Source organism: Sorex araneus, chromosome X (assembly GCF_027595985.1).
Source record: "Sorex araneus isolate mSorAra2 chromosome X, mSorAra2.pri, whole genome shotgun sequence".
NCBI classification, from domain to species: domain Eukaryota; kingdom Metazoa; phylum Chordata; class Mammalia; order Eulipotyphla; family Soricidae; genus Sorex; species Sorex araneus.
The window spans coordinates 373,574,402-373,712,089 of NC_073313.1; the positions used below are offsets into that span (position 1 = coordinate 373,574,402).

At 58.7% G+C, this 137,688-nt stretch overlaps 4 protein-coding genes across 9 annotated transcripts in view; 3 read left to right on the plus strand and 1 right to left on the minus strand.

Annotated features, from left to right (window-relative positions):
* The first annotated feature begins 3,213 nt into the window (after positions 1-3,213).
* Positions 3,214-60,181, plus strand: PPM1B (protein phosphatase, Mg2+/Mn2+ dependent 1B). Of its 4 annotated transcripts, XM_055119978.1 has the most exons (7): positions 3,214-3,465; positions 26,951-27,022; positions 29,035-29,893; positions 41,006-41,123; positions 43,652-43,763; positions 44,280-44,337; positions 50,193-51,225. In XM_055119978.1, the coding sequence occupies exons 3-7, from the start codon at positions 29,048-29,050 to the stop codon at positions 50,496-50,498; spliced, it is 1,440 nt and encodes a 479-aa protein (XP_054975953.1). In that variant the 5' UTR covers positions 3,214-3,465; positions 26,951-27,022; positions 29,035-29,047; the 3' UTR covers positions 50,499-51,225. The 4 variants fall into 4 exon arrangements, with proteins under 4 accessions (XP_054975953.1, XP_054975952.1, XP_054975954.1 ...); XM_055119977.1 differs by lacking the exon at positions 26,951-27,022; XM_055119979.1 differs by lacking the exons at positions 26,951-27,022; positions 50,193-51,225 and adding an exon at positions 60,122-60,181 and having other exon boundaries at positions 3,215-3,465.
* An 8,353-nt stretch (positions 60,182-68,534) lies between these two features.
* Positions 68,535-84,171, plus strand: SLC3A1 (solute carrier family 3 member 1). Its single transcript, XM_004616076.2, has 10 exons — positions 68,535-68,979; positions 69,247-69,426; positions 69,515-69,669; positions 72,087-72,212; positions 76,566-76,685; positions 77,600-77,724; positions 77,899-78,094; positions 80,181-80,348; positions 81,013-81,129; positions 83,719-84,171. Exons 1-10 carry the CDS (start codon positions 68,607-68,609, stop codon positions 84,157-84,159), a joined length of 2,001 nt encoding a protein of 666 aa, XP_004616133.2. The 5' UTR covers positions 68,535-68,606; the 3' UTR covers positions 84,160-84,171.
* A 1-nt stretch (position 84,172) lies between these two features.
* Positions 84,173-98,316, minus strand: PREPL (prolyl endopeptidase like). 3 transcript variants are annotated; one of them, XM_055122004.1, is made up of 14 exons: positions 98,057-98,316; positions 94,690-94,809; positions 92,716-92,782; positions 90,409-90,612; positions 89,512-89,647; positions 88,246-88,462; positions 87,899-88,084; positions 86,861-87,058; positions 86,251-86,426; positions 85,901-86,117; positions 85,175-85,324; positions 84,962-85,088; positions 84,640-84,713; positions 84,173-84,575 (listed from the first exon to the last, which is right to left on the minus strand). In XM_055122004.1, exons 1-14 carry the CDS (start codon positions 98,243-98,245, stop codon positions 84,486-84,488), a joined length of 2,151 nt encoding a protein of 716 aa, XP_054977979.1. In that variant the 5' UTR covers positions 98,246-98,316; the 3' UTR covers positions 84,173-84,485. The 3 variants fall into 3 exon arrangements, with proteins under 3 accessions (XP_054977979.1, XP_054977981.1, XP_054977978.1); XM_055122003.1 differs by having other exon boundaries at positions 84,174-84,575; positions 90,409-90,615; XM_055122006.1 differs by lacking the exon at positions 85,175-85,324 and having other exon boundaries at positions 90,409-90,615.
* Positions 98,317-99,242: 926 nt separating this feature from the next.
* Positions 99,243-137,688, plus strand: part of CAMKMT (calmodulin-lysine N-methyltransferase) — a 160,926-nt gene continuing 122,480 nt past the window's right edge. The window contains exons 1-3 of the mRNA XM_055122856.1: positions 99,243-99,538; positions 103,843-104,021; positions 105,528-105,592. Coding sequence (XP_054978831.1) covers positions 99,455-99,538; positions 103,843-104,021; positions 105,528-105,592 — 328 coding nt within the window. The 5' untranslated portion in view covers positions 99,243-99,454. The remainder of the gene's footprint in view (positions 99,539-103,842; positions 104,022-105,527; positions 105,593-137,688) is intronic.

The following is a 137,688-nucleotide window of genomic DNA, read 5'->3' on the forward strand; positions in this document are numbered from 1 at the left end:
GAATTCTGGCACAAAGGGGTTTGTTATACATGGCTGAAAGGTTTTATTCTACATGACCAAAAATGCTCTTTTCATCCTATTATGCAAGAAACTACAAGGGTTTTAGGAGCTTGGTGCCAGGAATGAGAATGGAGATTAAATCCACGTGTTTCTTCTTAGGTCACAGTATCACTGTATCACTGTCATCTCGTTGTTCATCGATTTACTCGAGCAGGTGGCAGTAACGTCTCCATTCGTCCCAACCCTGAGATTTTAGCAGCCTCTCCTTACTCATCTTTCCCAACAATTGGAAGCTCTTTCACGGTTAGGGGAATGAGACCTGTTATTGTTACTGTTTTTGGCAAATCGAATACGCCACGGGGAGCTTGCCAGGCTGTGCCGTGCAGGATGGATACTCTTGGTAGCTTGCCGGGCTCTCCCAGAGGCATATATATATATATATATTTCCTTCTATGATGATTTGTTGCACGGCTGTTTTGTGGCTACGTGGTCCAGGAATATGTTGACTCGTGTGTGAGGTTCAGCCCGAGCGTGTGGAAAGCCTGGAGCAGGGTGGCGGTTGGGTAGTGGAGGTCGTCTGCCGGGGCTGGGTCCCTTGGGGTGGGGAGGTCACAGTATCCCAATTAATCTCAGAAGCAGCAGTTCCTGTCCCATCTAGGACCTGATTCGCAGTGGATGTTTAGTAAATCATTGCAGCATGCAACAGTCAATGGTTTTTACACATTATTAGGCACGTAGTAAGCCAACAGCCCATGTCTTTGTTCACGGTTAAGGCAGTGTGGCTAAGGTGACCACAGTACCACAATGGCTTCACTGTTACCTATATTGCATGCAATTTTTTAATTTGATGTGGGGGCTGCTCTTCAGAGGATCTTGGGTCATACCTGGCTGTTGTCAGGAGGCCATGCAGTACCGAGGGTCAAACCCAGGGCCTTGCTATAACCACATGAGTTGTATCCCTGGCCCCCACAGGTTCTTTTTTCATGAACATAGTAAGTTTGCTAGTTGACAGGTAAGAAGGGAGAGGATCAACCTCCTCCAAATGGATTACTTGAAGTTCAACACCAAAACTACCAGAGATCTGCACCGAGGAAAGTGCACTGCTAGCAAAGGCAGGCGGGCAATGCCTTATCATCTACAGACTGCACTGAGTGCCAAGTGCCCTGTCTATTTACTGAGATACTCCTGTGATACAGGCAGCATGTGACTACCAGTGACCAAGAGCACTTTTGTGGGAGACTGGCACCTGCTGTCTTAATAAGAAACATCACAGCACCGTAGCCCACATTGGGGGGGGGCACACCTTCTTCCCTATTACATTCGTGTTGTTTACACTTTATACATGGGAAGTACTTTGCCTTACTCGGTGCACTTTAAGCTCTCCGTCCTGCCGGAAGAAGTCATGATGCCTGATGCGCAGGACTAAACAAGGCTTGGCGAGCCCTCCTAGTCACCAACAGCCTGTTTAGCGGAGCCCTCTCCGGTGGCTCCCACACTCGGGATCCACGGGACGTTTGGGATGGTACCATCCATGTCCTTTTCCACGCTGCCAGCCACGTGGGCCTTCTCTGATGTACTCAAATGACGCGTGAGATGAAGCTGACTTAAGTCGCCTTTTCACCAGGCCACCGCTGACTGTGCTTTGTGTTCCTCTTCGAAGGGAGAGTGAGAAGGGGGCCGGCAGACGGAGACCCCGAGCTTCCACGGACTGGCATGCTGGGAGGCACTGAGTTCAGATCTCAGTTTCGGAAGCTGGCGTCCGGAGTCCTCCCTTCTCCTCCAGGCCCGTCGAAGTGACGGATGCCAGTCACTGCGGAGCTACTTCCCGACAGCGGCTGCGACCCGTGGGCCTCGGCGATCCTGCCCTCCCAGCGCGCCCACGCGAGGCCCTAGAGCCACTCGGGGAGCTCGCTCAGAGCCAGGCCCGGCCCAGTCCGGCACCGCCGGTGCGAGGCGCGCAGCGGGGCTCGGGAGCCTGCAGAAGGGCCGCGTCCTGATTCCCGTCCCGAAACCCTGGCCCGGGAGCCGCGTGGCCGGAACCGAGAGCCCCTGGGCCCTGCGCCGGGCTGTCCTTTCTTTGGGTGGGGGGTGGGGGCCACCCCGGCGGTGCCCGGGGGCCAGTCGGGGGTCGTATTTGGTGACGTAAGCGACGCCGCGCGCGGCCCGCGCCTCCCGCTGCGCTGTCCCTCAGGCTCGGGACGTTCCGGCCGGCTTGACAGGGGAGGCCCCCGGCGTCGTCCCGGGTCCAGGCTGCTTGTCGGCTCCTTCCCGCCCCCAGGAAGACCCTCCCGGTCACCAGCACTCTACCCCCAGGTGGGCTTCCCCGCGGAGGCCGCCAGGCTGCGTCCCGGGCTCCCTCCGGCCCGGGCCTTCCGGGACGGGTCCCACCTCTGATTGGCCGGCGATGACCTCATTGTTCGGGACATCCGGGCCCTTCCCCCCTCTTCCGCCCTCTGCAGCGGGCGCGGCTCAGACGGGCGTCTGCGTCCTCCAGTGGGAGGCGGGCAAAGCATTGTTAGCCAATCGGACGCTGCTTCCTGCACCCTGGGCGGGGCCACCGGTTCCCGGCCGGAGCTTCTATCGCGGCGCGCTGGCTGTCCGAGCCGGGACCACGGAGTCCACGGAGGCCGCGCGCGCCACAGGGCCTCCGCCTTGACGTCTTCGAAGACTAGCCAATCGCTTTTCAAACATTTCCCCGCCCTTTGCGCGTTTATTTATAAAGAGCCGGTGTGACGGACTTCAAAATTGTTCCGTGACGGACACGTAGAGTGAGCCAATGGCTGAGGGCCCAGGTCCCCATGGCGGCCAATAAGAGAGAGAGTAGCTAGGCCCCGGCCTTCATGAGGCAGGGTCAAGTGGGCGCTAGTTGATTGACGGCTATTTCCGCCTATGACTCGCAGAGGGTGGGCCTTTGACGTGCCGCGGGGCGGCGGAGGCGGAGTTGTTGAAGCAGATGCTAATAAGGGCCGGGCTCCCTCAGTGGGCGGTGTTTGATGGATAGTTGACTTCACCAATCGAAGGTGGCCACCGCTGCCCAATGGGCTAACAGACGGACGGAGGCGGGGACCTGTGGGCGGGGCAAGGCAAGTACGGCGTCGCCGGAGGCCGGCGTGACTGGCGGGTTTGTCGGCCAACCGGGCGCGGGGAGGCTGCGTGCAGCGCCAATGGGGGCGTCCGGGGCGGGGCCGCGGGGGGCGGGGCGTCGGGCGGGGCGGGGCGCCGGGCGCGGAGCGGCGGCTGCTCAATGGCGGCGCGGCGGCCGGCGCTGTGAGCCGCGGCCCGGCGGAGCGGGGCGACGTGCGGCGGCCCGAGGCCGGGTCTCTCGGGGCGCGCCGGGCGGAAGATGCTCCAGGGACACGCGGCGGCGGCGGCGGCGTGCGGGAGGGGCGCAGGCGGCGGCGGCGGCGAGCGGGGCCCGGCGCAGTAGGCGGCGGCGGACGCCCCTCGCTCCTCGCCCGCGCGCAGGTGAGGCCCGGCCGTTGGCGGGCGGGACGGGGCCGCGCCGGGGCCGGGCGGGGGCGCGGCACGTGGGCGGGCGGCGGCGGCGGCGGCGCCCCACGGGCCCCCCCGCGCCCCGCGGCACCCCCGCCCGGCCCCGCGCCCCCCGCGCCGCCGCCCGTTGCGTCCCTGGGCCCGGCCCGGAGCCGCCCAGCTCGGAGCACCTGCTTGCGAGCAGGACCCGGCGGGCGGCTGACAGGCACGTGCCCGGCGCCCCGCGGGAACGGGGCGGCGCGGGCCGCCGCGACCCCGCCCGAGCTCGTGGCGAGTGGGCGCAGACCCTCCCGCTGGACGGAAGTTCGGGCGTCCACGCCGCCGCCGCCGCTGGCCCCGAGCCCGGCCCCAACGGGCCGCCGCGCGGTGCTGGCCCGCCCGGTTCTGGGGGGTGCTGGGGCGGCGGCCGAGGGGCGCGGGGGGGGCGGCACTCGCGGGGGGCGGCACTCGCGGGGGGCGGCGCGGCTTCGGGTGTGACGTTTGGGGGGCAGCGAAGGCCAGCGCGGCGCGGCTGGGACGCCGGTGCCCCGGCCTGGGGGGCGTCCAGGGCCCCGAGCGAGGCCCACCGTGCTCGGACCCTGGCGTGGGTCGCCCCGGAATCCTGCAGAACCCCCGCCGCAGCCTGGTCGCTGGGCGGGGAGGGGGCCTCGTTGAGTGACCCACTGACCTCTGGCGGGAAGAGCCGCGGGAACAGCCTCCCAGTCCGCCTCTTACGGCGAAGCACTGATTTCGAAAAGAAAGTACCTTTTGGTCTGTAACTTGAGTACACTTAATAATTTGCTTTTTGGGTCACACCCGGCGATGCACGGGGGTTACTCCTGGCTCTGCCCTCAGGAATCACTCCTGGCGGTGCTCAGGGGACCCTTGGGGACGCTGGGAATCGAACCCGGGTCGGCCGCGTGCAGGGCAGACACCCTACCCGCTGTGCTATCGCTCCAGCCCCTACTTACGAATATTTCTAAAATGATTAAAATCTCTATAGATCGTATGTTTTTCTAATTTTTTTTTTTCCTTTTTTGGGTCACATCCAGAGGTGCTCAGGGGTTACTCCTGGCTCTGCACTCAGGAATTACTCCTGGTGGTGCTTGGGGTTACTCTCTGGGATGCCAAGGATGGACACTGGGTCAGATCAAACCCAGGTCGGCCGCGTGCAAGGCAGATGCCCTACCCACTGTTCCATCGCTCTGGCCCCAGTTTTGGAGTGTAACGTTGAGAGATCAAGGTTGTTTTTATTGCTATGAAGTTGATTTCTTAAAGTTAATTACCTCCACTTTTAGAAATATAGTTGGAAAACTTGTTCCATCTCACTGTACCAAAGATGCTTTGCTTGATAAATGGTTTTCTCTGTAGAGGAGCGAAAAGAGAAACTTTGGAAAACATCTGTGAAATATTAAGGCACTCGGTTTACTCCGAGAGGTGGGACCAGTTCCTGGCACAGACACAGGAGAAGGCTTCGGGTCACACTGTGCTTTTTTTGGTCGACGTAAATTGGTCTGTGAGTGAAAAGTGGATTTGAATAACGCACTGTAGCACTGTCGTCCCGTTATCCCGTTGTTCATCAGTTTGCATGAGTGGGCCCCAGTAACGTCTCCATTGTGAGACTTATTGTTACTGTTTTTGGCATATCGAATACGCCAGGGTAGCTTGCCGGGCTCTGCTGTGCAGGCGGGATACTCTCGGCAGCTTGCTGGGCTCTCCGAGGGGGACAAAAGCGTCGAACCTGGCTTGGCCGTGTGCAAGGCAAACACCCTACCCGCGGTGCTATCGCTCCAGTCCATATTCAGACCGTCGTGGAACAGGTATTTGAGTAATAGAACATAAAAGCCTTCTCCTTCAGGGACTAGAGTGGTAGTACCGTGGGTAGGGAACTTGTCTTAACATGCGGCCGACCAGGGTTCAATCCCAGGCACCCCATATGGTCCCCCAGTCCCTATCAGGAGTCGGCCCTGATCACCGCCTTATGTTCCTTCATGTAAACTTTCAAAAGGTGATTCCGGGGGCTGGAGAGAAAGGTGGTACAGCAGACTGGGAGCTTGCCTGGCGTGTGGCTGACCTGGGTTTGACAGAGCACCACCAGGAGAGATCCAGAGCCAGTAGTCAGCCCTGAGCACTGCTGAATGTCACCCAAAGAACAAAAAAAAAAAGTTAACTTTTGTTGGGAGTAATGCAGATTTTAATTTAAGAAGCAAACCAAATGAACCCATTGTTTGGTAGGCTCGTAGAGGATATGTAGTTTGTGAATTTCTGGAAGATTTCAGAATACTCTAAAACTTGAGTAATGGCACTGGTTCTTGATCCCATTTTACTTTCTTCATAGAGTTCGATATAAACGCACCTGTAATAGTGAAAAGGGTTGTTCACAGAGCTCTTTGATGTTGGGAGTCTAGACTGTGGCCTGCGTGGTGCTTAACCGATCCTGGCAGACTTTTCCTCCTGGGCACCGGGGAGGTGGCCCGCCTAGTGATCCTGCATGACCTGCTGCGCACGGGAGACCCCACAGAGGGCAGCAGGCCGAGGTGATCGACCATCTGGGCTTAGAGTTAGTGGTGGAGCTTCCTGCCGTCCCTCCAGCTCCGTGGTGGCCATAGGCCTCAGTCTCCCATGACAGAGCTCAGGTTGTCACCACAGGACCTTGGTGTGTCTGCCTTTGCTTGCCCAGCGCTGTGTGCTTTGGGAAGGCGTTGTCTGGGAGCACTGGAGAGGAAGTGGCTATTTTGTGTTCTACCTTGTTCTGTAGCTTTCCCAGTGCTGGTCCAGCCCCTTTGTGTTCACGCAGTGCACATCCGAGATCTGCATGAGAAATCTGTTGTTTTCCTTGTAATGTGCAGTGGTTTTTGCTTTGTTTGTGCCATTGAGTCAGACTTGTGATTACTGCAGTAAATTGAGAGTGGTTCTTTATTGGAAAGCAAATCAGCCTGTGCTTTCAGCACCCAGAATATAAAGGGACACAAGTGTTGTCATGAGCACAAGCCTCAAGGTACTACTTAGATTTTAATTTAAAAAAATTTTTTGGTTTTGGGCCACACTGGCAATGTTCAGGGGTTACTTCTGGCTCTGCACTCAGGAATCACTCCTGGCAGTGCCCAGGGGCCCATATGGGATGCTGGGGATCGAACCCAGGTTGGCCGTGTGCGAAGCTAGCACTTTAGGCACTGTACTATGTCTCCGGGCCCCCCCCCCTTTTATTTTTTTGTGGGAGGTACACCAGGTGGTGCTCAGGAGTTATTCCTGGTTTGCACTCAGGAATCACTCCTGGAGGCTTGGGGATGCTATGTGGGATGCTGGGGATTGAAGCCAGGTCTACTTTTATTTAACATATTTTTGTTACTGTCATTTTTATGTAGTGCCAGTGTGCAACAAAACTTGAAATTTTATTTCTTTTAAAACAGAAAGGTTTACTGGAAAATAGAAGGAAAAGAAAGAGAAGGAAAATCCCTGACCCCAAAGGAATTTATTATAGGACCAAGTTCAAAATTTGAACTTTTAAAATATATTAAATTTAGTGTTGTAATTCACACCAGCCTCATCAAGCCATTCAACATTTGGAATTTGCTAGTAGCTTAGATGAAAAAACCGTTGTAATTGGATTTTTATATCAAAATTTCATTTGTGTTTCGGGCCAGAGTGATAATACAGCAGGTAGGGCATTTGCCTGGCACTCAGCTGACCCAGGTTTGATCCCTGGAATCCCACATGGTCCCCTGAGCACCACTGGGAGTAATTCCTGAGTGTAGTCAGGAATAACCCCTCAGCATCGCTGGGTGTGACCCAAAGAGCAAAAAATAAATAAGACTTATTAGTGAGTTAATGATTGCATGTGCAGAAATAGGTGAATGAGTTTCTGCTAAACTCTTGTGTAGTATTTTTAGTCAAAAGTATAAAGAAGGAAAAGAATTGCAGTCCAGTACAATGGGTTTGGTTATGGTTCCCTTCTGTCTTTTCTGTAGAAACGCTTGCTATGGGCAGTAGAAGTGTGGCTGGATTAGTGGTGATGTAGATCACATTGCTGCATTTGGGGGAGCTGGGGCTATTCCCGGGCCATGCCCGGCTCTGCTCCGTGGCTGCTCCTTGCTCTGTGCTCAGGGGTCGTTCCTGGTGGTGCTGGAGGGAGCTGTCGTTGGCCGCATGTAGGCAGAGTGCTCGCATGTAGGCAGAGTGCTTGGCCCCGGCCCTTGTCGTTCATTGCATTCTTGGAGTCTGTCTCCGGAGCAGTGTGTATTTTATAAAGTTGAGGATATATGCTGGTCATGATTTTGATGTCTGTTGCCTTTTTTTTTTTTTTTTGCCTGCTTTTGCTTACTTGATTTTTCTTCCAGTGTTGGTTTTTATCTGGTCTGAAAACAGGTGTGTGCACGTCTGTGGTTTATTGGTACTGCACAGCATGCTAAAATGATGCTTTTTCAAACTGTGATTACCCTGTGGGGTAGAATATATACAGGTTGGACTTTTGTTTTCTTTTGTAAATAAATTGTATGACAATTTCTGAGTCAACTATAAGGCATATTTTGAACATAAATAGAGAAATAATTGATTCTGGAGACTGGCTAAAATATCATTGACCCTGGATTTGCCCTTGTCTGTTGGGCCACTGGGTGTGCTTACTGCCAGCTTTGCACCCAGGAGTCACTCCTGATGGGCTCAGGGGACCACATCTGGGGTCCAGGGCAAACACGCAGCCCAATGTGCTCTCCAGCCCCCTCTGGAAATAACAAGGTGAGAATAAGGGTCATGTTCAGATATAGGGGTAAAACAGTCGTGGCTGTGCTAGCTGGCGGTAGCTTCAGGGATGGCTGCTACCCTGTGGTGACCCCCAGAGGCCCTCTCTCCCTCTCCCTTTCCTTGCCCCCTTCCACTTTTCTCCTCCCCACCCCCCAGCTGCACAGAGCATGCGTGTCACGACTCATACCCTGAGATCCAGATCGCAAACGTGAGCGTCAGCCCTTTGAGCTGTTCCCCCGGCTCCCGCCTCACTCTGATGAGCCGGGGGTCGTGGGGCGCCTGCAGGGCCAGCTCCTTACCCACGGTACCGGCGTCGGTCCTTCAAGGAGCACGAGTGCCTGCTCATATTTAGTAAAGGTATTTCTGCTAGCGTCAGGCTCTGTGGGGAACGCAGATGATTCGAGTCAGCCATTTGGAGATGAGGAAGGGAATAACGTGTACAGATGAGTGTGTGAAGAAGGAAGTGAAACCCTCCGAAGGAATTAGTGGTTGGTTTCATTATTTTGTCTGCACTGACAGTACTTCAGGGCCACCAGAGCCACTCTGCTGGGCCTGTGCCAAGGACTGGCCCTGGGAGACATGCATGCTGTCCTCTGAGCTCCCCCGGAGTCCCCCGGGACCTGGCTTGTGGCTAAAGAATCTCCCAGGGGTGGCTGTCAGTGGAGCGGTTGTCTGGAATGTGTGAGCCCTGAGTTGGGTCCCTGGCACCGTACACAGAACAGACAGTGGTGCAGTGGCGAGGGCACTGCCTCGTCCGTGACCGCAAGTGTAGGTCGGGTCCCTGGCACCCTGCAGGGTCCTCCGAGTCCCACCAGGAGTCAGCCCTGAGCTCTGCCGGTGACGCCCAAAACACCGAAACACACGAGAAGCCCCACAAAATGTCTTTATAAAAGGCATAGAAATCAAATCTCCATGTAATTACTTACTATAACTTTCAGAAATTAGGTCTTTAAAAGGAAAAGCATGAAATTTGGGAGAGTGTTTAGGGTAGATTTTGATGTGTAACATTGAGAAATTTGGGGGGAGTTTTAGAATTGAATATTTGTATAAGTGTGATGAATAAAATAGTCCCATTGCACGTTTCCATTTTGATATGAAAATAAGTTGGTCTGTGGAATGTTTTACGTTTATGAAGGCTTATATGCCCACCGCTTAAGTTCAGCCTATTTAGTATTGTACTTACTTCATCTGTGTATTAATCTGTGCCAAATTATTTAAAAACATGTGTCATATCACTTCACCCCAAAGTTCTTAAGGATGAATCTACAATAAAGATATTTTGCTCTATACCAGGGTTCCCTAACTTACTTGGCCCATTGTCACCTTTTCAGAAAATCTCTTGGCACCCCTGTGGAACTCTACCTTCTTAAAGCAAACAAGCTGATGCACCTCCACAATTGCACCTAAGGCCAGTGTGGCCCAGGAAGCTAAAGCGTGTCTTTAGCCCACTTTTGGTGGATTTCTGGCTTTTCTGTGGTGCTGTGTGAGTTGTTCTTATGTTTGGGTTATTAACCCCTTGTCTGAGTGAGGTAGGAGGTGCAATACCTTCCCTTAATGGCTGGGTTGCCTTTTTTTTTTTTTTTACCATAAATGGATTTTTATCCATTTTATCCATTGTGACAAAAGGTAGTCTTGTTCTTGATATCAGTGTGTAGTATGAGAGGTGAATTTATTTCAGAGGACCATTATTTGAAATGTTACTGCAAAAATACCATGGAATTGGATATGTCGTTGGCTGTGGAGAAGCCTCTTAATATGGTTTTCAGCGGTGATAGACTATCACAAAATAGTGTTTTATCAGATTAACAAAAAAGATTGTTATATATGAGGGAATGTCATTCAAAGTCACCTAGGTCTTTATGTACCATGTGGTTTGGGGAAGAAACTTTGGGGCTAGAAAATATATTTGTCTTATCAAATAATAACCTTCTACAGAAATGGTTGGTAGGTAACTTTTCTTAAAACCTTGTTTCATATTTTACATTTATACTTTTCTAAGTGCCTGGACAGTCAGAATAGGAACCTGACAACAGGTGGCCACTTAGTTTTGGGTGCTGAAGAATGTTTGCACAGGGATTGGCTAATTATGAGGCTTTTGCCTTGCTTGTGGCTGACCTGGGTTCGATTCCTCCGTCCATCTCTGAGAGCCTGGCAAGCTACTGAGAGTACCCCTCCTGCACAGCAGAGCCTGGCAAACTACCCATGGCGTATTCCATATGCCAAAAACAGTAACAAGTCTCACAGTGGAGACCTTACTGGTGCCCGCTCAAGCACAGTGCTACAGTGCTACCATAAATGGATGTTGAATCATTGTGCTTTCCCAGCATCTGACTGACATGACCTTGTGATACTCTGTTGTTACTGTGGAGTGGTGCTGGTACTGTTCCATTCACGTGAGCTGCCTTCCATACGGCTCTTGGCTTGTGTCTGCAGTGCCGGCATCAGATCCGGGGCCTCCCACTCAAGTGCTCCAGTGCCTCTCCGCCCTGCGCTGACTGTGTGTGTTGAGCGCCGTTGGTGCCCTGAAGGGTTCCAGTTGTGAAGGAGTCTTGGTGTGTGTGTTGTTGGATTCCATTTGTCAATCAGTTTTGTTTAGGATTTTTGCATCTGTGCTCATTAAAGATTCTGTTGATAACTTTTTTTTTTCTCCCCTTAACTGACTTGGGAATTAGAGTGATACTGACCTTGGAGAATATGTTTAGGAGAGTTTTCCATTCCTTTAAACTTGTGGGTAGGGGTTGACGTAGAATGGATATTAAATCTTGAAAAGTTTCTGGGGCCAGAGAGGTTGTTCAGGGATAAGACACCTGTCTCGCACGTGGCAGCTGTGGTTTGGTCCCTCGAACAGTGTATATAGTCCCCCCAGTTGCTAGGTGTGGCCCCAACCAAAAAGACTTAAAAAGTATCAGAATTTAGTAGTAAAATCTTCTGGTCTTGGCTTTTTGTTCCTAGGAAAACTTGATAACTCAGGTCCTTGTGCTTGTGATCACTCTCTTTAAACATTCCGTGTCTCCCTGATTCAGTCTTGGGGGTTGATAGAATTTCTGTTTTCCTTTGGGGTCACACCCAGCGATGCTCAGGGCTTTCTCTCAGCTCTCACTCAGCAGTTCCTCCTGGCGGTGCTTGGGGGACCATACGGGTTGCTGGGATTGAACCCGGGATGGCTGCATGCAAGGCAAACGTTCTACTCCCTGGACTGTCACTCCAGTCCCTGGAGTTGATAGAATTTTTTTTTTTTTTGGTCACACCCAGCGATGCTCAGGGGTTACTCCTGGCTTTGCACTCAGGAATTACTCCTGGCGGTGCTTGGGGGACCATATGGGATGCCGGGGATCGAACCCGGGTCGGCCGCGTGCAAGGCAAACGCCCTCCCCGCTGTGCTATCGCTCCGGCCCCCTGGAGTTGATAGAATTTTTAAATTGTTGTTGGTATAGTTTTTAAAAAAACTTGTCCATTTATTTAGGTTGTTCAATTTATTTGCAGGTAGATGTTTGTAAGAGTCCCACAGTTCTTTGTGTTTCTGTAGTATTTGACCTCTTGTATTTGGTTAGGATTTTTATTATTTTTCTCTAGGTGAGCCTGTCATCCTGTTGCTCATCGATTTGTTCGAGCGGGCACCAGCAACGTCTCATTGAGAGACTTATTGTTACTGTTTTTGGCATATCCAATACGCACGGGTAGCTTGCCAGGCTCTGCCGTGCGGGCTCGATACTCTCGGTAGCTTGCCAGGCTCTCTGAGGTGAGCCTAACAAGGGCTTTAATTCTATTGATCCTTTCAAAGAACTAGCTCTTGGCTTCCTAGGTCTTCTGAAACATCTTTTTTTTTTTTTTTTTTTTTTTTAACTTTTTGGGTCACACCCGGCAATGCACAGGAGTTTATTCCTGGCTCTGCACTCAGGAATTAATCCTGGCGGTGCTCAGGGGACCATATGGGATGCTGGGAATCGAACCCGGGTTTGGCTGTGTGTAAGGCAAACACCCTACCTGCTGTGCTGTCACTCCAGCCCCTGAGACATCTTTTTGATTTCTGTTTGTTTTTAATATTTCCATTCTTGTACTGACTTATGATTCTGTTTGTTCTTTATCTAGTTCCTTCACGTACAAAGTTAGACTGTAATTGGAGCTTTTTTTGTTTATTGGTTGGACTAACCACAAACTCTCCTTTCACACGACAGTTGCTGTCTCACACAAGGTCTGATAATTCAGTTTTGTTTTTGTTATTCTCTGAGTAATTTTTGGTTTCTCCTTAGATGTCTTATTTGCCCCAAGAATTACTCAGAAGCTTATTGTATAGTCAACTGTGTATTTTTAGTTCGTGTTCTCTTCTGTTGATTCTCATCTTACCATTCTGGTTGGAAAAGATGTTTGATATTATTTATTTAGTATGGTTTTTGGGCAACACTCCAAGATGCTCAGGGCTTACCCTGGCTCTGCCCTCAGAAATCACTCCTGGCAGTGCTTGGGGACCATATGGGATGCCAGGGTTTGAAATCAGGTCAACCACGAGCAAGGCAGGCAGCCTTTTTTTGCTGTACTATTTCTTGGGCCCTAGATGATTGATAGGATTTTAGCCTTCACATATTTGCCAAGACTCTTTTTGTGACTCTGCATTTGATCTGTCCTCGAGAATGTTCCAGGTGACTTGGAGAACGTGTATTCAGTTTCTTTGGGATGAAAGCTTTCCTACATACCTAGGACATTTATCTCAATTACTTCACACAGTGTCTTTGTTTTCTTGATTTTTTTTTGGTCTGGATGCTGCTCTTAGTGGTATGTTTAGCTTTCCTGCAGGCATTATTTTATCTGACTGTTAACATTGTCAGTGGTGTGATCGGAGGGTTAGGTGGTGGTTGGCATCTTTGTGCACGAGGAACATTTTTTTCTCTTGTGATTGCTTGATAATCATGGCATATTTTTTACCATATGAAATGATTTTTCTTGCAGACTCTCAATGGGTTTGCTACTGATTTCTTTTTTACTATTATTATTATTATTTGCTTTTTGGGTCACAATCCGGTGATGCTCAGGGGTTATTCCTGGCTCTGCAGCCAGGAATCACTCCTGGTGGTGCTCAGGGGACCATATGGGATGCTGGGAATCGAATCCGGGTTGGCTATGTGCAAGGCAAACACCCACCCACTGTACTATTCTGTGCTATCGCTCCAACCCCTGATTTTATTTATTTATTTGTTTGTTTGTTTGTTTGTTTTTTGGGTCACACCTGGCGATGCACCAGGGCTCTGCACTCAGGAATTACTCCTGGCGGTGCTCAGGGAGCCATATGGGATGCTGGGAATCGAATCCTGGCTGGCCGTTTCAAGGCAAACGCCCCACCCGCTGTGCTCTCGCTCCAGCCCCTGATCTCTTTTTAAAGATGGGTCTAGTACGAGTCACCAACTCTTACTGTGCCAATAGGTGCACAAGAGAGTTTCATTGGAACACAGCCCTCCATGCTCGTGTTTTTATACACACATGTGCACATACACATGTATTATACACACACACACAACACAGATAATTTTGTTTTGGGGCCACACCTGGTGGTGCTCAGGGATAACTCCTGGCAAGGCTCAGGGGGGCCATTTGGAGTGCTGGGAACTAACCTGGGTGGGCCCAGGCGAGGGCAGCGCCCTCTCTGCTGGACTATCGCTCTCGCCCCAAACTAGGAGGTTTTCATTTAAAACTTGTGATATGCGTCTTATACTTAACAGCAGGTCTCAGTTTTGAATTTGCTGTTTCTAGTTCTTGGTAGCCAGTAGGGCCCCTTTCAAACTACAGTGTTCCATGGCCTGACTACATTTGGTGTTGAGAATGGTTTTCCCCTTTGAATCTAATGAGAGAGAATGGCGTTTTATTGTGATCTTAATCTTGCATTTATGCTAGGAAATTTGCATTTTGCTATTATCAATGGTGTGTGTGTATGTATTTCTAAATTGGACATTTGAATTTCTCTCATTTTTTTCCTTTTATTTTGGGGGGGGTCACACCTAGTGATGCTCAGGAATTACTCCTGGTGGTGCTCGGGCTACCATATGGGATGCTGGGGATCAAACCCGGGTCAGACGTGTGCAAAGCAAACACCCTCCCCGCTATGCCTTTTATCCGGCCCCAGTTGTATTTCCTATGATCATTTTCTTAATGACAGAATCATACTTGCATAAATTTGCATTTACTGTGACATTAAACCTGTGGATGTTTTAGTTATCTATGTTTGAGATTTAAAGGATTAACAGTGTATGTAGTGACAATCATTTTGAGCTAAAGGCAGTTTTAATATAACTTCAAAAATACTCAGATTGGGGCTGGAGAGTAAAGGCATACAACTGTACCGCCACCGGGGTTTGAGCCCCAGCTTTATTTCTCCCGCCATCCATTCCTCCCGCCCTGCTCCTGAACGCCAGCCCTGTGTGCACGGCGCTGAGCTGAGGGTGGGCAGCTGAGTCGCTCGCAGTGTTTGGACCGGCAGCAGAGTTCAGTGCTGTGTCTGCAGTGGGGGGCGTCCACTGGCCGAGGCTTGAGTGTGAATCACCGAAAGTCAGGTTGCGGGAGGTGCACCTGCCCTTCTCACTGTTCCGAAGGGAGGCCGTGAGTGTCCGAGAGAACGCTCCGTCTCCCCCAGGTTGGTGTCTGGGGCGTACTGGGGTGACTAGCTTGCATGTCCTCTCTTGGAAAGAAGTGTTTGAACTTCTTGGATGTCTTTTACTGAGTGTCTGCCAGGTACCAAGGTCATAAGTTGGGATCAGAGGGTGAATTGGGACCCGACGGCAGAGTTGCTGGGTGGTTGATTGGGATGAGGCGGGTGGGCGTGGGAGCACGATTCCAGCTGTTTTTAGAGAAGGGTTGGAAACTTCCCAAGGTGGCAGTGAGTGGGCAGGTCACGAGAAGATGGTCACACACAAGGCTGTGGACAGCTGGAATGTATGTTAGAGGGAGGCCTAAGTCAGGGAGTCTCGGGTTAGGGGTGGGGCTGCTCTCAGCTGATTCCCAAAGCAGGTGATGACCGGGATTTGGATGGACAGAGAGTTGATGAAATGTAGTAACTTGGTGTTACTTACTAGTCGTGGTTGGGTTTATCAAAAATAATTGTTTTTTAAAATCCGTTTCTAAAAGGATCATGAATACTTAGAGAAATAGTTGGTATGGATGTGTAGTCAGTGAGCTGTGAAGGCGTTAGTCATGCTGTGTTTGTGGGCATACGTAGAATGGCCAGGCTGGCTGAGGAGAGCTAGGCTCAGTGATAGCTGAGGCCCGGGGGTAGGACCGGGTGGCACGGGCTAGGTTTTCATGGTTTGGGTTGGAGACAAGTTGGAGGGCAACTTCTCTTAAATGTTGGGAAGGTTGAAGGAAAAAGAGCGAACAAGAATGATTGTGTTTTGGGGTCGGAGTGATAGCACATCGGGGAGGGTGATTGTCCTGCACGAGGTCCACCCAGGTTCGATTCCCAGTATCCCATATGGTCCCCTGAGCACCGCCAGGAGTAATTCCTGAGTGCAGAGCCAGGAGGAACCCTGAGCATTGCTGGGTGTAACCCAAAAAGAAAAAAAAAAAAAAAGAATGATTGTGATTTGAAGGAGTGCAATGGGTTTCAAAAATGCAGTTTTGGGGCTGGAGCGATAGTACAGTGGGTAGGGCGTTTGCCTTGCAAGCGGCTGACCCGTGTTCGATTCTCAGCATCCCATATGGTCCCCCGAGCACCGCCAGGAGTGATTCCTGAGTGCAGAGCCACGAGTCAGCCCTGAGCATTGCCGGGTGTGACCCAAAAAAAAAGCAAAAAAAAAAAAATGCAGTTCTTGATAGTGTGAAATGCCACAAAAGCTTCTATGTTGAGAAACTTCCCTTTTATATCTAGGTTCATGGATTGGCTGATTCTACCAAACCCCTGGATTCTGCTATCAGCACCTGTGCTGTTTTGCCAGGAGTATCAATTTGTTGGTAGCTTAAAGGCTGGTTGAATGTTTCAACTTGCTGATATGGAGCTTCTTATGAACGCTTGCAGGTCCCATGTTCTCTCTGTGTCTGATTGACTTTTTCAGGCTGTGTCTGTTTCCCCAGCCTGCCAGGGGCCAGCGTCAGAAAAGCTGTGGAAGTAGCGGGAAGGAGGCGTCCTGTGAGGAGCACTGTGTGGGTGGGTCTTAGGCGGGCGAGCGTGAGAGAGGCCAACTCCAGGAGGAGCGCGAATCCGCGGCCAGGGCACGCCAGGCAAAGCACAGCTCGCTTGCTCGGCTCCTCGTGGGCACGGAGAGACTCTGGACTGAGGGAGAGCTGTGCGTCTCTTCAGCCTCACGCCCTGCCCTGCAGTGGGGCCGTCTCTCCCCGGAAGGCAGCGGGCAGGAGTCGATGCGGGGAGCCTGGCGCTGCTCCTGCACACCTGTCCCGATACGACCTGGGAAGGAGGAGGAGCTGTGTACTCATGCTCCAACCAAACGTGGGACAGTACCTGGTGACATTTCTCTTATGTCCTGGTTTCAGAGGTCATTGAAAGGATTTCAGGATTAGAGAAATTTTTCTTATTTATTTTTATTTTTATAAAGTTGTCCACAATAATTCATTGCATTTTCTATTCAAACACCAATCCCACCACCGTGTACCTTCCCACCAACAAAAGAGCAAAGTGTGTGAAGTTTCTTGTGTTTCATCCTGGAGCCATTTAAGCCCTTGTCTAAGAGAGTACAAGCACGTATGTTAATCCCAAACAAATGTGTGCTACTCTTGGCCCATCAGTGGGCCAGAATATGAGCGGTTAGGAATTCTGAAATTTAGAATATAATTATTGAGCAGATTCACTCATGGGAAAGACCTATGTCGCTTTCTTCCAGAGCTTTACTTCAGAGTCCTGGACCTTGGCCATTGATGAGATTATATGGTGCTGGGGGCAGTTTGTGGGTGTGACTGCCAAGCTACTGGAAAACTGGGGAGCTGGGGGGAGGAGGCCCAGTCCCTCTCCAAGTGGGGTTGGAGATCTCAGTCATGGGTCCTGCATACCTGGGTTTTTCTGCAGGTTCCCCCGTAGGTGAGGCTTGTCCAAGCCTGTGGAGAGCGGCCTTGAGCATAGCGGTGGTTGAGTTCTGGAGGTTTTTGGCTGCTGAGGTCCTGCTGGAATGGGGAGGGAAACTCAGCCTGCCCCCCTTTGAGTTGCCCAGTGAAGACAGCCTGGCATGGGGTTGGGACGTTCTGTCACTCTCTTCTGGGAGCTTTATTTCAGTCTGAATTAAGAAATCTTTAAAAATAAACATTTAAAAAATACAACATTTAAAGAGAGTAGAATCTAGTTGGAAAAATGAGGGTCCAGGTGATTTCTATAAATAATTACACCGTGAACTGTGTTGTTTGTCAGTTGATGTCTGGGTGGTTGATGGGTCACAGCTGTCTTTTTCAGGTATTGGAATGTGTGTGATTCTGCTCGTCTGTCAGGTTGAAGGTTGTGGCGGTGGCACTTGCTAAGGCCATTAGGACACTCGGCACCTTGCAGCGGTCAGCTGCACTTTGTCTGCTGGTTCTGCAGCTTAAATGTCCATGTTTCCTGACCTCTGCTCTATAGAGATGACAGCATGCAGGCTTTAGAGATGTTGAGGTCAGAATTACCCATTAAAGGTTCAGTGGACCCTGGAATTAAAGCCACCACCAGGCCCCACTCACTGTCACTGTCATCCATTGCTCATCGATTTGCTCGAGCGGGCACCAGTAACGTCTCCATTGTTAGACTTGTTACTGTTAATGGCATATCGAATACTCCACGGGTAATTTGCCAGGCTCCGCTGTGCGGGCAGGATGCTCTCAGTAGCTTGCTGGGCTCTCCAAGAGGAGTGGAGGAATCAAACCCAGGTCGGCCACGTGCAAGGCAAACACCCTACCTGCTGTGCTATTGCTCCAGCCCTTTTTGTATGTAAAAGAGATTTATTCAACACTGAGGTGTGGGTGTGGGCTCAGGGGAGAGTCACACTCCATGTCTTGGGGCAAGGGTTTTAAGGAGTGAGCTGCGTGGACAAGAGGCATCCAGGAGCAGGTAGGGGGAGTGTCAGAAGGGTGCTGCTGAAGACGCAGTGATCATATGGGGCACGTGTTTGCTTATGACGCAGCTAGCGGGTCTGTGAACATGAACGGTTAATATGGAGTTTTGGCTTAACGAGGAGAGAAGTGTGGGTCCGTGAACTCTTCTCCCAAAGCTTGGGCTTCTCCAAGCTCGGGGCTGCCTTGTTGGCATCTCCAGGCCTCTTTCTGCTATTGAAGCACAAGATCGTCCTTTTCCTCGCAGTTTTCCACACGGCCTTTCCCGCCTAGCCTGATGGGGAGATGGTAGGCAGTGGCGTTGCCTGGGTGTCTGGTTTCGGTTTCAGGATGTGGGCTAGAAAGGATTCTCTCGTCTTGCTCTTGGGGAAGGCTTCTGTGAAACAGAGCAATTCAGTTGCTTTGTTCTGATCTAGCTATCATAGTTGACCATAGCAGTGGGGTTGGCATGTGGTCTCGTGTCCAGGCCATGCTGACCGTCCTCCTGCCCCTCCGTGTGGAACAGGGTTAGAGGAGCGGGCCTGACTGACTCTCGGCTGAACCTGGCCTTCCGTGCTGTGGGCAGTTGTGATGGTGGCCATGTTGCCCGACTGACTCTCGGCCGAGCCCGGCCTTCCGTGCTGTGGGCAGTTGTGATGGTGGCCACGTTGCCCGACTGACTCTCGGCCGAGCCCGGCCTTCCGTGCTGTGGGCAGTTGTGATGGTGGCCATGTTGTCTGACCTGCCCTCAGGGGAACTTGCCTTCGACTCCTCTTCGGGTGGGCGTCGCCGTGCCACACTCAACGATACCATCAAGTGTCACTATCTGTACCACCGTCCACGGGCCATGGGCTCTCCCACCCTTTCCTGGGAGCCTCCCCCCGCCCCCCACTCACTTTCTCACAATTCCAGCTCTGCAGTCAGAATCAAAGTTTTGATTTGGCTCTTCCTGAGCTTTTGCTTCTGTGTCCCACACAGAAGTGAGCTCATCTGGTGTTTATCTTTCTACTTGTGATTTGTTTCACTCAGCGTAATTCCTTTCAGCTCTGTCCATTCTGTGACAAATGGTAAGGTTTTGCTATTTTGGAGGGGGACGAGGAAGGGGACATACCTGGTTACAGCTGGCGGTGCTTGGGGACCGTATGTGATGCCGGGGCTCGGACCCTGGTCAGCCTCCTGCAGGGCAGCACCTTGCCCGTTGTACTGTCTCTCTGGGCCCCGACTCTGTCTTTCCTTAAGCTGAGTTGTGATCCGTTACGTACATCATCTCTTCCTCATCTGTCTCTGGGCACTCAGTCGTTTCCCAGCGCTGGCAGCTGTGACTGTGTCAGTGAGCCTGGGGACGCACACATCTACTAGGGTCAGCCTTTTTGGGTTCTCAGTGACATCACTGGGTCAGACGGCAGATCTGTTAATGTCCGAGAAATCCGTGTGCTGACCCCCAGAGATGCCAAACTGGCTTGTATCTGCACCAGGGTGCTGCTGGCCTCTCCTTTCTTCTGGTTTGTTTCGGCTTTTCCCCTGCTTGTCAAGCAGTGCTGTCCTGAAGCTGCAGAGTCCCCTGTGGTGGCCGGGGTACGAGGAATTGACTCGGCCCTCTGCAGGCCGCACATGCCCCCCCCTTGCAGCAGTTCCTGGGCCCCGAGACTTCCCTTTCCTCCGCATCCCAGAGTTTCTGTTCTGACGAGGGCCCTTGAGACCTTCTGTCCCTTCCCGGTTCGCGTTTCCCTACGCTGAGGAACAATGCACATTTTGTCCGGTGTCTGTATTTCTCTTGGGAGAATGTGTCTGTTCTGTCTTCCTGCCCATTTTCAATCAGGAGACCCTTTCTTTTTTCTCTTCCTTATGCTTACCCCTATGTCCTTGTGTCCTCCCCTGGTGTTCCCTGGTCCGTTCTCTGCGTGGCCTCGGGGAACAGACTTGTCAGGCTCTTCACAGTGTGTGCTCAGCTCCCTGGACGGAAGACCGGCGGCAGTTGTTTTCCTTCCTGCACATTGCACATGCTATGTTCTGGCATGGAACATTACTGTTGGTGTTTGGTGCTGTGTGTTCCAATAGATTCTTCACCTTTCAGCCTGCACATGGTCTGGATTTTAGAACACATTACACGTGTGCAAACAGTGGCAGACTTTCATTTTACTCATTAAATTGGCAGTAAAATCAAAATGCGATTGTCCACAAGACTATTACATCTGATGAGTTATTTTCCATATTGAAGGGCTTGAGGAGGAATTAAGATGAGATACTGTTACCCCAACTTTGGAATTTACAGCTAAACTTTGAGTTAGAAAAAAAGGGTATGTGAATTATTCTGTTGGTGTACTTTACGTGAATAAATTTCATGGTCTGGTTTTTAGAGTTAATTTTCCTTAATGATTTCATTCTTATTTAGAACTGTAGTTTCTGTTCTGAAGGGATTTTAATTTATTGGCCAGGCGGGATAGCCTCCTGGTGGTGACCAGGGGGCCACACTTGTGTCTCCTTGCAGTGTGGGCCCAAGGAGACCGGGGGCATTGAACTTGGGACCAAGCACTTGCTGGGGACACATTCCAACCCTTGGAGAGCTCTTCTGAGCCCTTAGGGGCCCTGAAACGGTGAACGGTGGCTGTCCACGCTTGCTGCACTCTGTCAGGAACCAGTGCTTGATGCACCAAGCCAAAGATTAGAATAAAGACTTGAACTCTTGATTTGGCAGTTACCCAAACCTTTATGGGGTCTCCTAACCTGATCCAGATGCTGCAGGAGCTGAGGGCTCCCTGACGGCTCCGTCAGGAGCCAGCCTGCTGTGGGGCGCTCACTGCAGAGCCAGGCCTCACAGCTGCTTCCTGAGGTTCAGCGGGCATTAATGCTGGAACCTCACCTTGGCGTGGGCTCATCCTGGGGGTGACTGCTGCTGTCGTTAATGTTGGCAGCGCACTGAGGAAAGGCTTTACACATCTTCCCTGGATTGCCCAGACAGCGAAGAGCACTTGGCTAGGTCATAGGACTCCAACCCAACATGTGCGTGCCTGCACATGTGCGCGTGTGGAGCCAGAGCTCAGACCCAGGCCCTCACACGTGAGAGGGAAATGCTGTAATTCTGTACTTCTGAGCTCTGTCCCAGGCTCCTCGTGGAGTGATTTCCTGATAACACTTGAAAACACGCAGCAGTTGAAATCTGAAAGCAGAGACACTGTGCTGAGAGGCCACGTCTCCCCTGGGGGCAGGCAGCTCACACGGGCAGCGCGCAGGCTTACTCCTGGCTCTGTGCTCAGGGTCACTCCTGGCAGGCTTGGGGGGGGGGTAAATATATATTTAATTCATTTTTTTTGCTGTACCCAGTGATGCTCAGGGGTACTTCTGGCTCTGTACTCAGGAGTCACTCTTGGTGAGCTCGTATGGGTGCTGGATGGAACCTGGATCAGCCCTGTGCAAGGCGAGTGCCCTGTCTGCCGTACTATTACTCCAGCCCCCAGGCTTGGGGAATTGAACCCGTGTTGGCCTTGTGCAAGACAAATGTCCTACCTGACGCACTGTCACCGTGTTCACTCTTTGATTCCCCTGGTGCCTCTGACGTCGTCTTGCCATCGCCTTAGGTGGGCTGTGGCACAGGCAGTGGGAGGCACTTATCACGACCAGTGCTAAGCAGTGCTTGGGGTCAGCATCATGGTGCCAGGGGTCACTCCGGCCCTCTGGGCTCCCGTGTCCTACTGTCGATTTCTTGGACTTGGGCCCAGAAGGGGTGTAGTTGGGCCACACAGCAGCTGGACTCCATTGTGTTGTCCCAGAAGCTTTTAAAGAGTAAGTCCGTGCTGATGTGGCCTCCTGGTGGCCCTTTGCCCAGTCCCAGGCGGCAGCTTTCCCCCTGAGCCTTTGCCTTCTCCCTCGCTCTGAGGAACTGCATTTCTTGGATGATGTCTTTGCTATTTCACTCTCCTGCTCTCTGTCCCTGGACTGTTGGGTCTGTTACGCCCACTAGACGGTACTTTTTTCAGTGTCTGTTAGGTGCCCGTGAGATTGCTCTGACTCCCGGGAGTGCCCGCACACCAGGCAGCGGTGAGTTGGCGGAGCGTGTGGTGCAGGGGGCTGCCTGGGGCTGCAGAGCTCGTCTCCGCCTGGGCCCCATTTGCATAGCATCCTGCTTGTGTTTTAGGAGAGCAAGATAAGTATCTTTGGGAGTCTTCAAGGATCCTGATTTACGATTTAAAAACTACTCTCGTCGGTGGGTCCCCTTTAGAGCAGAGTCCGCCCTGTGCCCCCGGCGGTCACGGCCTTCGCCTTGCCGGCCGTCTCCTTTTCACTGGCTCACTGCTCATGCTTCGCTTGCGTCTGGGTCAAAAATAAACATTAACAAATAAACAACAACAAAAAATAACAGATTTCTTTAGAGAAGACCACTTCTGTTCTTCGGGGTAAAAGTCAGTCAGGATCTTCCCTGGATCTGGACTGACATTTCTCTGTGGCCTTCAGCAGCCGCTGTCTGTTCCAGCCTGGTTCCTTAGGCACTGGTTCAGTACCGGTACAGGAAGGGTATCTGGGGTATCACTTGGTCTCCTTGCAACGCTTTCGCGTTTCTACTGTCCCCGGGTATTTTTCTCACACTGCGTTTTTCTTATATCCTGCAGGTGAGTGTGATCATTCTTCTGTCCCTCTCCCTGGACGCATGTCACTCAGCAGGACACTCCATCCAGGTCCGAGCACATCTCACGACTTCCGTGTCCGCCGTGTGGCTGTGCCGTAGTTCCTGTAGTTCCACAGCGTCCAGACACTCAGTTTCCGCGCCCCCGAGCTGGCACTGCCTCTGACACCGGCCGTGTCTCTGTGCTTTGTAGTTCGGGAAGATTCTGCGGTTTCAGGGGCGCTCTAGGAAAGAGATGCGTGACCTGGCTGGGCTTGTGGAGGCTTATAGTCACGCTGGCTTAGGAGCAACATCGCGAGGGCGGTTCGGGAGCGCGACGCCCCTCTGCCGTAGCGTGCGCGTGCTTATTCCCACGCTCCTTCGTGGCCTGTGGGGTGGCCAGGGCTTCTGTGCGTGGTGCGGCCTTGCGAGGGTTCCAGGCGGGTGGTGGGCCTGGCACGTGGTGTTGCCTGGCGGTTGGGCTGGTGGCTTGCACGACACACGGCCGGCTGCCGGGCCTCTCCCCGTCGTGTGGACTTGTCTCCTGTCTCATTTCCTGGGATAGTGTGAAGCTTTTCCCACTTGTTTCCCCCTTTTGGTGGGGGACCTTGCGGGGATTCAGACCCAGGGCCACGTGGGCAGCTGCTGGAGCACTGAGCCAGTTGAGAACGTGTGTTTGGAGCCAGGCCTTCCCAGTCGGTCTGTTTGCTCCTGCGGGGATTGAACCCGGGTCTACAGTAGCGAGGTGGTGCCCTGCCAGGGGGCCGTGCCCTCACCCCTCACTCCTGGCCTCAGCCCCCACATTTCTTCTTAAAGTAATTTTTAAAGAACTCAGAAATTCAGCAGGCAAATAAATTCAAATGAGTTGATCTTTTGTTTGTGTTAGACCAGGCGTCTGCTAAAACAGAAGTGACATTTATTTTGGCTAAACAGTTTCTGTGCTACATATGTGTTTACATAGCATTTTCACACTCCATAAATGGAACAAGCAAGGAGCCATATTTTGGGGTTGTCTAAATCTTTCTGTAATATTTGTCAAGGAAATGGGTATTAACTGTTTAATAATAAGGAAAATTGGCATGAAATCACTGTTGAAATAAAATTTTACTGAAACTTGAATTTTTGTATCAACATATGTGACTGTGAACATATGAAATTTAAATTGATTTTTTTTTTTTTTTTTTGGCAGCAGTGATGCTCTGCGTTACTGCTGGCTCTGAGGTCAGGGACCACTCCTGGTGGGGTCAGGAGGTCGTCTGTGGTTCTGGGTCAGCTGCATGTGAGGCCATGCACCGTGCACTCTAGCATCTCTCCGGGCCCAAAATTTAATGGGTATCAGCAATTTGCTTGTTTGCTTCAAATTTTTCGAAGATTTGAAGATGGTATTTAAGCATCGCTCTCTTTTCTCTGGAGTAAGTCATCACGTTGGTTTAATAGCAGTTTTAGGGGCTGGAGCGATAGCACAGCAGGGAGGGTGTTTGCCTTGCACGCGGCCGACCTGGGTTCAATTCCCAGCATCCCATATGGTCCCCTGAGCACGGCCAGGAGTAATTCCTGAGTGCAGACCAGGAGTAACCCCTGTACATCACTGGGTGTGACCCAAAAAGCAAAAAAAAACCAAAAAAACAAAAAACATAGCAGTTTTAGGGTCAGTGTTACCCTGGTACGTTTTTAAGGTGCTTGGTACATCTCAAACAGCTCACTGCCCGTGTTCTACGTGCAGAGCCTTGCACGCGCCTGTTTCCGGCGAGTTGGTGGTGAGGCGCGGGCGCCCCTCCCACTCAGGCTGCAGCCCCCTGCCCCAGCTGTGTCCTCTGGGGAGCGTGAGGGTTTTCAGTGTTTTGGAAGAATGTTTTAAGGGGTAGTTACCGGTCTGCTTTCCTCGGTCCTACCTGCACTTTCCATCTTGACAGACCTGTTTAGTTGTGGGAAGTTTTTTTGCATCGTTATTGATAAATTTCTTCTCTTTCTAGTTCTTTCAGGGATATATATTGTTTGTATGTTGTACCCAGGGCTTACCCTAAAGCTTTCTTCGCCTTTTTCCCCTTAATTTATCTTTTACCTTTATTTAAACATTGTGGTTTGCAGAGTTATTCATGATGCATTTGCTACAGGTACTCAGCGTTCCAGCAGCAGTCTCACTGCCAGTGTGACCTCCCCCCACTCAGCAGACCCAGAGTAATTTATTTCAGATTGCTTGTTACAACTAAATGCTACTGGGATATTTAAAAAAAAACAACCAACTCAATAAAAGAAAAGTTGTGCCAATCTTTGTATCTCACCATGGGGTCATTCAATCCTTGTGTGAGGATTTGCTATTTTTGTTAGTTGACCTTCTGTGTCCATTGAGCTTAGCTGGGCTCTGTGTTTCTTTTCCCTCCAATTTCTGTGCTGCTGCTACTGGGGTTGCAGTGGTGGCGAGTTTGGGGGTGTCACGCAGCCACGCTTGCAGGCGTGTGCTCCAGAAACTCCAGGATGTATCTCTGGGCTCACGTGGTGGCTGCGGGCTCTGGAATACGGGGTGGGGCTGAAGGGACCCGCCTGGGATTCTCGCAGTGGAGTCGGCCGTGGGCAGGGTGGCTGCTGGGGCTCCAGCAGGGCAGGAACTAAATCCCCCCACCCCCCACCCCCCGGCCTGGCACCCCAGAGTCCTCAGCCATGAGACCCGTGTACCTGTGAACTTTTGTGTCTTGGTTAATCTCTTCTGAAATTTAATCATGGATCTGTAAAGCTGGGCCCAGGGATGAGCTTACTCGGTGGCAGTGGTGGGGGTGGGCGTGGCAGCTGGAAGCGTGGGTTGGGGTGGTGAGGGAGCCCCCGAGAAAACCTGAGTTCTCAGCCTGAGGCATATACCTGGGATCTTCGTCACTCGTAGCCTTCATTTTTTCTTTGTTCACAAATGTGAGGTGGGCCTGATTTAAGATCCATTTTGGGTCTTTGACTTTCTTTTTTTTTTTTTGCTTTTTGAGTCACACCTGGCGATGCACAGGGGTTACTCCTGGCTCTACACTCAGGAATTACTCCTGGCGGTGCTCAGGGGACCATATGGGATGCTGGGAATCGAACCCGGGTCGTCCGCGTGCAAGGCAAATGCCTTACCCGCTGTGCTATCTCTCCAGCCCCCGGGTCTTTGACTTTCTTGTAATTGTAGTTGTGGTTGTTTGTTGTTTGCTTTTGTTAGGCCTGGAGTGGTGTACAGCTTGCCTTGCAGGGGCTGACCGAGTTTTATCCCCAGCACAGCACCCTATGTGGCTCCCCTAGGCCCACTGGGGGTAAGCCCTGAATACTTCGAGGTGTGGCCCCAAACCAAACAGCAAAACCCAGTTTGTTTGTGTATTCGAAACCTTCTGCGTTTTATCTTCAGTCCATGTGATGGTCATTTTTTTTACTGATTTATTGGAAGACCAGTTTTTCTGTGTTTTTTTTTTTTTTTTTCCCTGCCTCACCTGATGATGCTCAGGGGTTACTCCTCTGCATTCAGGAATACTTCCAGTGGTGCTCTGGGAACCATATCGGATGCCAGGGATCGAGAATCCTGGTTGGCCACATGCAAGGCAAATAAATGCCCTTTGTGCTGTACAACATGCCCCTGTTGGAGGATCTTTTTGTATAGTAGAGGAATTAATTTGTATGGAATGCAGCTTCGCTTCTTACAACATATGCTTTTACTTGATGGGGTTTTTTGTTTGCCTTACTGTGTATGTTTGTGCTTGGGCGCTGCATGCTGGCCTCACAGTTGTGCACACCCTTAGCCGTGTCTCGGCTTGGGGCCTGAGTGATAGTTCAGGGGAGTGGCCCTGGTTGGAAACCCTGGCACTTTGCACATGGCATCCTGAGCGCCACCGGTCTGCCCCACCACTGTGCACATTGGCACCGCAACTACTTTGAATTTTATTTGTTTATTTTAGCAAGATAGTTTTGAGAGAAAGAGATACGAGGAGAGAGAGAGAGAGGAGTACGTGTTCAGGAGAACACGGCTTCTCCAGAGTGAACAGAAGCCTGTTCTGAATTCTCAGCGTTTGTTCCTCTGGAATGTTCCTTCAGTAGCTCAGTAACGCACTTCTTGAGTTCTCAGTTCTAGGAGTTGCCACGTTATGAGACAAGATGGTCTGTTTCTCTAAGATGTTAATCTTCTGTTTCCTTCTTTCCCCCCCTTAGTTTCCTTGGCACATATAAGAAACTTGTTAAATCAGCTCCAGACTTCCTCCAGTCAAGAGTTGTGTCACTCAGGTTAGATTTTTTGATGAAATCTTTTTCTCTTTCCATCCTTTCAGTTTGGAAATTTTCTTACTTTATTTTTCAAACTAGCGTTCTCAGGGGCCAGAGCTATAGTCCATTTGCCTGGGGTAGGGCATTTGCCTTGCCTGTGCCTGACCGTGCCACCCTGTATGGTTCCTCGAGCCTACCAGGTGGTCCCTGAGCACCACCACGTGTGGCCCAAACAATGAAAAAAAGAAAAGGAAGAGAGAATTCTCTGGCTGGGGAGGGGGCTCAGAGGCCAGAGCTTACGCTTCCCATGTACGAGGCCCACGAGTGACCCATGGCCCCTGGTGGGAAGTCCTTGTCCCTGAGTGCTGCTGGCCGGGGTCCCAAGACCAGCAGGAAAAACCAAAAACCCAGTCTGTGGGTTCGTGGATTCTCTTCCGTCTCTGTGTTCTGTTGCACCTCCACCTTCTGACTCGCCCTGGCCTGGGCCAGCCTCTGCTTTTGCTGTGCGTCCTGGTTTCCCGCGGTGTCTCTGCTCTCTGTCCGTGGCAGGCGTCCCTAGTACGTGGCATGCTCCCTTCTCCCTCGACGTGTGACCGTGTTCTCTCTGGAAGGAGAGGGTCTGCTTTGCTCGCTCTCACCCTCTAGACTGCCCTCTTCTGCTTTTCTGCACCTCTTCCCCAGGAGGGCGCTTCTCTGAAGTGTGGCGTGGACTGCCCACTTAAGGTTTAGAGTGGGCTTTCACCAGCTGATCAGTCTCGCCGACCTTTGAATCTTTCTTCTGCAGCCACTGAGGGCTCCTTGGCTGCTTTAGAGGGAATAAATTTGATTGTTGGCTTTTTGGGGAAAGTGAAATATTAGCATATCAAATGATATACAGACTTCTACTTAATTTTATGTGTTCAGTCTAGTTCCAGCTCTCATTTCTTCCTGGTTTTCTCCAGTCCCCAGAGGCCTGTTTCACTTTCTTCAGAAATAAGCCTCAGTGCCTGTGGGGTCCCGGGAGTGGCATTTGTGCTTCTTTCGTTCTTTCAGCTTCTTCTGCCCCGAAGGAGAATTCCGGGCAGTGCACCGACAGAGTTCCGTCAGCCCTGAGCTCTGGCTTCCTGCTCAGTGTGGCTCTCAAGTGTGCGGGCCCCGCAGTGCTCGGGGTGCCTCCCCGCCTGCTGTCTGTCCCCACCGCCGTCTTTGTGGGCTGTTGCAGGGCAGTCAGAACCGAGGAGATAGGTGCCCTTTGCCCAGGCCCCTTCGATGGTTCAGCCTGTGCCCAGTAAGGGGAAGCCTGGGACCGGAGAGATTCCCCAGCAGGCTGAGTGCGCTGAGGATGGGTGGGTCCTGAGTGCTGCACGGGTGGGCTGGGAGACCCCCAGGCACCTCCAGAGGGGCCGTGGTGGCCCCAGGCAGCAGCATATCCACGGGCCTGACTTTCTAGCATTGTGGATGAGTGTGGCTGAGAGTGGCCTCTGGGCCCTCTGAGACCCCAAAGCAGGGGATCCCGAGAGAGATGGTACAGGGCCGGAGCACTTGTGTGCTTGTGATCACGTCCAGTTGGAACTCCGTCCAGGGGACCCAGGGCATCACCTGTTGGCATGGGTCATCCCTGGGCCTGTGCACTGAACCACTGGCCTGCTTGGCCGAGAGTCCCACTTGGAAGCTCTCTAGCTTCCCCCAAGAAATGAAAAAAATTTTTCAAATCTGCATCTCACCCTTTGAGATACTGATTAGATTGGTATGTGGTTCCAGCGCACCAGCATTGGAAAATTCACCATTCTAAATGGAAGAGGAAATTTGGTTTCCTCTTTGTTCTAATAAATGTAGAAAATACTGGAAGTGGACTAGGGGGCTGGAGCGATCGTGTAGCGGGTCAGGTACCTGGCTTGCACACAGCGAACCTGGGTTCGATCCCTGACACCCATAGCTATCCCCTGAGCCAGCCGGGAATGAGCCCTGCTGCAGAGGCACCACACGTAGAAACAGTGAGCTTGAGAAGAGACAGACCTGTCACAGCTGCTCACCCCTGTCTCTCCCCCTTCCAGGCCGCTGGTAAACATGGGTGCGTTCTTGGACAAGCCCAAGACGGAGAAGCACAACGCGCACGGAGCTGGGAACGGCCTGCGCTACGGGCTCAGCAGCATGCAGGGCTGGAGAGTGGAGATGGAGGACGCACACACGGCTGTCGTGGGCATCCCCCAGGGCCTGGAAGACTGGTCCTTCTTCGCTGTTTACGACGGACACGCTGGGTCCCGGGTAGCGAATTACTGCTCGACTCACTTGCTAGAGCACATCACCAACAACGAAGACTTCAGGGCAGCTAGCAAGTCGGGCCTTGCCCTCGAGCCCTCCGTGGAGAGCGTCAAGAAGGGCATCAGGACTGGCTTCTTGAAGATCGATGAGTACATGCGCGACTTCTCGGACCTCCGGAACGGCATGGACAGGAGTGGCTCCACGGCGGTGGGCGTGATGATCTCCCCGAAGCACATCTACTTCATCAACTGCGGCGACTCCCGGGCCGTGCTCTGCAGGAAGGCGCAGGTCTGCTTCTCCACGCAGGACCACAAGCCCTGCAACCCCAAGGAGAAGGAGCGCATCCAGAACGCCGGGGGCAGCGTGATGATCCAGCGCGTGAACGGCTCCCTGGCCGTGTCCCGCGCGCTGGGGGACTATGACTACAAGTGCGTGGAAGGGAAGGGCCCCACAGAACAGCTGGTTTCTCCCGAGCCCGAGGTCTTCGATGTCCTGAGGGCGGAGGACGACGAGTTCATCATCCTGGCTTGCGACGGGATCTGGGATGTGATGAGTAATGAGGAGCTCTGCGAGTATGTCCAGTCTAGGCTCGCGGTGTCTGACGACCTGGAGAATGTGTGCAATTGGGTAGTGGACACTTGTTTACATAAGGTATGTAGCCTCGCTGTGTTACAGCGAAAAGACACGGTAGGTACATTATGCACAACTTGAGCAGATTACTGGCCCGGGGAAGGTGTCTATGGCGGGGGAGATTTCTGCACTTTCTCAGCATGTAACTGAAACTCTTGCTAACCTTACTTGCCTCAAGCCTTTGATTCGAAAATGAGGTTGAATCAGCTGTGGCCTTTGTGTCCTTATAGGGACTTTGTGGGAACCTGAGGGGTGGCATCAAAGCCGACTTGAGACTCGATTTAAATTCACGACATTGCCTACCTTCCACCTGATTTTGAAGCAGTATGAGAAAATATGCATGCAGAGTAATTCTGTATTGGGTAAATAGAAGATCAAGAGCCACATAAGTTCCTGAAAGATACACTGGAAACGGGCCAAGTCTGGTTTGAGGTTTAGTTCTGAGTAGCTGTGAAAGACCGACGGGTGGAAGGTAGGGGTTCACGTTGGTTCCCGACTAGAGAAGAGGCTCTTTGCTAGTGATACATGTTAAGAGAAGTTCATCTGTGACCCTGTTAGTAATACGGCACAGTAGCTAGAACCCACTTTCTTCAGCAGGGTGGGTGTACGGGTGGGCTTTTGGTCCACACCCAGTGGTGCTCAGAACTCCTGGTCGTTGTGCCAGACGAGTGCTTTCTCCCTGCACCATCTCACTGGCCCTGGCTTTTTTTTTTTAATTGTCATTTTTGTCCTTGCCCTCCCCTTTGTTGCTCTTGCTCTTGTGGCAACTGTGGGTTGCACAGTGTGCCTCGTACTTGCTGGAGGTTCACTCCTTAGTGGGGTGTTCGCTGGGGGTACCTTTGTGCCACTTGTGGGTGGGGGGTCTCACACTTGGGGTTGTGCTGTTCGCATGCGCCTGGCTTTGCTGCCCCAGACAGGACACCCATGGTGGTGTGTGTGTGTGTGGGGGGGGTCTGCCCCGTGGTCTGTGGGCAGCATGGGCATCAAGCTCAGGGCCTCCAGCTTGCAGGGGCCCAGTTACTACAGAGCCGGCTCCCTGCCCCCTACCCTATTTCCTGTCTCTGCACTGGGGTGGAACCCAGCGCTTTAGAAGCACAGAAGCAAATGCTCTACCACTGAGCATACTGTGAAGAATTCCTGGGGAGAACAGAGCTTAATTTAGAGCTGTAATACCCTCTTGTAATGCTTTTGGTTTGTCAGAGATTGAACCCAGGTCTGTGCCTGCCCCTAAGCCACACCCCACGACCCAGATCTGTCCCTGTGTGCATGTTTGGGCCACACCCGTTGGTGCTTAGGCATCACTTCTGGCAAGGTTTGGGGGTGGTGGAAGCAGATGGGGTGCCAGGGAGCGAACTCGGGTCAGCACCTACCCACTGTCCTACCTCTGCAGTCTCCAGCCCACATCTCTCGACAGTCTGTGAGTCTTAATTTGATAGAGTAGCAGGGGAAGAAAATTCAGAATATACAGAATACAGAAATACAGATGGTTCCTCTTACCTTGGATGTTTAAAATATACAGTGGTTTCAAATGAGCTTTATAATATCTGGCTAGCAGTCGTTACGTTTTGAGTTAAGTTCTGTGTCTCCTGGGAAGTCTTGGTTCTGTGGAATAAAGATTTCGACTGATTCGCATAGAACCGTTGCACCTCTCAGTCACATGGGTTTCTGTGGCAGTCGTACGCAGAATGTTTCTGAAAGGCCTTCAGCCTCCGCTCTTGCCCAGGTTTGAGGTGTTTACTTCTTTTCCAAAGAATGGAAAGACACAACTTCAAAGAAAATCCAAGACTGATGTTTATGCTTGGCAGCTTGTTTCCAAGAGAATGTAATGGTGGAGCCGTCAGTCTTCTAATTCTTTAAGGACAGTATATTTTTCATTAGAGTAAGATGTAAGTTCAGAAGTATAGAAGATGCCAGTGTTTGGACACGAAATGGCTCTAATAATGTCTTTCCTAAAATTGTCTTTTTTCTTTGTATTCTTATTGCAGTGACTGACAGAGCAAATATGTGTTAATTTTTGCCCACTAGAGAGTGAAAATAACTTTCCCTCCAGTCATAAAGATATATACTTTAAAAAAATTTTTTTAACCACTTTGTTTGTTTATTTATTATTTATTTATTTGCTTTTTGGGTCACACTCCGCAATGCTCAGGGGTTACTCCTGGTTTTGCACTCAGGAATTACTCCTGGCGGTGCTCGGGAGACCATATGGGATGCTGGGACTTGAACCTGGGTCGGCCACGTGCAAGGCAAACGCCCTACCCACTGTGCTATCGCTCCAGCCCCTTTACCATTTTATTTAATCACTGTGGTTTACGAAGTTGTTCATGATGCATATGTTACATATGCATTCAGTATTCTGACACCAGTTTCCCCGTTTTACCATCTATCCCCTTAGCAGGCCCAACATTATTTTATATTGCTTGTTATAACTAAATGACTGTTGGAATTATCAAAAAATATTCCAGTAAGAGAAATTTTGTGCCAGTTGCTCTACCTCACCCTAGGGGCGTGAAGTCTCTTCTGTTTACTGAGCTGTTGTTGGTTGGGCCTCCTGTGTTGGTGTGTTGTTTGCTGAGCGTGGTTGGCTAGATGTCCCTTCCCCATCTGATCCGGTGTGCTCCCACTGGGATGTCAGTGCTGCGGAGTGGAGGTGTGTTGCAGCTGCAGTGTGGCCGTGCGCCCCAGAACTCCGGAGTATTTCACTGCCCAGTGAGCTTACGTAGAGCTGGTTGCGGGATGTGGGTGTGACCTCCAGGGTTTCTGGAAGTGCGGGGGTGGGGGAAGGCTGTCGCCTCGCTCTGAGAAGACACCAGGTTCTCCGCCAGAAACAGCTGTTGGGGTGTGAGGCTGCCTGGGCCTGGGGAGGGGGGATCGGCCCTCCCTCCTCCTAAGGGCCCCCCAGAGTGTTCAGCTGGGAGACTGATACATCCTTGAAATTTTGTGACTAGTTGATCTTCCTTGATTGAATCTGAGTCTGTAAGATGGGGCTGATAGATGGGCTTACGTGTGGTCTTTGTGGGAAGAGGGTGTGTTGCTGGGGTAGGGTGAGGGGCGGCTGCCCGCCTCCACTCCGAGAAGACCCCAGAGCTAAAGTACATACTAGTTAAAAATCCAGGTAATGTAGAAGTGCATAAATACTTAACGTGGCCACTCAAGTTGGTTACTCTCATGTGGCATGGAATTTATTTTCCATTCTTTTGCCTACCTGGAAGTGCCCTTTTACCTCTGCTGTTTCTCGGTCTGAGTTTCCAGTCTCCAGTATGTTGTCGAGAGCTCTGTCAGACATACTCATCTGAGCCACATTTTGGGAGTCACACAGCATTTTACTTAATGAATGATGTGGCTGTTTTTATTGTTTTGGGGGGGCCCCTGGCTCAGCACTCAGGGATCGCATGGGGCAGGCATGGTTGGGACCACTGAGTCCTCGGGATTCACTGGGGATTGGCCGCATGCACAGCAGGTGCCCTCCCGCTGTATTTTCACTTGTCTCCTGATGCGGAATTTTGAAGGACTAGTGAAAAGTCTCTCGCTTTGGTCTGTGATTCGAAGTCGCAGAGTTGTTTAGTGAGCGGATCAGCTGTCCTGGCTGGCTGTCAGGTGACAAGTCCAGGGATTTGCCTGTCCCTGCAGGGTGGAGAGGCTCTAGCAGTCACAGTGCAGCTTCCCGAGTTCCTATCATGAGAAGTGATGGCTTTCTGGTGACAGTGAGGCCTGGAGTCTCAGATGAGAGGAGCAGTCAGGATGGAGGCCAAAGCAGTTAGTCATGGAGATCCGCCCTCTAGTCGAGTAAGCTGCATTCAAATCAAAATCAGTTTTTTTTTGTTTGTTTGTTTTTGGGTCACACCCAGCGATGCACAGGGGTTACTCCTGGCTCTTCACTCAGGAATTATCCCTGGCGGTGCTCAGGGGACCATATGGGATGCTGGGATTAGAACCCGGGTCGGCCGCGTGCAAGGCAAACACCCTACCCGTTGTGCTATTGCTCCAGCCCCAAATCTAACTTTTTTTTTTTCTTTTTGGGTCACACCCAGTGATGCTCAGGGGTTACTCCTGGCTTTGCACTCAGGAATTACTCTTGGCAGTGCTTGGGGGACCATATGGGATGCCGGGGATCGAACCCGGGTTGGCCGCATGCAAGGCAAACGCCCTCCCCGCTGTGCTATCGCTCTGGCCCCTCAAAATCAGTTTTGAAAAACTTTGCTGTAGAAATGTGTCCGTGTGGCGGCAGGGGGAGGAGATGGGGGAGGAGATGGGGGAGGAGATGGGGGAGGAGATGGGCTTTGCCCCACGCGGTGGGCTTGGGGCTCACTCCCGGGTGGCTTGCCAGGGTTTGAGTCCAAGTCGCCGTGTGTCCTACGCCGGTCTTCTCTCTCACTGGCCCCTAGAGGTTTTAATCACTATTGAAAGGATTAAATCAGCATCACCGTTCATTTTATTGTGACTATGAAATTTTGTCTCATTACTGTGAAAACCAGGGTGAATAATACTACGAGGCAACATCATTAAACTGAGTGATTTCCTTGAACTTAGTCTGAAATATTGAGCATGCCTTTTTAAAAAGCTATGGACAGTGGACTGGAGCAACAGTAGAGCAGAGAGGGCATTTGTCTTACCCGTGGCCAACCTGGGCTTGAGCCTCTGACCACCCCAGGAATAATTCCTGAGTGCAGAGCCAGGAGTAACCTCTAAGCATTGCTGGGTGTGACCAAAACAAAACAAAAAAAAAACCAGCCAACCTTTGGAAAGTACTTAACCAGTGTTTGGCACTTGGTAATGGCTCAGTAGATACTAGATATTTTTGAAATAGAATAGATTTAGTTAAGTAGTGGTTTCCTGATAATAACGAAATGCTAATGTTACTCCTGATTCTGCACTCAGGGATCACTCTGGGTGGGCTCGGGGGATCATATGTGATGTTGGGGATCAAACCGGGGCGGGCTGTGTGCAAAGCAAGTGCCTCACCTGCTGTCCTGTCACTCTGACCACCCTTCTTTCCCTCTCTCCCTCCCCTCCCTCTCTCCTTCCTCTCCCTCTGGGGCTACTCCAGGGACACCAGCCAGGCCCAGCCTGCAGGGCACACCCCTGGCTTCTGAGCTATCTCACTGGCCCAGTCTTGATATATTTTTTTTAATCATGAAAATCAATATTCGGTTACATTGTTCTTATAAAATACTGTTTGGTTTGCCTTAATTCAGTTTAAATACCACCTATCAGAAGCTCATTTATTTTTAGATAAAATTAGATAATAGATAAAACTAGCAGATCAATAGCTTATTTCCCAAAGGCAGTATCATTCTAGGTTTCTGATGAAATTCAGAGGGTGGTCTTGATTTACACCCCCAACAAGCATGCCGTAGTGTTTCTCTTCATGCAGTAGACCTGGGGTGTAGCAGGGGGTGTCAGCTTTGAGGTGGGGGCACTCATGCCGGGGTCCTGTCTCGGCTGACCCTGTCATTCACAGAGTGACCGGCCTGAGTGAGTCGTCCGCTCACACCGACTGGGCAACGCACCCTGCGCACAGTCTGCTGTAGCCACTTTCTCCACCCTTCCTGGGCGCTGGCTGCTAGGGAAGGGCTTCGGGGGTGCACATGGGCTCTGAGACGTGACGCTGTCACAGTGCAGCAGGCCTCTGTGTGGAGGCGCCCAGAAGTGCTCGTTTGGCTTCTCACAACTGTTGCTTTGGTTGGACTTTTAAAAAATTTCTTTGTAACCGGAATAGAGTAAGGTTTGTTTGTTTTTGGATCACCCACTCGGTGATGCCTGGGGGTGACTCCTGGCATCACTCAGGAATCAGCTGTGTTGGTGGTTGGGGGTCCACGTGGGACGTGGTGCACTGAGCCCTGAATCAGCCGTGTGCAGGACCTAGGACTCACCCGCTGTACTGTAGCTCCGGCCCGGGGTAAGTTAAGTTCAGAGTCTGGAGTGACAGGACAGCAGATAAGCTGCCTCGCACACAGAGCAGCCAGCCTGGGTTCAAACCCTGCCTCCTCTGGTCCCCTGGGTCCGCCAGGAGTATCCCCTCAGCACTACCGGGTGTAGCCCCAAACAATCTGTGTGTAAATAACAGAACAAAAGGTGGGGGTGGCTCACGTCGCCCGGCCGAGAGCCTGCTGGGCACGGCCTTTGTCCTGCGCTGTGTGAGGACTCGATCTGGGCCCCTTCTGTCCAGTGCAGGCTTCAGGCCTCGGTGAGGGCAGGGCCACGTTCCTGTCCGGATGCTCTGGTCATCAGCCAGAGTCCTTGAACTGTGCTGGTCCACGTGGGGGCTCCACCCGGTCACTGGGCTGCCCCTGGTGTGGTGCTGGCACAACCCCGCTTGAGGTCACTGCTGTGCCGCTGGCAGAAACGTAAAGAAAGGTACCGACACAGTGACTTTTATTTTTGCGGGTGTTTGGCTGGGGCCACACGTGGCAGTACTCTGTGCTCTGTGCTCTGCGCTCCAGGGTCACTGGCGGCTCAGCCTGCGCAGCTGCCGTGCCGCCTTCTGGCCCCTCCCCTGCTCACACCTCTCGCTGATCCCCTTCGCCGTCCAAGTGAGGGTTCCCCCCCTCCAAGTTGTGTGTATTTCTGGACTTAATGGTAGTCTTATATTGATTACACAAGTTGATTATCGCTAGAGAACTAACGCACCATAGAGTGAAGGACCTTTCTTGTAATGTAAAACTGACTGAGACGTAGTTTGACTGGACACTCAGGGAACAGTCATTTTTATAAATAAAAACAGCATCATTAGAGTCATAAATGCTGACTTGTAGATGTCAGTTCTTTTCTTTAAATATCTTTGAATATTTAAAGTTCCTGAAACTAACCTTTCAGCTGATTTTCCAACTATTAGGGTATATTTTGTTACCTTAAAAAAAAAATGATGGCCAGGGATACAGTGGGTAAGGCGTTTGCCTTGCATGTGGCTGACTCGGGTTTGATCCCCAGCATCCCATCTGGTCCCCTGGGTACTGTCAGGAGTAATTCCTGAGTATTGGGCCAGGAGTAACCCCTGAGAATCGCCGGACATGGCCCCAAAAGCAAACAAAAGCCCAACAACCAAACCAACCAGCCTGCTGGCCTGGAGCATCGGAGAAGGGAGGGCGCTGGCCTGGTGTGCAGCTGACCCCACAGGGTCCCCAGCGCCCATCCCTGGTCCTTTGCGCAGAGCCAGGAGTAAGTGTTGGGCACTGCCAGGTGTAGTCCCCAAACAAGCGCACACTGATGAAAATCTTAAGCACAGTGATCAGGAGTCATTGAACAGTGGTCTGGATATTGCTTGCAGGTAGACACTGAGTTGCTTACAAAAGCCGGAGTTCAGTCGTAGGACTCTCGCCTTGCATGAGATCCTGCGTTTCATCCTGCCCCGCACCACCCCCACCCCCGCAGGAAAATGGAGGAAGAAGCGAGTCTAAAAATATGTTGTTGATTCCGTTTATTCACGAATTGCTTTAGAGTTCATTTCTAAGTGACGCTCGATTCATGAAGAGCTGTGGCACAGAGTTTCAGCTCCATCTAATGTGTAGGTTGCACGTCTAATTCCTGTGGAATGGATTGTTGCCCTTTTTTTGTTACTTGGAACTATGTCTTGGGGCATGTAAAATACTCAGAAGGTTTCATTGTAGAATTTCTAAGTTCAAGTCATTATCAAGGTGTTTTGATAGATTTCATTGAAGAACCAAATCACTTTGGGCCAGTCGGGAAATTCTGCCTTTGCCCAGTAACCTGGGACCTGGTTCTGTGCTCCTGAGAGTGCTCCCGACGGGGGAGGGGGGCTGGCCCGGGCAGCTTTGCTTGGCCTTTTTTAAAACAGACTATCCCCTGGGCACCGGAACCGTAGTACAGCGGGCAGGGCATTTGCTTTACATGCGGTTCAGTCCCGAGGCCCTGTGTCTCCCTCCAGTCCCCTCCAGGAGTCAGCCCTGAGCACTGCTGGGTACGATTCCGAAACAGTCTGTCACCTGGGTTCTGATACGGTGTCGAGTCCGAGTCTGGCCAGATTCTGGCCAGGGAAACGGAAAAGACCAGTATCTGTGTGGCCTGGGCTTCCGTCATCTGATTGGCAAACTCCATTTTCAGACAAAATAGCTGGTCTGTCATCTCCATGGACTTCATTTTCCCTCCCTCCCTCCCTCCCTCCCTCCCTCCCTCCCTCCCTCCCTCCCTCCCTCCCTCCCTCCCTTCCTTCCTTCCTTCCTTCCTTCCTTCCTTCCTTCCTTCCTTCCTTCCTTCCTTCCTTCCTTCCTTTATAAATTTATTTATTGAATGACCATGAGAGCAGTTACAAAGCTTTTGGGTTTAAGTCTCTGTCACCACTGTGTCACTGTCACTGTCATCCCATTGATCATCAATTTGCTCAAGCGGGCGCAGTAACGTCTCCATTCATCCTAGCCCTGAGATTTTAGCAGCCTCTCTTTACTCGTCTGTCCCAGTGGTGCCGCATTAGAGGCTCTTCATGGTCAGGGGAATGAGATCCATCACTGTTACTGTATTTGGCATATGAATACGCCACGGGGGACTTGCCAGGCTCCTCCGGTAGCTTGCCAGGTTCTCCAAGAGGGAGAACTAGGCTGTTAGCTGTCGCTCGGCCAGGCCTCTGCTTGGGGTGAGGAGGGAAACTCAGCCCGCCCCCTCTGAGGGACACTGGTTGGCTAGGCAAGGGGGCAAGAGACTCTGCATCGCTCTCTTCCCGGAGCTTAGTTTTACAATCTCTGGATGTTCAAAATACTTATTTTGTATGTGCGAATCTAAGTCTCAGTCATACAATGATGAAACACCCGTCCCTTCACCAGTGCACATTTTCCACCACTAGAAACCCCAGTATACCCCCGTCCCACGCCCTCCCCCTACCTGTGTGGCATGATTTCCACATTACTCTCTATTTTGATTACATTCAATATTTTGACACCAGACCCACCATCATTATTTGGGATTTTACCCCAGCACTCAGATCTGCCGAAAAGGCAACATTAGACAATTTGTATTCTGTGGCTGATTATGAATAGTCTATGACATCACATGGCTGCTATCGATTTTGGAATTCTGAAATTTTAATAATTTTAATAATTAATAATAAATTAAAAATTTTAATAATTTAATAATAATTTTGGCAGAGGGATTTCTGCCAAAAGCTGCAGGGTTCCAAGATTTGTTTCTGAGTCTCTGGGATCATGGTTTAAACTGCTTCCACGAACTTCATTTTCTAGAGTGGTAAAAGGTAATGAGAAATCACTTGTTCTAAGAGCAGTTTTGTCTACTCTGAAATAATAGGATACATTAATAACTTATAGGAAAATGAGTGTTTTTAGATTAAAAAATTATTTTCATAAAGTTGTTCACAATAATGGATTACATTCAATATTTTGACAGCAGTCCCACCACCATCACACCTTCCCACCACCATTATTTTGAATTTTCCCACCCCCACTCAAACCTGCCGAACAGGAAGGTGCTAGATAATTTATTTGTATTGCCCACTATGAATAACATAGGATGTTGCGTGGCTGCTCTGCAGCCACATGCTCCTAGAAATCTAAATTTTTAGATAATTAGAGTCTGGAGAAACCTCTGCTACAGCTGTTCTGTTCCAAGATTCTTCTGTGTGTCTCTGGATCATGGCCATTAATGAGCTTAAATAGCAGCTAGCGACAGCTCGTGCACGTCCAGGGCCCCAGGGGAGTGGGGAGATGGGACGGCCCGCCCGTCCCCTATCCCCTGAGGCCTGGAGTACCTGGGCTTCTCACTGGGTGCTGGAAGTTGGCGGCCACTGGGCTTCCTAGGGGGCAGGTGGGGGGACGACGCCTGCCCCCGTCTGAGGCGCCCAGTGCAGACGGCCTGGTGCAGAGTCCAGAGGCATCTCTGCAGTGAGCTGCTCAGTTCCCGGAGTCTTTTGTGTGTCCGAGTGTTTTAAATTAACTTGTGATCCTTGCTTTCCAGTATAGATCATCGCTGAGGGTGTGATTGAGAGACAACAGTAACATTTGTTCTTAACTTGATATTTTCTGGTGCTGGAATCTAAGCAAGGACCGCACACATTCGGGGATGTGCTCAAGCTACATATTGGGCCCTTAAATTCTCAGTTTTGATATTCACTTGGGACCTTGAAACTGGAACAGTTTGATGACTTTTTCTAAAGTTTATGTATTTTTGTGTTTGGGGCCAGAGCCCATGGTGCTTGTGCTTACTCCTGGCTCAGTACGTAGGAATCACTCCTGGTGGGGCTCAGGGGACCAGATGGGACGGATGGGACGGGGGTAACCTGGGCTGGCTGTGTGCAGGCCGAGCGCCTCCCTGTTGGACTGCTGCTCTCGCCCAGCATCGTCCCCGTTGTCTTTCTTGAGCTCTCGCACAGGCCTGGAGTACACTGGCCCTCAGTTATGCTCTGTGATTGGTACTGCTGGCCTTAGAACAGTTTCCGCTGTAATTTTTCAGTTTATTGTGTGTGTGTTTTAAGTGAAACAAATTAGTTTTTACTGAAAGAAATTTACTTTGAAAGATGCGATGGGAGAGTAAGAAAGGAAAATGTGTTCAGAGTGGGAAGAGCGAAGGTCAGTGTTGAAGGCAGAGCACGGCTCTGCAGAGTGGACTGGTGTCCTCCAGGTCACAGCTGGGACGGCCGGGAGGGCTCTGTGGCGCTGCCCCCTCTGGCTGCCTGCTTAGCGGGGCTGGAAGGTGCACATTTATTGGGCAGAATGCATTTGGGGTTGATCTCCTTGGAATCAGTGATCTCCTGTGGGAAATAGTAAGAAAAAAGATTTAATACAGATAGTACAGTGGGCAGGACGTTTGCTTGCACAGTGGTCCCTGGTATCCTCTGGTCCCCCAGCACCACCAGGAGTAATCCCTGAGCATCGCTGGGGATGGCCCCAAACCAGAAACATAATGTATTCATTTCCTGGGCTGTGGTATAATGGTCAGTAAAATGGGTACATGGAATTTGAAGCCAGAAAATAATTATTAATCTCCTCATCCCTAGAGACCTTGTTTTTGTATAGCGTGTCCCAAATCCTTTGGAATATGCAAGGAATATGCTGAATGTGTGATCTCTGGATGATTAAATACAATCACTTGGTGAAATTAATGTTTTTAATTAAATTGTAAGTTTGGTAGATGATAGAAATATAATTTTTTTCCCCTTTCTTTGATATGCAGGGAAGTCGAGATAACATGAGTATTGTACTAGTTTGCTTTTCAAATGCCCCCAAGGTCTCAGATGAAGCAGTGAAAAAAGATTCAGAGTTGGATAAGTACTTGGAATCACGGGTTGAAGGTAAGAAAGATACTTTTAAAATTTAGAATGAAAGGAAATATCTTTATCATCAATTTGCTCGAGCAGGCACCGGTAATGTCTCCATTGTGAGACTTGTTGTTACTATTTTTGGCATATCGAATATGACACGGGTAGCTTGCCGGGCTCTCTGAGAGGGATGGAGGAATCAAACCCGGGTTGGCTGCGTGCAGAGCAAATGCCCTACCCGCTGTGCTATCACTCCAGTCCTGTCTTGATCGAAAAACATTTTAAATTTCCATGGGAAAAGCAGTTAAGTCTTTGAAAACAAGGCCTAACAACACACACACGCCTGACAGGTGAGGTCTGTCGTCAGCCCCCTCTGAGTCTTGCCTCCTCCCCCCCAATTGTTCTTTTCAGGACATTTCCAGCCGGTGAGGAAGCTGCTGAGTCTGCCTCTGGCTGCCATCCACACCTAGACTGACCCCCAAATGCCCAAGGCAGCCCCTTGGTCGCCCTGCTCCATGCCGTGCGCCCGGCTGTTGGTAGAGACCCATTCTACCATGGGGAGCTTTGATTTGTCATGTTGTGAAGTTGTACGACAGCAGATGTCTGTGTCTGTGTCTATGCTGCCTTGTCCCAGATTCACGTGGGTCTCTGTCCGACGGCTTGCTCTGCATGCTTCCTGCCGTCTGCGCTCTCCCTCTCTCTCATGCAGTTGGAGATTGGATGATCCATTGCAGTCCTCTGGAACACAGGAGGGTGGTCTCTGCACGAGTAGACTCTCTCCGCTGGAAGGGAGGTGCTCCCAGTGGTGGACTGGCCCATCAGCCCCTCTCGTGCCCTCGAGCAGGGCCGAAGAGCTCTGTGCCTCAGACTCTGGGGGTGGTCTCTAGACCCTGGTGGTGCTCAGTAGGAGGGTAGCTTAGTTGCTTTCTCAGTGCTCTGTGGCGGCTGTGGTTCTGGGACTTGAATCTGGGCCTCTTGCTGGCCCAGCCCTAGCTGGCTTTGTACATTGTCCCTCAGTTTGGGCCAGCTGCTGTTGCTCTTGGAGAGTTCAGCTCTGAGAGTTCAGAGGGAGGCTGGGCTCTCCTTTCCGTGCCCCGCCACTCCCAGAGTCAGTCGTGCTGAGAGGTCTCAGGAGGGGGACTTGCACATATGGTATAAAGGTTGTCTTGGATTTTCACCTGCCGGTTTTACTTTTTTTTTTTTTTTTTGCTTTTTTTTTTGGGGGGGGTCACATCCGGTGATGCTCAGGGGTTACTCCTGGCTCTGCACTCAAGAATCACTCCTGGCGGTGCTCGGGGGGTGATATGGGATGCTGGGAATTGAACCTGGGTCTGCTGCGTGTAAGGCAAATGCCCTCCCTGCTGTGCTGTCGCTCCAGCCCCCTTCACCTGCCAGTTTTAGGATCCACTACTGATTTTTTTTTTGCTTTTTTTTGGGTCACACCCAGCAATGCTCAGTAGTGACTGGCTCTGCACTCAGGAATTACTCCTGGCAGTGCCCGGGGGACCATATGAGATGTCAGGGATTGAACCCGAGTTGGCCACGTGCAAGGCAAACACCCTCCCCACTGTGCTATTGTTCCGGCTCCCCACTGCTGATTCTTTTTTTTTTTTTTTTTTTTTTTTTTTTGCTTTTTGGGTCACACCTGGCGATGCACAGGGGTTACTCCTGTCTCTGTACTCAGGAATTACTCCTGGCGGTGCTCGGGGGACCATATGGGATATTATTAAAGCTTGTCCTTGGACCAGTCATAGTGTAGGGGTTAAGGGACTGCTTTGCAGGTGGCACAACCCGGACCTCACCTGGTCCCCCAGCGGGGTCAGGGGCAGCCTTGAAACACTGCTGGGCTGCTTGACCAAGAATTTCTGGGAGAGGTCCCAGGCTTCCTGAGCACCATTTGGGAGACCCCCTAAGAGAAGGAAGAGGTTGTCCCCGTGCCCTCTGCTTCATTGTGCTGCATCTGCAGTCCCTCTCCTGCCCTCCTGTCTGCCCAGAGGGACCTGCTGAGCTCCCCGAGGGTGTCTTGGTCGTTGAAGACTCCCTCCCTCCTTGCCTGCTCGCCTGCTGTCTTCCCTGCACCGCCCTTTAAAGACCTTTTTTTCCCCCAGAAATTGCAAATAGAAATAGTGATTGTATTATTTTGCTGCCAAGCTTGAGTTTAATACCCCTTTTTATTTTAAATGAATTGTCGTGGAACACACTATTTAGGTATGAAATAAACTTTGTAAAATGACTTTTAATTCTTTATTTCTCCCTTGCTTTTGTTTTCTGGCAATTCTAGTTATGGTCACAGGGACCATTTGGTAGTTGTAGAACTCCTCACTCAGTGACTCTACCAGAATGTTCTGGCCTGTGAGCGTTCTGCTTGCTCCAGTGCTCGCACATGAGGAGTGCTAGGGTGGCACACCCGAGCAGGCAGCTTTTCCAGGGGCCGTGTCTGAGTGGCACTGAGGTCTGCTTTGATATTTAAGATCGTACACGGGTGCTGCCACGTCTCACCGCGTGGACCCCAGCCTCGTGAGTACGGAATTCTCATACTGACGCTCTTTAAAACCCCGCAGAAATCATGGAGAAGTCTGGGGAGGAAGGAATGCCCGATCTTGCCCATGTCATGCGCATTTTGTCTGCCGAAAGTATCCCAGATCTGCCTCCTGGAGGAGGCCTTGCTGGCAAGTAAGTGGGACACACGCGCTAGTTTCAAGCTCGTTTATAATTAGGAGTGAAGTAAACGGGGGTGAGAAGCACATTAATGAGCTGCAGATGAAATGAGTTGGTGGCTTTGTACCCGAGATGAAGTCTGAACTTGGTTCCAGGGAGAATTGGGTGGTGTGGGGGTCCCGTTATCCTGAGCCCCCAGACTCTCCGGCTGGTGCTGGGTCGGCCGTGCCCCGAGTGTTCGGTGCCAGCGCCCACAGACAGTGCTGCGGGCCCCGAGGGGCCGTGTGCAGGGCTGGCTCCTCCAGCCCCAAGGAGACCCTGGTTTTTAAAGGAATGGTCATTTTCGGCGAAGGTGAAAGCCCTTCTTAATGAATAAGCACACACAGATTGTGCAGGATCAAATGCTGAGTGAAAGGCAGAAGCGGTTCCTGACAAACTCTGGTTGGAGGCATCTTGGTGAAGTGTTATTTGGAATACTTAGAAGCGTGATCTTTGTAACGAAGTAAAACTGAAGCATGACTTTTTTTTCAGGCGCCATGTTATTGAAGCTGTTTATAGTAGGCTGAACCCACATAGAGAGAGTGACGGGGTAAGTTGCCTTTCATTCCTTGAGCATTCATGATTCTCTGGTGTAAGTGCTAGTGGATGCGCTGACCTCGCAGGCCCCGACGCCTTGCTCTGCTGCTTTGTTGGTGGGCAGAGAGGGGTGTTGAGGCCCCCCTGCGGGGGCCGAGGGGCCTAACCAACCTGCCAGGGCGCTTCTGTGTGGGCTGCATTCGCCTCCCGCTCCCGCTCCCCCCTCTTCCCTCCCACTCTCCTCCTCCCCCCCTTCTAGTCTTCATTCTGAGGCAGAGAATGTGGTTCTTGGAGTAGCTCCGCTCTGCCTCCGGGGGGTAGAAGTTAGTGGTCACTTTCAAGGGCAGACCTGTCAGCGCCTGCCCTGTCCCCGCTGAGCACCTGAGGCGAGCAGCTCACTCCGCCTGGTGCTGTGAGGGTCTGGGCGCCCGTGCCCACGCGCCTGACCCCCGGCAGAGCGGCTCAGTCCTCAGGTACTCATTCAGACACTTGTTTTTCAGGGATTTTTCAAGTGTTTGGAAATCTGACGGTGATTGGTCTTTAACGTGTGCGTCAGAGTTAGGAGCCACACACGGTCCTGGAGCTTGGTGGTCAGCTGTAGGCGCCTGGACAGGTGGAGGGGACAGCAGCACCGGGGGCAGTGGCACCAGAAGTGCTCATTTTCCAGGGTCCCTCATGACACAGTGAAAGTAGATGCGTTGCTTCCTTACGCAGCCAGGCTTGGAGCTGAGCCCCTCTGGCTGTTCCCAGAAACAAACCAGGAGGCAGAGTTCACAGTTGTTCCCTCAGTGAGACGAGCAGAACTGTTGACCTGTATGGCTGAGGAGATTCAGAGCTTGGTCTAGACCAGTTACTCTGAGTTGTTTTGTGGGCGGTATCTTAAAATGTCCATTTAGGAAGCTGAGTCAGCAGTGCTTATAGGGTGAGTGGAGGTAAGTGGGCAGCTCCCAGATTTAGGTACCGCCTGGCCCCTGCCAGCACGGGGGAGGGAGAGCCTCCAAGGCTGCTGCTGGGCCCAGTCCTCTCAGGACACCGCGTGTGCATCTCCAAGGAGGCAGTGGTCTTGCCCCACACAGTCTAATGGGTGTGGTACCCTGAGGTTCTACTTCACCTAAACCAAGGGTGACTTGGAAGCTGGTCTGAAGCAAAAGTACTTGCGCATCCTAGAGGATAAGGACAGAGAGTGATGTGGCAGCGGAGCCCGAAGCGGCGGGGACTCAGAGTGAGCTGTGAGGTGAGACTCAGTCTCCCCTGTGGGTCTCTGTGCAGAGGGGCCAGGCCCAGCTGCTCTCACAGCAGCATGGGGGTAGACACAGACAGAAAGGTCAAAGAACGATGTTTCATACCCTTCAGAGAGACTAAAATGGCACGACAGAATATAGAATGCGGCTAATTATCTTGTGACTTGTGGGGTAATTTCTGGGAGTTGAGTTTTCAGAGGAAGAACTGGGCCGTGAAGAATGCTTTGACTGGCAGCAGTGGAGGGAGGAGGGTGGCTCGGCGGCGGGGGTGGGGACGGTCTTGACAGGGCGTCCCTGTGACGCAAGAGCGGCCCGCTCCTGAGACTCCTGTGGGAGTCCGTGGCCTTAGACCGTCTCCCTGTCAGGGTCCAGTCCAGGTGGGGACGCCACGAGCCCGGAGACAGGTGCCAGCTCACGAGTAGCCGCAGCAGGTGCTGCTGCCCGAGTAGCTGAGGGAACCCGCGGGCGGACAGTGTAGGTGTCAGGCCCCGTGCTCGGGTGGTCACGTGTGTGAGGGCCGGGGGGCTCTGTCCCCCGTGCCTGAGGGACCCTGAGCACTTGCCACGGCCCTGGGGCCCTCTGAGCACCGTTATAAAAGTGACTTTCACCGTCTGGCTCGAATGTGGTGCCTCCCTTGAGCTCTCTGCCCGGGGTCCCTCGCTCCCTTGGCGTGTGGCACCCACTCACCTTGCTGCCGAGCCCGCCCTGGCAGGCGCATTCAGGCAGACTCAAGAGTTTTGTTCATATTGAAAAATGAAACCTAGTGGTAGGGCTTGTCCTGTTTGATTAGATTCCTAAGCTGTGTTCTTCTCTTGGAGACAGAGTTGCTCTGATACCATTAGGAATTAGGGCTCGTTAGGGCCAGGGAGATGGTGCGGTGGGCAGGCGCTCGGCTGGCATGTGGCCAACCTGGGTTTGATCGTGGCGTCCATTGGTGCCCCCAGGACCCACCAGGAGTGACCCTGAGCACTGATGGGTTTGCCCCCACAACCAAAAATTAGGGACTTACTCATTTTCCTTATATTAAAGATCTTTCAGATAACAAATATAACCCGAAATGCTGAGTTGAAGTAAGTCAAATTAGATATATCCAGAGTTCACCGTGTAAAGGGGGGTCTCCGACAGTTCAGTGAGCCCTCCCTTGCCCTGCACGTGCCCGGCTGAGCCCTCTCCAGCCTCAGGCTCCCTCTTGAATCGCCCTTTCAGTCCATTCTCAGTCTCCATTTTTGGGGTTTTATTTCTCTGGCAGGGGGGCCCTGCCAGCTGCCCCGCCCCTCCTGCAGTCGCCGGAGGCTCTCCTGCAGCTCAGCACTGGGGCGCACCGGTCGGGGTCGGCTTGCTCGTGCCCCGTCTCGGTCGAGGCGCCTGTGGCCCTGAGTTTATAGGGGTGAGTGAGCGTCTGGATCCAGGGGCTCTTTGTTGTGGGGGCACTGGCTCAGAGCTGGCTCTGCCCTCGGGGAGCCAGGGGTTGGGTCAGGGTCAGCCACACCCAAGGCCGTGCCCCACGTGGTTGCTGGACTGTCGCTGTCCCCTGGCCCAGAACTTTCTCGTGGAAGATAGTTTCTGTAGTGGAGATGGCTCTCCCAGGCCCCAGCACTGACTCTGGGGAGCCACCGGGAGGGGGAAACCGCAAAGGCCCTTCCAGGCAGGGCCCAGGGCCCTCTGCGTGATGCTCCTGTTCAGTGCTAGGGTCCGAGGACATGGTGCCTCCGCGACTTCAGTCCACAGCCAGCCCTGCGTGCCTGCCACGGGCAAAAGACCATTAAGGGACGTTGTTTGCCCGACTCTTGTTTGTATTGCTTTTTGTTCAAGTCTCCAGTTCACTCTTTCTGGGTGCTGCTTTTTGGGTCATACTTGGTGGTGCTCGGGGGACAGGCAAGTGTGCAAGGCAAGTGCCTTGGCCTTGTGGCCCCCCATGCCCCCTCCACAGAGAGGCAGGTTGTCCGCTCAGGTTGCAGAGCGCGGCGTTCTGCAGCCAGAGTTTGAACCTGAGTGGGGTGACTGAATTCCTCTCTGGGCAAGGTTCTTGTCTGTCCGAAAGAGAGAGGATGCCCTGTGTTCCGTCCACCGTCCACCGTCCAGGATGCCCTGTGTTCCGTCCACCGTCCAGGGGCTCTGCAGAAACTGGAAGCAGAATCCATCATCGCATAGATGGACTCTGATTTTAAAGAGTACTTTATAAAGTTGCTGAAACTAAGCACTGACGTGTGGTATCTTGTCCACTTTTAATTTAAATATACTTTTAATTTATCCTAATCTAAAAATTCTTTTAGGCATTTGGATATTTGAGGTGGGAAGGATTGATAGGACGAATCCCTAAGGAACAGATTGCTTTCTCTTTGTTGAATGGTACAGTCTTCAAACAGATCACCTAGAATAATTTATAGTAATTTTAGGACTATGTGAGTAGTAGAATCTTAAACTTTTTTTTTTTTGGTCGAGGGTATACCTGGTGGTGCTCAGGGTGGAGGAATCATGCCCAGGCTGGCATGCTCAGTCCACCTGCTGCCCGCTGTACCGGCTCGTCTGCCCCAGTTCTTGTGACTTTTTGCTTTCTTACTGGTGAAACCATTTTTATGAAGGAAGCTGTGCTCTTAGAGAAAGCACTAGCTTTAGTCACTGTCTAAGGTGCTTTTGGTTTTTTTTTAGTTGTTTTGTTTTCTTGTGGGGTGCCCCCCGGCAGTGCTCCTGGTTCTGCACACAGATCGTTCGTGGCGTGGCTCAGGACCACGTGGGTCTGGGATGCTGGGGACTGGATCAGGTTGGCCACAGGCAGGGCTAGAGCCCCACTCTGTGGACTGTAACTCCACCCCCAGATTCTTGTCCTGCCGTTTCATTACTCCTTCAGTTTCAAGGAAATGATAGGCTCTGGTAGGTAATAATTTTTTTTGGGGGGTTGGCTTTTTGGGTCACACCCAGCAATGCACAGGGGTTACTCCTGGCTCTGCACTCAGGAATTACTCCTGGTGGTGCTCAGGGGACCATATGGGATGCTGGGAATCGAATCTGGCTCGGCCGCGTGCCAGGCAGTGCCCTCCCTGCTGTGCTGTTGCTCCAGCCCCAGGAGATAATTTGAGGTCAGGCTTCAGCACAATTTGAACCATGCAGACAAGATAGGAGACCGGGAATGGGTGGAGGGACGCAGAAGTTCGGCCTGCGTCAGGCTCTGTCACCTGACGTCACTGCCTCGTCTCACAGGTCGGGGTAGCCCTCCTGTCCAGGGTAGCTGCCGGGCTGGGGTGGCCTCTTCGGCTGGCTCCTCTCCCGGGTGTCGGTGCAGGGTGTGGAGGGAGAGACTAGTGATGTGCGCCGCCTCCGTTCAGGCCCAGGGGCGCGGCTCAGGCACGGCCTTCCCGGCTGAGAACCCGTGGGAGTCTGGCGCCTGCGCTCCTGCGGCAGCAAGTGGAAGGGCTGGGGGGTGGTTCAGCCTCCGCGGTCGCACCACCATCACAGGAAGTGGAATTTCCTGCCACAGCCAGCGGGGTCAGGGCTCGCACTCCTGGGGGTGGGGCTGGGTCAGCCCCTGCGCCTTGGCAGGCTCGGTGTGGGCAGAGGCCCTCCCCCGCGCCCACCGCCTCCGCCCCCCGCAGCTCCTGCTGTGGGCCCACAGGCCTTGCCCGTGCTCAGGACAGCTAAAAGGACAGTAGTCGACACCGATAGATTTTTTTTTCCTTGAATTGGCGATTGCTAACATCTGACCGTATTTCATTGACCTTCCTCTGTATGTATATTCAGTGCTATTTCGTTTTTGACGAAACTCCAGGGTAGCAAATCGCACACGTCATAATATTTTATCTCAGAGTGTTTGGGCATGTAATTCTTAAGAATGAGGTGTTTTCTACAGAATTGAACCAGTATTGTTTAAAAGCCCCATTGTCCCTGGATGAGCTATTACATGGTCCCAGCGGCCTACCCCGTAGAGGCCGCCCAGGGCTCCAGAATGTTCCATGTGGTCTCGCTGCTTCTCGCTTGATCCTCTGCCCTACTTTCCTGTCTGTTGGGAATTAGCGTTCTTTGAACCAGAGTAATCATTTCTGGCAAGAACATAAGACCTTGCTTTGCCCTTCCTCGCCACCCACCTGAGGGGACCCAGAGTGTCAGGCATCCCCTAAGCTGCGCACGAGGGAAGGGGACTCCGAGAGCTGAGGCAGTCTCCCGACTGACGGTGTAGTCATTTGTCTCTCTTAACTAGTTTTGTTTCGGTTGAAATAAAGACAAAAGTAAATAAAATTTTTATCCATGAAGTTTTAAGATTTCAGAAGTACTGATGAGTGCAGTGTCCCTTTTCTCTCAGCTGCCTTCCCGTTCCCAGGTCAGAGCCCTCTCTCCCTCCTTTCCTGTGGCTGCAAACACTAATCTCCTGGGTACTAAATCAGTGTGGCCGATCCGTGTTTGCTTTCGAAAAGTTAGTTTTAGGAAATGCTTCTGGTGGTGCTGGATTCTAATAGAGTGAATTTCGTTAAACAGCAATGTGGAGTAAGACGTACGCGTGGGGGAGACGGGTGTGGCCCTGCCTCGCACCTGTTTCCCCCCCGGGGAGGAATGAGTGCTTTGCTGTGATGTGTTTGGAATACCTGTGGTATCCTGGTTTGTCTACTGACACTGGGGTCTTGAATCTTAACAAAAGGCCTCCGAGGAAGCCGAGGAGAGTGGATCCCAGGGGAAACTGGTGGAAGCCCTCAGGCAGATGAGACTTAATCATAGGGGCAACTACCGCCAGCTCCTGGAAGAGATGCTGACTAGTTACAGGCTAGCGAAAGTGGAGCGCGAGGACAGCGCTGCCGACCCCGCGGGCCCAGCGCCTCCCCCCAGCGGGGACGCTGGCCACCCGGTGACCATGCAGGAAGGCCCCTCGGAGCCCCACGGTGACCGTGCTGAATTAGACAGCTCTCGTGAAGATGCAGGGACAAAGAGAAGTGGTGACGCAATGTGATTTGACTTTGTGGTGATATTTTCGTGATCTTTGCTTTGATGGTTTTTCACCTGGAGGTTCAATGTATGCATTTATATAACCATTTTGTTACTGAATTTTGGAAAACTAGTTTTATTATAATATTCATATAGCCTTGTTTTTTAAAGACAGCCTTTGCATACACTTACAGATAGCTTAAACTGCTATAGTGCTTTGAATCTACTAAAATGACATGTCATTTCCTATTGTATGCTGAAATGGGGCTACCAGTTACCACGCCAGCTTCCTGTATGCTAGATAGGGTTTAGCGATCACTGAGCGTGAGATGTGGCCCCTTGTGGGAGAACTCATCGATGTAGAATGACTCTTCACATGACCTACATCTCAGCACACGCATGGTTATCTTTGGAATAAATTGTGTTTTTGTTAGGAACTTTAGTTCTTCAAAGAACGGCAGATATTGGCCTGTAATTTTTTCCCAGGATGATGATTTGTGTGTTCTTTTGATGTGTTTATAATTCATCTCTGTAGTTTCATTTTTAGAAGTTCTGAGATACTGGATGTGTGGTTTTCTCCATTCTCTGTATTCTTTATGAAACATAATTTTTGAGAAAAAAAACCCTATGTATTCATTGGTTTGTGTATGTTCTGTATGGCTAACGGACATCAAACTGTATGTCAACCAAGTGTTTAGAATGAAATTATAATTGTTTAAGTCTAAATAAAATGTGTGATGTGGAATAATCGATGCATGTTGTAATTATTTTAAAATTAATTTTTGTATGCAACCAGATTTGTGTTTTGAAAAAAGTGTCACTAGGAATTCATTTGTATTTATATAAAATTTAGAATCCTTTGACTTGATCTTCTTTTGTTAATTGAAAGGAAAACATTTTGAGAAATCTTGCCTAAAGTAAACATACTGCTTCTGTGTGGTACAAAGTATTAGTCTTTGGACAGTGGGAACACACAGTAGGCGTGTAAGGAAACTCGGGATGAGTGTGTTCAAGAGTGCAGGGCTCAGCTGGCGTCAGTCCGTCTGCCTGAGACACGTAAGAGTCCAGGGGATAGAAAATGGTGACATGGCAGGTGGTTTTCTTGGTTTTGTTCAAATGTGTTCTTTTTGCTACAGGCGACTTAGTTACATGGGAAAGTTTTTTCCAACAGGACTGTGTGTAGGACATTAACTTTTCGTGTTTGTATCTATCATGTGTCCTAAGTTGTTTTAAGGTACCCTGAGTTGAAACTGTGAAATCTTCAGACATAGCCCATGTTTTGATCTGTTTTTCCAATGCAAGAATACTCTTAAGTGTCTGAGAAAGAGGAAGGCGGTGGTGAGAGTGAGGCAAGCCACCGGCCCGTTAGCTCTCGTGCATGTGCGTGGCCAGTGCTCGCGCCCCTAGAGTCCCTTCCACACAGAGAGGAAGGTAATCTGTTCATCTCACTTTGCTTTCTTTTGAAATTCAACCCACCCTCGAAGTGGTGCAGGCGAATAATAGTAATAATAACACTCTTCCTTTTCTTTCCCCGTAGGGCGCTGGAGATCTAGAAGACCCATGGTAGCCTTAGGAACCTTCTAGAATGCTTTTGATTCTGGAAATTGGGGAAAAGCTTAATCACAATTTTCTTCAATACAAGGGAAAATATTCTTGTGGATTCCCAGCGTTCTGTGCTGTGAGCATCTCCCGCGTGTGCTCCTCTGCTCCTGACCACCGTCACCGCAGCGGGCCCCGCACGTGGCGGCCGGCACCGGGCAGCGGCTGCTTCTCTTTTGAACTTTTAGCCCTAGAAGCAGCGGAGTTCTCTCAGCAGAGGACCAGACGCCCAGCGCCCGGGGTGTGGCTCGCGTGCCCGGAAGATGCCCGGCCGGCACCGCGGGAGAGTGTGGGGATGCCCCTTTTTTCAGCTCACCAGGGCGGAAGCCTTTGCAGCTCTGTGACTTGAAATTTCGTTTAGGCAATTTACTATAGGGTATATATTTATTAATTGTTATTTAATTTTTTCCAATTTTACCTGTATTACCAAACTGGGTTCTCCAATAATGTCCAAATTGTAATGTTGCCTGCTTCCAGATAAAGTGTATTTGGCAATAACACTATAAGCCCTACAGGTTCCATGCATGTATCGACTACATTCTTCAACTCCTACTAGAAAAGCTTTTGAAACCAAATGGATTAATTTATGGCTATTTATAATTTGCTTTGACATCTCACTGCTGCAGTTTTTTTTATGATGAGATTTGCCTTTATAATGTAAATTGTGATTTTTGTTTTACATGTGGGTTTCTATTGTTTTACTTTTTCAGCTTTTAAGATACAAGTTTTGTGTAATTTGGTATAATTTTTAATTGTTTACGTTATTTTAAAGCTCAGAGTATCACATTGAAATGACTTATAGATACCTTTTAAATGATCTATTTTAGATCTAAGAAAGTATCCCAGCGGTATTTTCAGAGGCGCAGTAACCTTTCATTTTATAGATTGGGCTCGGTACAGAGTGGCTGTCACATAAGGTACTTGAAGATCATTTGTTTAATTCTATTTTTACATTAACCTTGAATTATTCTGAATTTTGTTTGTATTAATGCTGGAAGTGAAGAGTAAAGTATTTATCTGAAGAGGTTCTTAGGCGGGAGAAACCCTGGTCTCCGTGCTGTGGATGTTCTGTGGCCCCCACGCCCATGTGGGCTTCCGTGGGCTGCCCTTGCCCTCGTGTGTTTAGAACGAGCCGCCCTCTGCTCCTGGTGTCAGGCCTCCCTCATGCTTTCCTGGGGCCCGCAGCCGAGGGGACAGTGGCCCCGAGCATCTGACTTACTGTGCAACTGGCTTTTGGTTGAAAAGAAATGATTGCCACAATATATTTTTATTTATTCGTTAGATTTTAGCTTTGTAAGTTAAAGTGCTTTACATGATGATGTTAAAAGCTCTTTGTTCCTTTACTGGGCTTGGGTGGTTGGTGAAAGATAGGCGACGAAGAACGCCCCTGCCGACGGCCCCTCCCTCTATGCCTTGTGATGTCCTGCGCTGCAGTGCGTGACCTGTCACTGAATAAAGGACTGACACAGACCGTGTGGCACATTACTCTGGTGCTGTTCAGAAATAAAGCGCTCGTTTGAATGTTATTTTAAGCCTTTTCTATAGTTGGAATACTTACTGTGAGATTTTGTCTTGTACCAAGCAACGTCACACTCAGAAGAGGGCTTACGCACCCCGGGTGCCCAGCACTGGCTAACCCTCTCTCCTCCAGGAAACCTTTTCACACCACAGGAAAGACCTTTCCGGCCCCTTGGGTGCAGTGGGTGAGTTAGCAAGAGAAAAGCTGTGTTTGTGTCACCTGCACCTCTCAGAACTCACAGACATTTGGGTCTCGGGAACCATTTCTGTGCCTTTGGGGCCACGTGGGCCCAGCGGTGCCCAGGGCTCGCTCCTGGTGGGGCTTGGGGGGACCCTCTGGGGTGCCGGGGATTGAATCTGGGCTGGCCTGGTGCAGGCCGGGCCCTGCCCGCTCCTGTTGGAGCCCCAAGACCCATCCTGTGTGGGTCGTATCAGTGATTTTGCTGCGTGTGAAAGAAAAGCCAAAACCTTCAGCATCTGTTAATTTGTTGAAGAGAAGGTATGTTCCGTGTCCAAATAACCGTGTTTTCGAAGGGATCATTTTCCCCCCAAAGAGAAAACTGCCTCAAAGTAGACTGGCCTCCGTTGTGAGCCCAGTAGCCCCACCCTGGTCAGCGCTATGGGCAGCTGGGCAGCTGGGGACTTGGGCCGTCCGGCCCTGTGGGACGTGCTGGGCCCTGGCAGGTGCAGCCCCTCGGGGTCTTCCCGTGTGATGCCAACGTTGGGTCGCGCTGGGGACCACGCCTGGCAGTGCTCAGGGCCCCGGAGCATCAGTCAGGATGGCGGGTCTTGGGTCACCGTCTGCGTCGGGGCCGAGCCGACGCCCCGGGCGCTTTGCTGCCTCCTTTCCCTCGAAACATCTGTGATGTGTCCGGTGTTCGCAGGCTCACTGCAGGGATAGTTTTCCAAAACGTTACTTTCCGTTTAAAAGATGAAGTTTTATTTTCGGTGACAGCACTGTCAGTTCCCCGTAAGTGACCGTCTCCCTTCATTGGTGGAGAGGCGCCTGCTGGAACGCCACCGTGTGCTGGCCGTTCTCAGAAGTCTTCCCCGGGTGTGGACGGTACCTGAGACATTCCTGCCAGAGAACCAGCCGGCGCTCTGTGCCACCGGCTCGGGTGCTCGGACGGCGAGATGCGGGGAGGTCCCAGGGGCTGGTGACGGCACTCCGCTGACAGCCCTCCCTCTCTCTGGGCATGTGGCAGCGAGCATCCACTTAGCCACTTCACTTGGCTTACACTGAAGGGCCTCCCGCTTTGCCACCGTTTCTCTTTGCACAGTTAGTCCAAGAGCCAGTATGTTGATGAAAGAATACGTGTTAGTGTTACAAGAATCCTCTGGGAACCGCGGTGATGGGTCAGCAGGCGGGGAGCCCCGGGTTTGGTCCTGGCATCCTGTTTGGTTCTCCGAGCCCGCTGGGAGTCAGCCCCAAGCACCAGCGGGTGTGGTCCAAAAACAAAGAGGGGGAAAAAGAATCATTTGATCTCAGCTCCCCTTGTAAGGTTCCTGAAATCCCCTGACTCCCAGAATTGCCCTCATCCCTTTGGGCTTTCTAGAGGGTTCGTGTGCCCCAGCTCAAGACTCGGGTCTGACCATGCAGTTGGGAGTGGGGAGCGTGATGACTCCCTGGTGGGTGGAATTCTCAGCTTGGGAAAGCAGGGGAGAGGCGATGGAGTCTCTATTCCTGACTCCCCCAGTAAGTCCCTGGGGTGGGTTCCCCCCAGAGTGGCCCGAGCAGCGGGGACGGGGACGTGCCTCCCGTGTGCGCCCAGGGCCTGTCCTCGTCCCACAAGCAAACCTGCAGGACTGTCGCCGCCTTTCGGGGCCTTCAGTTGCTGTAGGTGAACGTTTTTTCTTTGAAACGTTCTCGTTTCTGTGTTTCGCCACCTCAGACTGAGGCGGGACTGACGACCGAAACAGGTTTTTCCTTTTCAGTGCGATTTCAGTGGGTCAGACTGTTGAAGTTACCTTTATTAGGGTTTTTGGTCAAAGAGGATTTCACAGACATGCCAGTGGGCCGGAGACAGCTCTGGGCGCGGGCGTGGCCTGGCACGCGGCCAGCAGTGCTGCCAGGGCCCCTGAGAGCCAGGGGTCGCCCCAAGCCAGCAGGCAGCCGGGCACACTCAGTGCTCAGCTACAGACGGGGCCTGTTGGTCACAGAAGTGAGGACAGTTCCCCGTGGGCCTGGGGCTTGGGGTCTGAGTGTTGGCTGGCCGAGAGCTCCAGCTTGATTGCTCACAAAGGTCAGTCTAGTGTTCGGGTGTGGCAGGCTGGAACTCCCGAGGTCACCATGTCTTCCGGGGTGCTGACGGGTGCCTTCCTTTCGGCTAAGAGACTGGGTCCTCAGGAGAGCTGGCCGAGTTCTAAAGCTGAGAGAAATCCTGCCAGTCTGAAGCGGAATCGTCCCCTGCTCTTGTACACGGCGCCCTCCCATATCCGTCTGGCAGTAGTGAGTGGTTTGGGACACACCCCGGAGTGCAGGAAGCGAGCCACGGCGGGCAGGCGCCCTCTCTCTGGGCTCTCTCACTTCAGTGTGGGCTACAGCAAAACCCCAGCTGCATATTTCAAGGGAAAATCAGGATTTGAACAACAAATGTCTCCAAGTGTCGGTGCTGTTTCTTCACCTGACGACAGTGAATGACCAGGAGCTACGGAATTCCAGTGGGACTGAGAAGTAGTGGTGATAAACTGATCTTTCTTCCCGGGGGTGTGGCAGTGCCCACTTTTCCAGTCAGGCTTCAGAATGGCAGCTTTTGGTAAAAAGAGAAGTGATACTATCAGCTGAGAGAATTCTAGAATAACCCAACATTTAATTAGAAGTATTTAGTGGCGTATTCATATGCCAAATACAGTAACAAAGATGGGTCTCATTCCCCTGACCCTGAAGAGCCTCTAATGCAGCACCGTTGGGAAGGACGAGTAAAGAGGCTGCTGAGATCTCAGGGCTAGGACGAATGGAGACGTTACTGGGCCCGCTCGAGCAAACCGAGGATCAACAGGATGACAGAGATAGTGATTAATTTAGAAGTGGGGGCTGCTCTAGTTCATACTCGGCTCTCTGAGATACTTGATGGATGGGGTCGTGCATAAATCATGTTCTGACATGATCTGACAGACCAGGCATCTGGACGCGTGTGGCCGTGCCCGAGTCGCCGGTGTCTGTAGACAGCCTTCCGCTCACGGCCGTCCTCTCCGAGCTCCCCTCCCCTCCCCCACCCAGTCACCTTTCACTTGTACTTTGACATTAGTATTGCCCCGCTGATAATGGGAAAACATTTCAGATTTTAGCAAGTTTCGGGTAGCTAAGTAGTAGCTTGTGCGATCCTGGTCTTTTAAACCTACTTGTTAATTTGTTTCTTTTTTGTGGTGCTGGCCTGGCAGTCAAGTCCTACAGCAGCACCTGAGTGTTTTGGTTTGGGTGCTTTTTCACATACGATACTGTGGTAGAAGGCCTTGTATTTGGAAGTCAGTACATTGCTAACAGAGACTGGAATTTAAGGTGTTTCAAGGAAATTTTGAGAGTTTTACTTTTTCAAGTAAATTGTTGATGGGCTGAGTTACCACCACACGTGTCTTTCGGGGGCGAGATGGCTCTGAGGCCGTTGCGTGCATCCCCGTGTCTGCTTTGCCTGTTTTCCCGGTGGCCTGCATGAAGAGACTGTCCTGGCTGCAGGTCCCCCAGACGTCCCTCGGTTCCTCGCTGCCGGGGACACTGAGGGTGGACTCGCTGTGTGGGCTGGGATGCGGCCATCAGGCTGCTCCCTGGGGTCCACAGTGAGGGGCCCAGGTGGAGTCCCAGAAGCTGTCCTAGTAGCCGTGACTCAGCTGGGCCCAGAGGCTTGAAGGAATGTGAATTCCTCAGTGGCCCTTCGTGTATGCCTGCGTGTTTCTGCAGTGATGAAGGTGCTCAGTGTCTTCCTTGGGCTGCTGCCTGAGTCGTTTGCTTGTCAGCCTTCGTGGTCCGTGCCGTCCCCGTCTTCCCCTTGCAGGCCCTGTCCTCCTGGCTGAGACATGGCGCTCCCCCCCCCCCCCCCCCGGGGCCACCAGACCCAGCCTGTCCCCCCGTGATGCCCCAAGCAGGACCCCGGCTTGCAGCCCAGCCGTGTCCAGCCTGGGCCTGCCGAGCGGTCCCTCCCTGCGACTCGTCCTGGTCTCAGAGTTGGCTCCTTGCAGTAAGCGACAGGTCAGCTTCCTGTTCCGGGCGTCGGCCGGCGAGTCTGCCTGACGCCGGGTTCTGAAAGTGCTCGCCCTCCGTTGTGCCGGGGCCCTCTGAGCTCCCTGCCAGGCCTTACCGCAGCAGAAGAGTGAGAGCCCACACGGGGGAATCTGTCTAGACCCGTCTCGAGTGCTGCCTCGGAAGGGGCCTCGGAGGCTGCTGGGAGGAGCAGCCCAGCCTGCTCTGACTCTCCAAAGGCTCCCCCCTCGCACCGTGCCCACCCAGGGCTCACGGCCCCACGCTGCGGTGCTCGGGCCACGCCAGGTCGCTGCCAGCTGCTCCTCAGCCTGACTGGGCCTGGAGCCCGGAGTGAGGGTCAGTCCGTTTAAACGCTCTCCAGATGTCAGTGGGCACTGGTTTTGGGCGAGCAGGGTCCCCGTGGGAGAAGACAGCGCTCGCGTTTCAAAGGGTCTGTCTAAAACTAAGTGGAAAATAATTGAATTGAGAGAAGTGCTTCTTGACGCACTAGAGCAGTTTCTCAGCCCGGGGCCACAACCCGGGGCCACAGGGTCCCCTTGCGGACCCCAAGATATTCCCAGGGGCCTCAGGTGAAAATTGTTTATAAAGGGGAGGGCGTTTGTATTGCACACGGCCAACCGGGGTTCAATCCCCGGCATCCCGTATGGTCCCCCAAGCACCGCCAGGAGTGGTCCCTGAGTGCAGGGCCGGGAGTAGCCCCTGAGCATCGCCGGGTGTGGCCAGCCCTCCGCCCCCAAATCGTTTAAAGAAGCCCCCTGGTCTTGAGGCTGGGGTGCTAGCCAGTGGGAGGGGGATTACGGGAAGGAGGTGGGCAGAAGGGCACCCTGATCAGGAGAAGGTGGCCAGGCTCTTCGTGAGAATGGGCATGAGTAGAATCTCAGTGCTGGCGGCACTCTGCACTCTGGGCTGGAGCAGTAGCACAGCGGGTAGGGTGTTTGCCTTGGCTCCGGCCTTCCCAGCCGGGTCTCGTGGAGGCCCATGTGAGCAGCAGCACACTGGGTAGGGCAAGGGCTGTTTAACTCTTGTTCTTCCCCAGAAAATAAAGATTTCAAAATGTCAACTCTGTTAAATCTGGGCAAACAAGGGTCTTATATCTTCTTTAATTTTCTCTCTGTGAATTTTTTATAAGGATTTGAATAAAAAAGATAAAATACAGAAATTAAATTCAGTGGTCCTGAGTTGCCTTCCAGGAAAACAGTGCCACTGTGTAATCCCAGCCGTGAGAGACACTGTCAGTCAGATTATGTGTAATCCCAGCCATGAGAGACACGGTTAGGTGTAATGTGTTTTTTGTAATCCCAGCTGTGAGAGACACGGTCAGTCAGGCATATGTAATCCCAGCTGTGAGAGATATGGTCAGGTTATATGTAATTCCATCCGTTAGAGACATGGTCAGTCAGTTATGTGTAATCCCAGCTGTGAGAGACACGGTCAGTCAGGCATATGTAATCCCAGCTGTGAGAGATATGCTCCGTCAGGTTATGTGTAATCCCAGCCGTGAGAGACATGGTCAGTCAGGCATGTTTAATCCCAGCCGTGAGAGACATGGTCAGGTTATATGTAATTCCATCCGTTAGAGACATGGTCAGTCAGTTATGTGTAATCCCAGCTGAGAGAGACACAGTCAGTCAGGTTATGTGTAATCCCAGCCCTGAGAGACATGGTCAGTCAGGTTATGTATAATCCCAGCCGTGAGAGTCACAGTCAGTCTCGTCACACTCTCAGCTGTGTGTGACTCAGTCACGTCCTTCCCCCCCTTTCCCTCCCTTTTCCCCCCCGTGGGTGGGAAGAGTGGTTCAGGGTAGTTTCTTGATTGCTTCCTCAATCAAGATTGAACTGTGAGATTGAAATTTTATATTTTGGCTAATTGTGTTTTTTTTTTTTTAAAGCTGCTCACATGTTTGCTCACTTTTTATTGAGTGCATTTTTATTTTTTTATTTTTGGGTCACACCCAGCTATACACAGGGGTTACTCCTGGCTTTGCACTCAGGAATTACCCCTAGTGGTGCTGGGGGACCATATGGGATGCTGGGAATTGAACCCGGGTCCACCGTGTGCAAGGCAAACGCCCTCCCCGCTGTGCTATTGCTCCAGCCCCAGAGTGCATTTTTCTGATTCATGAAGGCGCTTCACCCCTTCGTTCACAGAGTGGCTCATTAGTGTTCCCTGGCCCGGACTCTGGCCTGTCGGGGTGCTCCACCCGCAGCCCAGCTGGTCGGTTGGACCCTGTGACACTGAGGTCAGGTCGCAGGGCGGCTTGCAGACTTCAGTGTTCAGTCTGATGAGGTTGGACAAATGTCTTGATTTTTAGACTCTTGTCGTTTTCCTTTAACAGTTTGAACCTCCGATTGTGTACATAGACAGTCTTTTCACATTCTGAGTAAGTAAAGTTTTACATATACTTTATAAGCTTAGCCACTCTAACCCCAGTTGATACAGGAGGAACTTCCTTAGAGCAAGTCGACCGCCGATACTCCAGCCGCTCTCCTCACTTGCCAGTGCCGGCTCTGGGTGTCCGCCCGCGTTCGCCTTCCTGGGCGTCTCGTCCACTTGCTGTGTGCTGTGGAGAGCGTCATGGCTGCCCTGCTGTCACCTTGCAGTTATCACCTCACTGTTCGGTCTCAGTGAAAATCAGTATCAATTGTTCCAGTTGGACTTTTGAACGTTCCAGCTGAGATTTCCCTGCCCCTTAAGAACCCTGTTTGTGCTGTGCGGTGGGGGAGTGGGGGTTGCGGGGCTCCCGTCAGCTCTTCCTCCCCTCACAGGTGCTTCTTAATTCCCTTATATCGGTTTTGGGGCCACCCCAGCAGTGCTCAGGGCTTACTCCTGGCTCTGCACTCGGGTCGCTGGTCGGCTCGAGACCATCTGGGGTGCCTGGGGCCAGCCCAGGTCAGCCGTGTGCGAGGCCGGTGCCCCCCTGCTGGACCGTCTCTCCACAGTGCTGCAGTGGGCCCGCAGCGTGGCTGTTCACCCAGGCCTGCACCTTCGTAAGCCCGCAGGAGTCTGCGCCCCTCACTGCTCCTGAGGAACGACCTGCCCTCCAGCAGACGGCAGTCTCGGGGTCCGGGGCTGCCGCGCAAGGCTGGCCTGCATTCCCCGTACCTCAGGGTCCGAGGACCGGAGAGAAGAGTGAACCTAGTGTTCTGTCAAGGGTTTATCCTGCTGTGGCCCTTCCTCGAGCCGTCGGGGAGCTGTTCTCTGCCCACGTGATGAACCCTGTGTCCACACCTGTGGCTTCACGTCATTGCCCCACCCCCGAAGCACCAGCTCCATCCGGAGCCCTTTGGGAAGCCGAGGGAGGCAGGGGTGGGACTGCCTCCGTGGTGGGGACCCGCAGCTCCTAACCCCTCAAGACAGGGCCGTTGGGCCAGACGGTCCCACAGGACTTGGTCCTGAGGCCTCCCAGAACAGTGCACTTGGGCCAGCTGGAGCCGACTCAAACTTCGGTTCGGGGTTTGGGTGGCAGAAGACTAGCCTGTCCCTCAGAGCCGCTTTCCCGGTGGCTGTGGGGAGGGTCTGGGCAGGGCCTCACGCTTGGGCACAGGTTTCTCCCTGCAGGGCCTCCCTGGCCTCCCCTCCAGCCCCATAGCCGCAGCCTGGGCCTGACGGGCTGTTTCTTTGACGAGTGTGGGAAGCCCCAGCCGTTTCCTCTGGCTGTGGGGCAGAAAGCAACGCTCCTTCCTTGGCGGGAGAGGGGACCTGCTCTGTCCCTGTCGCCCGAGGACAGGTGCAGGCATCCGAGACTCCACCACTCCAGCGACCACCCGTGCTTCCGAGGGGTGGTCGGAGGCCACTTGCTCAGGTGGGACGTGCGTGACTGAGGTCAGGCCGAGTTGCCAACTGCTCAGGAGAGAGCCACGAGGTGACATGTCCTAAGTGACGTCATGCCAAAACACAAGGCAAATGGCCCTTAGTAAAGGCTCGCTTTTTGTTTACGCCTCAAGAGTCCTGATGGGGCTGGAGTGACAGACCAGTGGGAGGGTGCTGGCCCTGCACGCGGCCGGCCCAGGAGTGACCCCGGCACCCCATACATCCCCCCAAATCCCACCAGGAGTGATGCCTGAGTGCAGAGCCAGGAGTCAGCCCTGAGCACCGATGGGTGTGGCCCCCAAAGAAAGTTCTGCCGGCGACCCTTTCTGCTCCCCTGAATAGTATGATTCAGGGCAGGAGCGAGGGGCTGCCCTGGCACACGGCTTGGGGTGCCAGTTTGACCCCCAGAATCACTTATGGCCCTGGAGCACTGCCAGGAGTGATCCCTGAGCACTGCCGGGTGTGGCCCTAAAAACAAAACAGAACCGACCATGTTTTTAGCTGGGCAACTCTTGTCTTCGAAGTGACATCAGTTGTGTACAACAGCTTCTCTGGTCTCCCCTTTGGTCCTCGCCCCATGGTTCAGAGCAGGTTTCTGGAGCTGAATCCGCCGAACTTGTTTCTTTGTGCTTTTGAAATATCAAATATTTGAAATATCCCCAGAAAGTACATTTTTCCTGTACTTTCCAAGTGCTGGTTTCTTTGTGCTTTATTTTGCTGTCTTGTTTTTGGGTGCCTCTCTTTATTCTCCCTGAGTCAGTCTCTTCAGTTCTGGGGGGCAGGTCTGCACAGCATAAGGTGCTCAGGGCTCGGAGACTGGCGCTGGGGCGGAAGCCAGGCGAGTGCCCTACCTGCCGTACTGCCCCCCCGGCCCCAGATTTCCCGAGTTCTCTTTCGTTATCCAGTGAAAGTTTCTAAAAGCAACCCGTGATGCCGAGAGAACTCGGGCGCTTGACCCGCCGTGGCCGAGGCCCAGCGCACCCTGCGGCCGTGTCAGAGCCAGCCTGACGCCGCGGGAAGGACGAGGCCCAGGTGTTGCTGCTGGTGCCAGGACCCCCGTTCGCCCGTTTGCCCTGGGAGGGCCTCTGGCACCTGCGCACTTTCCCTCTTGTCTCCTCAGCGCCAGGCGCCCACGGAGAAGAGCAGGCGGAGCAGCCGGCGCGGACAGCCGTGTGTCGACGTGCAGAGAGGCAGCACGTTTTTCCGTGCACCGTTGCTATTTGCTCTTTCAATAAAAATGTTCACAAAATGGACTTTGGCTGATGTGGATGAAGGTCTTGGTATGGGAGGTTCTGGACGCGGCCCAGAGAGGCGCTTGTGACGGGAGGCTGCAGTGAGAAGCAGCTCTGGGGAGTGGGGCGCAGGGCCCAGGACGGCTGCCGGGCCCCTGTCCCGTGCCGTGTCCCGTGTCGGGCCCCGCCCTCCCCACAGCAGCTGTTCCTGCTGGGCCTGGCCTGGCCAGGGAGGAAGAGAAACCCGGGCGCCATGAGCCAGGATTCCAGCAGTTTCAGCCCTAGAAATGGAGAGAGAGTCTGAACATTCCCACGGACACGGGAGGCGTCCACAGGGGAGAGTAAGGACGGTGGTTGCCCAAAGCCAGGCCAGCAGATTCCGGGGAAGAAGAGAGGAAAACATCAGTGACCTGTGGGGGATATCAAGCACCGGACAGAATTGGAGCTTCAGGGAGAGAACAGTGAGGAACAGCTCAGCGTTTTTCAGAGCTTGTCACCTCAGTTAAGAATACAAAACCATGGGGGGCTGGAGCCATAGCACAGCGGGTAGGGCGTTTGCCTTGCACGCGGCCGACCCGGGTTCGATTCCCAGCATCCCATATAGTCCCCTGAGCACTGCCGGGGTGGTTCCTGAGTGCAGAGCCAGGAGTAACCCCTGTGCATTGCTGGGTGGGACCCAAAAAAGCAAAAAAAACCCAAAAAAACAAAACCAAAAATGAGGCTCGGGCTGGGGGGCGGGCTTGGGCTCACCGTCACTGGGTGTCGGGTTGCCTCACGCACTGCCCGGTGCCTGGCTTGCCTGCGTCGACCCTCCTGCCCCATCGCTGGCAGGGGCCCCCGACTGCCCGAGCACTGCTTGGAAGTCTCCACCACCCATACCAGTGAACAGAAAGGTTTCCAGGATCACATCATAATTTGCAAACGCAATAAGAAGAATATCTTACACACCACTGAGGGAAATGCAGAAAGGTAAGAACTGTGGCAAACGCCTCATCAGGTCTATGTAGACGATGAGACACTCCTCTGCGTTAACAGCTGAGAGCAGGGTGTCCCTTACTTGACCTAGAATTCTTTCCTCCAAGTAGAGAGATTTCCACAGGGACGGAGAAGCAAAGATCCTTCCCGGCAGAGCAGAGAAAGTTGCGCCAGCAGCACCCGCACTGTGAGAGCAGCCGCGTGAAGATACGGTCACCTGCTCCGTGGCAGGCCTCGTACGAAGTCCACAAACGTGAAATCATAGTAGGTGTGGGTCACTTCAAGTGCCCGAGGCCACGGACATTTGCAGAGAACTGGGAGCCCACGGCTGTGGCTGGAGGGGTCGGCACTCCTTCCTCAGGACATTCAGACAGGCAGAACCACAGGACCAGCCGGCCCGAGTAGGGCAACCCGCGTCAGCCCCCCCGACAGTCTCGCCCCGTGGGTGCACACAGGCCCTTTCGATCGTACAGGTCATGTTTTCTGACCAACATGGAACTAACCTAGAAATTAGTAATACGGAAAGCCACAGGTACGGCCAAGCTCATGTACGTGCCCTTGGTTAGAAGGAACATAGAGATAAAAGAATCTCAAAGGTGTGGGTTGCGGCAGGACACGGGGTCACAAACAGAACGTGGGTCTCATTTAACCTTTCGGCTTCAGGAGATGGAGGAACAAGCTAGGGAGTAGCAAAAGCAAGAATCAGTGTGGCAGCGTGCAGAGCTGGTCTCCGGGCGTCAGGAGAAGCTGGGGCTGTGTCCCGCACTCCAGCGTGGCCCCGTGGCTTTGTGTCCAAGGCGGGGAACACAGTGCCACGTCAGGCACCTGCACGGGGTCGTGGGAGCAGGGCAGCAGGGGGTGCCAGGTAGTCCCGGAGCCCTCGGGAACCCTTGTCCAAGAGGAATCAGTTGTGAATAAATCTGTCTCGGGAGCCGGGACGTCAGTGCCACTGCCGGTCAGTGGGGATCAGGACCGAGGATGTGGCCCAGGGCGGGAGCACACAGCCTGGACTTGCGGGCTTTTCTCAAAGGAAATGAAAGGATTCCTGAAAAGAGGCCAGAGGGAAGCGAGAAGCTTCCGAAACCTGGAGCATAGCAGAAACTTCCTTCGGGAATTCCCAGCAGTGCAGGCTTACATCAGGGTAGGGTGCGAGAGAAGGTGCAAGTCAGAGAAACTCCCCACACGGCCCAGGGGCCGTAAGGTCAGTGCACCGAAACCCGTCACGTTCCCATATACGGATGATGAGAATAAGAATGTTAAGAACGATTCCCCTGCAGCTGCACCCCCAGAACCAATACCCAGGAATAAAGGATGCGAAAGACTGTGAATAATTGTCCAAAGAAATGGGTGACACGAAGCAAAGGAAACTTATTCCTCGCTCCTGGATAGGAAAGAATAACCGTGGAAACGACCCTCTTACCATGAGTATGATGTAGATCCGGTGAAGCCCCACCCGCAAGCCCCCGAATGTATGTTAGGGACGTGGAACAAACTGCTGAAATTCATCTGGAATGATAAAACTCCCAAAGAAGCCGGCGCAGGGAAGAGGAGAAAGGAGGGGGGCCTTCCTCTGGCTCCAGAGGACGAGGCTGAGTTAGTCAGGGCTGGGCCCCGTCAGGTGCAGCCCGGCCCCACTTGGGGTGGCCTCCAGGCTCCTGTCAGGCGGAGTAGCAGGAAAGCTGGAGTAATGACTAGCGAGGAATAATGACACACGTTCTGACCCGTGGAGCAGAGTTGAGAGCCCGGAGAGACGCCCTCCGGTTGCGGGTGGTTTGTGCGGGTGCTGGCACGTGCACTCGAGCGAGCCAGGCCTCCTCAGCAGGCGGCGCCCGGACACTCGCACATCCGCGTGTGAGAAAGGAGCCTGGTTTGTATCACGCCACTCGCAAAAGATAGTTCACAGTGGAGTAAAGGCTTGGTGTTAGACCCAGTCCACAACATGTGCCAAGGCAGACGGGCAGCTTCCCAGGACACCGACGGGGAGGCTTCTGCAGTGACCTAACACCCTTGGCTAGGAAGACAAAAGCAGAAAATAAAAGGGACTACGTGAAACTAAAAGCATTGAGAACTGTGAAGTAGCTAGGACAGCCCCTCCTGAGGAGGAGGGGATACCCACACGCTGGGCAGAGGGCTGATGGCCACGTATACGACAGGGTCTCAGGAGAATATCCAGAACCAAGCCGCCCCAGGAGAGGTGAGCACACACCCACAGAACGTGCCGCAGCCAGCAGGCACACGGAGCAATGCTCTCATTGCTCCAGGGAAACCAGGACGACCTGAGCACAGTCCGAGCAGCCAGCACTGGGGCCGTTGTCTGGGTCAGCCTCTGTCTGCAGAAGTCTCCAACGGTTAAAACTCGGGCCTGTGTCCCACACATCGGCGCCAGAGCTCACGCCTGCTGACCGCAGCGCTGGTGGGCTGGGCTGTGGGCGGTCAGGAAGGCTGTTCTCGGGGCCTGCATCATTTTAAAGATTGTTCAAAGTACTTTGCAAAGTCGAACTCCCCACCCGGAGACTGCATAGCACACAGTCAGTGCGGTAGAGTTACAGGCTGCAAAATGCGAGAACCTCTTGCATTTCCGAAGTGCAAGAAGGAAATTAGAAAACTGACCCTGTTTACAAAGAGAATCAGTCCCAGCTTAGCTAAGGGGTGAGTTGGGCACGCGCTGAAATCTAAAAGCAGCTGCGGAAGGAATAGAAGCCACGGGAGGAGGATCCCACAGCCGAGGCCTGGAAGCGTCAACATTGCTGGAATGAGCTTCCCCAGAAAACATGGAGCACAGTGCTCTCAGCCAGGACTCGTGGCCCGGGAGGAATCCCCCTCTCTGCGCCCCGCGGGGGCCAGGCCAGGTGGAGGAGGAAGACTGCGCTCCCCTTGAGGCTGCTGTCAGGGCTCCCGAGGCAGAGAGGTGCAGAGACCAGCTCCCCGGCCGAGAGAGAGACAGGCTTGCTCTGCTGTTCTCACACACTCCTGTTCCGGGATCGTTGCTTCTGCTGCTTGTTCTTGTAACAATCGGCTCGTTAAGTTTTTGAGACACACTTTAATGTCCCTCCCAAAGCTCTGAATAAATATTTCCCTTTGCTGCTTGGGTGCTGGGACCGGCCGCCACCCGGGACGTCTGTGGCAAGGGGCTGGGGCCCATGCCCCTACCCCCTCCCACCGTCTGCCCTCGGGGCAGGTCGCGGAGCCTGGGGCAGCTCTGGGCAAGACTGCCCTTCACCTGTGCCCTGCGGACGCGGCTGCCACCCTGGACACTGCCTCTACCCCCCTCCCCCCGTGTTGCCCGTGGGCCCCCGGCTGGCTCTGGCCTTTGTGGGTTCGCGTCTCCCCTTCTAGTGAAGCCCTGGGCCTGGCAGCCCCCCTCCACATCCCGTGTGCCTGGCTCGGCCCCGCAGGCCCCGTGTCAGCTCACTGGCCCCCGCCTGCCGGTCCCCCTTCTCCCCGCCTGGGCGGCTGTGGTGCCGTGCGCCCAGGGGAGCCACCTGCCCTGGAGCTGCTGCTCTGGGCACTTTGGAGCGGAGTCGGCACAGGGAGGTGCCCCTTGTCCCGTCTGGACCCACCCACTGCAGAGCGTGTGTAGCGAGACGCTGAGGAATACGCACTGTGAACGGGGTTGCGGCTTGCCGTACGCTCTGGTCGGTACGCTCTGTGATTGGAGTGAGAGATTCCAGCCGTCTTACTTTGCAATATTTTTTCTTTGTCTTTGGGGGGTCACACCCAAAATTGGAACCCAGGGGTTCCTCCTGGCTCTGCACTCAGGAATTACTCCTGGCGGTGCTTGGGGACCCTTTGGGATGCCGAGGATCGAACCCGGTTCTGCCATGTGCAAACGCCCTCCCCGCTGTACCATCCAGCCCCGAGCTTGCAGATTTACTGTTTCGGAAGAATTTGCACGGGACACCAGATAATGATGCAGATTGTGTTTTACGGAGCCTCTGGGGTCCGGCTGTTCCCACGTGGGTCACGAGTGGCGGCTCTGCCCCCCGACTGACTCTCCTCACAGAAGGACTCAGCAAACTTGGGAACTGCTTATCTTTTGCACACTTTCCCCCAATCGTGACTGAGTTGGGGGCTCTCCTGGCTCTGCTGAGGGGTCCCCCCCGGGGGTGCTGGGGTGGGATGGCGCCTCCTCTCGGTGGCGTTGGCGACGCGGAGTCTCCGCTGTGAGAGAGAAGGACGTCTCGGTGCGGATGTCAAACTGGTTTGATGACTAAAATTCCACAGCGCAGCTGGCGGGACTGTCCTGTCTCAGTGCTAGGGCCACAGGCAGAGGGTCCTTCCCGGCCCACTGCTGCTTGGGGGGCTGCCCCCGGCCCCGGCCCCGCACTCCTGGCTCCTGGCTACGTGCTGGGGTGAAGATGCTGGGGGTTCCCTGTCACGCCCCACAGCCTGCCCTCGCGACCCCCGTCTGGCCGCAGTGCAGGGCAGGGGCACCGCCCAACCCCCACCTCCCCCCGCCCGGGCCGGGCTCCTCGGCCCCGAGCGCAGGATGCCCGGCTCTGCTCAGCACTGACCCCTGACCCCTCGGGCCAGTCTCTCCTGCTTCCCGCAGCCCTAGTGGCCTCACCCCTCCTCCCCCTGTCCCCGCCCCCTGTTCCGACCCCGTCCAGCCCCCCCCACCCCCGTGTGCGGGGCCCACCCCTTCCTGCCCCTCGTGTCCCCCACAGGTACCTGCCCAGCCCCTGGCGCCGCCCCCTGGACTTTGGCCCAGGCTCCCGCCCCGCCTGCCCGGCCAGACGGGCCTCGGCACGCGCGGCCCCTGCAGCTGGCTCCTCGGAGGCCCCGCCGGAGTGGACGCGGGCGATGGCCGAGGACAAGGGCGAGCGGCTGGGGATGAGCGTGCAGGGCTGCGCCAACCACGCCTTCGAGGGGGACGAGGAGGCGGCGGGCGCGGGGCCGGGCGCGGGGCCGGGCGCAGGGGCGGTGGCCGAGCGGCCCTACGCGGGGATGCCCAGGGACGTCCTGCTGCGCTTCTCGGGCCGTGCGCGCTACCGCCTGCCGCGCGAGCTGCTCTTCTGGCTGACCGTGCTGGCCGTGCTGGCGCTGACCGCCGCCTCCGCCGCCCTCATCGCCGTGTCCCCCAAGTGCCTGGACTGGTGGCAGCAGGGGCCCATGTACCAGATCTACCCCCGCTCCTTCCGGGACAGCAACAGCGACGGGGACGGGGACCTGCCAGGTGCGTGGGCCGGGCGGGGCGCGACCCTTGACCGCCGTGCTAGGTGAGCACATTTTCCCCCGGGCGGGCGGGAGGCGGTGGGGCAGAGCCGGGGCCCTGCCTGCCACACCCACACGGCCCCTGAGTGCCCCTGAGCACAGAGCCAGGAGCCACCCCTGCCCCCGCCCGGCCGGGTGTCTCTGAGGCTCCGGGTGGTCTTTGCCTCGGTGGTCCTGCTCTCGCAGTGCAGACACCGGGGCTCTCCCCTGCCCCTTCCCTGCCCTCCAGGTGTCCAGGAGAAGCTGGATTACATCACGTCGCTCCACGTCAAGACCGTCTGGCTGACGTCCTTGTACAAGTCAGCCCTGAGGGACTTCAGGCAAGGGGTCGAGGATTTCCGGGAGGTCGACCCCATGTTCGGGACCATGAGGGACTTTGAGGCGCTGGTGGCCGCCATCCACGACCGAGGTGCGTGAGGCGCGCGGGTGGGGCCGGGGCGGGCCCCTGCGGCCCCCTCCTGGGCGTCCTCCTCACCCTGCAGCCGCCTTGCTCCTAGGTCTGAAGTTAATCATCGACTTCATCCCCAACCACACCAGCGACAAGCACGTGTGGTTCCAGCTGAGTCGGAACCGGACGGGGAAATACGCGGATTATTACATCTGGCACGACTGTGCCCGGAACGGGAACGTGACCGTGCCCCCGAATAACTGGGTAAGTGCCGCTGTGCCCGCACCCACGTGGTCGCTCTGCGGGCCTGGGGGCCGCGAGGGCACAGCCAAGGACCGGAGGACCATCGTTTTCCAGAACACAGACATTTCCCGGAGAAACGGGAGAGGACGGGGCGGTGCTACCTCACCGCAGGACCAGAATGTTCTACCACATTCCAGCACATTCCTTGTCTGTCCAGTGGGGGCCCTGTCCCCTGAGCCCAGGACCCCCGTCTGGCCCTGCCCGCTCCCGCCCGTTGACAAGTACCATCCAGGACCACCCTGGGCTCAGACCCGGCGCCTGCTCCCTCCCTCCCAGCCAGCCCGCAGCTTCCTGAGCGGGCCTCACCCCTGCCCCTCTGGCGTCACCTTCCCCACACGCCGTTGCCGGCAGTCCCGGGGGTTCCGTGTGTCTTTCCTGCGTGTACTGCTTGTCAGCACCACGGCCGTGGTGAAGTACGTGCCAGGGCTCCCGTCGGGGGTCACGGGCACGGCAGGGGGGAGTGAGAGCACAGCCCGGCCCCATTGCCAGCCGGTGCTGCCGCCTCAGACCCTCCTGCCTGCTGCCCAGGGGTGGCCCTGAGCAGACGCACTGTGGCAGCTGCAGTGAGGGCTGCTCACAGTGCTCGCCGCCCTGCCATCCAGGGAGGAACCCAGGAGGCCGGACGTGGAGTCCCTGTGTGGGGACTCCGGAGGGTGCCCCAGGGGCTCACCTCCCGGTATCGTGCTCAAGCTGTGTCTGAGCAGGGCTCGGCGGGCAGGGCCTGAGGTCTGGTGCTGTGGCGCTCTCGGGTGTGCCGTTGCTCAGACTGTCTCTGGGAGCATCTGCTGGGCTTGATTTCCGGAGGTTTCTTTTCATCTTCATGTATTTTCAACTGAATTTGTGGGGTTTTTTTGTGCTCTGGAACCTTTTCTTAGTTCTAGATGCTGTAGTAGGAACTGTTTAGTTGCTGTGGTAGGTGCTGAAGTAAGTACTGAAGTAGATACTATGGCAGGTGCTGAGGTGTAGGCGCCGTGGCAGGTGCTGAGGTGTAGGTACCGTGGCAGGTGCTGAGGTGTAAGTACCGTGGTGGGTGCTGAGGTGTAGGTGCTGTGGCAGGTGCTGAGGTGTAAGCGCCGTGGCAGGTGCTGAGGTGTAGGCGCCGTGGCAGGTGCTGAGGTGTAGGTACCGTGGCAGGTGCTGAGGTGTAAGCGCCGTGGCAGGTGCTCAGGTGTAGGCGCCGTGGCAGGTGCTGAGGTGTAGGTACCGTGGCAGGTGCTGAGGTGTAGGTACCGTGGCGGGTGCTGAGGTGTAGGTACCGTGGCGGGTGCTGAGGTGTAGGCGCCGTGGCAGGTGCTGAGGTGTAGGTACCGTGGCGGGTGCTGAGGTGTAAGCGCCGTGGCAGGTGCTGAGGTGTAAGCGCCGTGGCAGGTGCTGAGGTGTAGGCGCCGTGGCAGGTGCTGAGGTGTAGGTACCGTGGCAGGTGCTGAGGTGTAGGTACCGTGGCGGGTGCTGAGGTGTAGGTACCGTGGCAGGTGTTTAGGAGCTGTGGTAGGTGCTAAGGTGTAGGTACTGTGGTAGGTGTTTGGGTACAGTGTTAGTCATCGTTGTAGGTGCTAAGGTAAGTGCTGTGGTAGATGCTGAGGTTGACACTGTGGTAGGTGCTGGTGTAAATGCTGTGGTAGGTGCTGACGTAGGCACTGTGTCCTTGTGAGCTCAAGGGCTCATGAGATGAGTCGGCGAGAAAGGCTGCACCCTGGCCACAGCTGTCGTCCCAGGAGGTGGGTACCGTGCCAGTCTTTCAACTGAGGAGGCGATGGAGGCAAAATCCCTTTTCTGAGATGTCCGAGTGTCTCTGTAGCAAGGAAGAGAACAAGCTTGAGCCTTGTTCGTCCCCCGAGGGAGCGCAGATAGAGGGAGGGAGCGAGTCCCGCGTCCTGGAGTCAGTGTTTCTAGAAACACGCTGGAAGCCCCTACACATCCATGCCCCTTCCCGTGTTTCCGGGAGCTGGCGAAGCTGAAGTGCTGGGTCTAGTGCTTCTTTGAGGCTGGCTTGAACATTCACTGCTGGACTCGAGTCCAAGGCCAGTGGACTGTGTCGCTCCCTCAGGGCCGCTTTCCCTTCCCTTCACAGACAGGCGCCTGAGCCTGCAGGGAGGCCCTGGGCCCGGGAGACGAGCAGTGCCGTGACCTCGTGCACCATCAGCTGCCGAGCTGAGCATCCCGTTTGTGCTCGAACCACGTCGGTGGTCCTTCGCCTTTGGGTGCGGCTGTGCTGCTGGGCAGTCCGGCCAGCGGGGAGCAGTTCGGGGAATAGATCCCGGTGCCCCTCAGAAGGACGTTGCTTTGGCCTGCATGGGGGGGGGGGGGTGACCATGTCCTGTGGCGGCACCGTCAGGAGCGTATAATTAAGTGACCCGTTTGCTGTTTTCGTTTGCTAGTTAAGTGTGTACGGAAACTCCAGTTGGCACTTTGATGAAGTTCGAAACCAGTGTTATTTCCACCAGTTTCTGAAAGAGCAACCAGACTTAAATTTCCGCAATCCCGATGTTCAGGAGGAGATCAGAGTGAGTATGACCCTGCTCTTCTCTGCTGCATGGGGCGCCTGGACCTGCACTTCCCAGGGGCCCGACACGCCCCCGCGCAGTCGCCCTGACTCCCGGTGCTGCGTGTGGCTTCCTGGGTGTGAGGTCTCTGGCTATGAGGTCTCTGGGCGTGAGGTCTCTGGGCGTGAGGTCTCTGGCTGCAAGTTCTCTTCCTGTGAGGTCTCCCCGGGCGTGAGGTCTCTGAGTGTGAGGTCTCTCTGGGTGTGAGGTCTCTGGGTGTCAGGTCTCTCTGGGTGTCAGGTCTCTCTGGGTGTGATGTCTCTGGGTGTGAGGTCTCTCTGGGTGTGATGTCTCTGGGTGTGAGGTCTCTCTGGGTGTCAGGTCTCTCTGGGTGTCAGGTCTCTCTGGGTGTCAGGTCTCTCTGGGTGTGAGGTCTCTCTGGGTGTGAGGTCTCTGGGTGTGAGGTCTCCCCGGGCGTGAGGTCTCTGAGTGTGAGGTCTCTCTGGGTGTGAGGTCTCTGGGTGTGAGGTCTCTCTGGGTGTGAGGTCTCTCTGGGTGTGAGGTCTCTGGGTGTGAGGTCTCTCTGGGTGTGAGGTCTCTGGGTGTGAGGTCTCTGGGTGTGAGGTCTCTGGGTGTGAGGTCTCTCTGAGTGTGAGGTCTCTGGGTGTGAGGTCTCTCTGGGTGTGAGGTCTCTGGGTGTGAGGTCTCTGGCTGCCGTTCGGTGCACCTCCCAGGGCACTCACTTGGATGCAGGGTCTGTTCCCCGCAGATGCCCCCTGAACTCTGCAGCTGACCTCCCCTCACCAAGTCCCCGGCATCCCGGGGGGCTGACCAGCCCCGTGTCCTGTGGCCTTCTGGGTACATGGAGGCAGAGGGGCTGTTGCGCTGAGTGACTGCGGGAGGGGCGGGCAGGACACCGTGCAGTCTGCGTTCCCACTGACAAGGACGGTCACCTTCAAGCTGACAGGAGCTGGGAAGCCGCCCTCTGGAGAAGTGCGTCGCGGCTCCACACACGGCTCTTCCGGTGGGCCCTGAAGGGCTTCTGACATGGTTCTGTGCTTTCTGCTGCGTTGCCTTAGGACTGTGTTTCCAGTGTCTTCCTGGTGCGCCCGGAGTCTGGGTGCTTCTAGAAGCAGGGGCCCTGTCTCAGCAGGGAGTGAATGGGCGTGTGTGGGCACCTTCCCTGCCACCCTCCCTTCCGTGCCCATCTGCTCACAGGACTCAGGAGACGTCCTGATGTGTCAAGGCAGAGGGGGGGCGTTAGGGGAGCAGCCGAGCACCTGCCTGCCGAGGACCTGGGCGTCCCTCCGCCGCCATGTATCTGATGCAGGATCGCAGATGAATGTTGACCCGGCATGTGGCGACCTGGCGACTGTGGGAGATATTAGACATGGCGCGGCTCGGGGACGAATCCTCCTCAGGACCCTGCACCTGAGTGAGCAGACACGGCCACCTGCTCGGGGCTCCCTGTGTTCCTCCATACATGGCCACTCCGCTGCTTCATGCTGCTCAAAGGTCCCAGGCTGTGGGGACAGCCTGCCCCTGCTTCCCAGCCCCCGGGGCATGTGGGTGGGGGATGGGCAGAAGCACTCGCACAGCCTGTGGGCCCCATGGGTGTCCAGTTAGAACACCCAGAGGCGGAAATCCTTCAAAGGAAGCTTCCCACCAGCTTCCTTTGAGTTCCAACTGCATTCCTGTCAGACACCTACCAGATTTCTTAAGGTTTCAGTCAGATGCAAATGATATTCCTGTCGGGGCTCCAGATTCCTACCAGATTCTCTGGGTTTCCACTGGATTCCAGTCAGGACTCATTAGATTCCAGTCAGATTCCCATCAAATTCCTGTCAGATTCCTGTCAGATTTCCATCAGATTTCCGTTGGACTCCTTCAGACTCCAGTCAGATTTGTTCAGATTCCAGCTGGATTCCTGTGGTATTCCCACCAGATTCCCACTGAATTCTTGTCAGAGGTTCATAGGTTCTTACCAGATTCCAGTTGGGCTCCTGTGGACTCCAGTGTTACTCAGGTCTCATTTCAGTTGGATTCTACCAGATTCCCATCCTGTCCTCACTGGGTTCCAGTCACAGGCTCCCGTCACGGTGCGATTGTAAGAGTGTCATTCTGCTGCTGTGGGACTTCTGCCAGGTTCCCGTTGGAGGCCTCGCAGATACTCATAGGTTCCTGCCCTGTTCCACTCACACTCCCCACAGTATCACTGACGTATTGCTGACAGGTCTGGGTGGGGTTCCCATGACATCCCTTGCACATTTATATTGTCTGCATGCCAAAAGCGTCTCGGGTACGAGGCACAGACCCCTCTCTGCTTCCTGCCCTGGAAAGCAGGCACTCGGCTCTGCATGTCCTGAGCTGAGTCAAGTTTCACTAGAGAGTTGGGAAGCCTCAGAGAGTGTGTGTGTGTGTGTGTGTGTCTGTCTGTCTGTCTGTCTGTCTGTCTGTGTGTGCGTACAAGAGAGAGAGAGACAGAGGGAAAGAGAGGGAGAGAGAGGGAGGAAGAGAGAAGGAGGGGGAGAGAGAGGGAGGAAGAGAGAGGGACAGGAGGAGAGGAGAGAGAGAGGGAGAGAGGGGGAGGACAGAGAGGGGGAAGAGAGAGAGGGAGAGAAAGTCAGTCTTCCACACAGTGTTTGGCACTCTTTCAACCCCTTTGCTTTCCGCGTGTCCTCCAGTTCCCGTCTGACGCTGGGAAACCGAGGCATAGAGGCGGCTGGTCTGTGGGGAGTGATGGGGCTGCCGTGGGGACGAGCACTCTGGAATGTGTAGTCAGTCCTGCCAGACTTCAGATTCCGTCTTTGACCCCTGGTGACCCGCTGCGACCCCTGGCCCACGGGAGGAGCTGGTCAGCCTAGCACGGTGGCTGGTGCTGGCTCGGGGTCTGGCTGCAGAGGCCGCCTGGGGAGCGCCGTCCGGTCTGTGTGGGCTGCGGGCAGGGCTGGGCCCGTAGGATGGGTCTGTCCGGCGGGGGAGGGCTGTGCGGGGTGCAGGGCGTGACCGCAGGCTGCGTGTTTTCGGGTCGTGGTCAGTGGGAAGGGGCCCCTCATGGGGGGTCAGTGCGGACGCTTCCCCCAGCGCCCGGACCCCTCTGCTCACAGCGCGTGGAGGCACAGCCCACGGTCTCGCCCGAGACCCCCGGGCACACCCGAGATTTCCCGGGTGCTTCTCCTTTGGGACCCGTCACGCAGCCCCCGCCCCACGGGGCTGCAGATGGGCTGTTTCCCGCCGTCCCCGGGCTGCAGGCGGGTGGACAGTGTGACGGCCCCGGTCATGCTCCGTCAGCAGCGGGAGGGGGAGGCGACGTCCCCCTGCAGCCCTGTGGGGTCCCGGGCGTGCCTGCAGGCGTGGGGCCCGGGAGGAGCCTCTGGGTGCCCTTGCGGTGCTCACGGCTCTTCCACAGACTCTGGGAGGCGGTCGGCCCAGGGCCTGGCCCTCAGGCGCCCAGACTCCGGCCCCCAACTCAGGTTTCCCGGCTCCGGCCGCCGCCCTGAGGTGCAGGTCTCTCCGGCCTTGCAGATGCTCAGAGCTTCCCTGGGGAAGGGGCTGTCTAAGTGCTACAGCTGGGGGTGTCCAGCAGTGAGTGTGAGTGTGTGTGTGTGTGTGTGAGAGAGAGATAGTGAGTATGAGTATGTGTGTTGTGCGAATGTGTGTGTGGAGTGTGTTGTGTGTGAGTCTGAGTGTGTCTGTGTTGTGTGTAGTGTTGTGTCTCTGAATGTTGTGTTTGTGTGTGTGTCTGTTGTGTGTGAGTGTGTGCATGTGAGTTGTAGGTCTATCAGTCAGTGTGTATTGTGTGTGTCTGTGTGTTGTGTGTATGTTTATATGCGAGTATGTATTGTGTGTCTGTGTTGTGTGTGTTTGTGTGTGTCTGTGTTTTATGTGTGTGTGTTGTGTGTGAGCGTGTATGCCTATGTGAGTGTGTATTGTGTGTTTCTGTGTGTTGTGTGTGTATGTTTATATGTGAGTGGGCGTTGTGTGTGTCTGTATTGTATGTGTGTGTGTTGTGTGTGAGTGTGTATGCCTATGTGAGTGTGTATTGTGTGTGTTGTGTGTGTATGTTTATATGTGAGTGGGCGTTGTGTGTGTCTGTGTTGTGCGTGTTTGTGTGTCTGTGTTGTATGTGTGTTGTATGTGAGCGTGTATGCCTATGTGAGTGTGTATTGTGTGTGTCTGTGTGTGAGTGTGTGTGTGAGTGTGTGTGTGTGAGTGTGTGTGTGTGAGTGTGTGAGTGTGTGTGTGCGCAGTGTTCCCGGACACCCAGAGGCGGGCTGCTCTCGGGCTGGGACAGTGGCCCTCCTGCGGTCAGAGCCTTTCCTGGAGCTGGTGCAGCACGGGCCTTGGGTGACGGCGTTTTGGTTTCTGTCTCAGGAAATCCTTCAGTTCTGGCTCACGAAGGGTGTGGACGGCTTTAGTTTTGATGCTGTCAAGTTCCTCCTAGAAGCCAGGCACCTGCGAGACGAGGCCCAGGTGGACAAGACACAGCCCCCGGTAAGGCGCCTTCAGGGTCTCCCGGGCTCCAGGTGGGGGCTGAGACAGGCCCAGCGGGCCTGCCCGGGCCTCGCCGTCTCCCTCGGCCGCAGCCGCTGCTGCCCGGGCTGGCGTCCTGCCGGGAGAGCCCACGGTGGCTGACTTCCTGCCCGGCCTCAGCTCCCGTCCTGCGTCGCGGGGTCTTGGGATCTTGCAGTTTCCTCAGTACCAGTCAGTAGCTGAAGGGGGGCGGCGACGCACGGGCCACGCCCAGAGCTCGTTATGGACCAGAGGGTGGGATGGAGTCCTTTCTCTCGCTCGTGATTTCCAGCTAGAGGACAGAGTGAGTGGGATAGAGACAGTGACCCCAGAGGGAAGCACTGGCCCCGAGGGCTCCAGCGGACCGTGTGACCTGGTGGCCCTCACAGGTGCAGCCGCAGCACCCCAGGCGAAGGGGCCTGGAGGACACCCAGGGGAAGTGCGCACAGCTTCCGGGGAACGCCCGAGGTTCCCAAACCCTGGAAGTTTGTTCATTCAGAGGGTGTGACCCAGGGCCGGGGCATGTCCCCGAGGCTGGCTCTTGGCTCACGTGAAGGGGCCTGGGGTCGGCTCTGCCCCCCATGCTCTGAGTAGCCACTAAGCACTGCCAGGGGGCTCCAGCCATGAGAAGTGAAGGGGGAGGGCAGAACTCAGAGGGACATTCCGGCCGGAGGGGGGTCGCCCTTCCACTGGCGAGAGAAAGAAGACAGACGTGCGCCTCGCTCGGGAAGAATGCGGTGATCTGGGGGTGACATTTGGGCCAGCCTGGAGCGTCTTGGGCAGCCCCGTGCCCGGGGTTTGGCTGGTGTGCGGAGAAGCAGTGTCGGAGGTCCAGCATGTCCTTGTCGGCCAGCCTGGCCCCGGCCATGCGGGCGTGACGGCTGTCCCCTCCGCAGGACTCCGTGACACAGTACTCGGAGCTGTACCACGACTTCACCACCACGCAGGTGGGCATGCACGACCTGGTGCGCGGCTTCCGGCAGACGCTGGACCAGTACAGCCGGGAGCCGGGGAGGTACAGGTAGGCACCGGGGGCCCCGCTCGGGGACCGGCTCCCCGCGGGCGCTCGGGCAGCTGCTCGCCGGGCTGCGTCCGCCGGCCTCCCCCGCGCAGGAGCGTGTGGCCCCGCGTGCGTCTGCGCGTCGGGCGAGGCGTGGCTGGGGCTCTCACCCGCTGAGCCGCTGCTGCCGCGCAGGTTCCTGGGGACCGTGGCCTCCGGCGAGGGCATCGACAGGACCATGATGTACTACGGGCTGCCCTTCCTCCAGGAGGCCGACTTCCCCCTCAACGACGGCCTGGGCCAGCTGGACGCGCCCTCGGGGCGCCGCGTGTTCGAGGCCATCGAGTCCTGGATGATGAACATGCCGGAAGGGAAGTGGCCCAACTGGATGGTGGGTCTTGGAGCCGTCACTCCGCTGGGGCTCCCGCCAGGGGGAGTGGGGCGTGCAGGTGCAGGCGGGGGTGTGCACGTGTGTGGTATGTGGGGGTGTGCACGTGTGTGTGGTGTGTATGGGTGTGTGCAGTGGTGTGTGTGGGTGTGTGCATGTGTGGGTCGGTATGTGCACGTGGGTGTGTGCGGGTGTGTGCACATACACACGTGTGGTGTGCGGGTGTGTGCACATGGGCGTGCACATATGCGCATGTGTGGTGTGCGGGTGTGACATGTGTGCATGTGGGGTGTGTGTGTGCACGTGTGTGCATGTGTGGGTGTGTGTGCACGTGTGTGGGTATGTGCATGCGGGGTGTGTGTGTGCACGTGTGTGGGTATGTGCATGTGGGGTGGGTGTGTGCATGTGTGGGTGTGTGTGCACGTGTGTGGGTGTGTGCATGCACATATGCGCATGTGTGGCGTGTGGGTGTGCACATGTGTGCATGTGTGTGCGGGTATGTGCACTGTGTATGTGGGGGTATGTATGGTGTGTGCACATGTGCGTGTGTGTGGTACAGGTGTGTGCACGTGTGTGCATGTGTGCCTGGCATTTGTAGGTTGGTGCACACCTCCTGGAGGTGTGCAGTGTTTGTATGTGTGTGGGGATGTGTATGGTGTTTGTTGGTGCGTACGTGTGTGATATGTTTGTGGGTGTGTGTATGTGGTATGTGCAGGTATGTGTGTGTGTGTGCATGCGTGTGTGTGTGCATTTGTGTGTATGTGCATGCGCAGTGTTCCCGGGTGTGCAGTGTGCAGGTTTGCGGGTCTGCGCTGAGTCGGGTGGGCGTCTGGGTACATGCAGACCCCTCCTGTGGGCGCCTGCCGCTGGGCTGTGCTTGGTCACGTGAGCTTTCGGGGGCTGCTGGGCTGGAGCGTGTGGGAAACTGACCCTGCCGGCCCTGGGCGGCCAGGGAGCCCTTGGCCGAGCCTGCCACAGCTCTGGGTCGTGCTCCCGCCCGCCACAGGCGGGTACCCTGGGCCGGGCCGGGCCGGGCTGGCTTCTCTGAGCTGGGGGTGCAGGTGTCTGCACCTGAGGCCCCGCGGCCCGCTGGGCACATGGAGGAACTGGGGCCCAGTGGCAGTGTGGGGCCCCGCAGGAGGGCCTGGGGGGCTTCTGGAAGGACCCTGAGTCCCTGGGGGATCCGGGGGGTCCGGGGGTCCGGGGGTGTGCTCCTGGTCTCCCCGGGGGGCTGGGCCCCGCGGGAGCCCCGTGCTGTGTGTGGGTCGGTGCCAGAGGCTGTGCTTGCCGCGTGGGACTCAGGGCGCGGAGCAGACAGGTGTGGACGATGTGGGCCGCAGGGCCCTGCGGGGGTCCCTGGACAGCGCCTCGGGGGTGACCCCAAACCAACACCAACAACCAGAAAGGCAGGAAGCATTTGCACAGCTTTGAGTCACTCTGAATCCTCAAATAAAAGTGGGGTTTTTTTCATTCAAATTAATTTTGAGGCTGGATAGTTCAGCAGGTATGGCATTTGCCTCGCATGCAGATACCTGGGTTTGGTCCCTTGAGGACCGCCAGAGTGATTCCCGAGCACAGAGCCGGGAGTAGTCCCTGAGCACTGCCGAGAGTGATTCCCGAGCACAGAGCCAGGAGTAATTCCTGAGCACTGCCGGGAGTGATTCCTGAGCACAGCCGGGAGTAATTCCTGAGCTCTGCCAGGCATGATTCCCGAGCACAGAGCCGGGAGTAGTCCCTGAGCACTGCCAGGAGTGGCCTAAGAACCAAACAGTGTCTCTGAGGAGTCCAGAGGGCCGACACACGCGGCCCCCCAGCCTCCCCGTCGGCTGCCCTGCGTTCCCTCTCTGCGAGTGCCCGCTTCCTTGCACGCGTCTTCCCAGCGAGGGGTGTGCATGCACATATGCACATGTGTGGCATGTGGGTGTGCAGGACGCTGCGGGAGCTGGTCCCGTGTGTGCATCACACCGTGCACGGCGTGTCGGCCCAGCCCAGCTGCAGAGTCAGGCCCGAGCTGGCGGCCGCGGAGCTGCTGCGTCTTCAGGGAGACCCGACTGTTGAGCGCCGTGATGGCGAGGCCTCTGCCTTTCAGATCGGCGGCCCAGACTACGCCAGGCTGACTTCCCGCTTGGGTGACGAGTTCGTCAACGTCATGAACATGCTTCTCCTCACGCTGCCCGGGACCCCCATCACCTACTACGGGGAGGAAATAGGGATGAGGAACACCGCGGCCACAAACCTCAGCGAGAACTACGACGCGGTAAGTTGCGGGACCGAGGCGCGCGCCGCGTGGGCGCTGGGCACGTTTGCCAGGGGCCTCGCCGCCCTGCGCAGGGCTTGGCCAGCCGGGCCAGATGGCTCCTGTTGGGTTTTTGTTTTTGAGTCACACCCGGCGATGCACAGGGGTTACTCCTGGCTCTGAACTCAGGAATTTCTCCTGGCGGTGCTCAGGGGACCATACGGGATGCTGGGAATCGAACCCGGGTCAGCCGCGTGCAAGGCAAACGCCCTCCCCGCTGTGCTGTCACTCCAGCCCCGAATGGCTCGTGCTGGGGTCGGGCCGTGGGCCTCGGGGCACACCTGGCAGGGCCGGCAGGCTGGTGCCACTCCCTGGCGTGCTGGCGTCCGCAGATGCATGCTTAGCCGCACCCACGCGCTCCTCCCGGCCCGGGGGCTCGGGTCTCTCCGTGACGGCTGGTCTCCCGCCCGTAGCCCGCACGGAAGCTTCCAGTCGCGTGAGCTGGAGTTTCCCTGGGACCGAGCTCACGTGAGAAACGGGAGGATCCAGCTCCCTGAGCCGGCGGCTGCTGCGGGCACCCGGGGGACAGGCCCGGCCTGTGTGGGGACGGGACAGTCGCGCCAGGCCCCGGGTCGGGCGTCCCTGTCGGTGACCCCGGTGACCCCGGCGCCCGTGTCTGCCGCAGACCGTCCTGCTCTCCAAGTCGCCGATGCAGTGGGACAACAGCTCCAACGCCGGCTTCTCGGGCGGCAACCGCACCTGGCTGCCCCCCGGCTCCGACTACCACACCGTGAACGTGGACGTGAGTACCGGGGGCTCGTGCAGGTCCCGCCCGGGCGACACGCCTCAGCCGGGCGCTCTCCGGCCCCCTCCCGCCCGTCACGCTCCCCCTTCTTTCCCGGCTCCTCGCCCGGCAGTGCTCGTGGGCGGGGGCCTGTGGTGCTGGGCGGGGTCAGGTCGCCCCGCGCTGCCGGGTCCAGGCTGGGGCCCGCCTCGGGCGAGGCCTGGCGCCTTCTCCGGGCCCTGCGGGTTTCAGCCGGGAGAAGTTTGGGAGTCTCGGGTTTGCGACAGCGCAAAGCGGGACAGAGGGCAGCTGCCTGGAGTCAGGGCGGGGCCGTCCCTGGAGTGACTCGGCCGCGTGCTCCCAGGGGCCTGCGGGGGGCGGGGACTGGGGTCACGTGGGGGGACGTTCTGGAGCAGGGCGGCCCCGTGCTTGCCTGTCGACGTCTGGTCACTCCAGTGACCGGGTTTTCCCAGCCCCGCAGATGTCCCAAACGGGAACGTGTTCCAGCCTCCGGCCGCGGGTGGGAGGGAGGAGGCTCTGCACCGGAGGGTGACAGTCCCGGGAGCAGCTCGGGCAGGCCCAGACCTCACGGTGTGCAGGGCCCTGACCTGTGATGACCAAGGCCCAAGACCCCTGAGCACCTCCTGCCTCACGGGATCGCCTGGTTGGCTCATCCCGGGGGGCCCTGGCTCGGGGCCTCGGAGCAGGAACGGGAAACTGGGCAGAGGGACCAGAGCGAATGGGCCGACGGCGAGGGCGGCTCCCGCAGGCCCTCGGGGAGAAGCGGCGGCCGAGCAGGGCTGGGGAGTGCGGGAGAGGCTGCCGGGGGCCGGGGCAGTCTCGGCCGTGAGCCACGGGGAACGAAGCGCCACGGCCAGGCCCGGCCCCGCGGCCCCTCGCCAGCCGGCCCTGCATGGTGCTGTGCCGCGCGCAGGCCCACGTGGCGCGACAGAAGGAACCAGGAAAGGCCGACCCCACCTGGCAGTGCCGAGTCTGGCCACCGGCCTCAGGGCAGACGCCCGGCCCCGTCGAGATCCCGACACAGAACCGGGGGCTGAACTGCAGCCATCGGTGGGAAAACGCAGACTGGCTGTGCGGTGACCCCCCGTGGGGACATGCAGCTGTAAAGGGCGCACGGGCACGCGGGGGGAGGGGGCAGAGCCGGGGCCGGCCGCCAGCACCCCCGTTTCTTGTCCTCGCTCCTGCACTGTGGACTGTTGGAGAAACTGTACTGCAGACAAGAATGTTTATTCCAACAGTGGACGGTGCACGCGCTTCCTGTTCGAAGCAAAGCAAAAACCCCGGTGCAGGGAGCAGGTGTGGGAATGTTTAATAGCAGAGAAAATAGGTTTCCACATGACGCCTGGGACAGGCGATTTTCAGAAACTGGAAAAGAAGGAACACTTGGCTGCACATCACGCCTCTCCGCAGCTCTCACAGCTTCACGTCTACGAAGACGGAGTCCGCAGGATGCAGACGGACGGTTCGGTCACCCGGGCCCCTCCACATCCTCCTGGAAGTGCCACACTCGCCGGCACTTAGCAGAGGGCGCCGTGGGGCTTCCCGCGTGGTCTCCAAGGCGAACAGGAAACAGTGCTGACCGTGGGCGGGTCTCGCCCCAGACCCACCCCGGGACGCTCTCAGTCGTCTAACACATTCCAAGCCGCACCGCATACGGGTGCGCACAGCCAGGCCTCAGGAACCGCCGGACGGCGGAGACTTAGTGGGCCTGGCAGTTCCGGACGGGGCGTGAGTCAGCTCGTGCCGTGTCCATCTGCCACCAGCTGCGTCTGTGTGGTCACTACCCTGAATGACGCACGGGGCCGAACAGTGGCACCGCAGCGGGGACACCTGCCGTGCACGCGGCTGACTCAGGTCGGGTCCCCTGCGCCCCACCAGGAGTGACCCCTGGCGTAGAGCCAGGCGCGAGCCCTGAGCATCGCTGAGCATGGCCCGAAGCTGAGAAACAGAATCTGGCAGCAGACAAGGCGGATGAGATACTTGAGCTTTTGGGCCAAGTGGGCGAGTGCGGCCCGGCCACGGGGAACAGTTTTCAGCCAAATCACCCAGGAGAAATGGAAGATACTTGAAGTGTTGAAAGGAGAAGGGATGAAGAGCACCGCTCAGTTCTGCTGCAGGACAGCCCAGCAACGGGCATTTGGGTCAGAAACGTGTCCTCGTGGCCGCCTGTTGGCTCTGGAGCACCGTGCTGGCCTCCCGCTGGCCCTCCATGGACGGGGACAGAACCGCCACTCCCCGGCAGCCCAGCCCAGGCCACGTGGACTTGGTTGTTTGGGGAGGGACAGAGGCGGGCCCCATGCTGAGCCCTGCCCGGGCCCCGGGAATGACGCCCGCCCGGGTCCCACCGTGGCTGAGCCCCCCACCCTAGTACTGCTGGTGATTTGGGGAGCAGCACTATGCAGACTGTTCTGGGAAATTCACTGTCTGGGGGCTAACCTGGCGGTCTCAGGGCCACGCGGGACCCGGGTCGAGCCCCGAGGCCGGGTGGAGGGCAGCCACCGTGACCTTGGCGTCCTCTCCGGCCCGAGGAAATTTACTACTTGATTCTGAAAATACTCGTCGTTGACGCTGTGTTTGGGCCCGCAGGCGCAGAAGGCCCAGCCGGACTCGGCGCTGCGGTTCTACCAGGAGCTCGGGCGGCTGCACGCGGGCGAGCTGGCGCTCAGCAGGGGCTGGCTCTGCCTGCCGCACAGCGACTCGTCCGCCGTCGTGTACACGCGGGAGATGGACGGCGTCGACTCCGTCTTCCTCGTGGTCCTGAGCTTCGCGGAGCCCCTGGCGGTCGACCTCACGCGGCTGGTTCCCAACGTGCCCCCGAGAGCGAGCGTGAGGCTGAGCACCAACGCCGAGCTCCGGGGCCAGCAGGTGGACACGGCGGCCGTGCGGGTGGGCCGGGGCGAGGGCCTCCTCCTGCAGTACCCCACCCGCAGCCCCCTGCACCGCCAGCCCGCCTTCCAGGGCAGGTGCTTCGTGTCCAACCGCGCGTGCTACTCGAGCGTGCTGGACATGCTGCACACCTCGTGCTAGCGCCGGCCGCCTCCGCGAGAATAAAAGGCTGGACAGAAAAGGGCGGCGTCTGTGGGCGCCTGTGGGAGAAGGTTCCTTCCTGGAGACGCACACTCACTCGCCCTGGCATAGGGGCGGGGCCCGATGGCAGCTGCGGGGCGGCCAGGGGAGGCAGACAGCTGCTCTGTACGGGTCCCCCTCAGCCCTGCCGGGGCCTGGAGGGAGGAGCACTGTGGGACGGTGCCTCAGCCGGACGTGGGCACGCGCGGGTAGAAAGATCGAAGTTTAAAAACACACTAAAAAGAGCTGAACTCTGCGGCAGCGTCCAGTCCTGCTGAAAGTCCGTCTCAGGCCCCGAGGTGCCTCTTGAGATTCTCCAGCACAGAGCCGCTGTCCAGGCCCAGCTCCGCGTACAGGAACCTGATCTGGGCCGTGATCTGCGGGAGAGGCAGGGTGAGGTGGGGGAGGGGGCCCGCCCCCGCGCCAGGCGCCCGGACACACCTTCTCGGGAGAGTCCTCCAGGACGTGGCCGCCTCCCGGCTGGATATTCAGGACGATGTTGGGGGCCTGGTAGCCTGAGAGAGAGCGGACAGTCGGGAGGGGCCAGACCCGCCGGCCGCCGCGGTGGGGAGGCTTCTCGGGCAGCGGGGGTGGGGGGGGCAGGGCCGGGGGCAGGGGAGTGCAGTGGGCGGGTCTGCTCAGGACGGGAGTTGGGCGGAGAGACGTGGGCGGCCAGAGCCCGGGGTGGCCGCCTGCAGGGGCCCGGCCGGGCCTATCTCTCGGGGCAGCACGTGCCGTCACTGGGACCCCTGCCCGCGCCCACCTTCTCCGGCTGCCGCCTCCGCGTGCTGCGCCACGGCCCCCCGCAGCTTCCGGGCGTAGCGCAGGACGCCCCGCAGCGGCACGCGCGCGTCGCCCGCACAAGCCGTGATGTGCACCGCCGGGTAAGGCTGCGGGCAGAGGCAGCACTGAGCCCCGCCCGCCCTCGTGACTGCCCGCGGGCACAGCCCCGCCGCCCGCCCCGGGGGTCGCCTGCCTGCGGCCGGATGTTCTGGTAGGGGCAGTAGCGCCGGATGCAGGCCCGGTGCTGCTCGTCGGAGGACGGGTCTCCCCACTCCTCCCGCTCCTCCAGGGTCAGTGGCAGCGTGCTGTCCATCATGGTGCTGAGGACGTCCAGGAAGGGCGCCTGGGGGACGCCCAGTGCAGGGACTGACACCGGCACACTGGCCCTGCCCGCTCCCCGCACGGCCCGGGAGACCGAGGCCCAGCTGGGCGTGTCTCAGAGCTGGCGGGAGCCCCGGTCCTGCCCAGGGGCGTCCAGGGCCCAAGTCCTGCCCACGGGGGTCCAGGGCCCAAGTCCTGCCCACGGGGGTCCAGGGCCCAAGTCCTGCCCAGGGGCGTCCAGGGCCCAGGTCCTGCCCACGGGGGTCCAGGGCCCAAGTCCTGCCCAGGGGCGTCCAGGGCCCAAGTCCTGCCCACGGGCGTCCAGGGCCCAGGTCCTGCCCACGGGCGTCCAGGGCCCAGGTCCTGTCCAGGGGCGTCCAGGGGGAGGCTCTTACTCTGGCGCCTTCGGCCACATGGGCTCCCTGAGCGGCCATGGTTGGGCCGGCTCTGTGGAGACCGGCCAGGCATAGTGGACAGGACGCGGGCGTTCCCTCCCTGCTGGGCCAGGGCTGACCACGCGGGTGGACGGCACGGAGAAGGGGCTGCGGGTCTGGCCGGGGTCTGGCCTTGGCCCCTCCCGTGCCGGGCAGGCACTCACCTCCAGGGTCACGGCCCTGAGCAGCTCTGGGCGGGCATTGCACAGGGCTCCCGCCAGCACCCCGCCCGCGCTGAGGGCACTGAGGGCGGTCAGGCGGGGCCGGGAGTAGCCCTGCCCGTGCAGCATCTGCACGCACGCCTCCAGGTCGGCGAGTCCGGTGAGCTTCTTGGTGAGCCGGCCGTCTGCGTGCCACTGCAGGCCCAGCTCCCCGCCACCCCTGCCCGGGTGCAGGACACGGGTCAGCGCAGAGCCACCTGCCCCTCCGCGGTGTCTGCAGGGGCCCCGCGGCCTGCTGGGCACTGCCCGTCCGGGGTCCATGGGGCCTCAGAGATGCCGGTCCTGCCACTCACCGGACGTGGCAGTAGGCCAGGATCCACCCGTCGTCCAGCAGCGCCCGGCGCTCAGGCCGGAAGCCCATGGGCAGGTCCACCCCGTAGGCGCCGTACACGTGGACCAGCAGCGGCCGCTCCCGCAGGTCCTGGGGCCCGGCTCTGAGGAACACGGTCACGGGCACCGCTCTGCCGTCCTGCAGGAAAGGGCCCTCTGTGGGCAGCCGCGCGTCTGGCTCCGCACTGCCCCCTTCTGGACGGCCGCCCGCCTGCGCTTTCCCTCACTCTGGCCAGGAAAGCGCGGCCACCCGTGAGTGGCCCTCCGCTCCCCGTCAGGTGGCCGGTGACCAGGGATGGCCTCTCCGTCCCCAAGGCGGAGGCCTGGCAGCAGGGCGGGGCGGGGCGGGTCAGGCGCTGGCTGGGCCTGCCCTGAGTGGACACAGACCCTGTGCCCAGGGTCTCCATGGAGACTGACCAGACACGGGAGGGTCCCGAGGCAGCGGGTGGCTGGGGGCGGCCGGGAGCCCCTCGGGGCTGCGGCAGCTACTCCCCGGGTAGTGCTCGGCCCGAGCAGATGCCTTGTGCTCCCTGCGGCAGGAGCCACGGCAGCTGCCCGCCGGCGCGGGCTCACCTTGCTCTTGGCTTCGAGCCGCAGCACGTGGCTGGCCTCGGTGGCGGGGTCCTCGTGTCCCGTGTCCCCGGACAGCTCGCCCTCTGCAAACCTGTACGTGTAGTGCTTGGGCGGGCAGACGGGGGAGCACAGCTGGAAGGAGCAGCTGTCCGGGTCCGAGTCTGCCTCCAGGATGAAGGCGCAGGCCCAGGGCGGGAGCTGAGGGGAGAGGCAGCTTCACGCGGGCCAGCCTCTGCCAGCCTCGACAGGGCTGGGACAGAGGGGCTGGCGCCGAGCAGAGCCCCGGGGCACGTCCTCGTCCTCCCCACCATTGCCCACGGCGCGGCCAAGCACCACCCTGGCTCAGCGAGCACGTTTTGAGCAAAAACAACAAACCGAAATCCAACGAGGCTGGACGCGCCTGGGTGGGGGGGGCAGGGGCCGGGAGGAGGGTGTGGCCCTGGGCAGGAGGCAGCGGTGGGCAGGACTCCCCTCCGCCCGCCCACTGCCCGGCCTGCCCCCACCAGCTCTGCCCCACCACGGACAAGGCCCCGGGCACAGGCCTCAGGGCCAGAGCTTGTCCGGAAAAAGGGAAGAATCGGGGCTGGTTCTGGGGGGCAGCGGGGTCTGGGGTCCAGCCGGACGCAGCCCCGACACGCCAGGGAGCCGCAGAGACCACGGCCACACCCCGCCTGCCCAGTGCAGTGGACGTGCCAACACTGTTCTCGACCCTGAGGAGCAGTGACCCTCCGGCTCCTGCCCAGCCGTGTCCAGTCTCCGGCGGGGACGCGCGGTGTGAGACACAAACAGGCCCCAGAGACGCACGCTGGTGGCGGAAGCCCGGCCCCGGCCCCGCTGCAGAGCACCAGGCCTGAGCCTGAGCGTTGCCACCCCGCACGGCAGCCCCACGTGAGGGGACGCTTCGGGGCAGACGGCAGGGCCCTCGGGGCGGGCCCGGGAGGCGACCGTGGTCTCCTGAGGCCCGACGCGGCCGAGACACGCCCTGGCCGCCCCACCCCCGCCCCGCGTCACGCCAAGCCCTGCGCGGGCGACACCCACCTCCAGGGTGCGCACGGAGCCGTCAGCCAGCCCGAGGACGCGCAGGCACAGCCGGGTGCGGTGCTTGAGGAACAGGACGCAGTGATCCCGGGACATGTCCAGGTCCACCACCTTGGTGTCCCTCCCCGTCGTGAGGACGAGCTCCCAGTTCGGGGCGGCAGGGCTGTCCGCCGGGGCCCGCACGAGCTGTGCAGAGGACGGGGCACGTGGGCAGAGGGCCGCGGGCTGCAGGGACCCCGTGGCCGCCACTGAGCCCGGTCTGGCTGGTCCCGGGGTCTGGACAGTGTCTCAGGGGTCGGGGGGAGGCCCGAGGGAAAGGGACGGGGTTTCGCCCGGTCTCGGCCCACCTTGAACTCGGGGGGCTCGCCGGCGTTGGTGAGGATGTAGAGCGTGCCGGCCCGGTGCTCCACGTGGTACAGGACCCCCGGGACGCGCTTCTGCACCAGCCTCGGGGGCGCCCAGGGCCGCAGGCTGTCCACGAGCCACACCTCGGAGGTGGTCTTGCTCCGGGCGTTCACGGTGAGGAAACGCCCGTCTTTGGTGAGGTAAAGGAAGACAAAGTAGCTAGAGGGAGAGAGGGGCGAGCGGTCCTACACTGTGTCCACAGCAGGCCTGGCTGCCAAGGGGCTTCTGGGGGGCCTGGGTCCACTTCCGACGTCCCGAAAGCCTCCCCACGGGCCCACTGGCGTTTACTTGCTCACAATGGTTTTGGGCTTGAGAGGAAGAATTTTTTTTTTTTTCTTTTTGGGTCACACCCAGCGATGCTCAGGGGTTACTCCTGGCTTTTGCACTCAGGAATCACTCCTGGCGGTGCTTGGGGGACCATATGGGATGCCGGGGATCGAACCCGGGTCGGCCGCTTGCAAGGCAAACGCCCTACCCGCTGTGCTATCGCTCAGGCTCCAAGAGAGGAAGAATTTTTAACAACAGGATTTTATTTGGGTGGGGGATGCCCGGGGGTGCTCAGGGGTCACTCCTGGCGGGGCTCAGGGGCCACACGGGGTGCCCCACCCTGCCAATTCTCACGGTAGCCGTCAGCGGAAGCCCCTCCCAGGCCCTTGCCAGCACAGGCCCGGGGACCGAGGGGCTGGCCTGCCTGTCGGCCTCACTAGCTGCAGTTCTAGGCCCAGTTTCCCCGGCAGAACCCTTCCGCCCAGGGAGGCCGTGAGGAGCTCAGAGGGCGGCCAGGAAGCAAGCGTGAGCCATGACAGCCTGGCTGGGCGTGAGGGGCCAGCAGGGGCTGTGGCCATGCAGCACCTGCCACCTGTCCACCAGGCCCGAAGCGCTGTGTGGGACCAGGCGCCTGCAGCCGGACGCCCGGCTGCTCCCGTCTGTCCAAGTGCGGCTGGACTCCAACTCGGGGTCCAGAGCAAACGAGAACATGACGATCAACGCTGCTGCTCAGTCATGCCACTCCCTGACAGCACGCGCTGCTGTCGCGGCCCAGCCCCGCTCACCCGGCCGTGGGGGGCGACTCCCAGCTCGGGGCTGACCCCCCCCCCCCGGTGTCGGGGACCCCCGCACGCCGCCCACGGGCCGCACACAGCGCGGGGCCCTGCTGCGTCTCCACAGGAGCCCCTGAGGTGGGGGGCGGGAGGGCGGCACGGGGCTACCTTGGGTCTCTCTCGCTGTAGACGAGCTCACTCCGCTTGTCTCCGCCGAAAGTGGCTCGGTAGACGTCACGGCAGCGCAGGTCCCTCTGGACGGTGTAGAACAGGACATCCCGCCCGTCTCCGCCGCTCACCCACTCTGCAAGGAACCTCCAGGGCCTCACCCGCCCGCACAGCCCGCTCACACGGGTCTGTCTGGGGACGGGCCCCACCCCCGCCCCGGGGTGAGCAGGGCCGCTGGGGGGTGAGCAGGGCCGCTGGGGGCTGGCCCGAGGCTCCTGTGAGACCCCGAGGTCACTGCAGAAGACCCGGGTGACGTCACGTTTGCCTTCACGGCAGGGATGGTTCAGCCCATTCGTCCCAGACACACTGGCCACACGCCCAGGGCCGGAGTGCTGTTCCCTGGACCCCGCCTGGTGCTGGGGACCTGGCCCGAGCCGGGCCTGGGCCTGCCTCACGCGCCATAGCCCCGGGCTCCAGTTTCCATGTCCATGTTTTCCTGACTGGACTGAGACAGGCTGTCGAGGGTCTGAGTGTCCCCTCGATGGCCGACAGTGACCAGGAGACACTGTCACATTAAATGTGGCCTGACAGGGCTGAGGGCAGATGGGGAAACGCAGGCCTCGGGCAGGCCTCTTGGGGGCCCGGCAGACGGAGACGGGGATGAGGCACATCCATTCCTCAGTGATCGACGTTAGTTTGTTAGTGAAAATGCCACAAACCCCGCCGGGCTCCTCAGCAGCACAGGCAGGTGAGGGGGGCAGCGGGGGCCTCCCGCCCGCGGGCTGTGAGGCGTCACCGGCACACCGCCGGCCACCGGGCTCCCCTGAGGCTCAGCGTGAGGGCCTGCCGTGCTCGGGGCGAGGGGTCGGGCACCGCCTCCCCTGCCCGGGCTCTCACCGAAGCTGGACACGTCGGGGAGAGACGCCGCCACCACCGGAGGCCGGCCGAGCCTCACCACCACGCAGGCGCTCGCCTCGGAGTCTGCCGCCCTCACCCCGGCCGCCACGAACTCCTCTCCAGGGGCCACGCGGATGGCGTCCAGGAAGGGCCGGCCCAGCCCCAGCTCCTCCAGGCTGAGCAAGACCTCGCACTCCTCGCCGTCTGCTGCGGGGTAGAGGCCAGAGTGGGGCTATGTGCACTCACACTCCAGAGTCGAACCCACGCCCTCTCGCCGCTGGCATGTGGTGATCTCGGGCTGCTCCCCCCACCCCGGACGGCGGGTGGCGATGGGCGACGAGGGAGGACACGCGGGCTGGCCGGCGGGTGGTCAGCTGCCGTTTGTTCCCGTCTCTCGTCTCACCCACCCCGTACTGCTCCCCTCCCCCCTCGGCCCCCCTCCCCTCCCAGGCCATGAGGGGCTGGGGTGGCGATGACACACAGGTGGGGTCATACAGGCCACAGGTGTAAAGTCCTTCCCTCAGGGGACGCTGCTTCTAGGACAGACTCATTCAGCAAGATGACCCACCTAGGGGCGAAATACCATCCAGGGTGCGTTTCTCCTCTCCGTAGTCCAGCAACCATTTAAATATTCATCTTAATTCTACTTCTTAATAATATTAGTCATTTTGTATGGACACAGTAAGAGATACATTAAGCCTGTAGGGTGGCTCTCCTGGGGACATCTCGCTATAGGTCTCAGACTACAGTGCTCAGACCAGATTAGTCTTTCCTAACCCTAGCGGGGTCCTAATTCAGCTGCTACTTTTTAGATCATGACAGAATTTGTCCATGATCATGCTTTTAACTGACAGTTAAGTATTGTGGGGCGTGGCCTGGCCCATTTTGATGCCAGGGTAGCTCACAGCTTGCCCTGGGTCCATCCAGTCCCTCGTCGGGACCCTGCTTTTGTTTTTGTTTTTGTTTTTGCTTACTCCTGACTCTGCACTCAGGAATTACCCCTGGCGGTGCTCAGGGGACCATATGGGATGCTGGGGATCGAACCTGAATTGGCCGTGTGCAAGGCAAACGCCCTACCCGCTGTGCTATTGCTCCAGCCCCTAGGAACCCTGCTTTTGGGGTGCTAGGAACTAAGGGAAACTGAGGCTTAAGTCGAGAAAAGAGATGCCCAGAAATGAATATTATTCAGAGTCAGTTAACTCCCAAGTTACAAAAGCATAGCGTTGACTGTCTTCCTGTGTCTACACAAAAAGGACATTGCACTGAGGTAAACTATGCAAAAGGACATCAGGGAAGGAGAAAGGCACTATTTCACTCACAGATACAAAGCCCAGAGTCCTCAGAAGGGTCTGGCCTTACAGTCAACAGAGTCTGACTTGGGGATAAAGGAGATTGACCGGTTGGGGAAGCAGAGCACAGAGAAGAGGTTACAGATAAACACAGAGGAATGGGAGCACTGTGATGGGAGTAACACAGTAAACCTAAACTCCCTGCGGCCAAGGAGGAAGGACACACTGATGTTCTCTCTCTCTCTCTCTCTCTCTCTCTCTCTCTCTCTCTCTCTCTCTCTCTTTCTCCCCTCCCTCCCTCCCTCCCACCCAGCAATGCACAGGGGTTACTCCTGGCTCTGCACTCAGGAATCACCCCTGGCGATGCTCGGGGGACCATACGGGATACTGGGGATAGAACCCGGGTTGGCCATGTGCCGGGCAAACTCCTCCCCGCTGTGCTATGGCTCGGCCCAGGACAAACCAGTGAACCCTCAACTCCGCGCTGTGTTCCAACACTGAGGACCCGGGTTTCCGAGCTCCCTCGATGTCTCTGGGCGGCCCAGGGCGCGTCTGTGCCCTGCCCTCGGGGAGCGCCCCCAGCTGGCCGGAGGGCCGTGCGCCGTGTGGGCCTGACCCCGGTCAGCCGCGAGCAGGTGTTTCCGGCACTGCGAGGCCCACCGCGGGTGCCGTGCTCCGTACCCCGCAGGGAGCTCGAGCTTCCTCGGCTGGTCGGTGGCTGTCAGCGCCCGGCACGATGGCGGCTCCCCTCCGCCCCCCTGCCCAAGGAGCCGGCACAGAACCCTGGCCAGGGCGGGGCCGAGGCTGGCCTTCCTGCCGGTGCCTGGGGCAAGAAACGACTCCACGAAGACTCTGGGGCGGGGGCGAGTGTGTGAAGCACAAGCTCAGCGTCAGCCTGGGGCTGGTCCTGGCACCAAATCACACAACCAAAGTGGAAACCCAGAACTCGGGCTCGAGAGCAGTTTCACACCGTGGACAAGTCGATCCCGAGGCGCGAGCGGAGGAGGCGGGCACGTACCTTCCTCGACTCGGGAGCGGACCAGGCAGCCGCCCTCCTGGTAGTACACGAACGCGCCGTGCGTGACCTGACGGAGGGAAGGGGCTTTCCTCAGAGCCGGCACCTCACACGTGTCGGACCGAAGAGACTCGGGCCCGAGGTCAGACGGGGACGAGGAATTCCTGCGGCAGCACCGCCCGTCCGGGAAGCCGGAGACACACCGCGCCCGCCGCAGGGCTCAGCCACTGAGGGGTCCAGCGCAGCCAGGGAAGAGGCCACGGGGAGTGACCGACAGCCCCCGGGCCCGGGGAGGCAGGACAAGGAGCCTCGGGCCCCGTGGGTGGGACAGGAAGGGCGGAGAGTGCCAAGGACCCGGGACGCAGCCAGCCCACTCCCGGGCGTCTGCCTGGAGAGCACTGGACAGCAGGACAGGCATGCCCACGGCAGCACCATCTGCAGTGGCCAGAGACGCAGGCGCTGACCCCCGGACACACCTGGTTCCGGAAGGCCCCAGCCTGCCGGCAGGTGAAGGACAGAAAAGACGAGGGACGTGACAGGGCATGAAGGGGTCAAAGTGCAGGACGGTGGGCGGGGCCTGCCTTGCCAACAGCTAACCCAGGTTTGACCATTCTTTCTGTTGGCCTGAGCCCTCAAGAAGTAAGCCCCGAGCACCTCCAGGTGTGGCCAGAACCACTCCTCAAAAGGCGAGGAACAAAGCTACAGTGGGAGACTGAAAAGAGACACCTGGCTACGGTGGCATACTATACAGCTGTGCAAAAGATGAGGGCGAGAGAGAGAGAGAGAGAGAGAGAGAGAGAGAGAGAGAGAGAGAGAGAGAGAGAGAGAGAGAGAAGACTCACTGGACGAAGTGCCCAGGGGTCTGGGTCCCTCCCTAGCACCACGTAACCCCGTGAGTTCCGCCAGGCCTGGCTCAAAAACACCAGAAAAGGATCCGGAGAGGTGGACAGTGGGCAGGGAGTTTTCCTTGCATGCAGTCTGGTTTGATGGTTTGATCCTGATTCCACCGGAGTGACCCTCATGCACAGAGCCAGGAGTAAGCCCCAAGGACCACCTGGTGTGACCCCCCCGCCAAGAAACAAACTTTTTACCCTTCCTGTTTGCAGCAAGATGGAAGCTCAAGAGAATTCTGTGAAGCAAAACCAGCAAGAAAAAGACAAGTATCAGGTTATTTCACCTGTAAGCTGCGTGTCAGGGTATCAAACTGACGGACAGGCAGCCAGCGTAGACGCACACTGGCACTGATGCCGGAGGGGGGGGAGCGCCGACGAGGGAGGGCAGAGGGGGTGCCAGTCACTCACTGGCCTTGCCTGTGGCCAGGGCGGCCGAGACTTGGGCGCGAATCCTGGCTCCATTTGTGACCCCCGGCACTGCTGGGTCAGGCCTAGCCCCTCCCCACCGGGACAGTCCGAACGGAGCTGGGCTGGGGGCGGCAGGTGGGGGCACTGACGCTGCTCTGGGGGCCAAGAGGCATGGCCAGGACAGAGCAAAGCAACTCTGCTTTCGTCCTCTGAACTGTCACAAAAATCCCAAACGGAATCCGTTGCTTTCTAAGCCAGAAAATTCATCCAGTTTCAGCTGTTTGCCTGTTTGTGTTTCCCGGGGCTGGGCCCAGGCTCTCTGGGGGCTGGAGAAACCTCTGCAGAGGCCCCGGCACTCGGGGCCAGCTCCGGGCGCTTTCCTCCCCTCCTGCCCCGTGCTGGGACTGGACACAGGGTCCCAGGCTCCTCTGTGGGTTTGCCGGCCAGCAGCCCAGCTGCGTAGGTGGGACTGGGGGGGAGCGTCCCCGGCTGCGGGGTGGCACGAGCGGGCGGGCGCCCCCGGCTGTGTGTGGTGGCGCAAGCGAGCGGGCGGGCGCCCCTGGCTGTGTGTGGTGGCACGAGCGGGCGGGCGGGCGCCCCCGGCTGTGTGTGGTGGTGCAGCGGGCGGGCGGGTGCCCCCGGCTGTGTGTGGTGGTGCAGCGGGCGGGCATCGTACCTCAGGGCTGCTGATCTCATACTCCTCCTGCGACTGCGTCTCCAGCCTCGCTGGACCCCTTCCAAAGGCATCCGTGTTCTCTGCAGACTTCTCACGCTCCCGCCTGGCCGACAGAAAATCCTGGAAAAGGTTGTACTGGTACGTCACCTTGCCTCAAGCTTGGGAAAGGAAACTGCCTGTAACCACAGTTTTCACTTCTGCCTCAAGCTCGCAGCGAAGGTCCAGCTGAGGAGCATCTCACAGACCTCAGGTCGTTTCCGAAGCTCAGCGGCTGGCCTCCCCCCCTTAGGGACCGCAGAGAGAGACCCAGGGTTCTGCAAGGGGGAGCCCCGAGAAACACCAGAGACGCACCTAGTACCGTGGGGAAACAGCAGGAAGAGGCGAGGAGCCTGTGCACGTATGTGCACACACACAGTGTATGTGCACACGACATACACATGCATAAACGCACACACACAATGTATGTGCACACACATAAAGACATACAAGCACAAACATGCACACACATGCACACTGTGCATAAACACAGGCATAAATGCACATGCATACTTCATGCAAACACATTCACACATGCGTGTACACACATGAACACACGCACACGCACAGACGCAGAGGAGCGTGGAGAGCTTTAGAGACGGAGCTGTTCCCAGAGGCGGGAGCTCCTGAGGAGAGGAAGCCGTTGGCCCTGCAGATCTTCCCGTTATTCTTTCACTCCCCGAGTCCAGTAGGAGATCTGTCCTCTACATCCTCATTAATCCCAATTTTCTTCTCTTGTGGGGACAAGGAATCCCATCATCAGGACTGTTTATCAGATCAAAAGGTAAATTAATGCCGACTGATCCAGGGCTTCTCTTTCAGCTAAAAGAAAATAAAGCTATCTTATAAAAGGAAGAACCGGGAAAAGAACGGGAAGTTAATGAACTTGAGCGGTGAGAGCTGAGCCACATCAGCCCTGTCTCCGTGGGAGCATTTAATGAGCTAAAAGCTTCCGATGACTCCTGGCCAGCACTTAAGTATGGTATGAATTATTAAAGTACGGACAAGGCAAAACATCAGTTGTCAGAAAGTGTTCAATAATTCAACACTTCACCGGTTTGCCTTGTTTAAGTCAAACAATGCCAGCCAGGGCCCGTGACATCTGCCACGTGCCAGCAAAGACAGACACCGGGGCTGTGCGGGGCAGGGCCCTGGGCCAGGACCCGCACAGCTGGGACGTGTTTACGACAAGGCGTCAGGACAGTCCCACACGGGGGGAAGAACAGAAACCCACCCCGAGACGGACAACGGCCATCACAATTCCCGAGTCTCCGGGTTCGAATCAGCAACAGAGACTGAGGCATTGAGGCTCGGCCTGGTCACTGAGCCAGACGGGGGCCAGGCCCACGGTCAGCAGCTGCTGCCCCACAGCCTGGGCCTGTGGGGTCAAGCACAGGCAGGGTCACCGGTCCCTCAGCTCACGGCACCCGATGCCTGGCTTGTCCCGATCAGCACGGCTCCTGGGACCAGCAGTAGCTGGACAACACTCCTTCCCGGGAGCGGGGACCTCACCGGACCCCCAGGCCCCGAGGGGCCGCGCCAGGACCCTGACACCCCAGAGTGAGACATGGTGGGTTTTATGGTTTTTGGTTTTATTTATTTACTTTTTGCATTTTGGGTCACACCCGTCAATGCACAGGGGTTACTCCTGGCTCTGTGCTCAGGAATTAACTACTGGTGGTGCTCGGGGGAGCATATGGGAAGCTGGGGATCAAACCCGGGTCAGCTGCGTGCAAGGCAAACGCCCTCCCCGCTGTGCTATCGCTCCAGCCCCCACGGTGGGTTTTAAAAGGCACAAATCAAGGCAGTGATGAAAACTCAATCCTGAGTGATGTGCAGGGTTAGCCTAGGAGGAGCGAACGCCCAGTAGTAGAGGCGAGGCTTCGGGCCCTTCTCAAGAACGGCTTCCACCCAGCTTCACCCCTGCTGCCACCTGCAGCGGCCCTGCAGGGCCCCAGGTCCCAGCCTAGTCACGGAAAACACGCACCTCGTCCTCAAGTGCTCGGGCAGAACTGCCTCCTCGGCCGCGTGGGCCAGCAAGATGGACACCTGCTCCGGGTCCAGGCTTCGCAGTGAGACAGCAGCACGGCCCATGGGCCAGGGGGGCTCCCCGCTGCAGCCCCCAGCCCTGCCCCGCCAGGAGGGACCCTGAGCACTGGGGGGTGTGGCCCAGTAACCCAAGCCAAGGAAAGAGAAGCGAGGTTCCAGGGAGAGGTCGGGGTTAAGGCGGACCCAGGCCCGGACCCCCGCACTGTGGAGTCCCCAGCCCCCCCAGCCCCCCCTGAGCAAACCCCAAACTAAGATGAAACCAAACCAGCAGCCGTGTAAGCGCCTCCCGCAGGCGAGCGGAGGGAGGAAACGGGCACCGGGCACACACACGCACACATACCCACACGCGCACATGCACACACACCCACACGAGCACACGCACACACACCCACACGAGCACACGCACACATACCCACACGCGCACATGCACACACACACACACGAGCACACGCACACACGTGCACACGCACACACCCACACACGTGCACATGCACACACCCACACGCGCACACACCCACACACCCACACGCGCACATGCACCCGCACACACACCCACACACCCACACGCGCACATGCACCCGCACACACACCCACACGCGCACATGCACCCGCACACACACCCACACACCCACACGCGCACATGCACCCGCACACACACCCACACACGCGCACATGCACACACACCCACATACGCACATGTACACGCACCCAATGCACACGCACACACACCCACACGCGCACATGCACCCACACACACACCCACACGCGCACCCGCACACACCCACATGCACACGCACACACACCCACACGCGCACATGCACACGCACACACACCCACACGCTCACATGCACACGCACACGCGCACCCACACACACACGCGCACCCGCACACACGGGGTGGAGTTCCAGCGTCTGCGGCAGGGGGCCCCTGGGCGCGAGCCCCCCAGCTAGCGGGTCTCCTCGCGCTGCTGCCCAGGACACGCGGTCACTGGACGCGTGTCACTGCCGCAACCCTGAAGGTGGCACCTCCACAACGCGCAGTGAAACCCCCTCTGCGGGCAGCGGGGGCGAGGCCGGGCAGGGCCGCCCAGAACTGACCCTCGGAGGGGCGCCAAGAGTGGCCAGAGATCCGGGCAGACCCCAGTGTCCAGGCCCCGGCTGAGGCGTGGCCCGACGGCCCGAGGGTCAGGCTGGGCTGCGACCCTGACTGGACCCGGGCTGGGGGGAGGCGGCAGGCAGGTGCTGGCGCCGTGACCGGAGGGCCCCCCCAGGAGACCCCGTACCTGCGCGCGGCTCGGACCCGGGCCCCTCCGTGCCAGGACCCCCGGCTCGGCCCTGCCCTGCAGGCCCCTGGCTGGGCCGGGCCTGGGTCTGGGGGCAGCTGCTCCGGCCGGGCACCAGCGGGGCGCGCACGTCCGGGGGCCGGGCGCGGGGCGGGGCAGCGCCCGCAGGAGGCGCGTGGCCACCTGCATGGCCGGGACTGTCCGCACTGCCCGGGACTGTCCTCACTGCTGCCCGGGAGTGTCCCCACTGCTGCCCGGGACTGTCCCCACTGCTGCCCGGGAGTGTCCCCACTGCTGCCCGGGAGTGTCCGCACTGCCCGGGACTGTCCTCACTGCTGCCCGGGACTGTCCTCACTGCCCGCGACTGCCCGGGACTGTCCTCACTGCTGCCCGGGACTGTCCTCACTGCCCGGGACTGTCCTCACTGCTGCCCGGGACTGTCCTCACTGCCCGGGACTGTCCGCACTGCTGCCCGGGACTGTCCTCACTGCCCGGGACTGTCCTCACTGCCCGGGACTGTCCGCACTGCCCGCGACTGTCCTCACTGCCCGGGACAGTCCGCACTGCTGCCCGGGACTGTCCGCACTGCTGCCCGGGACTGTCCGCACTGCCCGGGACTGTCCTCACTGCTGCCCGGGACTGTCCTCACTGCCCGGGACTGTCCGCACTGCTGCCCGGGACTGTCCGCACTGCCCGGGACTGTCCTCACTGCTGCCCGGGACTGTCCTCACTGCTGCCCGGGACTGTCCTCACTGCCCGGGACTGTCCGCACTGCCCGCGACTGCCCGGGACTGTCCGCACTGCCCGGGACTGTCCTCACTGCCCGGGACTGTCCTCACTGCCCGCGACTGCCCGGGACTGTCCTCACTGCTGCCCGGGACTGTCCTCACTGCCCGGGACTGTCCGCACTGCTGCCCGGGACTGTCCTCACTGCCCGGGACTGTCCTCACTGCCCGGGACTGTCCGCACTGCCCGGGGCTGTCCTCACTGCCCGGGACTGTCCTCACTGCCCGCGCTGCCCAGCCCCACAGAGGCCGGAGTCGGGCACTCGGTGTCGCTGGGCTCCGGCGAGTCCGCGTGTCCGCCCGCGTGTCCGTCCCGCCGTCCGTCCGTCGGACGCGCTCCCGGAAGTGACGTAAGCCGGGTGGGCGAATCCGCCGCCGCCATCTTTGCTATGGGCACCGACTCGGCCCGCCCCGGTGTCGCCGGCGACACGGCTCTGGGCGCCGCCCTGTTGCTAGGAGACGCGGCCGGAAGCGCGGGGCGCCGCGAGGTCCTGGCAGGGCGCGAGTGGAGGGTCCTGGCAGGGCCGAGCGGAGGGTCCCGGCAGGAGCGAGCGGCAGGTCCCGGCAGGAGCGAGTGGAGGGTCCGGGCAGGGCCGAGCGGCCGGCGCCCGACATGGACTCGGAAGTGGCCGGCGCCCGGGCGGACGCGCGGGCACACGCGGCCCTGGCCTCCGCCCGCTGGCGGCTGCTGCGGCAGGTAAGGGACACCTGCGCCCGCCTTGGCCGTGCCCCGCTCTCGGTGGCCCCTGCCGGGCGCCGGCTGCCGGGGCTCGGTCCGTCTCGACCTGTTGGTGCCCGCTGAGGCGCGCCCTGGGCTCCGGACTCACGCGCCCGCGTCTGTCCGCCGGCCGGCAGGGGCGCCCCCGGCGCGCGCTCAGGGCTGGTCGGGCAGGGCCCACTCACGCACTCTACCCGGTGTGTGCAGCTACACCCGCACCCGGGCAGTGCACACCGACACACCCCGCGGCCCGGGCAGTGCACACCGACACACCCCGCAGTCTGGGCAGTGCACACCGACACACTCCTCGGCCCGGGCAGTGCACACCGACACACCCCGCAGTCTGGGCAGTGCACACCGACACACTCCTCGGCCCGGGCAGTGCACACCGACACACCCCGCGGCCTGGGCAGTGCACACCGACACACTCCTCGGCCCGGGCAGTGCACACCGACACACCCCGCGGCCTGGGCAGTGCACACGGACACACTCCTCAGCCTGGGCAGTGCACATGGACACACCCCGCAGTCTGGGCAGTGCACACCGACACACCCCGCAGTCTGGGCAGTGCACACGGACACACCCCGCAGTCTGGGCAGTGCACACCGACACACTCCGCGGCCTGGGCAGTGCACACCGACACACCCCGCAGTCTGGGCAGTGCACACCGACACACCCCTCGGCCTGGGCAGTGCACACCGACACACCCCGCGGCCTGGGCAGTGCACACGGACACACTCCGTGGCCTGGGCAGTGCACACGGACACACTCCGCAGCCTGGGCAGTGCACACCGACACACTCCTCAGCCTGGGCAGTGCACACGGACACACCCCGCAGCCTGGGCAGTGCACACGGACACACCCCGCAGTCTGGGCAGTGCACACGGACACACCCCGCAGCCTGAGCAGTGCACACGGACACACCCCGCAGCCTGGGCAGTGCACACCGACACACCCCGCAGTCTGGGCAGTGCACACGGACACACTCCTCAGCCTGGGCAGTGCACATGGACACACCCCGCGGCCTGGGCAGTGCACACCGACACACTCCTCGGCCCGGGCAGTGCACACCGACACACCCCGCGGCCCGGGCAGTGCACACCGACACACTCCTCAGCCTGGGCAGTGCACATGGACACACCCCGCGGCCTGGGCAGTGCACACCGACACACTCCTCAGCCTGGGCAGTGCACATGGACACACCCCGCAGCCTGGGCAGTGCACACGGACACACATCGCAGCCTGGGCAGTGCACACGGACACACCCCGCAGCCTGGGCAGTGCACACCGACACACCCCGCGGCCCGGGCAGTGCACACGGACACACCCCGCGGCCTGGGCAGTGCACACCGACACACCCCTGGCCTGGGCAGTGCACACCGACACACCCCGCGGCCTGGGCAGTGCACACCGACACACCCCTCGGCCTGGGCAGTGCACACCGACACACCCCGCGGCCTGGGCAGTGCACACGGACACACTCCGTGGCCTGGGCAGTGCACACGGACACACCCCGCGGCCTGAGCAGTGCACACCGACACACTCCGCAGCCCGGGCAGTGCACACCGACACACTCCTCAGCCCGGGCAGTGCACACCGACACACTCCGCAGCCTGGGCAGTGCACACCGACACACTCCTCAGCCTGGGCAGTGCACACCGACACACTCTGCAGCCTGGGCAGTGCACACGGACACACTCCTCAGCCTGGGCAGTACACACGGACACACTCCGCAGCCTGGGAGTGCACACCGACACACCCCGCAGCCTGGGCAGTGCACACGGACACACCCCGCAGCCTGGGCAGTGCATACCGACATACTTTATACTCCACAGATACGCAGTGATACACCCTCTGCTGTCTGCAGATACACACTGACACTCTCTAAAGTGAATGTTGATACACACTACACTCTACACTATAGTCTACACTAAGTCTGTGTAGACATAACACACCTTGCATACACACTCTGCAGTTTACACAGATATCCATGCTACACACTGTGTATACTGTGCTACAGTTTACAGATACACAACACACTATATACTACAGTCTGTAGATATACACAAATATACACGATGGACACTGCACAGTCTGCAGACACATGTGGTACACACTGCATATGCACTCTACAGTGGAATAGTGCACACTGCATCATACCCTGCACACACTACCACACTACAGCGTGTGTAGGACGCACAGCATACACTCGTCACGTTAGTGTGTAAATACTGTGCACACTACAGACTATAGTTTGTGTAGATATATACAATGCACACTACACACACTGTACGTAGATACAGTCTACCCTCTGCGTACCCCATCTGCAGCGTCTGTAGGTACTGTACACACGTGTACACTACAGGCACACTGTAAAGCCACACTGAATACTGCATTAGTGCGTATAGACACTAGGTGACACTGTGTGCACTGTGTACACACTCTGTTCACTCAATACCGCGTCAGTCCTGCGGATGCTGTAGGCCTCAGTGTGTACACACTGCACGCGCCATGCTACACCATCACGTGTGGGTACTGTGGGGACACTGTGTACCTGCTGTGAGCACTCTGTGTGCTGTGCTGCATCAGTGCATGCAGACACCAGCGACATTCTGTACACGACACATGCTCCACTGTACACGCCCCCATAGACTCTGCAGGCTGCGTTGTGTACGCACTGCACTGTGCACTCTTCTCCAGCGTGTGTGAGCCTGTACGTGCTCTGGACTTGTTCTACTACAGACCTTGGCGTCACAGGACCGGCCGATGCCACATATGCATGGACTGTGTTGGCACACAGTGTGGCTGCACACAGTGTCCGGTACCCTCGGGACTCGCACTGACGATCTCGGTGCCCGGTGCTCGTCTTGTCTGCCGGCCCCGCGGGCTTCAGGAGTCCCAGGAGACCCAGCCCTCGCTTCCCCCCGACCTGCCCTGTGGCCGCCCGCTCCCTTCGGAGGCGACTGCTCTCGCCTGTGTGTGGCTCCAGGGTCGGGACCGAGGGCTCCGCGTCTGAGCTCCGTCCCGGGCCCTTTGCCCCATTGAAGACAAATGGCCGAGGACTCTTCAGCCTTTCTCTTTCTCCTGTCAGTTTTGGCCCTGCCTCCCTGCCTGCCTCCCCCGCTCTTGCTTCCCTCTCCTCCTCTCCCCTGCAGTCCCCTCCGTCAGTGCCGGTTCCGAGCGGCCTGGGTGCAGTGCCTGACAGTGGTGCTTACGCCACCTTCCTCCCAGGAAGCCCCGAGCGGCCCCGCCAGCCTCACACGGCCGCACTTGGGAGCCGCTGTCCCTCCACGCCGCCCGCCTCGCCTCTGAGGGTGACACTGGCGATGCTCAGGCCTTCCTCCCGGCTCTGCACTCAGGAGTCACTCCTCGTGGTGTCTGGGGACCCTGTGAGGTCCTGGGGATTGAACCCGGGGCGGCCGTGTGCAAGGCAAGTGCCTCCCCGCTGTGCCTTGCCCTGGCCCTCTCTGAGGTCTAACGAGAGGTTTCCCTCGGTCTCTCTGGCCGTGCCTTCGAGGCCTGCGGTTTGGTGTTCTGGGGCTTACGGGGTCCCTTGTTGAAGCGGTGCCCGCTGCGCTGGTCACGTTCCAGCTGTGTCCGCCTGGTGCACACCTACGGGTGTTAGTTTGTATTCGCTTTTGGTTATGTTGAGGGTATTGACTTATTTTTTATGCTCACGCCTGGTGGTGCTCAGGAGTTACTCCTGGTTCTGCACTCCTGGTGGGCCCGGGGGACCGTGTGGGGTGTCAGGGATCAAACCTGGGTCTGGCACATGCAAGGCAAGCGCCCTCCCCACTCCGCTGTCTCTCTGGCCCTGGTGCGGACTGTTCCGTACTGACTGGTTGTGTTGATGGGTGTTTCGTGTTGGTGGGTATCCTGTGTCAACTGTGTTGGTGTGTGTCGTTTTGTGTTGTGTTGGCGGGCATTTGTGATGGTTCTGACCGTTGTTGTTTTGTGTTGCGTATTTTGCGATGGCTGTGTTGGTGTGGTGGGTGTTTCGTGCTGGGGAGTGTCTTGCATTGTCTGTGGTGGTGGTTCTTGTCGGCCGGTGTGCTTTTGTGTTGCTGGCTGGTCGTGTTGTGTTGGATGTCCGTGTTGCTGGCTGTTGCTTTGTGTTGGTTGTGTAGTTGGTTGTGGAGCCCGTCCTCCACGTGGTCTCCTGGCTCGGGGCCCTCCTCCTGCGTCCCAGCCCGCTGGCTGAGTGAGCTGCACGCTCTCGGCCCACCGCCGGCCCCGCAGGCGCCCGGCTTCCGTGGTGATGGCGGTGTCTGCCCTGTCCCCAGGTCCTGAAGCACGGCCGCGTGGACGAGCACCTGCAGCGAGTGTCTGTGAGAAGATTCGAGTCCTTCGGCCTGTTCTCCGTGACGGAGGTGGACGCGGAGGCGGCGGCTGAGGGCGAGGCCGGGCGGCCGTGGCTCCTGTACACCAGCGTCGTCTCTCCCCAGCACAGCGTCTTTGTGAGGTGGGACGGGTGCCCGGGGCGCTTGGCGTCCAGGGGCAGCTTTCCGGGGCCTCGCCCCTCTCGTGGGCAGCGCGGGGCTCCGTGAGGCGTGGGGGCTAACGCGCGGCCCGAGGTCCCGCTCTGAAGGCGCTGGGGCACGGCGGGAGCACTGTGAGGGAGCAGGAGGACTGAGTGGAACTGTGATTGAATAAGGCTCGGGAGGGCAGGAGTGATCTTGAGGAAAGATGTTTCCATGAAGGGTGCCTATTTATAGTTTCTAACAATTTTAGCTCCAGATCAGTTCTGTGCTGTTATTTTACCATAATAGCTAAAAACCTGGGGCTCGGGTGGAGGCTGGGCTGGCTGGGCAGGAGAGGCCGGGCCTCGCTTCCCAAGGCCGTTGGAAACTCCCGGGAGGGGGTGTCGCGTCCCCCAGCCTCCCCTTGGCACGCGCTAGACAGCCCTGGGGCAGGAGGCCGGGCACGGCCCCTCACGGACTCACCAGGGACCGGGGAGACAGCGGGGGCAGGGCTAGGGCTGGGCCTGGGACGCTGCCTGGCCTCCACTGACCGGTCCGCTTGGCATGACGTCCAGGGAGAGGATGGCTCCTGCACAGCACACAGGCGAGGCTGGGCCAGGCCCTGACCATCCACAGCCACTGGGCAGCGTCCCGGGCGAGCCGGGCGCCACGCCCTGACCGTCCACAGCCACTGGGCAGCGCCACACCCTGACCCGAGCAGGGGCCCTCAGTTGCCGGGTCTGTGCGGGCGGGTCGGCCTGTGGGAGGTTCTGGAGGCCGAGGGGCAGCTGGCGACTGAGTGGGGAGAGGCAGGGGGGGGGGGCGCAGACCAGCACCCCAGACCATGAGTGGAGTAGCGGGCGTGGCCATGGGAGACAGCGGTCAGCACAGCCCCTGCGGTGTCAGGACTGGCCCGAGGGGACACGAGGAGCAGGGGAGTCAGCTCGGGGCCAGCCCTGCAGCCCCCGCTGTGTCCGTTCCGCCCGGCCCTCAGCACCATCGAATGTCGGGTTCACTGTCGTACTCGAGGGCCATCTGGGAAAGACCCCGGGGCTAGGACTCAGGAGGGGGACAGAGGACCCTGAGCCTGGCCTGGCCTGGCTGCGGGGCCCTCGGGCTGGGGCCCCCGAGAACGGCCTGCGGGCCTGGAGGCCGGGTTTTCTCTCGAGAGCCCGACCCACGAACACGGCATTCTGTCGTCTTTAGAGGGCCAGTGAGTGGACCATCCTCTAGCCCAGACAGCCGGGTGGGCACTGAAGCTCCGACACGGGGGGTGGTCACTAAGAAGCGTCACTGCTCCCGGCCTGGCCCAGGGTGGCGAGAGCTCCAGCCCCCGAGGCTGCCTCAGCTCCTCCCCGCAGCCGGCACCGGGCACCTCCAGGCTCACCGCAGGCTGCACCGCCGGGGGCTGCCCAGTGCTGGGCCGCTGGCCTGGACCTCGGCTTCCCTAGACAGGTAGTGACTGCTGGTACTCAGAGCTGGTGAGAAATGTGTCCCCTCCTTTCCAGGCACCACGGCGGAGTGTTGGACGTTAAGGATGTCCTTACAAGCTTCGACAACACGGGAAACGTTTGTGAGTTCCATGCATGTTTATTGTCTTGAACTGTATTTAGTGTTTTAAAAGTGAATTTGCATTGGCGGCTTTCCCCCTTGTGTCTATAATCCCGGCTGATTTGTATTTATGAATATGTTAGAAATCCTCTTCATAGCTGCAGAATAGGTCTCCTGTGAGTCGTAGTGGTCGAATAAGCTTAGTAACAGTCCATATATTTGCATATAGTGTCAGGTAAGACTTACATAGATTAAATGTGCTTATTTATGGGGATGGAGCTACATGAGAACTGAATTTTCCAGGTTACTAAATTATTTCCCCAGAAATAATAGGTTTTATTTATTACCTGGAAAACTATAAGCAAATGGATTTTTAAATTTATGTCATAAAGCAAGTTGTGCTTTGTTGGATGTATTTTGAGGACGGGGCAGGTAGGTGAGGGAACAAAGAAAGGAAAAATGTGCTTGTTAAATTATTTTCCTGGTGTATATATGTGCATGGGCTGGAAAGATGGCGCAGCAGTAGGGCATTTGCCTTGCACACGACAGACCCGGGTTCGATTCCTCCATCCCTCTCCGAGAGCCAGGCAAGCTACCGAGAGTATCTCGCCTGCACGGCAGAGCCTGGCAAGCTCCCCATGGCGTGTTCAATATGCCAAAAACAGTAACAAGTCTCACCATGGAGACATTACTGGTGCCCACTCGAGCAAATTGATGAGCAACAGATGACAGTGACAGTGACAGTGAGTTGTACTAAGTAGAGGGGTCAGGGAGTTTTTGTACACTGCAGTGGTATGTGAAATATAAGGTGTGTGTGAAGTGTGTGAGGTGTGTGAAGTGTGACCAGTGAGTTGTGAGTGTATGTGAGGTGTGTGTGTGTGTGTGTGTGTGAGTGAGATGTAATTATATGAGGTGACTGAGGTGTATCTGGTGAAGTGTGAGGTGTGAGGTGAGTGAGATGTGGTTAGTGTGTGTGGTCGGAGGTGTGAATGAGGTATGTGAGGGGAGTGATGTGTGGCCAAGTGAGGTGTGAGTGACACCTAAGGTGGGTCCAAGTGGTGTGAGTGATGTGTGTGAGGGGTGTGTGTGTGTGTGTGTGTGTGTGTGGTGTATGTGAGGTGAGTGAGTTGGTTGGTGAGGAGTGAGTGACGGCTGAGGTAGGTGAGATGTAGTGTGTGTGTGTGTGTGTGTGTGTGTGTGTGTGTGTGTGGTGTATGTGAGGTGAGTGAGCTGGTTGGTGAGGTGTGAGTGATGGCTGAGGTAGGTGAGATGTTGTGTGTGTGTGTGTGTGTGTGGTGTATGTGAGGTGAGTGAGCTGGTTGGTGAGGTGTGAGTGATGGCTGAGGTAGGTGAGATGGTGTGTGTGTGTGTGTGTGTGTGGTGTATGTGAGGTGAGTGAGCTGGTTGGTGAGGTGTGAGTGAAGGCTGAGGTAGGTGAGATGTGGGGTATGTGTGTGTGTGTGTGTGTGGTGTATGTGAGGTAAGTGAGCTGGTTGGTGAGGTGTGAGTGATGGCTGAGGTAGGTGAGATGGTGTGTGTGTGTGTGTGTGTGTGGTGTATGTGAGGTGAGTGAGCTGGTTGGTGAGGTGTGAGTGATGGCTGAGGTAGGTGAGATGTGGTGTGTGTGTGTCTGAGATGTGTGAGGTGAGTGAGGTGCAGGTGACGTGTAGGTGACCTGGGAAGTGCGAGGTGTGACTGAGGTGTGAGTAAAGTGTGGTATGGTCCGAGGTGTGTGTGAGGTGTGTGTGGTGGAGAGACACCGCAGGTCAGAGCAACTCTGGGCTTTGGCGTCTTGCTGCTGCTCTCGCTGACGGCCCTGCCTTCCTCCCTGCTGAGTCTGGCTGCTTCTTCAGAGAGCAGCGTACACCCGAAACGCTTCTTGCTGTGACTCCAGTGTTGTTATGTGCCGTATTGCAGTGCTCTCTAGTTTGTTGTCTGTGCATCTGAGCCTCTGAGGAAGCCGTGACGGCTTTCCAGAAGAAAATCTGGAATGGTTGTTTCTCCACTTCCCGGTCCGGTTCCTGTCTGCCCTTGGCCGCTCTCTGGTCCCCGTCCCTGTGGAGGGCGAGTCTCGCTGTTGGCCCTGGGCGCCACAGGGCCCTGGCTGGGATGCGGATTCGGGTGGCACGAGCAGGTGCTGTCTGCCCAGGAGGCCCTGCCCGCGGTGCGGGTGGTCCCTGAGGAACAGCCCTGGGGGGCTCCAGCTGCGCCTGAATCTTCCTTCTCGGGGGCAGCCTGAGTGTGTTCTGGGGCGAGAGGCCTGGCCCTCCCAGAGCTTGTGGAGCAGTGCTCTCGGAGCAGTGCTCGCGGCCTCTGATCGCCGGAGACCCAGGGCTGAGCCCGGGGGTGTCGGGGGCGCCCGATTGTCCTCAAGGGCTCAGACCGTGCTTGTTCCCCGGAGAGCGGTGGGCACAGGCCTGTCCGTCCCGGTGGGGGCAGGCCGGCCTCTCGCCTTCCTCCCGGGGCGTCGGGCTCTGGCTGCCCAGAGGTCTGGGCTCTGCTCTGGGCGCCCGACATCGGCTCCCGCGGGCCCCGGCCTGGGGAGCTGGGGCTGGGGGCCGAGACCCGGCATCGGCACGCACCGCGAGCCCCCGCGTCGTCTCTGTGGCCCCCGGCCCCGGGGCCCCGGGCCTGCTCCATCCCGGAGCCTCCGAGGGGCCTGGGGGGGCTGGAGGCAGCGGCTGACGGAAGCTCAGAGACCCCAGCCAGCCGGGACTCAGGCCCAGCGCCCCGGCCTGTGCGGGTCCTGCCCCAGACTCCCCAGCAGAGGGCGCCCGGAGCACTGCCCGCGGCTCCTCTCCTCTGCGCGGGGAAGCGTGACCCGGCCCTCTGGGTTTCTTCCAATCAGTGAGAGACTCAGTCCCGGTCGGGGGAACAGCGCTCTCTCCGGGCGGGGGACACCGGCACCCCCCCCCACCCTCCCAGCAGCTCTGAGCCCGGGAAGACAGCAGGGGCGAGCGGGGCGAGCGGGGCGAGCGGACCGTGTGGACAGGCGGGCGCTCACACCACCCCTCACACCACCCGCCGTCTAGGACCCGCGGGGCTTTAAGTCATTTTGAAAGAAAGTTGCGATTTCTTTGTTGCAAACATTTAGTTGCAAGACGCGGCTCCGGCCAGGCGCAGGGCAGGGGCCGAGAGCGACAATCTGGACGTGCGGCCGGCTCCCGGTGCTGGACACTGCCCGTGGCCGGGCGTGGAGCCCCGTGTGGAGCCTGCTCCTGCTCCCCCGCCTCACCCCTGCTCCTACTAGGCCCTGCTCTTCCAGCCTCACTCCTGCTCCCTCCCAGCCTCACCCCTGCTCCCCGCCGTCCTCATCCCTGTCCCCGTCCTAACCCACGCAGCCCTGGGCCGCCCTCAAGTCCGGATACACGGTGGGACTCCTTTTCCCGTCTCGCTGCGCCCCAGAATCGGCAGCAGCCGAGACCCCGCCCGAGCCCCCCGGGACTGCTGTGGCCCCTCTCCCGGCGGCCCGTGTCAGGGCTGGCGCCACTGCGTGTGCTGTCGGGCTGGGCCCCCGGCCTTCCCAGACGGGGCTGTCGCGGCCCTGTGCTGGGCCCTGGGGCCGGGCCGATGGCTTTGTTGGTGGCCACATCAGCCCTGGAGGACCAGCACGTGGCCTCAGCAGGCAGCGTCCCCTCTGCTGTCACACGCTCCTCATTGTGACTCCCGGGTGCACCTAGGGGTGTGGGCCGGCGGGGCACGGGCAGGTGCGGACAGGTGTGGTCACAGGCGCGGGCACAGGTGTGGTCACAGGTGTGGGCACAGGTGCGGGTACAGGTGTGGGCAGAGGTGTGGTCACAGGTGTGGTCACAGGTGTGGGCACAGGTGCGGGTACAGGTGTGGGCAGAGGTGTGGTCACAGGTGTGGTCACAGGTGCGGGCACAGGTGCAGACAGGTGCGGGCACAGGTGTGGTCACAGGTGCGGGCACAGTTGTGGTCACAGGTGCGGGCACAGGTGTGGGCACAGGTGAGGGCACAGGTGCGGGCACAGTTGTGGTCACAGGTACGGTCACAGGTACGGTCACAGGTGTGGGCACAGGTGTGGTCACAGGTGCGGTCACAGGTGCAGACAGGTGCGGGCACAGGTGTGGGCACAGGTGCGGGCACAGGTGTGGGCACAGGTGTGGGCACAGGTGTGGTCACAGGTGCGGTCACAGGTGCGGTCACAGGTGCAGACAGGTGCGGGCACAGGTGCGGGCACAGGTGTGGGCACGGCAGGTGCAGACAGGTGCGGGCACAGGTGCGGTCACAGGTGCGGGCACAGGTGCAGACAGGTGCGGGCACAGGTGCGGGCACAGATGTGGGCACAGGTGTGGTCACAGATGCAGACAGGTGCGGGCACAGGTGCAGACAGGTGCGGGCACAGGTGTGGGCACAGGTGCGGGCACAGGTGTGGGCACAGATGCGGGCACAGGTGCAGACAGGTGCAGACAGGTGCAGACAGGTGCGGGCACGGCAGGTGCAGCCATGTGTCTGTTGCTGTGGGGAGCCAGTGCTCAGGGAGGGGCTCCTGCGGCAGTGGGAGTGAGGCGCAGCCCAGGTGGAAGGGAGCGCAGGGACACACGTGGACACACATGGACCAGGCCGCCCTGCGCTGGTTCCTCTGACCACGCGCAGCACCAGAGGACGGAAGAGCCCGGGCAGCAGCCGACCCGGCCCACAGTTCCGGTCAGAGGAGAACTGGGTGCGTTTCAGACACGGCTGGAACCAGTGTCGGCCAGTGTCTCTTTTTTTTTTTCCTTTTTGGGTCACACCCGGCGATGCTCAGGGGTCACTCCTGGCTCTGCACTCAGGAACTACCCCTGGCGGTGCTCAGGGGACCATATGGGATGCTGGGACTCGAACCTGGGTCAGCCGCGTGAAAGGCAAACGCTCTCCCTGCTGTGCCAGCCCCCAAGGGGAGATTTCTTGTACCTGGGAGTGTGTGTCCGTGTGTGTAGAACGCTCGACTCACCGTCTGCCACTGCTCTGAAGGGCGGGGGCCCACGCTGGCTCAAGTGTGTGCGGGGCCTGGGGAGTGTGGGGACAGGCATGTGGTCTGCATGTGTGCTATATGTGGGGGGGCGAGCGTGTGGTGTGTGGCGTGTGTGGCGTGTGGCGTGCAGCATGGGGTGCGTGGGGCTCGTGGCATGTGGGGTATGTGGTGTGGGGTGTGTGGGGCGTGTGGCGTGCAGCATGGGGCGTGTGGGGCGTGTGGCATGTAACGTGTGAGGCATGTGGCATCCGGCCCGCCCACCCCCCTGGGGGGCCCCCGCTGTGTCGTCTGTCTCCGGTGGGACGTTTGCTGATGGCCCTACGTCTGTGGAACGTGATTCTTTTTTTTTTTTTTTTTGCTTTTTGGGTCACACCTGGAGACACTCAGGGGTTACTCCTGGCTCTGCACTCAGAAATTACTCCTGGCGATGCTCAGGGGACCATATGGGATGCTGGGAATCGAACCCGGGTCGGCTGCGTGCAAGGAAAGAGCCCTACCCACTGTGCTATCGCTCCAGCCCCCGTGATTCTTCTTAAACGCTCATGGGGGCCGGCCCTGTGAGGGGGCGGAACTGCCTCAGGGGCCGGCAGCTCTGGCGGGGCGGGGCCAGCCCGCCCTCCCCGCCCTTCAGCCTTGTGGACTTGGCGTGTTTCTTGCGGTTCGTGGACCTTGTCTAGTCTTGGGTGAAAGTTGCTGTTTTTGAGACCAGAGAGAAGGATTTGGGCTCCCCTCCCCTGGGGCTCCGTCCCGTCCCGTCCTGCCCACACGCTCTGCTCCCGGGGCCCTGCCGGGGACGCCGAGACCCTCTCTCGCTTCCTGACCTAGTTTGCTTCACGTGATCCCGCCTAGCTGCTCCCGACTCACCGCGAGTGACAGCCTGCTCTATCCCTGTCACGGCATTTCCCCACCCGAGTGACACTGGGCAAGGACTCGGGGGGGGGGGGGACCGTCCAGCTCCGCAGGACGCAGCCTGTCTGCACCCAGGTGCCCCGCCCCGCCCCGAGGAAACCCTGGGCAGGTCCGTGTCCTGGTGCACCAGAATTCCAGGCCGGGGCTTCCGGGACAGGCTCGTCTGTGTCCCTTTCGTGTGGACGTCCACCACGTGCTTGTGGTCTGGGGGCCCTCCCAGGGCCTGGGCCTGGGCCTGGTGTGAGCTGGGGCCGTGCAGGGGCGTGCTGGGGCGGGCGTGCGGCCTCGCCCTCTCCGTGTGCGTCTGTGGCTTCCCGAGGTTCTGCCACTCGCTGTGAAGGAGACGAGCGTCATTTCGTCTCACGCTGGCCACGCGGCCTCAGGCTCCGCCCGGCCAGCGCCAGGCCATCCTTGCCAGGGCCCCTCGCCTCGGCTGGCAGCTTCCTTGCCGAGCCCGCCCGGGCCCCCCTGCCTGTCCTCCTGCGTCTGTCCCCCGGCTCCCGTCCCCAGGTGTTGGTGCAGGGGGCCCTTCCCTGCACGGCGGCTAGGAGGGGCTTGGCCGCAGGTCCCGGTGTGGGGGGCCGAGCCCCTCTGCGCCCCCCTGCCCAGGGTGGGCGGCCTCTGGGCTGAAGTTGGGCCGAGGCAGGTGAATCCACCGGGTCGTGGACGGGGGGTCAGGACAAGGCGGGTGTGAGGGATTGTCAGGGTTGCCGGGGCCCCAGGCCACAGCCTGGGCACGGGGCTGAGATGAGCGCGAACACGCGTGTTTGCAGTAGGATGCCTGACCACAGCAGTGAGCACTTTGGGCGTCTCCCAAGCAGCTTCTTGGCCCACCCAGGCAGATCAGCACCAGAGACAGCAGGTGGGGCTGCCGGGCTCAGGCTGTGGGGCTGGACACCGGGAGGCCGGGGGCACTACGGCCCTCACCACAGGCCCCTCACTGCCCAGGACCCTCACGCAGGCCCCTCACTGCCCAGGACCCTCACTGCCCCGGGACCCTCACTGCCCGAACCCTCACTGCCCGACCCTCACTGCCCTGACCCTCACTGCCCTGACCCTCACTGCCCGGGACCATCACTGCCCCGACCCTCACTGCCCCAATCCTCACTGCCCCGACCCTCACTGCCCGACCCTCACTGCCCGGGACCCTCACTGCCCCGACCCTCACTGCCCGACCCTCACTGCCCGACCCTCACTGCCCCGACCCTCACTGCCCGGGACCCTCACTGCCCGGGACCCTCACTGCCCCGACCCTCACTGCCCCGACCCTCACTGCCCCGACCCTCACTGCCCCGACCCTCACTGCCCCGACCCTCACTGCCCGACCCTCACTGCCCCGACCCTCACTGCCCCAACCCTCACTGCCCCGACCCTCACTGCCCGGGACCCTCACTGCCCCGACCCTCACTGCCCCGACCCTCACTGCCCGGGACCCTCACTGCCCCGACCCTCACTGCCCGACCCTCACTGCCCGGGACCCTCACTGCCCGACCCTCACTGCCCCAACCCTCACTGCCCGGGACCCTCACTGCCCGGGACCCTCACTGCCCGACCCTCACTGCCCCAACCCTCACTGCCCGGGACCCTCACTGCCCCGACCCTCACTGCCCCGACCCTCACTGCCCGGGACCCTCACTGCCCCGACCCTCACTGCCCGACCCTCACTGCCCGGGACCCTCACTGCCCGACCCTCACTGCCCCAACCCTCACTGCCCGGGACCCTCACTGCCCGGGACCCTCACTGCCCGACCCTCACTGCCCCAACCCTCACTGCCCGGGACCCTCACTGCCCCGACCCTCACTGCCCCGACCCTCACTGCCCCGACCCTCACTGCCCGGGACCCTCACTGCCCCGACCCTCACTGCCCGGGACCCTCACTGCCCGACCCTCACTGCCCCGACCCTCACTGCCCCGACCCTCACTGCCCCGACCCTCACTGCCCCAACCCTCACTGCCCCAACCCTCACTGCCCGGGACCCTCACTGCCCCGACCCTCACTGCCCGGGACCCTCACTGCCCCGACCCTCACTGCCCGGGACCCTCACTGCCCGACCCTCACTGCCCCGACCCTCACTGCCCGGGACCCTCACTGCCCCGACCCTCACTGCCCGGGACCCTCACTGCCCCGACCCTCACTGCCCCGACCCTCACTGCCCGGGACCCTCACTGCCCCGACCCTCACTGCCCCGACCCTCACTGCCCCGACCCTCACTGCCCCGACCCTCACTGCCCCGACCCTCACTGCCCGGGACCCTCACTGCCCGGGACCCTCACTGCCCCGACCCTCACTGCCCCGACCCTCACTGCCCCGACCCTCACTGCCCCGACCCTCACTGCCCGGGACCCTCACTGCCCCGACCCTCACTGCCCCGACCCTCACTGCCCCGACCCTCACTGCCCTGACCCTCACTGCCCCGACCCTCACTGCCCCGACCCTCACTGCCCGGGACCCTCACTGCCCGACCCTCACTGCCCCGACCCTCACTGCCCCGACCCTCACTGCCCCGGACCCTCACTGCCCGACCCTCACTGGGGGCCCCTATGGCCCCGACCTCACATGCCCTCTGCCCTGCCCCTCCTTCCGGCCCAGACTCTCCCGCCCAGGCCAACACCCCTGACTGTGGTGGTCTCGGGGGTCCTGTGCGTGGCCGGGGTCAGCCCCACCTCTCTTGCCCCGAGCCTGTTCCCTGTTTCTTTGGAGCTGACGGGGGCCGGGCCAGGGCCTGCGTGGAGGAGACTGACCTTGCCCGGAGGGAGCCCGGGTTGGCGTCCTAAGGGGCGACTCCTCTTGGGGGGAACAGCCGCATCCCCCGGGCCCACCAGCACCCCCCGCCCTCCAGGCCTTGGATTGAGTCTGTCCCGGGGCGGGGGGGTCCTCTCGCTGCGGGTGGCCGGCCGCGGGGCTCCGGAGACCCTCCCAGCCACGGCCTCTGACGGGCTTGCGCCTGCCGATGTCCTGGGTTTTCTCGGGGAGCCTCATTACAGACGCCTCTGTGTGGTAAATTATAATCCACCTGTGCTGCTCTTTAGAATTCCTCTCCGCTGCTCCGGAACGCACTGATCTTAGATCATGATCTTTTGAAGTTCCTGGAACAAATTTCCCCAAGTTCCCACAGCCCGTTAATTTGGGTTATTTTTCAGGCTAATTATCTGCGCTTCTCGCAGACCTGCTCAGGCGCTCACTATTTTTAACACCGGTGGTGACTCACTGGCAGTGCGCGTGGGTCCGCGTGCATGCCCGGCCGCGCTGTGTCCCCCTGCCCTGTCCAGCGGGGCCTCCCAGGGCCTCCCCGCGTGGGCACTCGCCCCGCCCGCCTCCCCGTCCGCCCCGGCCTCCCTTCTGCCCCGTGCTGGAGGCGGGGCCGGGCCCGCCTGGGCTGGGGCTTCCTCCTGCGTAGCTGGGTCAGGCTCCCGTCCACGGCAGAGGGTGGGCAGGCGAGCAGCTCCTGGCGCTCGGTCTCAGTGTCGGCCCAGGCCCTGTGGACGTGGGGCTGGACCAAAGCTGAGGCACAGAGGGGCCGCTGCCTTGGGAGGGAGGATGGACACGGCTGGTGGTGGACAGATGGACAGTTGGTGACCGTGGATGGTGGGCGGACGGCAGGTGGGTGGGCGATGGTCGTGGGTGCCCTGGCGGGTGGGTGAATCGGGGTGGGTGGACGGCGGGTGTTGGGTACACAGTGGACAGCTGCTCGTGGCCTGACAGCAGTCCTTCCTGGCTCGGTTTCTCCACTGGCCGACCCCTGGGCGCGGCCGTTGTGTCTCACTCAGGGATAGCAGCTGCAGTGCTGGCCGCAGGTGAGGGGGCCATGGGGTCAGAGGTCATAGGTCACAGGGTTCTAAGCTGCGTCCTACCCTGGAGAAACGGGTGGGGGTCCTTGAGGGGAGTAGCAGCCGGGCCCTGGGTGTGCGGCGGGCGGCGCGCCAAGGGGTGCCCTGCAGTGACCGGCAGCGGTGAGGCAGAGACCGGGTGCGGGCATCGGGGGAGGCCTCGGGGCCCGCCGTGAGGGAGGCTGCCAGCCCTCCCGGCCCACCCGGGCTCCGTTCCTGCTGGACTCGGTGCCCCCAGCCCGCAGGGCCCCGCCAGCCCCCGACCCGACCCGTGCTCATCGTCCTGCTCCCACCCTCCCTGCGCTCGCTGGCCGGTCAGCCACACCCGCCTGCGTGGACGCGTCTTCCTTGCCCCGTGGCGACTCCCTCGTCCTGGCAGCGGTGGGGCGTGGCCTCATGTCCCAGGGCCGGGCCGGCTCACGTGCTCTCGCCTGGACTCAGTGCTCACAGCTCCCCCGGCACCTGGCCACGGCGTTGGCTGACGGACCCAGGCCTGTGGACCCCGGGCCACCCGGGCCGACGCGTCCCTGCCCACCTCCCCTCGTCAGGCGGTGGCCGTGTCCAAGGGGAGGGCGGGGCTTCCCAGCGGCCCCCGGCACCCGGGGCGTGGCGTCAGCTCTGCACACACGGGAGAAACGCCCGGGGCCCCGCCGGGACGCTCGGCCTGCTCTGGGGCCTGCCGGAGACCCGCAGGGCTGGGCGGCCAGTGGGCTCCCGGGCTTAGAAACAGCCGCGAGAGGTGCGGCCCCGCCCCTCTCCTGGTGACGCCTGTCTGGTGGCGTAGAGCAGGAACCGGCCAGGGTCACGCGCTGAGCTCGCCGGCGTTTGCGTCCCCGGGCCCTGCTTCCAGAGCCTCGAGGGAGCCCAGGCGCGGCCTCCTTGGTCTGAGCAGAGTCCCTGCTCTCTGTAACAGTGCTCCCTGGAGGGTCGCCTCGGCGCTGCGTGCGGGACGCCCAGCGCCTGTGGTTGCTGGCCTGTGCTGGAGGCCCGAGGCTTTGCTGGGAGCACAGGGGAAAGGCCTCTGTCCGCGGGGGCTGGGTTCCAGGTGCGTCTCGGAGCACGGCCTTGCGACCCTTTGGGGTCTTCACCGTGAATTTCGTCCTTCTAGATTTTAGCCTCTTTCGTCTTGTTTTTCAGTTACGGGCCTCTGCTTTATTCATCATTTATTTATTCTTTATAAAACCGCCGTGAGATACAAAGTTATCCACGATTGGGTTTCCACCAGCGCACGTGTCCCACCCTCAATCTCGGTTCCCTCCTTCCCCCCCCCCTGCCCCGGCCCCCCATGGCAGGCACCCCCCCTCATCTCTGCCTCTCTGTCCCCCCACTCTCCCTCTCTCTCTCTCCCTGTCTGCCTCGCTCTCTCCCTCTCTCCCTCCCTCTCTCTGTCTGTCTCTCTCTGTCCTCTGTGTCTGTCTCTGTCTCTCTCCCTCTCTCTGTCTCTGTCCTCTGTGTCTGTCTCTGTCTCTCTCCCTCCCTCTCTCTCTCTCTCTCCCTCTCTCTCTCTCCCTGTCTGCCTCGCTCTCTCCCTCTCTCCCTCCCTCTCTCTGTTTGTCTGTCTCTCTCTCTGTCCTCTGTGTCTGTTTCTGTCTTTCTCCCTCTCTCTGTCTCTCTGTCCTCTGTGTCTGTCTCTGTCTCTCTCCCTCTCTCCCTCTCTCTGTCTCTGTCTCTCTCCCTCTCTCTGTCTCTGTCTCTCTCTGCCTCTCTGTCTCTCGTTCTTTCTGCGCACTGTGGTTGCAGGGCTGGTACTGAAAGGGTATCATGCGAGTCACTTTCCCTCCTTTCAGCGCTTGGTTCCTGTCCAGAGCGGTCATTTCCAACTGCCGTGGTCACAGTGGCCCCTCCCCTGTCCTAACTGCCGTCCATCCACTTGTGGCAGCTTCCAGCCGTGGGCCAGTCCTCCTGGCCCTCATGTCCACTGTCCTTGGGTGACGGTCTCGTGCCTTGCTCCTTACATCCCAGAGCTGGACAGCCACTCTGTCTGTCCTCTCCTCCGACTCCTTCCCCCCAGCCTGGTGCTCTTCACGTCCATCTGTCTGTAAGCAGATCTCCTGACTCCGTTTTTCCTGACGGCTGCGTAGTGTCCCACCGTGTAGCTGTGCCGTGTGCTGGCATCGCCCGGTCGTCTGCTCTCGGGCACTTGTCCCCAGATTCTGCTGCTGTGGATCGTGCTGCAGTGGACATAGAAGTTAGGCTTTAGCCGCTCTTAAAGTGAGTGACTCCCTGAGGGATGTTTGGGGGGTCCCTGGCCGGAGCTGTCCGGAGGGGGTGGAGAGAGAAGGACCGGACCTTCCTGGCCCCTCCGACTCGCCCTGTTGGCCTGGTGCTCACACGGCCCGTTGTCTGGTCTGTGGCGTCTCGTGGCCAGACGAGCTCGAGGGGGGAGCAGACGAGCCCTGGGCCCTCCCACTCCTCAGCGCCGGTGTGACCGCTCATGACCGCCCAGCCTCTGGCCTGCCCCGATGCCCCTTCCTGATGCTTCAGCCCGAAGGCCCTGGGGGTCTTTGCTGTTCCTGCTCCCGCCCCTGGGGGCAGGCGGGCTGGCCTTGGGCGCCCCCTGCATCGAGCCTGCTTCAGCCCTGGGTCCCCTGGAGAGGCCGCAGAGGCCCTTAGTGGTCAGCAGAGCCTTGGGACAGGCTGGCGCTCATGGCCCAGTGCTCGGGGCCAGCCAGGGCCCCTCTGGTGGGCTCCGGAAACCGTATGTGCTGCTGGGATCGAGCCGGGTGCCGGCAAGTGCCCCCCACTCTGCTGTCGTTCCGCCCACGTGGGCTGCGAGATTGTGACCTGGGCCGAGGCAGAGCTGCCCCCGTGTCCACCCCCCGGGCCTGGCCCCCCATCCCATGGGGTCCCGCCCCGCACCCCCTGTTGTCCACCCTCTGTTTAGGGCCAGGCCCATGTCTCCAGAATTCTACTCTCATGGCTCCTTCTGATTCCCGGTGTCTCCCAAAATTCGGACCAAGGTGTCGGCTTTCTTTCCGTCGGTTTCGTCCCGACTCCCCCGAGCGTCCTCTGGAGCAGCGGCCCTGGCTGCAGTCGCTGTGACGGGGCCGTTTCCCCGGAGCCAGCCTGGCCGTCCCGGGCGGGTTCAGGTGCAGGGTCAAGGACCGAGCTGAGGGGCGGCCTGCAGCCGGCCAGGGTCCTGGCCCCCACGTGCGCATGCATGTCTGTGTGCGTGCACGCGTGTGTGCATGTGCATCTGTGTGTGCACATGTGTGCGGCTGCACATGTGTGCATTCATGCGTGTATGTGCACCTGTGCATGTGCATGCATGTGTGTGCATGTGTGTGCGCATGCCTGTGTGTGCACACGTGAGGCACAGATCACAGGGATCAGTGAACAGCTACACTTTGTGTGAGTCCCTCAGTCTGCTGTATGAATTCGGTGCTTTGTGTTACTTGTATAAATTTCTAATGTAAATAGAGCAAATTGTGCGTGTGTGTCTGTGAACGTGTATGAAATCTATAATGAAATCCTGGTTTAGAGAAGGAATTATATGTTTAAAGTCTTCAATTTTGTGAAAACAATGATTCCACATTTTTCAAGTGGCCGCGCAGAATGTGAGCGTTGGCTGCGGGGGGGGGGGGGGGGCGTGAGGTGCAGCTTCCTCCCCGCAGCCCTTTGCGCTGCTCTCTCGGGCTCGGGCCTGTTCTAGCCCCCACACACCGGGTCCTGCTGGGACTCATAATGCTGTGTTATGTTTTAAATTCAAATATTGTTTTTAAGGAGAAATTGCTACTAATGTTGGTTAAGCTGCTCGTAATAGTGCAGCAAATGGTCTAGGTCTGACTCTCCTCCTGTCAGTAGAGCGCGAGCTCAGTATCACTCGGAACCCTTCTGAGACACTGCATAATTACTTCAGTTAACCAAATGCTGTACCAAATAATATCAATTTGTGAGCCATAGCACATGTATTATTTAAAGAGAAATGTGACGCGTGCGTATCTGCATAATTAAGTGTTAATGCGTGGCTCGGGCGGCCCCGTGTCGGCGAGAGGCGCTCGGTGTCTCCGCAGAGTGACACAGTGACACGTCCCCGAGTGTTACGTAAGATGCAGTTTCCGTCTTTTCTCTTCCAAAGCCTTTATAAGAGCCGCGGCTCTGCGGCATCATGTGCATTCGCCAGATGTGCCGTTTTCCGTGGACTCAACTCCCCGTGGAGGCCAGTGACGACGGCGAGACACGCAGCCGACCTTGGGCCCCGCCTGGACCTGCAAGGCGCCGGGACCCTGCCCTCCGCCGTTGGGGGGTTTGCGAGCTCCTGGAGCCCCTCCGTCCCTCGCGCCTGTGTCCTGGAGCACTGTGTGCCGAGTTCCTCGTTGGCGCAGCTGTGGGCGGACGGGGGGGGGCTGTGCCGGGATGGGGTTACTCTGCGTGAAAGCACCAGCATCGGTGGCCACAGGCCCGTGGGCGTGGCTCTGTCGGTCGGTGGCAGATGCTGTCGGCGTCTGGCCCGGGCGGCGAACTTGTGGTTTGGGCGGTCTCTCAGCCCAGCTCAGGCCTGGCTCTGCAGAGCGACCCCCCGGGAACGCTGGCCACGCCCCGAGCACTGTGGGGTGGGGTCAGCACCAGAACCAGAGTCTCCAGACCTTTCCAGCGTCCCCCGTGGCTCTTGCTTCCTTCCCAGGGGGGGTCCCATTCCCCACATCGCCCGTCCTTGCTGGGCTGGTGGCCAGTGGCCTGTGGTGCTTCCCGGGTGCGTGATGGTGCTGACGCCACACGTGGATCACGCGTGTGCCCGGCCCCGCCTCCTGTAGAGCGAAGCCCTGGACCGAGTGTCCAGCGTCCGGCTCGTCAGGTCCGGCGCTCAGCTCTGCCTCGCCCCAGCACTGGCTTTCAAAGAGCAGAGGGCGTGTCCTGCTGGCCCGGCTCCCTGCGGCTCAGCCTCCGGTGCTCATGGGCTCCTGCTCACCTCCCTCCCTCCCTCCCTTCCGTGCTGTGGTGCCCTGGGAGGGGCCCTGCTTGCCGGGCAGGGTTCTGGCCTGCCCGTGTGGGCTTGACAACCCGCCTCTTACGTCTCTGGGTGTCTCTGACGACAAGTGTGTTGCCTCAGTGGCCCCTCCGCTGTCCTGCCCACGGGGGAGAGTGGCCCCCTCCGCCGTCCTGCCCGCGGGGGAGAGTGGCCCCTCCGCCGTCCTGCCCGCGGGGGAGAGTGGCCCCTCCGCCGTCCTGCCCTCGGGGGAGAGTGGCCCCTCCGCCGTCCTGCCCTCGGGGGAGAGTGGCCCCTCCGCCGTCCTGCCCTCGGGGGAGAGTGGCCCCCTCCGCCGTCCTGCCCGCGGGGGAGAGTGGCCCCTCCGCCGTCCTGCCCGCGGGGGAGAGTGGCCCCTCGGCCGTCCTGCCCTCGGGGGAGAGTGGCCCCTCCGCCGTCCTGCCCGCGGTGGGCGCACGCTGCTGTTTTCCCTTCGTGCAGGAGAGTTGACTGGTTCTCGGTCCCTTCCTGCTTACCTGCCGGTTCCTGCACACTTTTTGTTCAAGTTATTGTGAAGAGAGGCCGGAGGGGTAGCACAGGGACTGAGGCACTAGCCCTGTGTCCTGTAGCTCCGCATGATTCCCTGCGGGGAGCCGCCCTGAGACCGTTCTTAAGTCACGTCTGCTGCTAGAGTTTATCTGAATCACATTCACGCTGGGTTTTCAGAGATGCGTTGCAGAAGCCGGTTTATTCCAAGCAGGAGTGCAGACAAGTAAGGCCGCGAGAGACCGCTGGCCACCTCTGGGAGCTGATTATGTTGCAGTGCTCGGGGCTGACTCCTGGCTCTGTGCTCAGGAATCACCCTGATGGTGCTCCTGGGGGGTGCTGGGGATCGAACCCGAGTTGGGTGCGTGGGAGCCAGCACACTGCTCTGTCTCTCTGGCCTCAGGACCCGATTGATTTTGCCAATACGTCGCCAAGTTTTCCTCTGCTGCGGCCTTGAGGCTGAGGTGGCGTCCTTGGGCCCCGCCCGGCCCCCTGACCGGGCCTTCACATGCTCAGCTTTCGCAGCCCCGGACGTTCAGCCCAAAACTTAGAGTATTCTTGTTGTTTTGGGTCACACGCAGCCGTGCTCTGGGCCGCGGGGCCTGTGGAGCCGGGGTCCTGCCCCGGGTTTGCCCTGGGGCCTCCCAGGTCGCTCCCAGGAGCGTGAACGTACTGCCGTGTGGGGTATGTGGTTTCTAAGGAAAACAGTCTTTTGAATTTGTGCAATACTAAATATAATCTGAGTATTTGGAATTTGAATCGAGATTGTGGGTTACTTTTACTTCTCTCGTTTTTAAACCTGACAAGGCACCTGGAATCACTGCGTTTAAACGCACCGATGCTCTCAACACCTGGAATACGTGTTTTTGGTGTTTTTGGTTCTGTGTGTCTTCTTTCATCATATGATATGTGGGCTTGATTTATATGGAAACACATAAACGCATAAAATATTAAGGAGCGCATGAGCCGGGAGGTCGCTGGCATGCAGCGGGGCTGCGTCCGTCCAGGCCCTGCTGGTCCCGTCCGTGTCCCCGTGCTGGGAGCAGTGGCACGCGCCGGCCAGCAGCACCACGGCCGGCCTGAGGCAGCGTTCCCTGGTGCCACTCTGGCCTGGCCTTCCCCGCCCTGTGAGCGTGTGGTGCCGGGCCCGCCTGCGGCTGCTGGCCACAGTGGAAGGAGCGGATGGTGACCCCCAGAGCGGCAAGGCCTCACCCGGCTGGGGCGTGGGGTTCCGTGATCTGCATTCAGATTCCTGAGAGTGCGGAATATTCATGCCGGACAAGGCCGAGAGCACTTAGCAGCCTGTTTAAGATGGAAATGTATTTATTGCTTCTCCACGGAAGACTCCCTTCGGAGTGCGCCCAGCCGTGCACCCGTCGGCGGAGGCTGCCCCTTCCCTGGCCTCAGAGGCGGGTCTGGGCCACACGCCCCGCGCTCACGTGCTCGCCTGGCTCAGTGACCGCGTGTGCTGGGAGTCACGCCCCTTGGTGTGCGACTCTGGCGCCAGGGTCGCGGGCTGTGGGGGTGTCACGTCCGGTGGCCTGCCCGGGCCTGTCTGTCTTTCAGGGTGGACCCCCGGCAAAGGGAGCTCCCCGCGCTGCCCCCCATAGCTGTGTCAGTCTCCAAGGCCCAGCATCCCACACCGAGTGCCCAGGCCTTGGTGGAGCCCTCAGGCCTGGGGTTCGGGTTTGGGCCACACCCGCCATGTTCACACCCGAGACTCCGGGCTCTGCACTCGGGAGTTACTGGTGCTCGGGGCCCCGTGGGGCCGGGGACCAAACTCGGGTCGGCCACGTGCAAGGCAGCTCCCGACCTGCTGAGCGTCTCACTGAGAGTCACCAGCGGGGCCTTGGGGTCCCCTGGGAGCACTGGGGGCACCACAGCAGCCGCCGGGTAGGGGAGCGCCCAGACACACTCCCACATCCAGGCCTGCACCCAGACTGACGGCTCAGCCCACACCCGCACCCGCACCCGCACGTGTCCAGTCCTGTGGCACCTCACTCCCGGCTCGTGGCCTGGGCTCCCAGGGGCCCGTGAAGAGCCGGGAACCTGTGACCAAACTAGCGGCTTTTCCCAGGAAGATGGGAAGGCCGAAGCACTGAAGGGGGGTGCCCTGTCGGGCGCAGGGGCCCCGCGGGGCACTCGAGCCCTTCTCCGCAGGGACACTGGGAGGGGACCAGGGCGCAGCGTGTGTTGGCTTGAAAACACGCGAAACGGCCGAGTGGCCCTCACGGCGCAGAGCATGGGCCCGCCGTCTCCTGCGTGTGTGCAGATGTGGGTGTGCGTGTGCATGCACATGCTGCTCGTGTGTATGTGCAGGCTTCCACACGTCCATGTGTGTCACGGGCAGTTGTTTGTGTGTGCATGTGTGTGCGGGTGTCCACACGCATGTGCACTTCTCGTGTGTGATGCATGAGTATGTACATGAGCAGGCATGTGTGCAGATGTGCACGTGTGCATTGTGTGTGCATAGGGGTGTGTGTGGGGGGCGCATGACCTTCTTAGGCCTCCCTGTCGACTCGAGCCCAGCAGATACCACAGACCCCAGGACTGACTCACGAGCACTGCGGCAGCTCCCGTGCCCGGAGTCTCCCAGTGCCCGTCTGCCCCCCCCCCCAGCAGGAGGCGCCATCTCACGTCTGGGGGCCCAGCAGGCTGGGCGGGGGGCGGCCCGCGGGCCTCTCCTTGCACAGAGCTTCCAGAGGCATCGCCCGCAGCTGGTCATCTGCAGGGGCCCCGCCCGGCCGCGCTCCCGTCTGTGCGGCCACCGGCCACCCTGTCTGTGTCCTGGGAAGCAGCGCCTGCCCCCCGCTGCCCTCGCCTGCCTGCGGCCCCTCCCTCCCCCGGCTGCAGGTGGAAGTGGACGGACGTCCCTGTCCACCCACCCTCTGCAGGCCAGCACTGGGCAGGGGCGGGCGGGCCTGTGGGGCCTGGGGTCCTCTGGGGGCTGCTGCTGCCGTCCCGTAGCCCGGCGGGCCAAGCGGAGTGAGGTGGGCTGGGCAGGTGGTGCTCTGGGGCCTGTGGACATGCTGCGTGTCTGTGCATGGCCACGTGGGTGTGTGCGTGTGTGCACACGTGTGGGGTGCATGTGTACATGTGTGCACGCACAGGCATGCATGCACACGGGTTCATGCCTGCACATACATGCATGTCTGCACGTGGGGTGTGTGTACATATATGCACATGTACAGGGGGAGCACGGTGCCACCGCAGCCCCCACCCGTGGGGCCTCTGCCTGGGGCTTCCCTCCAGCGTGGGCTCCGGGGAGGCGTGTGGGAGGGACCCAGCCGCGGGCTCAGGTAAGGCTGTTTGTTTCTGGGCTTGCAGAGGGAGCTGTTTATTTTCGGCGGCAATTTCCCTGTGTGCAGGAGAGCGGGCGCAGGCAGCGCTCATCAGTGGACAAACAATGCCGGGGAATTTAGCTAATGGCCCCCCTTCAGTGCGGAGAATGAGGGGAGCTCGGCAGCCCCCACCAGCTCGCCTGGCGCTAGGTGTTAATGCAAATTTGTTCTTCAGCTTGTTCAGCCCTGGGGCTCCGTCCTGTGATTTAATTAATGTAATTGGTCCCAGGCCCCTCCCCGGCGCCCGAGGTGTTCTTGTTTACTGCTAACCCTTTGCAATAAAGCTCCAGTTCCCGGCACTGAGGCTGGATAAATAGAGTCCCGTGCTGGGTTTGCAGGAAGCTTATCCCCTCCAAATAGCTCGGCTTCCCTGGACAAATAAGTGACCGGTGGAATGAACTCTGGGTGGCGGGCGGGCGGCCCGCAGGAGCTGCGGATTAGTGGGCGCACCGGAGAGCTTTACGCGGGCGGCCGGGGAAGCGCCAGGGCCAGGGTGCCTGCCTACGGGCAGCGCCTGGGGGTCCTTCCTGCTTGGGTGCCCAGGCCCTCGTCTCCTGCGCCTCCTCGTCTCTGTCTTTTCCTCCGGAAGGTCTGATTTTTACCCGCAGTCACTGCCGCGTAGCAGCTTGGGCTGAGAACACGTTCCCCTTTCCGGAAGTGGCGTCAGTTGTCTTTGTATCTGCTGCTGAGGAAGAGCTCGGAAACTTTGGGAATGTTAGAAAAACACCATCAACACCCCCACCTCAGGTCTGAGTACAGTGGGGTACTCGAGGGCCATGTGCACGAGCCATGTTTGTGGGAATCTGTATGTTCAGGTCATGCACACGGGCCGTGTGCATCGAGATCTGTGTGTGAGAGCTGTGTGCGCAGGGATCTGTGTACGCATGGTCCGTGTGTGCGGAGATCCGTATGCCTGGGGATCTGTGCATGCAGGCGGTGTGTGCAGGGATCCGCGTGCACACGGACGTGTACATAGGGGTCTGTGTGCATAGGGTTGTGTGTGCGGAGATGTGTGCACGGGCCATATTCGTGGGGATGCATGTGAATACAGCTGTGTGCACGGGGATCTGGGTGTGCATGTGGGCCATGTGTACAGGGATCCAGGTGAATCCAGGCTGTGTGCATGTGGGCCGTGTGCATGAGGATCTGTGTACATACAGGCCGTGTGCACGGGAATTCACATGCGTGGCAGTCCGTGTGTGTGTATATGGGCGCTGTGTGTGGGGGCCACCACATCCTAGCCGTGTGAGCAGGCGTGCACGTGAGGGTCCCGTTCCCTCCTGATGTCAGACAGGTGTGTGCTTTTGGGACCCCAGGGGCTGCTGTCCTGGTCCCACTAGCACCCTCGGCCCCTCTGCTGGGCCAGTGCCCGGCAGGCCCAGCTCCTGTCCACTCCTGTGCAGCAGTGACACGGGCCGCCCAGCCTCTCTGTGCTCGTGCCCTGAAGGTGCTGGGGGCCGAAGGCAGCGGAGCGGCCGGGGCTGCTGCTGGGACGACTGCTCGGCCCTCGGCCTGGGAAGGAGGCGGCCAGAGGCCGGGGGCGGCACTGAGGAGAGCCGGGCGGACCCACTCCCCGCCTGCCCCCAGTCTCTCTCCTCTCAGCGTCCCTGATGTGCCTCCCCGGAACCCACCACTCTGATTGGAGACTCTCGACCCCGAGCCGGAGCCTGATTACCCCCCCCTGCACACACTGGCAGATCAGGAAGTGCTGAGAGGCGGGCGATGCCCCTGGCTCTGGGAGAGGTGCTGGTGGGAGAAGACTGGAACGTTCTCCCTCTTGCAGCTGTCACAGGCTGATTATGTCAAATGGGGTTTCAAGGAGCCTGGAGTAATTACAGGGTGACTTCTTGACATTATTCCCTGCGTCTGACTCAGCAGAGGACGAGCACTAATTGACGTGTATTATTTGTGGCTCTCTGAAACTTTGTTTGATACTTCGCAGCAACATCAGCCCTAACCTTCCTGGGGACTTGCCCACCAGTGTGCATGTGGGCCGTGTGCATGAGGATCACACAGGCCTCAGCGTCCCTGTTCCCTCGCACGCCCGCCAGCCCCTCACGCTCCCCTCACGCTCCCTTCCCTCACAGGTTCCTGCTCTCCCTCTCTGCTCGCACTCCCCCTCACGCTGTCACTCCCCCTCACACGCTCCCCCATCGGCCACCAGACGAGGAGGCCCCCGGGGAGGACCCTGCAGGACAGACTCCAGCGTGAGCCAGGGCTAGTGCTCCCGGGTCTCAGCGGGGGGACAGGGGAGCCGCCTTTCACAGGACCGGGTCACACTGGGACTCACCGCCTCAGGGCCTCTGCCTCACCGTCCCGCAGGGCAGTCAGCCTGTGACCTTCCTTCCCTTCAGGGTGTGTGAGCGTGCGTGTGACTGCACAGGAGTGTGTGCGTAGGGTAGGATTGTTTCTGTGTGGGAGCATGTGTGCAAATGTGTGTATGTGGGTATGTACGGTGTGATTGCCGGCATTGTGCAAGCATGCATGTGTGTGTGACTGCAAGTGTGGCATGCGGGTGTGCAAGCACCAGTGTGACTGCAGGTGTGTGCGTGCCTGTGGGTGTGCAAGCGCCAGTATGACTGTGCCGGTGTGTGCATGCCTGTGAGTGTGTAAATGCCAATATGTGTGACTGCAGGTGTGTAAATGCCTGTGAGAGTGTAAGCGCCAGCGTGACTGTGCAGGTGTATGCATGCCTGTGAGTGTGTAAGCACCATTGTGGCTGTGCAGAGGTGTGCACGCATGTGGGTGTGTGAGTGCCAGTGTGACTGTACAGGTGTGTGTGCATGCAGGTGTGCAGGTGCCAGTGTTACTGTGAGGGTGTGTGCGTGGATGTGGGTGTGCGAGCGCCAGCGTGACTGTGCAGGTGTGTGCGCATGCGGGTGTGCAGGTGCCAGTGTGACTGCAGGTGTGTGCGTGGATGTGGGTGTGCAAGCACCAGTGTGACTGCAGGTGTGTGCGTGGATGTGGGTGTGCAGGTGCCAGTGTTACTGTGAGGGTGTGCGTGGATGTGGGTGTGCAAGCGCCAGTGTTACTGTGAGGGTGTGCGTGGATGTGGGTGTGCAGGTGCCAGTGTTACTATGAGGGTGTGCGTGGATGTGGGTGTGCAAGCGCCAGTGTTACTGTGAGGGTGTGCGTGGATGTGGGTGTGCAGGTGCCAGTGTTACTATGAGGGTGTGCGTGGATGTGGGTGTGCAAGCACCAGTGTTACTGTGAGGGTGTGCGTGGATGTGGGTGTGCAGGTGCCAGTGTTACTATGAGGGTGTGCGTGGATGTGGGTGTGCAAGCGCCAGCGTGACTGCAGGTGTGTGCGTGGATGTGGGTGTGCAGGCGCCAGCGTGACTGCAGGTGTGTGCGTGGATGTGGGTGTGCAGGCGCCAGCGTGACTGCAGGTGTTTGTGTGCAGGCGCCAGTGTGACTGTGAGTGTGAGTGCGGTGTGGGAGAGGGCGCTCCGTCGGCCTGCCCTCGCCCCCTTCAGACGGAGGCTAACAGTCCTGCTAATAGTCCCCGCCAGAGTGAACTCGACAGCTAACTCGCTGTTTGTGTTTGCGTCTACTAAATTAGGGTCCCCAGATGGGAACATTAGAGCCAACGTTAGTCGCAAGTTGAGGTCAAGTCCACTGGAGAGGGACTGCAGCGTGCGTGGGCTTCACCGGGGCCTGGTCCTGAATCCACACTCTGACGCTCATGTGTGATTAACATTTGTTTATTATTTTGCATTTCACTGCTATTTACTAACAGATTCCGAGACAATAGACAATTTGCAGCCTCAGTTGTCTGGAAACCAGGAGAGTTTGGTTCCTAGCAACCATTCAGTATGTAAATGAGGTATTCTCGGGCTTAATGTTCTTCATTTTTGTAAAACAAATACACCATTAATCTGATTAAGCTCTCGATGGCGCAGCCTCGCAGCCTGGGCCGGGCACACACAGGGGCGCTTGCTCCTTGGGCAGGGGGCCAGGAACGCACCCTGTGGCCTGAGGACTGGCATTTTGCAGGGTGGTGAGCACTGTGCCAGCAGCCTCGAGCTACCTGGACTTACTGGCGTCCTTGGCCTCCCTGCAGCCGAGTTGGAGGCGGTGGCAAACGCTGTGGGTGACCGGTGCTGCTGGCCGGCTGGCCCGGGGCGCCCGTCCTCGCTGCTGCGTCCGGGTGTCCCGCCTCTGGCTTTCCCAGACCTGTTGCTTGTTGGAGAACGGCTTGTATGCTTGGCGGGGTGTGGACTCTGCAGCCCCCAGGCCCGAGAGAGGCTGACCTTGGCGGCTGGGGGCTCTGTCACGCGCAGGCCCGTGGTCACAGAGCACGGGACCAGCCCCTGAATCTGGACGGATGCAGGCGGCACCTTCTGGAGAGGGTCTGACGGCGGTGACGGGGCTCACGGCCACAGCACGTGACCACGTGGCTGGCAGCCGAGGAGGCGGCTGCTGAGGCGAGCGCCCTGTGCTTGGCGTCAGGCCCGGAGCTGGCCTGGATGGAGGGGATGTGGCCTCCCTGTGCCCCTCTCGGACAGCGAGGACAGGGCAGTGGCTGGCGGCGGGCACCTCAGGCCCGTCAGGGACACGCAAGGCTCCTTGTTCACAGACCGCCGTGCACGGCTGGAGCTCAACGTTCAGACTCTCCGTTCTGCAAAGAAACAGAGGTGGTCACCGCCAGACTGTGAGCTCGGAACTCGTGCCTCTCCTCCCGCCCCGCCCGCCGACCAGCGCCTGCGGTTCTCTCTGGAGAAGCGGCTGTGAGGACAAACAGAAGCTGTGTGGAATGGGAGCCTGAAGCTAATGGACACTAGGGCGGTGTGGTGGGGGCCGGGAAACAGACTGACCCTGAGCTGAGCCAGAGAGGGGAGGACAAGCACCCGTCACGACCCCCGTTACCCGCTGAGCCAGCAGCCCACCAGGTGGGTGGGAGCTCACCGGGCCTGGCAGATTGGTGGGAGTGCCCGAGAGATGGTGCCAAGGCTGTGCCAACAGGGGCGAGACGCACCAACACCAACACAGTGAGATGCACCGACACCAACACGGGCGAGATGCACCGACACCAACACAGGCGAGACGCACCGACACCAACACAGGCGAGACGCACCGACACCAACAGGGGCGAGACACACCGACACCAACAGGGGTGAAATGCACCGACGCCAACACAGGTGAGATGCACCAACACCAACAGGGGTAAGATGCACTGACACCAACACGGGCGAGATGCACTGACACCAACACAGGCGAGACGCACTGACGCCAGGACACCAACAGGGGTGGGATGCACCGACGCCAACAGGAGCAAGACACACCGACACCAACACGGTGAGACACCGACACCAACACGGAGAGACGCACCGACTCTGCTTTCCTCATGAGCTCCTGGAGCTGCACCGTGTGGGAACTTGGTGGATTGTTTTTCTTTCGCTCATTGCCCGTCTCCATTTCACTGGTCAGAATGTCCGTAGGCTGCAGCCCCCGGTGCAGGATGGAGAGACCCTCTCAGCAGATGGGGCCCAAGTCTCTTCCTCTCCTTGCCTGGGGTCCCCAGCGCTGAGGACTGATAAACCCACCGCCCTCCCTGGGCCGTCTCTGCTCACTCGCGGCCGCGCCAGCAGCTGCTCTGAGGGTCCCGGGCGTTGCTCTCCCAGAGCTCTCGGCCCCTCGCGCCCTGGCCCTGCCCCCGGCTGCCACACCTTGGCTTGGAAACGTTTCCAGCCTCTCCTTGGCAGGTTCTTTCTTTGGCTCCTTCAAGGCCTCCGTCATCTTCCTTTTCTTTCTTCTTTTTCTCCTTTTCTTTGGCCACTCACGGTAGTGCTCAGAGCCTGCTCCTGGCTGTGTGCTCAGTGCTTTCTCCTGCCGGGCTCGAGGCGCCCATGAGGGGCGGGTGGATGCCCAGTGAGGTGCCGCTGGACGCCCTGGGGGCATGAGCCGGTGTCCTGTGAGGTGGGGCGGTGCCCTCCCGACTGTCCCGCCTCCCGGCCCCATGCTCCAGGTCAGCAGGTGGCGTTTGTGGAAGGGTCTAGAATGTGGGCAGGGCGACCCTGTCTGCGGCAGCTGGCGAGGAGACCGAGGCAGGGCCCTGAGGCCCGCTGTCCCCGCACCGCCTCCTGGCTGCGGCCCTCCTTGGAAGAATGTTCCCTGTCTCTGCCCAAGTGGGCGCTGCCCGGAACCCTCACACGTGGCACAGCTGCCCCCTCCCTGCCCCGCCGCCTGCCAGCTGGGCTCTCTCTCCCCAGCCTCCGTGCCCCTCGCACTGAGGGCCTGAGGGAGCCGGCTCGCGAGGAGGTCGCCTGGCTGCTGCGTGCAGGGAGCAGCCGTTCTCCCGGGGACACAGGAGCATCTGGCGTCCCGGCCGTCCTGGCCCTGACCTGTCCTGGGCCATCTGGGCCCTCCCTGCGGTGAGACAGAGCCACAGGTGTCTGTCTCGGGGAGCCGGACTGGGTTTGGGTTCAGAAGAGTGGGATTGCAGTGTCCCTGCAGGCCGGTGTAAGTCTTTAACTTCCTTACCTCGTCCTCCCTCTGGTGACAGTGATGGCGGTGGTCGTGATAGTGGTGGTGGTGGTTATGGTGATGGTTGTGGTGGTTGTGGTGATGGAGGGGATGGTGGTGATGGTGGTGATGGAGGTGATGGAGGTGATGGTGATGGTGGTGATGGTGGAGGTGATGGTTGTGATGGTGGAGGTGATGGTGGTGGTGGTGGTGATGGTGGTGATGGTGGAGGTGATGGTGGTGGTGGTGGTGATGGTGGAGGTGATGGTGATGATGGTGATGGTGGTGATGGTGGAGGTGATGGTGGTGATGGTGGAGGTGATGGTGGTGGTGATGGTGATGGTGGAGGTGATGGTGGAGGTGATGGTGGAGGTGATGGTGGTGATGGTGGTGATGGTGATGGTGGAGGTGATGATGGTGGTGATGGTGATGGTGGAGGTGATGATGGTGGTGATGGTGATGGTGGTGATGGTGGAGGTGATGGAGGTGATGGAGGTGATGGTGGAGGTGATGGTGGTGGTGGCTGTGATAGCGACATCAGTCAGAACTGCCCTCGGGTCCTTACTGGGTGATGCTGAGAGTGCACGTCTGGGGCACGTGTGTGTTTGACACATTCAATGCTGATCTCTGGGTCCCTTTCCAGAGTTCTTTCCTGGGGGTCTTCCAAGCGGCTCCCAGAGGGCCTGTCCTTCCTGGATATTTTTGGCCATGCAGGCCCGTGGCCCAAGCCCGGGGCCTGAGGACAGGGGGCTGCCGTGCCCTCCACTGTGGGGGTCCCTGGAGGCAGGGCTGCGGGGGCTGTGTGCGCCTGACCTTTGCGCTCATGTTCTGGTGCTCCGACCGTGCCTGGCCTCGTGGTCTCCTGACCTGGAGGGCCGTCACGTCCCACCCAGTGGGATGCCCTCTGTGCCCTCGGGCCCTGCCCTGTGCACTGACCCCCGCTCCAGGCCGGGCAACCTCAGAAGCATTTGCGGGCGCCCAGAGAGCAGACCCTCGGACGCGGTGGTCAGCGGGCGCGGGGCCAGCCACCGGGCTGTGGGGCTCCGTCCCGTCCTGCTGAGAACGCTCTCGGCGCCCGGGTGACCGCCACACCCGCTGAGCACCCAGGCCCATGGCGCGTGGACGCAGCCCTGGGGCCCGGTGACACCCTGGTGACCAGGGGTGAGCCCCTGCCCCACGTGGCGCCCCCTCCTCGCCGCAGCCCTGCGCCCTGACCTCAGCCCAGACTGTCTCCGGCTCCCCCGGCCGCCCGGGCCCAAAGGGAGGAGAGAATTTCTTCTTTCAGGCTCTCGGAGAGAATCGCGAGCTGCACTAATTATAACGGGCTAAAAATAGCAGAAGCTGCGGCACAGGCTGTGTCGGCCCTGGAGGGTCCCGGAGCCCCCCGCCCACGAGCGCCTCCGCCGCGAGTGCCAAGGCCGGGCGGGGTGCAGGAGGGCCCCCCCGCCGGGTCCTGGCCACTGCCCCCCACCCGCCGGGTGCTGGCAATTTCCCCCCCACCCCCCCGCCGGGTCCTGGCCACTCCCCCCGCCGTGTCCTGGCCATCCCCCCGCCGTGTCCTGACCACTCCCCCGCCGGGTCCTGGCCACCCCCCCCCCGCCGTGTCCTGACCACCCCCCCCCCCTGCCGTGTCCTGGCCACTCCCCCGCCGTGTCCTGGCCACTCCCCCGCCGTGTCCTGACCACTCCCCTGCCGTTTCCTGGCCACTCCCCCCACCCCCGCCGTGTCCTGGCCGCCCCCCTCCGTGTTCTGGAGCTGGCCGGGCGTGTGGGGCCCATCCAGCGCCTGGCCTGTGCCTGGTTCCAGAGCAGCCGGACCCCGGCGTCCTGGGGGAGCAGAGACGCTGCCCCCTGCCGCGCTGTCCTGCCGGACGGTAGAGTCCGGGGGACAGACCCCAGGCTGGCGGTGAGGGCGGGGGGCAGTGGCACGCTCGGCCCTGCCCACGCCAGCCCCTCCTTGGCCCCTCACACGCGTGGGCTTGCTCCCGGCCAGGCCAGGACGGGCCTCTCCCCTCGGGGCAGTGAGTGTGGACGTGTCCACTCGTGGCTACGCACCGGCCTTCCCGACCAGCACGGACAGGCCGTGGGGCCGTCACCGTCTCCCCAGGGATGCCCGCGGTTGAGTCTCTGGGGCCAGGGCGGGGGCAGGGAGCAGCAGGCCAGACCCGCGCCTGCCTTCAGACCCGGTCCCAGGCGTGGCGCGGCGCTGAGGCACCAGCAGGCGGGCAGCAGCCGCGTTTACTCCGAGGGGCGCCTGGCGTTCGGGGAAGACCCAAGGCTGAGGGACCATCCACGAAGCAGCCAAGACTGAGCCACGGTTCTGGACAAGAACACGTGTCTGTGTGTGAGGCGACCGTGTAGCACAGGAGGAGCCGTGGGCTGGCGTGTCCTATCCAACAGGTGGCGCGCAGGGCCCACTCGTCCTGTTCGTCTGTCCGGTGCCCTGCTCACGGCCCACCTGCTGAGGGAAAGGCACGTGCGCCTTTCTTTCTCCTTTCCTTTTTATGGAAACAGGGTGACTCATTGCACTGAAAGCTGGGTTTTCAGCCCTGGATAGTGCTTGGGAAGCTCTGCGGGACAGAACAGGGACGCCAGGAGGCAAGACGGGGGATACAGCTCAGAGGGACGGAGGGGGGGAGGGGAGAGGGGAGGAGGGAGGGCAGGAGGGGAGAGGGAGGGCGAGGGGGGAGGAGGGAGGAGGGAGGGGAAGGGGAGGGGGAGAGGGGAGGAGGGAGGGCGGAGGGGGGAGGAGGGAGGGGAGGGGGAGGGGAGAGGGTAGGAGGGAGGGCGGAGGGGAGAGGGTGGGGAGGAGGCGGGGAGCTCTCTCCACAGCCTGGGTGCTGCTCTCACCGCGTGCCCTGTGCGCTGAGGCTGGCATGTGGAGAGCAGGACGGCGCATGCGTGGCCGTGTGCGTGTGGGTGCACACGCTCCCTCCCGGTGCCTGACCCGGGCCGGAGCTGAGCCCTTCACCGCTGATTCCTGCGGGGGACTCTCAGGTGTTCGAGGCTATTCTGAAGAGTCAGACGTCCCCTCGGACCCGAGTCCGGCCCTTTCTCCTCACCATATGCCGGACGGGCCCAGGAGCTTCTGCTCGTGAGCATGAGGGGGCCACCAGCCGGCCGGCCTCCCCAGGGTGCCCACGGGAGCCGTCCGTCTGTCCCACGGGAGCCGTCCGTCCATCCCACGGGAGCCGTCCGTCCGTCCCGTCTCCTGCCTGCAGGCCGCGAGGACACGCGCTCATCCCGCTAACTCAGGTGGCCGGTTCCCCCGCGCCCGCTGCCGCCCCGGGCCCCCCGCGTCCTGCTCACGGCCTGGCGGCCCCCGGCCCCCTGGCGTGCGTGTCTGTGCTTCGGGTCCCTCACTCTGATCAGCCGCGGAGCTGCCCCACCGGGCGTGTGCCTGCAGGTTTGTGGGCTCGGGGACGGCTCCCCGAGTCGCGCCTCCCCTGCCTCGTGGAAAAGCCGTGTCAGCTTCAGCAAGTAAAAGATTTCCGTTACTTCAAGTGAACCATCTCATTTAAAATTAGCCCAGGGTCTTACCAGGAAAGCAAATGCCCGAGCACGGCCGTGCGCACGCCCAGTGGCCCCGTGCGTCCGGCCCGTGTGTCTGTCAGGCCATTACCGCGTGTAATGAACGGCTGTTTTTGAACAGGAAAAGCCCAGGTTGACAGCGTGGCTGCGAGACGCAGCGAGTGGGGTGGAGGGCGGATTCGGTCTGGCCCGGGGAAGCCGGACTCAGCGGTTTCCAGCGCCCGTGTCTGCCGCAGGGACCGTGAGGCCGGCGTGGGGTGGTGTTCCGGGAGCTGCGGGCGAGCCCCAGAGCCAGCGCCCGCCCGCACCCCCACGCGTGCCCGGCTGGTGCCACCTCTGCCTCTGGCTCCTGGGGGGGCCGCGGAGACTCCCCGGAGGGCCGGGCAGACCGTGTGGGAGCTGGGGCGTCTGGTCTCCAGTTTCTGGACATGCCCACGCGGCCGGGAACTCGGCCCTCGGGCGCTGCAGACCCGTGGAGTCGCCTCAGGTTCTTGACGGCGTCCCCGGTGGGTTTGGGCTCCAGCCCCGCTGAGCACAGCACGAGCACTCGCCTGGGCACCTCTAGAGGCTCCCGGCCTGGCCTGCCCCTCTGCCCCCACCTGCCGCGGGCGTCACCTGGAGCACAGGGCGAGGGCTGGACAGTGCCCAGGGAGCCTCCTGCCTGGGCCCTCTGGCCCCTGCCCCGTATCCGCGCAGGGGTCAGGGGTCGGGGTGCCGGGCCCCATATCCGTGCAGGGGTCAGGGAGGCTGGGCCGCGTATCCGTGCACGGGGCAGGGGTGCTGGGCCCTGTATCTGTGCAGGGGGCAGGGGGCAGGGGTGTCGGGCCATATCCATGCAGGGGGTAGGGGTGCCGGGCCTTGCATCCGTGCGGGGGTCAGGGGTGTCAGGCCCCATATCCTTGCAGGGGTCAGGGGTGTCAGGCCCCATATCCATGCAGGGGGCAGGGGTGTCGGGCCGTATCCGTGCACGGGGCAGGGGTGCTAGGCCCTGTATCTGTGCAGGGGGCAGGGGTGCCGGGCCCGCAGCCCAAGGCCCCGCATGGGCCCTGCGGAGGAAGCGGGGCTTCAGGCCTGACAGGTTTGGGGGCCCCACTGGGGCGTCGCGGGACTCAGTGGAGCCGAGGGAAGCCCCGTTGGCTGAGGGCCGCGCCCGCACCTCCCTCCTGGGCCCCAGCTGCCCTCTGAGCCGAGCGGGCGGCTGCACGCGGGGGCCAGAGGGCGGGCCGGGGTCTCGGGGCTGCCGGGAGCCCTTGTCACCCCAGCCTCGCCGGGCAGGGCCAGTCCCGGCCTCGTCGGCTCCTCCGCCCTGCGGCTCCCCCGGGTGCCGGCCGCCCCTGCTGAGGCCCCTGGCGGACCCCCTCCCCGTGAGCCGCGTCTGCTCCCAGAGGACCCGCGTTAGGACGTCGGCAGTTACTGTATATTCAAAGCAGCCACCGAAGCACTTTATTTTCATTTTAAAGATTTGCAATTAGAGTGATTTGATGTATATACCTCAAATGCCTGATTATATACAAACCCATTACAGGGTTTACCACACATTAAATCCCTCCTTATTATGGGGTTTTGTGCACATTAACTGCCTGGTTGTGGGGATTGTTGTTTTTCTTGTTACTGCTCAATGTAACGTTTCCCTAGGTGATGAAGTGTATTATTACTGGCAGCATTTATTTCCGTGCGTGTTCTGTATTTCAGAAGAGAAAGGTATTTAAGCAGCAAAGACGCCGCGTTATGAAATTGGCTCCTTATAAATAGGTTCGCAGGAAGCAGCGCCCATCGTGGAGTGCGTCAGGCCCGTCTCCGGCCGCACTGCAGCGCCGTCCGAGGCGGCTGCTGGCCGCGGGGCTGCCCGGGCTGCCCGGTTCCCGCACAGCCGTGGCCGCCGCACCCCGCGACCCAGAGCCTGGGGCCGCTCAGCGCTGTCCTGGGCCCTCTCCCGGGCAGCCGCTGGTCTGACGGCCCCGGCCCCGGGTCCCGAGAGCCCGCAGGAGAGTCCCCGGTGGTGGCCGGGGAGGCTGCCGGTCCCTCCCTCGAGGCTGACACCCGCTGTGAGTCCCCCAGGGCACGGCTGACGCTGGACCCTGAGCACTCCCCCGGTGGCCCTCGGAGGCCCTGCACCCAGTGTGGGGGGAGGGGAGCAGAGCTGGTCGGGCATTGCGGGATGGTCGGACGGACGCAGGTGGGCCTCCTCTCCCTCCCGCCCCCTGCCCAGTGCCGTCCCGTCTGGCCACGCCGTGCCCGCAGGTCCCGGCGTCCAGCTGCTGCCAGTTCCCTCTGCGAGCGAGGGCAGAGGCGTGGGCCTGTCCCCCAGCCCCGCCGGGCTGCCCCCACCCCGGGACAGGCCTCCTGCGCCTCTTGGTCCCCCGGCTCTGAGGCCAGTCCCCGGGGACTCAGTGCCCAGGGAGGGTCTCTCAGGGCATCCCACGGGTGTTTCTCAGGGTTTGGGCTGCCACTTGCCCTGTGGGACCCGGGGTCTCCTGGGAGTGACGTGGCCCCTTCGCCTGCACCGAGCGTCGGGAGTGGTGTGGGCAGTGCGTCTCTCAGTGGCACGTGTGGCCGTGTCGTGTAACCCTGTAACAAGAGGCTGCAATACATGCACATGGGTTACTGTGTGTGTAATGTGTGCACATGTGGTGTGCACTGTGTGTGTGTAACGGCATGCACACCTGTAACAGGAGGGTGGAGTGTGTGCGCATGTGTGGTGTGTGCACGCATGTGTGGTGTGCGCACGTGTGTGATGCGTGTGTGTCGTTTGGGGCCCTCCTCTGCCCGGCCCCCTGTCCTGTGCTCTGCTCTCTCTCCGGAAGCCTGCGCCTTCCGTTCCTCCGCGCCAGTCTTCCTTCTGGCTTACTTCTCCTTTCGAGAATGTTTTTCTTTTATTTCTTTTCTCTCTGCCTTTTATTATGTTAGTTCTGAGATAAGAATCCCGATTTATGTTCCTTAATGTCCTCTATCATTTTCTTAATTTCCTGTGGCTGTTGTGAGTGTTGAGTTAGTTCCGTCTGTGTGGGGGGTGTGTCTCGCTGTCACGCGTTATTCCCTGTAGCTATAATTTCCTCGATTCCTTTCTGTCTCTAATGGGAACTTTCCGCAGATTCTCCCGCCGCCTCGCTCCTCCCTGCGAGGGCTCAGGACGTGTCTCGCCGGGCGTGGCCGGCCGTGTCCAGCACCTCCTGCTCGGGACCTGCGCGGGCCACGTCCCTCCACACTCCCTCTCAGCTCACACCCGCGGCCACCTCTGGCCTCAGCGGGCGGGGGGTGGGGAGGGTCTCCCGGTCTCAGGAGGTGGGCTCTGTCCACAGGATGTATGTGTGCGTGCGTACAGTGTGGGTGTGAGTGTAATTGTGCATGCGAGGGTGTGGGTGTGTGATTGTGTATGTGAGAGTGTGTGTGATTGTGTGTGAGGGTGTGATTGTGTATGTGAGTGTGGTTGTGAGTGTGTCATAGTATATGCGAGAGTTTGGTTGTGAGTGTGATTATGTATGTGAAATTGTGGGTGTGAGTGTGTGATTGTGTATGTGAGGGTATGAGGGCATGATTGTGAGTGTGGGTGTGAGAGTGTGGTTGTGTATGTGAGAGTGTGGGTGTGTGATGGTTTATGTGAGGGTGTGGGTGTGTGT

Coding starts and splice junctions, on each gene's coding strand:
- PPM1B (XM_055119978.1), top strand. CDS start 29,048: ATGGGTGCGTTCTTGGACAAGCCCAAGACGGAGAAGCACAACGCGCAC. Junction 41,124..43,651: donor CTTGGAATCACGGGTTGAAG/GTAAGAAAGATA, acceptor AAAACCCCGCAG/AAATCATGGAGAAGTCTGGG. Junction 44,338..50,192: donor CACATAGAGAGAGTGACGGG/GTAAGTTGCCTT, acceptor TCTTAACAAAAG/GCCTCCGAGGAAGCCGAGGA.
- SLC3A1 (XM_004616076.2), top strand. CDS start 68,607: ATGGCCGAGGACAAGGGCGAGCGGCTGGGGATGAGCGTGCAGGGCTGC. Junction 78,095..80,180: donor GGAAGTGGCCCAACTGGATG/GTGGGTCTTGGA, acceptor TCTGCCTTTCAG/ATCGGCGGCCCAGACTACGC. Junction 80,349..81,012: donor TCAGCGAGAACTACGACGCG/GTAAGTTGCGGG, acceptor TGTCTGCCGCAG/ACCGTCCTGCTCTCCAAGTC.
- PREPL (XM_055122003.1), bottom strand. CDS start 98,245: ATGCAGGTGGCCACGCGCCTCCTGCGGGCGCTGCCCCGCCCCGCGCCC. Junction 86,118..86,250: donor CTGGCCTACTGCCACGTCCG/GTGAGTGGCAGG, acceptor GCACCCGGGCAG/GGGTGGCGGGGAGCTGGGCC. Junction 84,576..84,639: donor TGGAGGACTCTCCCGAGAAG/GTGTGTCCGGGC, acceptor CCTCTCCCGCAG/ATCACGGCCCAGATCAGGTT.